Here is a 144,179-nt window from a genome sequence, read left to right on the forward strand (position 1 = left end):
ATTAATATAGATAAGATTAGATACTCCCTCCGGCTTGCTGTTTTCTTCCCATTTCATTATAATACTCCTCACATATATTAAAGAAATGAGAAGAAAAATAAAAGCCAGAGAGAGTAAATGATTAAGACAGAAGGAGCACACAAAGTCTTGGTTTATTAGTGACAAAAACCTAGGAATGTGTTCAATTTATCATAGATTAAAATATACAGTATTTCCTTTTCCAAATTTAATTGCTGTTACAACTCAAACCTCAATAGTATACAACATTGAAAAACTTCTGGATAGTAAACATGTGTATAATGGTCAATATTTCATAACTTCCCAACTTCAATAGTTGCAGAGCTAGAACATGCTACAGAGTACTTTATTTTGGTACTAATGACATTTACGTCGTTGATCACAAATGGCGAAACGAGGGGGCGCGTTAATAATGAAATTCTTGGTTAAACTCTTAGTCTAGTGTGAAATGAAATTTGCTGTCTCCCTAACTTAAATCCTAGCTTCTTGATGCCTTGAGGCAGGGACGAAGCTAGGGTAAAATTATAACCTGGGCCGATTTTCACTTCGTCCAATGTTACCGTCTACACTCATTTATCATAGATTTCGAATCATTATTTTATTATTTTCAATATATATTTAGATTAGATAATTTACGAAACATACAAATTAATATTTACTTTTATGTAGTTAATAAATTATACATTAGTTTTTTCAACCGACATACTCCTTATTTTATATATAGTGCATTTTTTTTTATATTTTACGATGAAACAAATCGAAAACAGAACATAAGTGATAAGAAACCTATATTAAGACGGTTCTATTATAAATGAAGTAAAGTCGTAAAACAATTGCTAGTGGAATAATAATGGTAATATTGTTAACTAAATTAGGACCATTCCTGATGAGATAAAAATAGTTTCCTACTTTTTAGTCACAAAAATCCTTGTCGACGTTAAAATGTAATAGGTCAAGTCGTTGCAGGACGGAGTATAATCGATGCTAAATAAGAAAATTGTAAGGAAAAAAAGGAAAATTCTAAAAAAGAAAATTGTAAGGAAAAAAGGAAAATTCTAAAACTAGGCGCTTGCATGAGTCGAACCAGTGACTTCATGGGAGTACTCCTCTCCTCACTTGCGTTTACCAGTTTACCAATTTGCTACTGTTGAATAGTGCTCTAAATATGACCATTTATTACTTATTCTTGAAAGTTCAGCCCGGGCCATGGCCCATTTGGCCCTGACTGAGCTTCGTCTCTGCCTTGAGGGGTCGCATTTGAGTGTTATGATTGGAACCTTTGTCGGTATTAGAATATGAATATGTCTATATTCATTCACGTATATCTTGTATTATTAGCAAATAATCTGTATTACCTAATTTAGAGATTATGTAGCTAATTAGGTGTTGACTTCCTGTATCTTAGCCTCAATCAGTGGGATTGTAATCCCTTAACTTAGGAAGCTTAGGATGTATATATTGTACGTGATATTGACTGGTGCAAACCAAGGAATAAACTCTTTTATGGTATCACGAGTCTTCCTTCGATCCAATCTCATCTTCCGCTACAAAAACTTCTTCTTCAACCTCTAGCCATGACAAACGACACAAACACAGACTCCTCCCAATCCTCCAAACCAGCCTTTCATCCTGCTTACTCTGTTTCCAATGTCAAAAATTTCGTCCCAATCACCCTCGAAACCGAAAACGTTCATTATGCATCGTGGGCAGAATTATTTCTGAACACAGCACGAGCATTCGATGTCGCTGATCACATCGCTCCTCCTACGGGCGCTATTCTCAAAAAGGATGCTCAATGGGATCGTCTTGATGCCATTGTCAAGCAATGGATTTATAGTACCATATCCCTTGATCTCCTACACACGATCCTCGAACCAGGCGCCTCTGCTCAACAAGCCTGGGATCCCATCAAAGACATATTTAACGACAATAAGAATTCCCGTGCCGTCATGCTTGAACAACAATTTACCAATATTCACATGGATAACTACCCTAATGTGTCGTCTTACTGTCAGGCACTCAAAATGATCGCTGATCAGCTTTCTAATGTCGGAGCCCCGGTGTCTGAAACGCGTCTTGTGCTGCAACTTGTTACTCATCTCTCTGATGGCTACGATGGGATCGCTACAATTATTCAACAAAGCGATCCACTTCCGCCGTTCTACAAAGCCCGATCAATGCTCACTTTGGAAGAGACCAGGCGTGCTAAGGCTGCTGCTCCCTCCTCTGACACGGCGATCTTGTCTTCTCACGGGGACAGTGGTTCGGAGTCGGGAAATCGTTCTTCTTCAAATCAAGGTAAGGGTTCCTCAAATTCCCATAATTCTAATAATAATTCCAAGGGCAAGAACAAGGGGAACAATAACAGGGGATATTATAAAGGCAAACATGGTGGAGGAGGTAACCAGAATGGCTACAACAAATCCTCTTCACGCCATGGCCAGCAGCAGCAGAACACCGGTGCACCATCTTGGACGTGGGTCCCACTCTCTCCTTGGCAGCCGCAGCAGCAGCAAGGGTGGGGACCGCCTCCCTGTCCTTACCCCACCACGGGGTGGTCCTCTCAAGGCAACTCCAAGGGTATCCTTGGACCCAAGCCGCAGCAAGCTTTCGTTGCTCAACCAGGAAACATTGGAACGACTCCAGGGGCTTTCGTTCCGACGGATATCGCAGCAGCTATGCAGACTCTTACCCTTCAACAACCTGACGACAATTATTATATGGATACAGGGGCTTCGTCACACATGACTTCTCATGCGGGTACGCTCTCTTCTTATTCTTCTTTGAGTGGTAATCGTCATATAATTGTCGGTAATGGTAACACGATTCCGATTGTTGGTTATGGTACTGCCTCGTTCCCATCCCCACACCATTCCCTTCTCTTAAAAAATGTTTTACACGTGCCCAACATTATTAAGAACCTTGTGTCAGTCCGAAAATTCACTACCGACAATCGAGTGTCTGTTGAGTTTGATCCGTTTGGTTTTACTGTGAAGGATCTCAAGACGGGGATGCCGATTATGAGAAGCCATAGCACGGGTGATCTCTACCCCATCTTTGCGTCTCAAACTGTTCCCAAACCCGCTGCTCATGCTCTTGCTGCCATTTCGTCCACCACCTGGCACAGCCGGCTAGGACATCCTGGCTCGGCTATTTTTAATTCTCTTTGTCATAATAAACATGTTGATTGTCGTCCTATAAAGTCTTTGTCTATTTGTCATTCTTGTCAATTGGGCAAACATGTTAAACTTCCGTTTCATGCTTCTTTATCTAGTACTTTACATGCTTTTGACATTATGCATACGGATTTATGGACATCTCCGGTTTTAAGTACCATAGGCCATCGATATTATATTCTTTTTGTTAGACGATCACACTAATTTCCTATGGACTTATCCCCTCACAAATAAATCTCAAGTATGTGATGTGTTTACTGTTTTTCATAAAATGATTAATACCCAATTCAATTGCCTAATTAAAACCCTTCAATGTGATAATGGTCGTGAATTTAATAATTCCCCTCTTCACAAATTCTTTGCTAATAAAGGTATGTTATTTCGTTTTTCATGTCCTCATACATCGCCCCAAAATGGTAAGGCCGAGCGTAAAATTCGAACCATCAATAACATCATCCGTACCCTCCTTATTCATGCCCACATGCCTCCATCTATGTGGCACCACGCCTTAGCTATGGCCACTTACCTACATAATATCATACCCAGCAAAGCAAATCACAATGAGTCTCCCACCTCGAGTCTATACCACCGTGTCCCGTCATATAATCATCTTCGCACTTTCGGGTGTCTATGTTATCCTCATACCCCACCATCAACCATTCATAAGCCTGCACCTCGTGCTACTCCTTGTGTCTTCTTAGGCTACCCGTCTACCCATCGCGGTTATAAGTGCTATGACCTTGCCATTCGGAAAATTATCATTGCTCGACACGTGACATTCGATGAATCGGTATTTCCCTTTGCCTCCCAAAAACCCACCCCCACCTCATCCTATGATTTTTTTGTGACTGACCCATCTCCCTATGTGTCATATCACCTTCACCAAAACCCCCCACCTACGGCTAACCCGGTTGACCCACGTACCCCCATCCCTCCCTCCCCGGTACATTCATCACCACCTCCCTCTCCCGTGGTCCCCTCTCCCACGGTCCCCTCCCCCGAGGTCCCCACCCCCATACCTCACTCGTCCCCTGACCTTAACCACGGCACCAACCATGACAACCAAGCTCCACCATCACCTCAAATGGCTACCCGTGCCCAACACGGTATTTTTAAACCTAAACGTGTTTTCGACCTATGTGCCACGACGTCACTTTCTCCCATCCCAAAGTGCCCCACAACTGCCCTTAATGACCCCAATTGGAATCGTGCCATGAAAGACGAATTCGATGCCCTCATTAAGAATGAGACTTGGGTGCTCGTACCACGACCCCCTGACGTCAATATTACACGTTGTTTATGGTTGTTTAAACATAAATTTAAAGCTAACGGTGATTTGGAGCGATACAAAGCTCGCCTTGTTGTCAATGGCAAGTCTCAACAGGTGGGCATAGATTGTGATGAAACTTTCAGTCCTGTGGTTAAGCCGGCCACAATTCGAACCGTTCTCAGCCTAGCGGTCTCTAAAAATTGGTCCATTCATCAATTCGATGTGAAAAATGCTTTTCTACATGGCCATCTTGCCGAGACTGTCTATATGCATCAACCGCCAGGTTTTCGAAACCGTACCAATCCGGACCATGTTTGCCTTCTTAAAAAATCACTTTACGGACTTAAACAAGCTCCGAGAGCATGGTATCAACGGTTCGCCACATATGTTTCCAAAATTGGCTTTATTCATAGCAAGTGTGATAATTCTCTATTTATTTATCGTGATGGTGACAATATGGCGTATCTATTATTGTATGTCGACGATATAATACTTGCTACCTCCACTGAAGCACTCCGGGTACAAATCACGGCTCATCTAAGGTCTGAGTTTGCCATGACCGATCTCGGGCCTATAAATTTCTTCCTCGGCATTTCTGCTCATCGTGATTCATCCGGGCTATTTCTCCATCAATCTAAATATGCTCAGGAAATTATTGCTCGAGCTAACATGTCCTCCTGTAAACCGGCTCAAACACCGGTTGACACTAAGTCCAAGCTCCACGCCAACTCCGGTCCACCTGTTTCCAATCCATCATTATATCGGAGCCTTGCTGGAGCTCTCCAGTACTTGACATTTACTCGACCCGATATATCCTACGCGGTTCAACAAATTTGTTTATTCATGCATGATCCGCGCGAGGCCCAGTTCCATGCTCTTAAACGAATTATTCGGTACATACAGGGAACCTCATCCTTTGGTCTCCATCTGCATGCCTCCTCGGTTTCATCCTTAGTAGCCTATACTGACGCCGACTGGGGTGGCTGTCCCAATACCCGACGCTCCACTTCCGGCTACTGTGTCTACCTCGGTGACAACCTGATCTCCTGGTCATCCAAACGTCAAACTACAGTTTCTCGATCAAGTGCCGAATCCGAATATCGTGGAGTAGCCAATGTAGTAGCCGAATCATGCTGGCTGCGAAATTTGCTCCTTGAGCTTCATTGCCCTATCCGTAAAGCCACCATGGTCTACTGTGACAATGTCTCGGCCATTTACTTATCTGGAAATCCCGTCAATCACCAACGCACAAAACATATCGAAATCGATATACATTTTGTATGGGAACAAGTAGCCCTCGGTAAAGTTCAAGTCCGACATGTCCCCTCGCGCTACCAATTTGCGGACATCTTCACCAAAGGCCTACCCAAAATTCTTTTCGATGATTTTCGAGCCAGTCTAAGCATCCGACCACCTCCCGCTTCGACTGCGGGGGCGTATTAGAATATGAATATGTCTATATTCATTCACGTATATCTTGTATTATTAGCAAATAATCTGTATTACCTAATTTAGAGATTATGTAGCTAATTAGGTGTTGACTTCATGTATCTTAGCCTCAATCAGTGGGATTGTAATCCCTTAACTTAGGAAGCTTAGGATGTATATATTGTACGTGATATTGACTGGTGCAAACCAAGGAATAAACTCTTTTAGTCGGAGTTGATAATTCGGTAAACCCTATTATTAATCGGTCTATAAAATTGCGTGTTAGGTGACGGCTAGACCGGACGGTATGCATGCGGTTTTTTAATTACCAAGAGCATTGGGACATACAAAATAGTAGGTTATTAAGATATTTATGCTTTTATTCGAGACTGGTGGTTTAATCGACAACGGTATGAATTTATGATCATTTGAATCAGACCTACGTTATTTAAATTCTTAAATACAATACCCTATAAACGATTAGCTTATGTAATGTTATTTACAGTCATTTAGAAAACATTAGCTAATCGGCACAAAGGTTTTCTTCATGATATTATAGCTGAAGAGCAAAGTGCTTTTATTACGGGCCGCCTCATCGCAGATAATACTCTAGTGGCGTTTGAGGTGCTCCCAAGGTGGAGAAGAACAAACCGAAAATTTTGCCCTCATTAGATATGAGCAAGCCCTATGGCTGGGTCAAGTGATGTTTTCTTGAAAAGGTGTTGGAAATAGGCTTCTCTGTTAATCGGTGGAACGGGGCCGTGGTGTGTAAAGTCGACAACTTAAACAATAGTCCATCTGTGAAAGATGGCTAAGGGTTGGCTGGCGCCTGACGGACATGATCTTCTCCCACGTTAAATCAGCCATCTACAATATTCGATTCCGTAAGCAAATTCGATTAACAAAGTTTACATGGCTAACCAACTATAGTAGTTGGTCAATTGAAAGTGTACGATTCCTTATTAAAAACGCGTTTGGACACAAAGGTGTAATAGTAGAGCAAATAAGATTAACGAAAACTTGACAATCTGAGCTAATGATAGAGGTACCCTTGGCCTTTACCGCGTACTCAATTCCATCTCTAATAGCATAAACCTCGCTAGCCAAAGGGTTTAAAGCATGATATCGACGCGTCCACCCAAAGGAATACCGGACTTCGAACACCACAATTAGTAACTATACACCCTAAGTTCAATGAATCTCCTTATGATTAATATATCCGTCATAACTTGTAATGGGACAAATATTTACCCATTTGGGTAGATAAGACAAAAATAAGACATGTCACAACGACTTATCTTTATCTACCCATATGGGTGATATTTAACCCGTTACAAGATGTAACGGATATGACATGTCACAAACATGTAAGTTTCTACCCCTCGCATAGAAAAGAGACGTACAAGATGAGAGATTACTATATAATAAAGGACTCGTATTTTGTAGTGTTTTTAAAATGTACGGAAATTTTACGTAGTACCCTGATATTTGTTACCTTGCACGTAATACTTTCTTTTTCAAAAACAAAAATTTTGAATGACCATAACTCATGTTCAGGAAATGGAGATTTTTTTTCCCGAAACAATAATAGTTATGAGAACTACGATTTAAAGAAAAAATTGTGGATTTTGAAACTCACAACCATGATATATGATCATTCAAAACTTTTTTTGTCTAAAAAGACTTTGACACACAATGAAGGAATTAATAATCTCAAAGCCAAACATAAACCTAAAAATGTCAGATTAATTTTTAAATAAACCGTTTTTCAAAGTAACTTTTATAAAACCGTTTAATGTTTGATGACCTACATGAATCTCAAATTTTATGTAACAAGAACAATAAAAGGTGATGCATTATTAATTATATTTGATCCTCCGTATAAGGTATGAATGTACCTAAATAAACTAGTCTAATCTTGACGAATGGCTAGTGATTAATGTATAGGAATGTCATATCTAAATCTAAGTCACAAATACCAAGAGTGCCCGACCTGATCTCCTCTCCTCCTCTTTGGCGCCCAAGAATAGATTTTCCTTAGGTTCCACCTATACCTTCCTTTCTGAGGACTCCCCTTCCCCCCCTTCCTTCTCTGATGACATGTTTTGGCTCTGGGCCTTACCCACCCAACCTAAAATAAAGGTTTTTATTTGGCTCGCCTGGTGGGATAAACTCCCTCACAATCAAACTCTTTTTAGAAGATCCATTCTCTCGTCTCTCAGCTGCACTCGATGTGCCAACCCCTCCCTCCCTGAGTCCGCCCTCCATATTCTGCGTGATTGTAGCCACGCGAGCGACATTTGGGCAAATTTTAACGTCCAGCACTCCTTCTTCTCTCTTGATCTCCAACCTTGGATTCACGACAGCTGTACTTCGTCTAACCCCTCTTGGGTCACTCTCTTCACCTTCATTATTTGGCGCCTTTGGACTGGGCGATGTGAGAACCTTTTTTCCAGCCACTCCACTCTGCCCCCTTACCGTCTTTGCGACTCCTACTCTGCCTTTGCTGCTGCCTGGGTGTCTGCAAGCAGCCGTGTCCCATGCCCCTCCTCCCGTGTTGACTCCTTCCCCTCTGCCTCTTGCTAACCCGGTAGCTGGGCCTTTCCCCCGCGTGATTGGCTTAAGGTCAACGTTGATGCGGCCTTCTCTTCCTCCTTCTCCTTTGCTAGTGTGGGATGTGTTGCTAGAGACAGTTTTGGGTCTTGGGTTAAAGGTTGGTCTGTCCGCTTAGCTGCCCCTAATCCCTTTATTTGTGAGGTTCTTGCCATCCGTGAAGGATTACTTTTTGTTACCGCCCTCAGCCTTAATGTTGTCATTGCTTCTGATTGTTTTAATGTCGTTAATGCCATTCTTAAGAGTGATCTACCTTGTGGTCCTTATGCTAACATCATTCTCGAGTGTAGGGAACATTTGGAGGCCTCACCGCTTTTGAAGATAATTTTTGAAAAGAGATCGGCGAATAAAGTTGCGGACGCCATTGCTAAATTCGCCATTAAAGACACTAGCTCGTGTAATGGAAGCTTTATTTGGGCGCATGCCCCTTTATTTGTAATGGACTTTTGTAATTTAGACTTTGTTTTGTCTAGTACGCCACTTTCCCCCGACCCGCCCCCTTGATGTATTTGAACTTCTCTCTTTCCCTTTAATTTAAGTACTTCCTGACCAAAAATAAAATAAAATACAAATATCAAATCCCAAATAATCGAGTAACTACCCATCTATTGTAGATATCTATTTAGATTGGTGTTAATACATATTATACACGATAATAAAAGCAATTGTTAGATAGGTAAATATTTTGATATGGGACATAATATTGCTTTTAAAGTCATGTTTTACATCTTATTTACACAAGATAGTGAGATATTCACATTTTATTTTTTAATTTTAATATTTTGTTATCCCAATTTTAGGTTCTTTAATTTAACTTTACATTCTATGAAATATGAATTGGTAGTATTGCTGTGGTCTATTTGTTTGTGCACGAAATCATTATAAGTTCACCAAGAATTTGTATAATTGACCAGTACTATTTCCTTCCTTCATTAGTAAGTAAAACGGGTCAAATCTCACTTGAATATTTAAGATAAATCTTTTACATTTAATATTATTTGACTACCTTAAACAATAATTTGTCGAGCTTAAAAAATCTCATTGATATTTTCTATGCATCCATTGTAAAAAGTTGTTTAAATTTCACAATGTCTATTAATTATAAACTGAAGTTTATAAACTATCTAATGTGGGAAGCTAGGCGCATATTACATGTAAACTATTTGTCGTACAACCAATTGTGAAACTCACTGAACGATTAAATGTAAACTATTTGTCCAACAAGTAAATGTGCAACTCACCAGGCATATAGCATTGCATTAACAATAAACTTTTCTCCTTTTATGATAAAAAAAATACGGAGAATTATTGGTAGTTGATGTCGAAAGTGATTAAATCAAGTACTCCGTATATGCGGAAGCGTCGTATGGATAATAATACTAATATTGTAACTTCTGACTTTGTATATATCTTTGGGTAAAGACCACCACCATAATCGTTAAAAGCTCCAATACGTCCCACATTGGAAATCATACAAAGGCTTAGATCTTTTTGAAGGAAAAAATTTGAAAAATAGTAAATAATAAATTCGTGGACGGCAGGATTTGAACCCCGATAACCACTCCGGCATGTCCACAATTAATGCTTCAATAATGATGTCGTATTAGTTTCACTTTTTTGGAATCTTCACTTTTATAAGAGTGCAAGGAAGACTTCGTATTGAGAAATAAGGTAGTATTCTCATCCCCTTACTACTAGGGGATAATAACTAAAATATTTTTTTATTACATTATTATTATCTTTTCAATAAATATATTCATATAATTAAACTCTAATCTTTTAATTCAATTCATAATTATGATTTTTTCATTAAAATAAAATAAAATTAATATTAAACTATAAATTATAAGTTGCTAAATTTTTCAGTAATGCGATAATTATTAATGTAAAGAATGACTTAACACATACTTACTACTTTAAAAAAATAAAACTCTATATACCGCGTATGCATTGCGCGAGATCTACACTAGTATGTTACTAACATGATAAAATCATGCCACCGAATATGGATACATGATTTTATTAATTTGAAGGACTCATCCCGCTTGAAGACCGTGTTTGAGAAGAGGTCGGCCAATAGTGTGGCGATGCAATTGCTACTTTTTCCATCAAAGACAATATTATACCTCTTTCTCCGAACCCTCTCCCTAGCTAGCTGATCTCCAATTCTACGGACATTCGACTCCTTCGTACTCCCACTATTAGGTAAATCATATATATATATATATAGAGATTGGATTTTGTGATTTTGGTTCTTATGGTGAGTTGTGAGTTGGGGGAATCTCAGCCACTAGATTATATTAGAGATGAGTGGTCAAGATCAAATCTTACATGTCATATAAAACCATTGTCATTTACTTATTTTCTCTTTTTTCTAATGTTACTTTTTTTTTACTTTAATTTTTTTTTCTCTTTTTTTTTTACCTCGTGTTATTATGCTTTTTTTTACCACTTTGATTTTTGTTTTCTCTTATGTTTTTCTTTAATTTACTCATTATGTTACCTTTTTTTCTTTTTCTTTTTGTACCGGATTTTTTTTTACTTGAAATTTTTTTTACTCTTATTTTTTTTTTAACTCGTGTTATTATGCTTTGTGCTTTTTTTACCTGGATTTTTTTTACGACTTTGATTTTTTTCTTTTTTTTTTACCACATGTTATTGTGCTGTTATTGTTATTCCGCTGTTATTCTGCTGTTACTTTGATTTTTTTTACGATTTTGATTTTTTTTTCTCTTTTTTTTTTTACCATATGTTATTGTGCTGTTATTGTTATTCCGCTGTTATTGTGATATTATTCTGCTGTTAGTGTGAATTTTTTTACGACTTTGATTTTTTTTCTTTTTTTTACTACGTGTTATTGTGCTGTTATTCTACTGTTATTCTGCTGTTATTGTGATGTTATTTTGGTGTCACTTTGATTTTTTTTACTACTTTCATTTTCCACTCTTTTTTACCACGTGTTATTGTGCTGTTATTCTGGTGTTATTATACTGTTATTCTGGTGTTATTGTAGTGCTATTCTTATGTTATTGTACTGTTATTGTGGTGTTATTCTTACATTTTTCTAAATTTCTCATTATGCTACTTTGAAAGTAGTGAACATAAGAATAATCCTATTGGCTATTAGGACATCAGACAAGATGGTGCAGGAAACAATGTACAGGAGTGAGTATACAATGTACAAGAGTGAGTATACAGGCCATGCATCTTTTTAAAAACACTTGAAGTTTTATGTATTTTTCATCATCTATACAAGATTGAAAATTATCAGATCTTTGCCCATCCCAGTCCGAGAAAACTACTCCTGCCAAAAACCTGAAATATACAGTTTGTACGAGATGAATTATATTCAGTTCCAAGGTGAATAAACCCTTCATTAGTTTCGTTAATTTAAGAGCCTTAATTGTACCTTTCTTTCGTGAGGCCAGCAATCATCAAGTGCCGGCATTGATCTTGTATAGTTAGTACTCCTCATTCAATTATAAATGGTTGTTTCTATTTCTACAATACAAGGACTAGAATTAGACGAAGGGTGACAAACACGTCTGACGTACCATGTTTACTGGAACATTCTTGTGTATGCCTTCTTCTCTCGAGTGTGACGATCAGCAATCTGAAATCGTATTCGGAGAGCATTAGCTTAATAAAACTTCAAGAACTTCATTATATGAATGTTGAATTGCTTTGGTATGTATGTGTTTGTTTGTAGTTGAGAGTGTTAGATGAATATTTCCATCTCAAAAAACCCATACTTACTTTCTAATCCCCCGAACAACCTGAGACGCAACTAAATGAATCCCAAGACCTACGATCAGCCAACGTCGCCGGGGACGGAAAACTTTGAATCACAAACACAGCCAAATCCGTCGTCTACGGAGGCGGTGGTGGAAGAGCTTGACACATAAACTCAGCGCAAAACTTACAGAGAAGTCATCCTTGCTCTCGGATCCGGAATCAGAGATGCGTGCGCTGAGTTCTCCTTTCTTCGAGTTCGCGGTCTGCGTCGTCTTCTCAAGTTTCTTCATTCCGTCCTTGATTTCGATTCGGCTATTGAAGTCTTCTGCTTATGCAATCTCTCGCTTACCTTCAATTGCTCTTCTCCATCTTCATTCATCGATCAACATCATGATTTTGTTGAAATAAAAGAATCGAACATGTTTTGATTATTTTAAGACTCAGACGGAATTGATTTTTTGATTATTTTAACACTCAGGCGGAATTGATTTTTCAGAATCATTAAGAAAGCAAATGTGCAAAATTAATGCACTGTTTAAGGAAATTAGCAAGAGAAAAAGGGGGGATAAAATTTCTGGAGAGAGATAGTAATTGTGCAAGTGTAAATGACGGGAAGTTGAGAAGATGACTTTTTTTTAATGAGCTGACTTTGTTTTGATTCCAGCCGTCCATTTTCTCTAATTTCAATGGTCCAGATTTTCCAAACTCACAACTCACCATAAGAATCAAACTCACGAGATCCCGCCTATATATATATATATATATATATATATATATATATATATATATATATATATATATATATATATATATATATATATACACGAGACTATAAGGGAACATGAAAAAAGAGTTACATCTAATAAATTATCCGCAATATTTGGTTCATTGAAACTCCAAATAAATTTATCAAAATGCCAAGGTTACCCCTCCACGACCTTCGCTTTATCACGCTTCGAAGAGAATCTAAACAAGAAGACCTATTCCTTAGCATCAATCAAATTACCCAAAATCCCATTCGAAAGCAAGCATCATATCAACCATCATCACCATTTTGGATGATCCCCTTACCATGCTGTTTTTGCCCTAGACTACTTCTATCCACAGCGAAAAGCGAACCAAATGAGCCCAATTGGGTCTGATTAGAAATTATGTGGAAATGTGAAATACTCGATATTTTGTATGTAATGATAATATGATGATATCATGCTGGTCATTTCTTAGCACGAACAAAATAGTCCATCTATGTAAGATGGCTAAGGTGCATGCTGCTGCGTCTTACGGATAGGAGCCCCTTGTTGAATTAGGCGTTCTTTGATCCTCTACTCAGTAGGTAATCATCATTATCAATGAAATTTATAAGGCTAACCAACTATAGTAGTTGGTCAATTGAATTCGTAAGATTCATATTTAAAAACATGTTTTATATGTTATAATTATCCGATGTGGGATCCATATTTAAAAACATGTTTTATATGTTATAATTATCCGATGTGGGAGTATGGTGTCAGAAGATTGAGATATTCTTTGGGTGGTGTTAGAGTTGTTAATAGAAACACACAATATGTGGGATTACTGTATAATTAAGAACGAAGTTATTCATAATATTGCAGACGAAACACTCGTTCTAGAGAAGTTTCATATATTGTAATAGAAACTATTAAATGTTCGGAAAATTCACTTAATATCCCTGAAATTCACTAAAACTTCGTAAACACTTGTTATGATCATTCAAAGTTTTCTAAAAAGAGGGGAATAACGTGTAAAGTGGCAAAACTCGGGAGTAACACGTGAATTTTCCGTAAATTGTATAAATAGCATTGACATTCTTCATCAGAGACATTAAAATTCACAATTCCCTTTCTCTTTTCATTCAAGTATTTCATCTACTTATGTCCCAATCAATTGTGTATCTTTTTTTAATTTTTTTTTGTGATAGCTGTTTTAATTAAAATTAGATTGATGATTAAAACGGAAACAACATAATGGTTATGCTCACAAAGTCTTGGTTTATTAATGGCAAAACCTAGAATCATTGTGTTCAATTTATCATAGATTTAAAATATATTTCCTTTTCCAAATTTAATTGCTGTAAGTCTATAACAGCTCACACCTCAATAGCATACCACATTGAACAAATTCTGGATAGTAAACATATTTAGATTGGTCAACATACTCCTATGGTGATCATTTGTTTATCATTTCCATTTTAGGGTATCTCATTTATTTATTTATTTAACTTAAAAATGTCAGATTAATTTTTAAATAAGCCGTTTTTCAAAGTAACTTTTATAAAACCCTTTAATGTTTGATGACCTACATGAATCTCAAATTTTCGATCCTAAATCGTCTCATTTGTTTACCATTTTCATTTTAGGGTATCTCATTTATTTATTTATCTTTTTTTATATTGGGGGTGTTTTATTGAGTGGTCTCCTCCCATTTCTTTAATAATTATGTCAAAATCTACTGTAAAAAAATGACCGAGAATGAGAGAGTATATCGTTTATTCCCAACCTCAATAGTTGCAGAGCGATAACTTTTCTAGTTATCTAAAAGACTTTAAACAATATTTTTTTTTGCCGAAAATGGTACTAGATAAAAGAAAAAAGTCGAGTACAAAGTTCAAGGGGGATAAGGAGGGGGGATAGGAGGTGAGCCTCCATACACATTGTCTTTACATAAAGTACTAATGACCAAAGATGGGGGGTCATTCCACCAAAACAAACCCGAGACAGAATTGTGAGCATTAGACGCAACCCATCTAGCAACTAGATCCGCACTTGCATTGTACTCCCTTCTCTCGAAAATGAGATCCCAGCCATCAGCTATACTTGCCACGGAGTATTTTATTTTGGTAATAATGACATTTACGTCGTTGATCACAATGGCGAAACGAGACCCCTAATAGGGATTGTCGCACCTAAACAGCAAAAACAATGAAAATCTGGGTTAAACTCTTCGAAACTTTTTAATTCTATCACTACTTTGTCTAGTATGAAATTTTCCGTCTCCCTAAATTAAACCCTAGCTTCTTGACGCCTTGAGGGGTCGTATTTGAGTAATATGGTTGGAGCCTTACGCTTCGAGTATGACGTAGAAATGCCCTTGTTATTACAAACTAAGATGCATAAAAGAAAAATCGTCTGATTGTGTGAATCACATCACACATAGCATTCTATTCTATTTTGGTAGCAATGACGTTTACCTGACCGATCGCAACACAGAACGAAGATGTTAACATGATTTTTCGAGCTAAAAACAACGAAAACACTTAAGAGTACCTTTTTAGCTAGACTTCTCAATTTTTTCATAATTTTTTCCATCTGTTTTATGTGAAGAAGCATGAATTTATTTGTATGTCATTTTTATTCTCTATTTCGTATGTATGTAGGTATTAATCAATATATCATGCGGATCATATTTTTAGGACCCAAAAAACTAGTCCATCTATGGAAGATGGCTAAGGGTTGCTGACTTGCTGTGCTGGCGTTTGTCGGAAGGAGCTCCTCATCGAATCGACCGTCCCGTACCGTATCATCAGATATTAACAATTGAGTTTACATGGCTAACTAACTATAGTAGTTGGTCAATTGAAAGTGTAGTATTATTTCTTAAAACCATGTTTAATAGTTCGTAATTATTCGATATGGGAGTTTGGTGTCAAAAGACATTATATACATTCTTCATTAGAGACATTAATGTTCACACTTTCCCTTTCTTTTTCCGTTCAAGTTTTTCTTCTACTTACGTCCCAATCATTTGTGTAATCTTTATATTTTTTACTATAGATATTTTAATCAAATTACACATTAAAGAACGATAACTTTTCTCAGACTTGAAAACTTCACAAAATCCGGTGTCACGTTGAAGTTAACTTCACATTAAAAAACGATAACTTTTCTTACGCCCTTCAACTATCACATGCTCTATTTTATTTTGGTAATAATGACATTTATGTGTCGTTGATCAAAATTAAATGGCGAAATGAGGGCCTTACTTAGGATTGTGGCACCTAAATGATAAAACAATGAAATCTTGGTTAAACTTTTCGATTTTTAAATTTTATTATTACTTAGTCTAGTGTGAAATTTTTCGTATTCCTAAATTAAATCCTAGATTCTTAACGCCTTGATGGGTTGCATTTCACTATTTGAGTTATGTGTTTGGAACTTTTGCTAGAGTTGATTATTCAGTAAACCCTATTATTAATCGGTCTATGAGATTGTGTGATAGGGAATGAGGATGTTAACATGATTTTTTGAGCTAAAAACAACGAAAACACTTAACTTTTTAGCTTAACTTTTCAATTGTTTCATATAGTTTTTTTCCAACTGTTTTATGTGAAGATACATGAATTTATTTGTATGTCATTTTCATTCTCTATGTTTTCCAACTGTTTTAAGTAATCTATGAAAGATGGCTATGGAGATTTCTGCGTTTGTTGAACGTGCTATGTGTAGATACCTCATTTCTGCACCTCTCGCAAACCACCCGGTGATGATTGGGCCGCATGTTTGGTACGCGGAACGATTTGTGACAGTTCGTAAGTTTATCGTCAAGTGATTGCTCAAATATTAATGTCTACCTCTTAGTTGTCATCTACGTGCCGATACGGTCGTTTTGTGATAATTAGAGTACATTTGGAGTCCGAGCCTAAGACCGTCTTCATTTTTCGATAACCGTTAAATCCGAGTCGAATGTTGGAATGTTAGGATATTTCTATTCCATATTTTATAAATATTTCACAATCTTTAACCTTTGGTAAACAATTTCCCGTAATATTCATACAAGATATTAAGGAAAACCAAAATATTCCGTCCTACCATAACTTAAACACGGAAATCATTCTTCCGCAGGAGGAAACCCCTTGGGAACAGACGCAAAGCAGTCTTTGCGCCTCTTCCAAGAGACGCGTGATCGCTGCGCCTCTTCCCAGGTCCTTTTCTGCGTGTTTTTCGTATCTTTTTTATATCTTTCTGAGATTCACTTCCAAAGACTCTTCGAAACCCTATATCCTTCACGTGATTAGTATAAATAGGAGCCTTCGCTCCTCATATTTCTCACGCGAGTGTCCGCCCTTCTCTTCTCCCTTTGCATTCTAGACCTTTGTTCTTACTTTTTGGCGTCTACCTGCTTGAACATTCGACCACGTAAGCTCGGATCCTTCTGAGTACCAGCCTCGTTTGCATGACCGACCAATTTGACCAACTCCACATCAATCAACTTAATTAATCTAATCGTTTTCCTCTTACGAGGGCACTTTCATATTTGCATTATAGTTCGAGTCGAGCATCGCTAATCGATAACTTAGTCCTTCTCGTTTCGTCAAACATGTAAGTCTGAGGGTGTATAATCTCTTTTTTATTATTGTTCTTTACTTTTTGTATCATCATTAATGTAAGGTTTATGTCGAAAATACTTATTAAAACCGATTTCTAAAACCGTGCTTTAAAACCTCTTTTTTACGGATTTCCAGAAGACAAACCGTCGAGAAAGGACGCAAGAATCGCTGCGCCTCTTGAAGGAGCGCGAGTTCTGCTGCGCCTCTTCGTGAGGCCGCCGCAGATTCCTACTTCCTTTCTTCTTCCTTAAATCCTCTCGTAATTCGTTCGTCAAAATTTGTTTCGTTTGTTTCCTGTTAATTCTTTGACATAATAGCTTATCATCTCACATGTATATTATTTATCATTCATTCACATGTTTAGTTCGTCATTAAATTCGACTTAAATCCCTTATAATCCGATATTTGCGGGTTTTCGTCATTAAATTCAATCCGGGTTGTAGGAATTCGATTTGTTCATATCGGGTTTCTGGAATTCGATCCTTGATATATTTTCCATCTGTTATTCATGATATTCGTCATTAATTCGTCATTAATTCATCATGTTTAGTCTATTTTGTTCACCTATGTCACTAATCAATCATTCTTCCATGTAAATAATTCGTTTGCATCCGTCTCATCCATGTTTATTGCTTTTATGACCATCAATTACATGTAAATAACCTGATAATCACTTCTATCCGAGTATATATTATAAATCAATCATTAAATTAACCCACGAACATTAACGATTTGCAGTTCTGGCTTCACAGCCAGAACTCACCCTTGGAACAGACGCAACATCTACTGCGCCTCTTCCAAAGGGCGCAGTCCTGCTGCGCCTGTTCCAGGTTGAGTTCTGTCTCTGAACTCCGTTGTTGCTTGACTTAGTTTAATTAGCTTATGTATTAATGGACTATTATCTGTATTGTCGCCTTAATTTCTGTTCGTTAATTCTTTCTTCTTTCTTTTCCCAAATTATCCGTTTTAAAGGTATTTTCGACATAAGTCGCTAATCCCGATGTAATTATTGTAATTTCTTATTATTTTAATTTTATTCCATGTATTTTGTATCATTTGTATGTTTTCACATGTAATTGAGCATTAAATCCTACTTCGACCCAATTGATTGTTAAACTATGTGTCAACCGACTTAGTTAAATTCACATGCTAGGATTAAAACTTGGATGTTGCATTGCATGCATATAATCGACAATATATCGAGTATAGACGATTTTCCCTAATCATTAGCAGAGGCCGCTATCGAGGCGGACGGGATTAGGTGTTCGATCAAAAGAGCTTCCTAATACGTACCCTCACCCCTTACTCCAAATCTCTGTGAATATCCGTGTTCATTGGCATCCACGAGAGTCATTCTAGACATAGAATGCTAAGGGTAACGATTGCTTAGTGTTCATGTCACTACTTTGTGTCATGACATGACACGAGGTATTCGAATGGTTCCAATTTCCCATAAAAATTGGTGGCGACTCCAACAAAATGCAACGCTTGTTCTCTTCCTCCCGAGCGCCCCCGTGGGCCCCCGCTGTACACAGTTTGGCGACTCCACTGGGGATAATACACTTACGTGTAGCCAAGGGTGAAACTTGAACAAGGTTAGGGAATAGTTTGTACAAGACAATTGTCGGTTTTCATAACTCGGTCTTCCTAGACCGTTGCATTCGGCCTTCCTAGGCCCAACCCAACCCATTCGACCAATCGTCCCGTCTAAACGGTCCTAATTCTTATTTGGGCCTAAGGATGGATAGCGATTGACGTCATCCATACCATGATGCTTACTCTTATTTGTATCAAGGGCCTTCACTACTTGAGGAAATGGACTAGGAATCGGCCTTACTCTTGTTTGGTACGAGCCTCTCCACAGACTTCGGGTTTGATGGTTCGGTATGTCAACCCACCCTTTAAACCAAAACCTTTTTAAAAAGCACTCAACTTCCCGTTATAATGCTTGTATAAATGTTTGTACCTTACGTGATCACCATTTCTAAACGAAACCATGACGATTTTGGCAAAAATCAAAACCCTTTTTTTAATCAAAATTTCGAAAAAGGCCATTCGATTAGCGCAAAACCCAGTCGAAACTCTGTCCGTTTGTCGAGTCAAAATTCGGGCCACAAGCTCATTTCAAAACCTCACTTTGAGTCCACTCCTACGACTACACTATAGTTGATTAGGATACACATTTTCCAAAACTTTGTCCTTTCTTCAAAGCTCACTCAACACAAGTGGCACACACCCACTTCACGAGTCAAAACATTTCCTCTTTTAGCAAGTGTGTTAGAATATTCGATCGTGTTTTGATTCGTCATCGATCTCTTATCCAGTTTTCAAGATGCCTGGAACCAGCGACACGAACCTCAACCAACTTCAAGATGGTAATGATCGAATCCTAGCCGCGCTAGCTCAAATCCAAGTTACTCAGGACCAAGTGTATGATCGCCTTGACACCATAGAGGGTCGGATCTACGCCGTAGAGGGGAGATTGCCTCCTCACGAAAGTGAAGTAGTAGGTGACTTCGCGAGTGAATCCAAGGACGAAAATCCTCCCATGGGACTAACTGTAGCTTAGAAAAGACTCCAATACTTAGAGGAGCAATTGATGTACCTTAAAGGGGATGACATTTATAGGGAGAATAATCGCAAGTATGAGGCCGTCAACTCCAAATTGCCAACCAACTTCAATATGACGGATATCCCTAAATTCAAGGGGCACAAAAACCCTTTGAACCACATCCGTGCCTTCAAGGATTACATGTCTATCAAAGGCATCAAACTCGAGATGTTCTTAAGGATCTTTCCTTCATCTCTTGACACCATCCCAAAACAATGGTTCTACTCTTTAGAACACAAGAAGATCGCTACTTGGGAAGATACCGCGATCGAATTTGCTAAGCAATACGCGGATAATGCTGAGATCCAAGTTAACATGCGCACTCTAGAGGTTCTTACCCAAAATGACAAAGAAGGATTCACCGACTTCCTAAGTAGGTGGAGGAAGACTAGTACCCAACTAGTTGAACGCCCGGATGAGGCTACCCTTGTGGAGAAGTTCGTGGATAATCTCAAACCCATCTATGCCAATCATTTGAGATACCAAAACATCAAGACTTTCAAAGACTTAACCGTACTAGGGACAAGGATTGAAGATGACATCTGTAAAGGTATCTTGTCCAAAACGGTAGGTCGAGGATACCAAGGCTCAACAAGTCGTTCTTACGGCTCCACTAGCAAGACTGATGAAGTTAACCTTCTCGAGCCATCCAAGAAAAGTATCCCACCAAGGAAATTCACAAATCTTGGGGACACTTACTCCAACGCTCTAAAAAGGTTAATGAAACAAGGAAAACTCCAACCCATTGGACCTACTCCCGAACCCGAAAAGAAATCCGAATTCTGGGACGAGAAATCGTACTGTGAGTACCATATGGGCAAGGGGCATGACATAGAAAAATGCTACAAATTGAAAAATGTGCTTCGAGACATGATTGAAGATGGTCGACTACCAATACCGCCGGGAGGTAAACCCAACAAACCTCGACCAACTAAAACGGTACTATGCCTAGAATAAGAACAAAAACGCGCCTCGCGTAACCTCATGTGTCGCTCTTGTGGCACTAAATAAACGACCCCTGGCCAAGCTGAAATAAACTAATGTCACCTTGCTCTTGCATTTGACAATTTTGTCATCCTCATATCATCAAATAAACTAAACTGCACCTTCAGAGTAACTAAAAAGCTAATGCTTATTTTCTAAGTTCATTACAAGCTCTTGCTTAGAACAATTATTCTTTTACATTTACTCGTACTATGCGCAAGGGTTTGATTTCATTTTATAAATGAATACGTAGGCAATCCTTAACGGGATACAGCCCATTATTTTAAAATGTAAATAGAAGGAAATTTGCATTGCATTTGGAATTCGACAAGAATAATAAATAGAAAATCACAACAGGTTTCATAACCACTTAACCTTTTTTATTTCATTCACCTTCTAATAATAATAATACGTTACATAATAAAAGAAATAAAAATAGGCTAGGATTCTAAAAACCCTACCTTTTTATTACAATAATAATAATAATAATAAATAATAGCAAAGATTTGGGCTATTCTTCCATCTTCCCTTTGCCCTTGTCATTCTTATCATATTTCTTGTCACGACCTCGAGCCGGACGCTCTTGCGCCACTTCAGACCTAATCACCAACGGTCTTTCTCGAGGCCTAGACTTCCCATTTTTGTCAATCACTTTATCCACGACAGGAGAGGTCTTCGGTTTCTTCGAAGGATGAACAACTCGAAACCCGGCTTCCTCCTCTCCCTCAGTCAAATGCTTCTCTTTCTCCTTTTCCACCTCGCGCACCTTGTAGTCAACGGGCTCGCGCTTCCTCAATCTCTCGCGCTCTTCCGGAGTAGTAACTTTCCTCCATCGCAAATAAGAATCCGACACCCATAAGGCATTAGCAGAAGAGTTCAAGAACCACACGTTTCTTTGGGCCCACTTAATGGCCCACTCCTTGACTCTCGTAGTAAGCGCCACGGCAGTCTGCGGGACGGTATCAAGCTTCGGGATCAATCGGCTTTAGTCCAACCTGTCTCATCGGCCTTTCCGGGAAGATGCACACCATAAATTCCAAGCCAGGAATGCGCACAGATCGAGTAGGATCCAAGGAAGACACTCCAGTGACAGATTTGAGGTGCCACCATGGTACAATCCACCTAATCAAGGGGCCATCACCACTCTTCAGTTTGTTCTCCCAATAATTGAAGACCCGGGTGAAGTCCACCATGTACAGCCTAGTCCTCATCGCAATCGAACGAGCATGATAAGAAGGAACATGAACTGGGGGCTCGATCAATCGAAGCCTTCCATAAGCCAAACCTACCAAAAGCGGGTATTAGACATAAAAAAAAAAACAAAAAAAAAACAAAAAAAAAACGAACGAAAAAAACATAAAAAAAAAACGAACGAAAAAAAAAACGAAAAAACGAAAAAAAAGAAAAGAAGAAAAAAGAAAAAAAAAAAGAAAAAGAGAAGGAAATGTTCTTTTACCTGCAGAATGACGGGACTTCCCAAATACGGTAGGTCGCGGTTGGCTTTTCTATTATCCAAGCCCAACAGGATCTCTCCTAAGCATAAACAAGCTGGGCTCCTGGGCAGCTCCATTTGCTCAACAAGGCCCAGAAGACGGGGATCACCTCTCAAGTCTTCATCAACATGCCCTTGGAAGACATATACATGCAACAAGCAAAATCCAAATGCCCTTCGCCTAACAACATAAGAAACGGTGGGGTCGGCCCTGTTAATGAATCGGTCAATAAAGTCCAACATTCGCACTCCCTTCGAGGTTACAAGACGGTCCACCTCAAGTCTAGTCAACCCAAGCAAGTCTCTAAATTTGCTCTTATACCCTTGCGAAGTAGAAGGAATGGCAGGCAAGTGTTCAGGGTCCCACCCACCAATCGCGGCAATTTCTTCAGGGAATGGGAAAATATCGCCTCCAGGGAACGCAAAAACATAGTAATTCGGGTCCCAATAATCAAGACAAGCATCCAAGAATGGTTTGACAACCTTGATAAGCTTCAAACTCAACAATGATTCAAGATTATAGGCGCCCATATCATATTTATCCACGTTTGAAAATTCGTTGGTCCATTCTTTTACGCGAATCTCCAAATTATTCATGATGAGGAATTATTTTGAGAATTTTATGTAATAAGACGAAGAAGAGACGGAAGAATTGTGTGAATAAAAGCTCTATCGACGTCTCTATTTATACTAATTTCTGTTTCCAAAAATCGCTGCACGAACCACTGGGAACAGCGCAAAGACTGCCGCGCCTCTTCAAAGGGACGCAGCTTACGCTGCGCCTCTTCCTCAGCTTGATTTCTGTGATTTTCCGCGTTGGATCTTTCCTAATTCCGTGATGAATAATTTCCTATTCCTACGGGTTATTATTTTGGCAAATACGTGGAAATTACCATATTTCGTGTTTCCTAATTCCGCGGGCACACATTTCGAGGCGACATCGACATTTTCGCCATTTTACCACACTTGCACATTTTCATTTTAGGAAATAATTTTCATTATAATTCATTTTAGGAAATAAGTTTCATACTAATTTAATTCTTTTTTTTTTCATTTCATTTCTAAACTTATAGGTTTTTATTTTTTTTATTTTTTAGGGGTAACCCTCCCTACCGTCCGGTCATTTCCGGCAAATTTTTTGCAAATTTTTGCATTTTCACACTCCTTTGAGTCTTTCGTTTTGCGCTAATTTAGGCCATATGTATATACAAATGTATGTTTTGCGTGATTTCTATGTAAATTTCGGCAGCATGACTGCGTAAACCGTCATCTACCAAACCTGTTCAAAGCTAACCTGCAGATACAAGCAACACAACCCAGCAGCAAAGGCACTCAGGCCATCTTATATACAACCAAAAAGGGAAATGTACAAGAAACTGGGGGCTTTCGCCCCAAACAAAGTCCAAAATGTTCAAAATGAAGGACCAAAATGTACAAATGTGCAAAATACAACAAAACAAAACTACTGCCGGTCGCCCTCCAGCTCCGCAACTCTTCCCGCGAGAGCAGCAATCTCGGCGTCCCGAACCTCGAACTCCCTCAACAAGCGAGCTGTCTCCTCCCGAGACTGAGCCAACTCTCGCTCCAGCTCGCGGTCCCCCTTCAAAATAACGAAATTGGCTCATGTCAATCATTTCCAGCAATTACAAGAAAAGTTGGAAAATCAAAATTCAAAAAAAAAACCGAAATAGGCACAAGGTTCAAACCTGACAACCTCGACCGCCGACAAGTGCCTCGACGGCAGTAGCTCGCAGCCGGTTGGCCACCCTCCACAACGCCACGAACCGAAACGGCGCAACCTGCATTTTCAAAAGGAATTCTCAATAATTGAATAAGTTCAACCAAATGGGTTCTTACACAAGAATTAGGCAAATTAGAGGCTCACCCTCCGAATCAGATGCTGTCAATCGTCCAGGCCAGCATCCGTCACAGCCACGTCAAAGTCACGCAGCTCGGAGATCGTCGTCCTCCCAGTCGCGTCAGTGTACTCGAGAGTCTCGGGGTACTCTGGGGGCTCGATGCCCGCCGCCTCAACCTCCTGCAAAGTCAAATGTTTCTCATTAATCGATGGTCCTTCATCGTAGTTTTAAAATCAAAAATCAAGAAGAATAAAAATGCTCACCACAACCGGCCAGTACGCCAACCTCCCGTAGAGGAACCCCGAGTAGTCCTCGCCAGGAAGAAGGAGGGCGTCACCACTAACGCCAGCCAATTCGGCCTCCCTCTCAGCCTCAGAAGGCTCCCTGAACATCGTCCTAGGAGGATCGATGGGAACCGTCAACACATCCCGAAAGCACTGACGAGCCAAGCGCTCGCCCAAGTACCACACATGACCCATCGACGTCCTCAACAGCAGCCGGCTCGAACTTCTAGGCCGAAGAACCTCAGCCACAAAAGGAGGCACTCCAGCGTACTCCGCCCAAGGCCTAGGCACCCACTGGGACAAGACAAACAAGGAATCATTCTTATGATCGATTTAAAAAAGCAATATAGAAGCAAATGAATATAAGTGAGATGTTTACGCTGTCTAGCTGAAGAGCATTCACGTCCCGCCGGTAGACACCGTGAGAAGAACGCTTGCTCTTCGTCCTGCACATGACCCAATCCTTCACCACGGGATAGGCCCTCTCCAGCGGCTCCGTCCCCTTGGGCGCGAGGCCCGGAAAATAGGAGTACCCCCACGCCTGTAAAGCAAGATAGTCAATAACGATCTTTCGTAATTTGATAAAGAAGAGAATTGATTTTAAGTCTCAATGAAGGTTCGTACCTCCAACAGAAGTCCAGGACCGACAGCGCCAGGAGAAGTCCCCTTCTCCATCAACTCCGGACGAACCATGACCCTCATGAAGCGGATGAGGACCGCGAAACCAGCAGTGACCCAGTCCCAACGCCCTAGGGAGCTCAGGTCAGAAAGGAAGGGAAGAAACTTCGTCGACAACCTCTCTCCCTTGTCTCCGAGGTAAATCGAAGACAAAAACCACCAAAGCCACAAGCGGGCCCTCTGCTCAGCAGTACAGAGAGGAGGAGCCGTCTCCCTCCCATCAATCGTCACCAGTGCCGGGATCTTTCCCGAAAAGTAGTCTCGAACGTAGGAGTTGGGTACCAAACCAGGCTCTGTGACAGCCTTCGGCGATAAGTTCCAGCCGATCAACCTCCTAGCCTCGGCCGAGTCCACCCTCATGGCAGTCTCCAGCCACTCCACAGCCTCAGACCCACACGGCAGACCAGAAATTATGCCGTAGTCCTCCAGAGTGACTCCCACCTCACCAAAAGGCATGTGAAAAGTAGAAGTCGTATCCCAGAATCGGTCCAAGAAAGCGCGGACCAGGCTAAGGTTAGCCCGCAACTTCCTCCTCGTGATATCCCACCAGGCCTGCACCAAGGCACCGAACGCTCGATCATGGCGCGCTCCTCCGCCGACAGCCGCTCGTAGCACTCCATCGCTGTCATGTAACCCGAGAACGACCTGATGTTCCCGGCCTCCTATTGTGATTTGAAACAAAAAGCTAATAAAAGTTGGATAAGATGTGAACAATTGAAATGAATGAAAGGAGATGAGTGGTGAGTAATGAATTCAAAATTACCAAACTCTTCACCGTCCTGTAGGACAGGTGACCCTCTGCGACCCACAAAGAAGTGCCTGCTCTCCTGTGTCTCGGCCACGCGGGAGCTCCCTCGGTGACGACCTCCTCGTCCGACGTTGGCCCGTCAAGGGGCCTCCTCCTCCTCAACAGCCTCCTCCTCGTGGGCCTCGTCCCCAGCAGCCATCACCGCAGCGGTGAAAGCCTGCTCCAAAGCCTCCTCGATCACGGCAGAGTCTATCTCCATGGGACCTCTCCCAGAGGTAGAAGGCTCATCACCGGCAGCATTAAAAGCAAATTTAGGCCGCGTCACGTGACGGCGAGCCTTAGTTAAGGGATTTTCGAGCCTTCGGAAACCCTGAAATCGCTATTTTCTCGCCATCTTTGGCCATATTCTCACAAACCCAATCACTCATGTGGTAATTAGGGTCAAGTCAAGCCTAATTTGAAGCCTAATTCTGGGTTCGAGTCGAAATTTCGGCAGCATTTCGTTATAACGGCGATTATGCCCTAAAAAGTGTCCTGAAAAAGCTGTCACAAACCAAAATTCCGAGATGATAGGAAGTTTACCCATCATCCAAGAATCCCAAATATCAAGTTTCATCGCAAATGGACAATCCTACGGCTATTTTTGAAGCAATTTACGGTTTAGCTGTGAAACCGTCTCAAATTCACTCAAATGCTCAAAACTCAACGAAAATTCGAAACAAATACATGGTTATGTTCCTTATACTGCCAATTATCCATTTCTAATACCAATTTCACAAGGCAAATCCATTCGGGGAAAAAGCCCCAAATTTTCGAAATAATTGGGTTGAAAACCCTAATTTTTTCGATCCAAATTGAGCGAATACAGAAGATTAATGCAAGAATGGTACACATAACTCGATTAGTCATGATGAATGCAAGCTTTCGAATCAACCCTTGGCGGAAATGATTAAGATTTGAGAGAGAATTTGAAGAAATTGTGTTTCGAACAAATGATACTAAACCCTCTGTTTATCGCGTTTTTACGCAGAAAATACACTTTGGGGAATAGACGCAGCAGGTGCTGCGCCTCTTCCAAGAGACGCAGCTCTTGCTGCGCCTCTTCCTAGCGTTCCCTCCACACGAGTTTTTCAAAAATTCGTTATGAGTTCGTTATTTGTGGGCCCATCTTTGGTGCGCCTCTTCCTCGTTGCTATCTTATCCTTTTGGACCGTTTGATGATTATCTTTCGTTCCGGCCCGCATTTCTAAGACAAACAGCAGGCTATTACACGTTATTTATCGCTTCTAGTTCCTTGCTTGTCACAACGAGCATTTATTCCTTCACAGGTGTTTCGACACGCCTTCATTATATTTCCCCAACGGGAGTAAGCGGATAGACTTTCCCTCTCGAGACACGGAGATTAATTCCCGATTATGTTCCCCAACGAGAGTAAGAGGATAGACTTTCCCTCTCAAGACAAGGAGATCAACATCAGCCCCTATTTCTTCCGAAGTTTGTTTGAAGCTGAACACGAACAGATTTCTCCCAGCAGTTCCCGCCTGTGTCCTGCTACTCACAATATTTCTTGTTTCTCCTCGGAGTGCGATAAAGATGTCGTTCTCCACAAGTTCCCAGACCAGTAGAGTTCCTACACTCGAGCCTTATTTGCCCTTTAGTTTAAACTTATATTTAGGCCTCCTTCCCGCCGATGCTTTCCTTTAGGGCCACATACCCTAGCACCAACCCTTATATATTTTTAGGTCTTACCCTTAGCTCCTACGCTTACCCTTAGCTCCTACGCTTACCCTTAGCTCCTACGCAACTCCGGAAACATCTCGAGAGAGAAGTCTCAGGTATGGTCTCTTCTTATGGCTGGCGAGCCTCCTTACGTAGTCTAATAGACTTTAAACGACCCTCCCCGATAGTCGACAGACTCTAAAATGTTCCCGACGACAGGTCCTTGGCTCAGACCCCTTGAGCCGCCTCGCGTCGCCATAGTCGTCAGGTTGTAATCTTCGATTGACCTGATGGCTATACTTTGACTTTCGCCTTGTCCAAGCCTCAGTCAAAGTGGGGGCTCTGTAGATACCTCATTTCTGCACCTCTCGCAAACCACCCGGTGATGATTGGGCCGCATGTTTGGTACGCGGAACATTTGTGACAGTTCGTAAGTTTATCGTCAAGTGATTGCTCAAATATTAATGTCTACCTCTTAGTTGTCATCTACGTGCCGATACAGTCATTTTCACAGTAATTAGAGTACATTTGGAGTCCGAGCCTAAGACCGTCTTCATTTTCTGATAACCGTTAAATCCCGAGTCAGAATGTTCTGGAATGTTCCGGATATTTCTATTCCATATTTTACAAATATTTCACAATCTTTTATCCTTTGGTAAACAATTTCCCGTAATATTCACACAAGATATTAAGGAAAACCAAATTATTCCATCCTACCATAACTTAAACACGAAAATCTTTCTTCCGCATGAGGAAACCCCTTGGGAACCGACGCAGCAGGTGCTACGCCTCTTCCAAGAGACGCAGTGACTGCTGCGCCTCTTCCCAGGTCCTTTTCTGCGTGTTTTTCGTATCTTTATTATATCTTTCCGAGATTCACTTCCAAAGACTCTCCAAAACCCTAATTCCTTCACGTGATTAGTATAAATAGGAGCCTTCGCTCCTCATATTTCTCACGCGAGTGTCCGCCCTTCTCTTCTCCCTTTGCATTCTAGACCTTTGTTCTTACTTTTTGGCGTCTATGTGCTTGAACATTCGACCACGTAAGCTCGGATCCTTCTGAGTACCAGCCTCGTTTGCATGACCGACCAATTTGACCAACTCCACATCAATCAACTTAATTAATCTAATCGTTTTCCTCTTACGAGGGCACTTTCATATTTGCATTATAGTTCGAGTCGAGCATCGCTAATCGATAACTTAGTCCTTCTCGTTTCGTCAAACATGTAAGTCTGAGGGTGTATAATCTCTTTTTTATTATTGTTCTTTACTTTTTGTATCATCATTAATGTAAGGTTTATGTCGAAAATACTTATTAAAACCGATTTCTAAAACCGTGCTTTAAAACCTCTTTTTTAAGGATTTCCAGAAGACAAACCGTCGAGAAAGGACGCAGCAACTGCTGCGCCTCTTCGAAGGAGCGCAGTTCCTGCTGCGCCTCTTCGTGAGGCTGCTGCAGTTCCTACTTAGCCAAGAACAATCATTAGCCGTCACCACAGTAGTCATGTTGCAAACCAGCCTGTTATGCACATACTGTGAGATTCTGGATACCAATAGTTCAGGTCTGCTAAGCTGAAGAGTAAGCCTGCAAACATTCCTCTCATTCCAAATCATATAGAAAGTAACCATTCTTGCCAGTCTGCAAGTTTTCTTCCTGATCTTCGAGGAGAAATGGGTAGAACCAGTGAAGCAAAGATGAAAATATTCCTCAACACCTGCAATGACCCTAGCACTGTAGTCACACTCAGCAAACAAGTGGTCATGCGTTTCCTTTCCCACTTCACAAAGAACACAAGTATCAGACAAGCAAATACCCAGCCTGTGAAGCTTAACTCTAGTATTAAGAGCCTTCTTCTGAATTAACCAAGCAATAAAAGAATGCTTGGGAAGTAACCAATTATCCCATACATCCTTATACCATAGGACATGGGGGTGTGAGCCCTGCATCCAATGGTAACCTGAACTGACATTGTAACCACCAGGAGAGGCTACCCAAGTATTACCTTGATAGCCACCCAAAAGAATACCTCTAACTCTACAGATATTCCTCCAATTCCAGTTGGAATCAGGAGGAGGATGATAGTGAACCCAGTCTGCCCCTTTCATATAGACATGGTCTATCCAAAGCACCCATAATCTATCTGCTTTAGTATACAACCAATGAACAAGCTTACCCACACTTGCTACATTCCACACCCCTGCATTCTTAATACCCAGTCCACCCTCCTTCTTACTGAAGCAAATACCATGCCAAGACACCAAGGGAGTTCTGTTATAGTCTGATTCACCACACCACAAGAAATTCCTACAAATTGCCTCTATTCTTTTGATGACTCCTTTAGGAATCAGAAAAATAGAAGCCCAATAATTATGTAAAGTATTGAAAACAGAGTTGATTAGCACAAGTCTACCAGCATAGCTTAGCTTCCTTGCACCAATCCCCCTGACTTTAGAAACAATCTTCTCAATTAACACATTACAATCACCTCTATTCAATCTACCAGGTTGGATAGGAATACCCAAATATTTAATAGGAAGCTTCCCTTCCTGGTAGCCAGAAATCTGAATAATATCAGTCTTCAAACTATCAGTGACACCACAAAACACCACCTCAGATTTAGATGCATTAACTGTAAGCCCTGATGCAGCAGAAAAGGTAGCCAGTACTCTAAGTATAAGCATAATAGACTGCACATCTCCCTTACTAAACATTAAGAGGTCATCAGCAAAGAGCAAATGAGTAAGTCTCAGACTCTTACAAAGAGGATGATACCTGAAATACCATTTTCTTGTTGCAAACTCCATAATCCTTGACAGATATTCCATACAAAGGCAGAAAAGAAGAGGTGAAATAGGGTCACCCTGTCTTAAGCCCCTTCTTCCTTTAAAATAACCAAACTTTGCACCATTGAGATTAAGAGTAAATGAAGAAGTAGTTACACAAGTCATAATCATCTGCCTGAACTTCTCAGGGAACATAAGAGCACCAAGCATTTGATCCACAAAAGCCCATTCAATAGAATCATAAGCCTTTTGCAGATCAAGCTTAAACATGCATCGAGGTGAAGCATTTCCCCTATGGTAAAGCCTAACCAAATCTTGGCAAATCAAAATATTTTCAAGAATGCTCTGGCCTTTAACAAAAGCCCCCTGATTCTTACTTATTAGATCAGGTAACACAAGAGCCAACCTATTGCAAAGAATCTTGGAGATAGCTTTATAAAGCACATTACAACATGAAATTGGCCTGAAATGCTTGACACTGGTAGGCCTATCGAGTTTAGGAATTAAGGTAATAATAGTAGCATTCAACTGAGCCAATAACTTCCCCGTTTAAAAAAAATTGATTACTGCTACACTCACATCAGTCCCTATCACATCCCAAGCATCCCTGAAAAACTGGCTAGTATAGCCATCAGGACCAGGTGACTTATCTTTAGGAATGCTAAAAATGTTGTTCTTAACCTCTTCACTAGTAACAGGTTTATTGAAAATGTCCCAATGATCTTCATTACAACAAGCACCCTTCCTGACAACATTCACATTAACCTCAGTTGTAGTAGTACTTGACCCAAGTAACCCCTGATAGTATTCTAAGAAAGCCTGCTGAATAGAATCCCCATCAGTGCACAAATTTCCATCCTGGTCCTCAATTTGAAAAACTTTGTTGAGCATCATTCTTTTCTTAATGACATGATGAAAATAGGAAGTATTAAGATCACCTTCTAAGGACCATTGCACCTTAGCTTTTTGAATCAGAAAGTTGTCCCTAGCAGATACTAAATCTCTCAGCTCATGAGCCAAAGCAGCTTCTTGCTGAATGAGATCAGCATCCCCAGGGTTATCAATTAAAGCCTTCTGGATATGTTCCAAAGCCAGACTAGCAACAGAAGTATTATTCTCCACATCAGAGAAACATTCTCTATTAATATTCTTCAGAATAGGTTTGAGAGCTTTGAGTTTTTTTACTACTGAAAACATTTTATTCCCTCTATAGACAGTAGTCCAAGCCAGAGCAACAGAATCCTTAAAGCTAGGAGCAAGCCCCCACATGTTAAAGTATTTGAAAGACTTTTTCCCTCCAATATCAGCATTCCTGTCCACAATGGTGCAGGGACAATGATCAAATAAGCCCTCAGGATGAAAATGAGCAAGGCTATTGGCAAACTCAACCAGCCACTCCTGATTTCCCATAGCCCTATCCAATCTACTGTAAACCCTATCAGATGATTCCTGTTTGTTAGACCAGGTAAACATAGCACCAGTGGCAGGGATATCCTCCATACCACAAATAGACACACAATCTTGAAAATACTCCATTTCAGCATCAGTAGTATTTCCTCCTAACCTCTCAATAGGAGACAGAACAGTGTTGAAATCCCCAAGCCAAAGCCAAGGTGTACAACAAGTAGCAGAGATATCTTTGAGGGTATTCCATAATGCAATTCTCTCTTGCAACCCATTAAAAGCATAGATCATAGTAAGCTGGAACTTCTTATTATCCACTCTAGAATGAACTAACATGTGAATATGTTGAGCACTATAAGATATAAACTGAATATCAAAAAGATCAGGTTTCCATAAAACCCAGATTCTACTTCCTTTATGCCAACTGCAGTTAGTGGAGACACTCCATCTATCACAAATAGAGGTATTCCTATTCAATAAAATACTAGGCTTCAGTTTAGTTTCAAGCAAACCAAAAAGCCCTACCCCATTATTGTGCAAAAAAGATCTCACCACTCTCTGCTTATTCATGTCATTTAGACCCCTAACATTCCAAAATCCTAAGCTATGCATGGATATTAGGATCTGGGGGGTCCTTACCACTCTCAACAGCCTGCTCTTGTGGGACAGCATTACGATTCAGAGCATCCATAAATGTGTAATTGCTAAACTTTCCTGATAACCTAACCCCCACCATACCCTCTTGCCTATTAAGCCTAATAATGTTCTTGACAGGAGTTGACTTTATGACAGGAGTAGGCCTACTGGCAGACAGTGGAGGGAAATTTTCAAGATGTAAGGTAGGAGGAGTAACCACTTCCTGAGACTGCATTGGGGGTTGTGTCACTGGCCTTCGTTCGTCAAAATTTGTTTCGTTTGTTTCCTGTTAATTCTTTGACATAATAGCTTATCATCTCACATGTATATTATTTATCATTCATTCACATGTTTAATTCGTCATTAAATTCGACTTAAATCCCTTATAATCCGATATTTGTGGGTTTTCGTCATTAAATTCAATCCGGGTTGTAGGAATTCGATTTGTTCATATCGGGTTTCTGGAATTCGATCCTTGATATATTTTCCAACTGTTATTCATGATATTCGTCATTAATTCATCATGTTTAGTCTATTTTGTTCACCTATGTCACTAATCAATCATTCTTCCATGTAAATAATTCGTTTGCATCCGTCCCATCCATGTTTATTGCTTTTATGACCATCAATCACATGTAAATAACCTAATAATCACTTCTATCCGAGTATATATTATAAATCAATCATTAAATTAACCCACGAACATTAACGATTTGCAGTTCCGGCTTCACAGCCAGAACTCACCCTTGGAACAGACGCAAAGACATCTGCGCGCCTCTTCCAAAGGCTTATCGATCTCTTGCTTCTGTTCGAGTTGAGTTCGTCTCGAACTCCGTTATTGCTTGACTTAGTTTAATTAGCTTATGTATTAATGGACTATTATCCGTACTGTCGCCTTAATTTCTGTTCGTTAATTCTTTCTTCTTTCTTTTCCCAAATTATCCGTTTTAAAGGTATTTTCGACATAAATCGCTAATCCCGATGTAATTATTGTAATTTCTTATTATTGTAATTTTATTCCTTGTATTTTGTATCATTTGTATGTTTTCACATGTAATTGAGCATTAAATCCTACTTCGACCCAATTGATTGTTAAACTATGTGTCAACCGACTTAGTTAAATTCACATGCTAGGATTAAAACTTGGATGTTGCATTGCATGCATATAATCGACAATATATCGAGTATAGACGATTTTCCCTAATCATTAGTAGAGGCCGCTATCGAGGCGGGCGGGATTAGGTGTTCGATCAAAAGAGCTTCCTAATACGTACCCTCACCCCTTACTCCAAATCTCTGTGAACATTCGTGTTCATTGGCATCCACGAGAGTCATTCTTGACATAGAATGCTAAGGGTAACGATTGCTTAGTGTTCATGTCACTACTTTGTGTCTTGACATGACACAAGGTATTCGAACGGTTCCAATTTCCCATAAAAATTGGTGGCGACTCCAACAAAATGCAAACGCTTGTTCTCTTCCTCCCGAGCGCCCCCGTGGGCCCCCGCTGTCCACACTATGGAGATTTTTTTTTGGTAAGGTAAGAAAACTAGATTGATCCTCTGGGATAAGACCAGGGGCGGACCCAGGGGGTAGGTGCACCCCATGAAATTTCAGAAATAAATATTTTTAAGTATCTAAACAAGACAGAAAGTTGCCATGGCATAGTTGGTAGTATTGTGGACTATTATCTAGGGGATATGCGGTTCAATTCCTGCTATCAACACACAAGTTTGGATTTAGGATTCGAACCACGGACCTTTAGATGACTTACCAAATCTTAAACCATTGAACCAGTTACATTTGTTGTTAAATTTAGTATTAAAATCTATTATATTCTATAAAAAAAGAGATTATTTTTACATATATTTAGAATTTAACGTATTTTAGAGAAAACATTATTTTTTGAAAAAACATATCTATAGGATAAATTATTTTTTTTCATTCTTTTACTTATATAATACTTCATCCGTCGTCTCGGTCAATTGTTGTCCTTTAATTTTGACACAAAGATCAAGGAAAGAGAAAGGGGCTAATTATAAGATAACAAGTTGACCAAATTGAGGATGAAATATCAAATTGCTCATTAAGTTCATTCTTAAAATTAAAAGGGCAACCATTAACTAAGAACCCAAAATGGAATAGGACAACAAATGACCGGGATGGAGGGAGTAGCTAATTTCGGAAAAAAAACTCAAAATATAAAAATTTTGTCTTAAACACGCGTAAATAACGCGTCAAAAAAAATTTTAGTGCCCCCCGACACTAAAGTCCTAGGTCCGCCACTGGATAGTACCAACCTATCTCATCCTTTCGAATGAGAGAGGTAAGTTGAAGCCACCGTCTTTCAAGCCACCTCGAAAGAGTTGGACATGAATGTCCAATATAGGCCTTGAAGTCAGCAACCTTGTTATTAAGCATGAAATGATAATGGAGATTGCATGAACACTAAGAACTGTTCGAATACCTCGCGTCATGTCAAGACACAAAGTAGTGACATGAACAATAAGAACTCGTTACCCTTAGCATTCTATGTCTAGAATGACTCTCGTGGATGTCAATGAACACAGATGTTCACAGAGATCTGGAGTAAGGGGTGAGGGTACGTATCAGGAAGTCCTTTTACTGAACACCTAATCCCGCCCGCCTCGATAGCGGCCTCTACTATTGATTAGGGAAATCGTTCGTATTTGATATGCTGTCGATTATATGCATGCAATGCAACATCCACAAATTAATCCTAGCATGTGAATTAAACTATGTCGGTGAGCAAATAATTTAGCAACCATTAATGTCGAGTTGAGAGTTAGAATTGATTACATGTGAAAAATAAATAAATACATCATCCATAATAAATACAATAAATAAATAGTGATAATTAAAATTAAAATGAATTACAATGATTTAATTCATTTACGTCAAAAATATACTTAAGACGGACGATTTGAGGAAAATAAAGGAATATAAATAAGTTTGGAAAATATGGACATATTAGGGGTGATATTACGGCCAATAGTCAATTAATTATGTAATTAAAGGATTAAGTCAAAGCAAGAACGGAAATTCAGAGACAGAATTCATCCCGGAACAGGCGCAGCATTGCTGCGTCCCTTGGAAGAGGCGCAGATATCACTTCGTCTGTTCCTGAGGTGAGTTCTGGCTATGAAGTCAGAACAGCGAGCAGTTAGCATTCGTTGATGTGTTTAATGATTGATTATCGATATTTGACTCGAGTGAAAGTGATTTAGCATATTAATTACATATGAAGTCGTCATAAAAGCGATAAACACGAATTAAAACGGGTCAAAACGGGTTAAAAGCGAATTAAAACGAGCTAAAACTAATTAGGTTTATATACGAAGACGGAAACGATTTTGAAAGGATGTAATAAACTGGAAATAAGCGATGAAAATATGTACAAAGGACGAATTCCAGAAACTTGATATGAACAAATCAACTCTCTAAAATCCGAGTTTCATTTAATGAAGAAAACCCGCAAATATTGATTATAAGGGATTTAAGTCGTGATAAAACGTGACAATTAAAAAGAATGTACTAAAATTTATTTATATATGAAGAAAAGAGAGAAAACAAGAAAGTAAAACAAAAGGAAAGAAACAACAGAAAAACCGAGGAAGAAGAAGAAGAGCAGAAACAGCGGCAGCCCCTGGAAGAGGCGCAGAAGATGCTGCGACTCTTCAAAGAAGCGCAGCTGTTGCTGCGTTTCTTCTCGACGTCTGGTTACTGCTAATCCGTAGAAACGATTTGATAAAAGGGTTTTAGAAGTCGGTTTTAAACATACTTTTGACGTAAATCTTATAATAATTAGTGCAAAAATAAAATACAATAAAAAGATGGGATTTACACCCTCAGACTTACATGTTTGACGAAACGAGATTAACTAAGTTAACGTTTAGTGATTGGTCGACTCGAATGTATGTAGAAAGTGCCCTCGTTAGAGGATTTAGATTAAATTGATTGATGTGTAGTGGTCAAATTGGTCGGTCATGCAACGTGACTGGAACTCAGAATGATCTGAGTTTACGTGGTCGATTGATCAAGCACGTAGGCGTCAAAAGCTTAGAGCACGGTCTTAGAATGCAAAGGGAGAAGAGAAGGGCGGACACTCGCGTGAAAAATATGTGGAATGAAGGTCTCTATTTATACTAAAAAATGTGAGGAGTTATGGAATGACTCAAACTTTGTAAAGAAATCACGGAAAAATCTGAAAACAGGCAGAAACGAGCTGGGGAAGAGGCGCAGCATCTGCTGCGTCATTTCCCTAGAGGTTTCCTCATGCGGAAGAAAGAATTCCGCGTTTCTTTTAGGGAATTGCGGTGGATATCTACTTCCTTATTTCATAAAATAAGATTTATGGGATATATTTTACCAAAATATATAAAATTAATTTATGGAATAAATATCCGGAATATTCTACGACATTCCGACTCGGCATTTTAAACAGTTTCTTAGAAAATGAAGCGGTTTTTTAACCGGACTCCAAATGAACTCTAATTACTGTCAAAACGACCGTATCGGTGCGTAGATGACGACCAAGGGGTAGACATAAGTATTTGAGTTATTACTTGACGATAAACTTATGGACTATCATAAATCGTTCCGCGTACCAAACATGCGACCCAATCATCACTGGGTGGTTGGCGGAAGGTGTAGAAATGAGGTATCTACATATTATTATTATAATAATAATAATAATAATTATTAATATTATTATAATTATTATTATTATTATTATTATTATTAAAATCAATAATAGTCATATTAATATATTTAATACTATTACTAATAATATTATTATTAATATGAATATGAATATTAAAATTAAAATTAATTAATAATAATATTGTTAATAGCATTGTTAATGTTAATTTTAATATTACTATTATTAATATCTAATTATTTTTTCATATACGAACTTTTCTCTTTCACATATACTTTTTCATAAACGTTTTATTTTGTACCCTTTTCACCCAAAACTGAGTCAAATGAACTTTTAAATCAATATTTTTCCTAAAACTTAATCTAATTGCACAAATGACTTAAATTTTAAAAGATGGATTTTAATTTACCAATTAATAAATTAATTTACTTGTTTATCAATTATTAATATTATTTGTTGAGTTTTAAATAATTAATCACTCAAATTTTATTTGTTTGTTAAAGATGAAATTAGGATCTATTGATTTTTATTTATTTAATGAATTAAATTAGGATAGTTGGTGGTTCCCTGTGGCTACCTAATTACTCAAATTCGGATGATATACGGCTAGACTTTGAACAACAATCTAGCAAATCGGTGCTCCATTATTTCACTTAATTAGCATTGATGGTGAATCGTGGTTCGTGGTGGCTACCGAGTTAATCACTCAAATTAGTATAATAATTACTAGTATTAATATTATTATTAGTAATCTTCTTCTTCTTCTTCTTCTTCTTCTTATTATTATTATTATTATTATTATTATTATTATTATTATTATTATTATTATTATTATTATTATTATTATTATTATTATTATTATTATTATTATTATTATTATTATTATTATTATTATTATTATAACAGTAACAATAACAATAACAATAACAATAACAATAACAATAACAATAACAATAACAATAACAATAACAATAACAATAACAATAACAATAATAATAATAACAATAATAACAATAATAATAATAATAATAAAAATAACAATAACAATTAAAATAATAATTGTTATTATTATTATTATTATTATTATTATTATTATTATTGGAACGGTATTGGGGAAAACCACATCCATTGTTGAAATTGACACTTTGGTTGGAAAATTGTGGAACCATGTTACTACGCCCCGGGTTCTTTATTTTGCGAAAGGCTGGTATTACTTTAGGTTTTTATGTGAGGATGATATGAATAAGATTAAAAAGGATTCGTGGAATCTTAATGGATTTCCCTTGATTTTCAAGGAATGGAGCCCCATGATTGTCGAAGAACTAACTCATGTTTCAGTTGTTCCAATCTGGGTTCTATTTCCTAACCTAGATCCATGTTTCTGGTTATCTACGGGTTTGAGTAAGGTTGCTAGTTCTGTAGGCACCCCACTTTGTGCTGATGAGGTGACTACTAATAAGAGTAAGCTTGCTTTTGCTAGGGTCTTGATTGATGTAGACATATCCAAGGAGCTTCCTGGTGCTGTCTGGCTTAATACCCCTTTTGGGGGTCGAATCCTGCAAAAAGTTGTGTATGAATGGATACCTTACTTCTGTACTCATTGTAAGAAAATAGGCCATACTAAGGAAAAGTGCATAATGGGTCAAAATGATTCAATCCAGACCTTTGATGGAGGTGGCGAAGTTTGATCTAGGTAGACAAAAATCCTCGCGAACCTGGCATTTTTATTCTTCATCCCATTGCTATCGAATTTTATGAAACCACCAAGTTTGTCTCCAATTGCGCGGAGGACATCTGTACGATTGTACTCAATCAGCAACACCGGGAGGACAATCCAAGTTGGAACAGCGAGATGGTTGCGAGAGAGGGGCGAAAATTCGGAACCCAGTCTTGGACATGGAGGTAGTGACCATGGACGAACCAAGGTCCATTCATTTTTATGAAGTTTAAAACAGAAAGTTTCTCTAATTTGCAAGAGTAAAACCCTTTACCCAAACCAATTAAATCTATTTTCCCGTCGATTTTCCACAAGATCCGAAGGGTGTTTGCGAGATGCCCGGATTCAATGGACTTGCCCATAACTTTGATGATGAGGGAGTTTCTCCAAGGCGATTGAATTGAGTTGACCAGATCAGGTGGTAGTTGAATCGAAATCGAATCGCAATCGGGTTTTTCCGGTGGGTTACAAGGAGGGGTAACGGGGTTCTGATGATTAATTGGGGGGAAGATGGAGGAGGTTAAGGCGGATTTGTAGGTAGAGGGAAGGATTTTATTTGCTGGGATGACGGCGCCGGTGATGGGGACAATTGTGGTGGAGCGGGAGATTGAGGTGGAAGAGAGTAACCGATTAGAAGGTGAATGGCCATTGTGCAGAATCCCATAGACGATCGGTGCAGAGGTAGGTGAACGAGGGGGATGTTTGCATGTGTGTTAGGCGGTGGTCCGTGACAGGATGGTGGTGGCTGGTTATGTTGGGGGTCACTCATATTTTTATTTTTATTTTTATTGTGTCTCTCTCAATTTTTGGCAAGTGCTAGTCAATGGTATGTAATTGTTTATAATGTGTAAATATTACCAGCCATTCCGTATAGCATATATATAAATGACATATATACAAATTAAATTAGGTGGCTTGCTCTTATACTCCCTCCCATCCAAAGTAAAGGTAACACTTGCTTTTTGGCACTATTTATGATCGTAAGAAATCTTTGATATTATTCTTAATCTATAAGACAAAATATAGTCATGTGAGATCTTATTTGATTTATCGTCGTGAACGTTATAAGGATATCAAATTTTTATAACTTTTAATAATGTGTAACTAATGATATTCACGTTTCAAATCGTGTCTCGAAAAGTGTGATAAAACAATTGTTATCTTTGTTTGAATTGGATGGGAGGGAGTATTATATTAATTAGGTAGATAACATGCATTTAGAACAACTGTTTGATGAAACAACCTAACTAACATTTCACGGGTAATCATTCTTTTTTGTTTTCATTTTCGAGATAATAATGTCTGAATCGCATACTCGTGCAATTTGCACGGGTTTAAAACTAGTTCACTATATATTGTTAACTAGCTATATCAAAAATTTGTACATACAACTAGAGGTGGCCATCAGCATGGGTTGACCCAGCCTGGTCCGCCCCGCCCCGCCCTGTTTGGTCTCTCAGCACACAGCCTGGCCCAGCCCAGCCAGACCTGCCCAGCCCGCTCCCCTCCCTGGCCTGGCCCGGGTCACAAAACCCAGACCCGGCCTGCCCTTGACCCGCCTATTTAGTAAATAAAAATAAAAAATAACAAAGGCCCGCCAGCCCAACCCGCCCTCAACCCAACACAGGTCTGACCCGGGTCTAACATATTCCCGGCCTAGCCCGGCCCGGCCAAGCCCGCCCCTCCCCCGACCTAGCTCAGGTCTAGCCAGATGAGCCCGGCCCACCCTCGGGTTAACCCTGCCCGAAGACGGCTCTACATATAACGAGTTTTTCACAACCCTTTCACTAGTTCCCCCCTAACTTCAGCTCTTTCATGTGATATATGGCGTGATACGTCATGTACGTGAACGTTGCATGTAATTTATAACTGTAGTCATTAAACTCCGTAAGTGTATATATCATGAATTTTAGTAAATAATCAAGAGAGTGTAACAATCAAATCTAATCCCAAAAACAGTCCAATTATGAATAATATTTTTTTTTTTTTTTTTGACAGCAACAAATAGTATAGCTTACATAAGAGCTCCCTGAGCAAGATTATGAGCTATCCTATTCACTCCCCTAGGACAGAAACTAAGAGAGCAACAATGAAAGTGACAATTATGAATAATATTGACGACACAAATTATAATCCAAAAATAAAGCATAAGGTTGCAACGTTCTTTAATTACACACCGAAACACTGTATCTTCATCTTAACCATCGCTCTCACATTCTTCTGTTTCTTCCAAACCCCATCGCTTTATCGTTTTTCATCCATAGTATCTGATCATAAAACATCTAACAACAACGACATTGAATCAAAACGACATTGAATCAAAGCTACGTATTTCCGTAACATTTCTTCCCTTAAAAGACCTAAGATACACTAAAACAGCCCTCGAAGGTCACACATGGTTCATGAGTTCCATGTATGATACACATGAAGAAGGTGAAGTACAATACCAAAAGTTTCCTTCAAATGCATCAAATGATAGGATTTTATGCATTAAAGGGCATGATAATCATGATGGTGCATGGAATTACTATGCACTTGCATGGCCTAACACATTGCCAAATAATGCAACTCTTTTAAAGGGATTAACTTTTGTGTCTTATAATCATTATAATTATGACAATATATGGCATGGATTGTCAAGTGTATTTCCTTTTGTTGCATGGCACATGAAGAACGAGTGTAAGAAGGCTCCTACTAGATGGGTATTGTATCATCGGGGTGAGCTTAGGACTAAAATGAGCCTTTGGCTAAGTTTGCTCTTCGAGGTCACTTTCGGTATGCCCGTGAAGATTGAAGGGTAAGTTACGTCTTTTTGAGTTTACGAATAGGTGCGAACTGAGATTTACAGTTAAGGGACAAAAAATTTTAGAAGTAACTATACATACGATTAGATAAACTAAAAAATAATTAAATCAATTTTTAAATGAATATGTGTTGGAGATTAAGGAATAAATCGGTTATAAGAAGTTTGTTATAAGCTGTTAGTTACACAACTAACTTTAGTTAGTTGTAGAAACTCTAGTCAGTTAGAACTAACCACCTCCTTGGTTAGTTATAGGTCGGTTTATGTTTGTTATATAAGCAAGATCAAATGTACAAGTTAAATACACAATATTATCATTCAATACAATCATTTCATTCATCTCTCAAACTTTCTCTCTTATGTTCTCTCTCTCTCCTTGTTACACACTCTCTCAATTCGTTTTACTGTTCATCATTATCATGATTAATTTATGTTACCAACATGGTATCAGAGCAAGGTCATTAATTTGATCTTGTTTCTGCATATCGTAGTTTGTTTTAGTATACATTCATACATTCATCTTCATCATCATAATTTTTTCTTTACATTCAAGATTTTGTCTTATTTTCTTCAATACAATTCATCTTCTTTTCTACTATCAATCATGCCAGAAATTACTGAAACAAATAACACTATTGGTCCAGAAGATCCTCATTTCATTCATCATTCTGACATCCCAGGGATTAAATTGGTTGGTAAAGTGTTTGATGGTACTGGTTATGGCGGCTGGAAGCGTGCTATGCTGATTGCTCTCTCGGCAAAGAATAAGCTGGGTTTTATTGATGGAAGTTTACCTAAACCAGCAACAACTGCTTCCACAGCAAAGTCTTGGTAACGCTGCAATGATATAGTCTTTTCTTCGATTTTGAACTCTTGTTCACCAGAGATTGGCAAGTCTATTCTCTATAGTAGTTCTGCAGAGGTTGCTTGGTCTGAGTTGGAAGATAGATTTGGTCAGAATAATGGTGCTCAACTGTATGGCACACAGAAGAAGTTGTCTGACTTTTCTCAGGGTAATGACAGCATATCAACCTATTTCACCAAACTGAAGTCTATATGGGACGAGTTAGATGGCATGGGTATGAACCCTCCTTGTTCCTGTAATTGTCAGTGTGGTGCCAAAGTCAAGCAGAGGAAGTTACAAGAAGATCAAAGAATTGTTCAGTTCTTGATGGGGTTAAATGATTCTTATGCAGTTGTGAGGGGCACTATCTTAATGCAGAATCCTCTGCCCAAGTTGTCCTCTATTTACAACAATCTTCTTCAGGAAGAAGGTCAAAGAGAGATTCATAATGTTGTACACTTTCAGGCTGATTCCGCTGCTCTTTATGCTAATAATAATAAGGGTCCTTACAAAGGAAGCTACAATGGTTACAACAACTCTGGTTTTAACAATGGCAGTACTAGTTTCTATAATGGGTATAATCAGAAGAATCAGTATTACAAGAATTCATCAAATTCCAATCCACAAGGGTCTTTTAATGGCAAGCGTGGTAATTTTCCACAGTATTCTCAGCAGAATTTTCAGAATCAACAGTATCATCAACAACATTCTCAGAATCAATCTCAATCAAAAGGCAAAGGTCCTATTTCAGCTGATAATACTCCTGTTGCTCCTCTAGTTCCTTTCTGTAATTATTGCAAGAAAGCTGGGCATAAGATTGATGTGTGTAGACATTTACAGAATAGGAACAGGCGCTTTGCAGGAAATGTTTTTAATGAGCAGGAAGGAGTTATAGGGCCTGTTCCTGAGGGTTTTCATCAAGGTTCAAATCCTGAATCAAATCAAGTTCTTAATACTGCTGCAGCTTCTTCTTCCTCTTCTGGAGGTTTTCCTTTTGCACCTGGTTCTTCTGCAAATTTTGCTGGTTTTAATAACTCTGAAGATTATGTTGGACCAGCATCTTCTGCTAATTTTTCAGGTAATTCTTCTTCCCTCAGTTTCTCTCAGGTTTTAACTAATCCCTTTCTCAATTCTTGGATACTTGACACGGGTGCTAGTGATCACATGTGCTCTAACAAAGCTTTGTTTTCTGATTTTAAACATTTACAAAGTCCTTATTCCATTTCTTTACCAAATGGTAGTGTAGTATCCATTGATACAATTGGGTCAGTTTCTATCACTGCTGATTTATGCTTAAATGATGTTCTTTATGTGCCTTGCTTCAAATATAACTTGTTGTCCATTAGCAAGTTAAACAAACAGTTTAAATCAGTAGTTAGTTTTGCCCTAACCCTTTGTTATCTGCAGGATTGTTCCAAGAGGCACTTGGTCCTTGGTAGGAATTATAATGATCTCTATCTTCTCCAACAGAATAAAACTGTTGTGCCTGATGTTTCTTTCACTAAAAGTTGTTCCAATAGTGTAATTGCTACTGAAAATTGTAATATCTGGCATCATAGGCTAGGCCATTTACCACTTTACAAGTTAAAACAACTATGTAATGTTTCTTCCAGTAATGAAAGTACTCTTCTTTCTTGTTCTATATGTGCTAAGGCCAGACAACATAGGCTATCCTTTTCTTCTAGTGATTCTATTTCTCTCCAAGCTTTTGATTTAATTCACATTGATTTATGGGGACCTTATCATACTGCCACTTATAATGGATACAAATATTTTCTAACAATTGTTGATGACTTTACACGTTGTACTTGGACTCATTTGCTTACTTGCAAAGGCAATGCTTTTGTATTCATTAGATCCTTTATTCATATGGTTGATACACAGTTTGGAAGGAAAGTTAAATGTATCAGGTCAGACAATGCTTTTGAATTAGGGACTAGTAATGTAACATCCCAATTTCTCATGGACAATGACATTTTGCATCAAACTTCTTGTTTTCATACTCCCCAACAAAATGGAGTTGTTGAAAGAAAACACAACACCTCCTAGAAACAGCCAGAGCTTTAGGCTTTCAATCTAATTTACCAACAAAGTATTGGGGAGAATGCATTTTAACTGCTACATATATTATTAACAGATCGCCATCTAAGGTTTTACAAAATTTTTCTCCTTATCAGGTCCTTTTTGGCAAAGAGCCTGATCTCAGTCACATGAGATCCTTTGGTTGCTTAGTTTATGCTTCTACCCCTAAGCCTGGCATAGATAAGTTTTCTCCCAAGGCCATTTCTTGTGTATTTTTAGGTTAATCCTTTTGACAAAAAGGCATACAAACTACTAAATCTCACTAATTATTCTATTATGTATTCCAGAGATGTAGTGTTTCATGAAACTGTTTTTCCTTACATAAAAGACAACTTGCATTCATTCATTCCTATTGCTGCATCTGATAGCCCTGCATCATCTACTGTCACTCCTAACCCAAGTGTTGCATCAGAGAATCACACCACCACTGTTACTAATAATTCTACTGATAATAATGTTTCTACTAACATGTCTGTACCTGATCCTGTATCTGTAACTGTTGTTCCTAACACACAACCACACAAACAAGTTAGACAGTCATCTAGGCAGTCACGACCACCTTCATACCTGCAACACTATGTTTGTCAGTCTCACAATAAGACCTGCAATGCTGCAGTGTCTGGTTTTTGTCCCCATACACTTACTTCTTTATGTGTTCCTACACATTCTCTATCCACTTCCATGTGTATGTCTGTTATTGTTGATTCCAATTCAACTATTAGAAATATATTGCCTGTTCAAGAACCTAAGAATTATGATGAGGCATCCATTTATCCTGAGTGGCAAGCTGCAATTGCTGCTGAGTTTAATGCCCTAGAGGCTAATAATACCTGGTCCTTAGTTCCTTTACCTCCTGGTAAGAAGTCCACCTCTTGCAAGTGGGTTTTTAAAGTGAAGCACAAGTCAGATGGCACTATTGAAAGGTACAAGGTAAGGCTAGTTGTGAAAGGTTTTACACAAAAAGAGGGAATTGATTACACAGAAACTTTCTCTCCTGTGGTCAAGATGACTACTATAAGATCTTTGGTTGCTGTAGCTGTGAAGAAGAAGTGGAAGATAAATCAATTGGACGTGAACAATGTGTTTCTTCATGGTGATTTACATGAAGAAGTATATATGAAGGTTCCACCAGGCCTTGTGGTTCAGGATAAAAACATAGTTTGCAAGTTAGAAAAGTCTCTTTATGGACTCAAGCAAGCATCTAGGCAATGGAATGCCAAGCTTTGTCAATCCTTAAAATCCAAAGGCTATAGGCAATCACTCAATGATTACTCTTTTTTTTCAAAGCACAACAATGGTCGAGTTGTTTACGTAGCAGTTTATGTGGATGATATCCTAATGGTTGGGGATGATGAAAATGAAATGTCTTCCCTCAAAATTTTTCTGGACAACACTTTCAAGATCAAGGACTTGGGTAATTTAAGTTATTTGGGTTTAGAATTTCATCATTTACAAGATGGTATAGCTATTACACAAACCAAATTTACCAAGGAATTATTGCAAGAATTTGATTGTCTCAAAGCCAGGGCTGTTTCTTGTCCTTTGGATTCAACAATAAAGCTTGATAATAGTACTGGGGATCTTATCAATAACCCAGCTGATTACAGAAAGTTGATAGGCAAGCTCAACTATCTAACCAATTCCCGTCCAGATATAGCCTTTGCAGTCCAATTATTAAGTCAGTTTATGGCTTTTCCAAGAGAGCAACACTGGGCTTCAGCAGTTCATGTTCTTAAGTACATTGCAGGAGACATTTCAAAGGGTATTTTTCTCAATGGTACACAAGATTATTCTCTCCAAGGTTTCTGTGATGCAGATTGGGCATCTTGTCCTGATACACGAAGATCTGTCAGCGGTTTTCTGGTATTTCTGGGAGGCTCTTTAATTTCATGGAAGTCTAAAAAGTAACAGACTATATCACTTTCTTCTGCAGAAGCGGAGTACAGGTCCTTGCGCAGAATCACAGCTGAGCTTGCCTGGTTAAGTCGTCTACTCACTGAGCTGTCTGTCCCTAACATTACAGCTATTCCCATCAAATGTGATAGTCAGTCAGCCATTCATATTGCCAGAAACCCCGTCTTTCATGAGAGGACCAAGCACATAGACTTAGACTGTCACTTCATCAGGGAAAAATTACAGCAAGGATTGATCACCTTAACATATCTTCCTACACACCAGCAGCCAGCGGACCTTTTTACTAAGGCTTTACCTAGTCCTAGGCATCAGTTCTTACAAGCCAAGTTGGGGTTGTTCACCACACCCTCCAACTTGAGGGGGGGTGTTGGAGATTAAGGAATAAATTAGTTATAAGAAGTTTGTTATAAGCTGTTAGTTACACAACTAACTTTAGTTAGTTGTAGAAACTCTAGTCAGTTAGAACTAACCACCTCCTTGGTTAGTTATAGGTCGGTTTATGTTTGTTATATAAGCAAGATCAAATGTACAAGTTAAATACACAATATTATCATTCAATACAATCATTTCATTCATCTCTCAAACTTTCTCTCTCCTGTTCTCTCTCTCTCTCTCCTTGTTACACACTCTCTCAATTTGTTTTACTGTTCATCATTATCATGATTAATTTCTGTTACCAACAATATGGTCCCTAGACCTTATTACGAATTATTCTGTCTGCCTCATTCATTTGTTTAATTATCTTTTAAATTCTTTGTAAATGTTATTTTAATGAAAAGTACCACATGATGGGGCATATTCTGCACCCGCTGACCAAGTCAACATATTGAGCAAGGTCAAAGATATCCACAGCAAGTCAACGACTTAGACAGCCTAACCGACGCAGCCTGTCGGCCTGTCTCTTGTGCCTCGGCTAGGACAACTAGCCAGCCGGGGCACATATCCGCGAACTCATATCCAAGACCCCTCGGCGGCGAGTCAACAGGGCCCGCCGGCCTGCCATGGGTCCCTCGGCCGAGGGTAGATCAGTCTTTCCACCTGCTAGCCACTTGGCCACTACGTGACAAAAGGTGAAAGTCTATAAATACTCCTCAACTCTCATTGAGGAAAGGATCCATAATTTAACCTAAGAATCACTATTCATCTGGTAATATCTTCCTTATCTCTCTACAATATATACTTCGCCAAGTAACAACAACTTATCTCTTAAGTTTACTGACTTGAGCGTCGGAGTGAGTTCGCTCGGTCCAAAGCCGAGCCCTCAGTTTGTTCGTTGTTTCAGGAGACCGAGAGGAGGATTCAACTAAAGACGTCATTCTGCAAACACGGGTGGTAACAAATAACTGCTCTGGAATTACACCCGGAACAATTGGCGCCGTCTGTGGGGAAAGATACTAGAAGCTAGTCACATTCATTCCCAAACAAAAAAAAACACAAAACAAAAACCCACCCAAAAAGCTAAGAAGATGTCGAAACAACAAGAGGTATTCGTGACCGACGAAACCGAATTCTCGCCAAGATGATACCGTCCACAAGTGCAGGGTTGCGACCCTCCACCGCCGAGTAATTCAACCGAGTACGGGATGACAATAATACCGAGATATGCCGCGCCCGCCAACCAGGTCACCATCATGGGACATGTGGTTGATGCAAAGAAAAAACCGAAGCGCTCCTGGACCTGGTGGTAGTACGCCGACTCACACTTTGTCACACCGACAAGAGCGGCGGAACCCGTCCGGGAGACCCGGGGCCCAAAACGTGACTCCGAGAAACTTGAACGGAGCACTAGGGGAAGCTGACCCTGTCAAGACGCCGGGGGAGCCCAGAGTGCTAGTGGTAGACCTGAGTCCTTCCCGCACTCGTGGGAGGACGGCGTCGCCGCAGCACCGACGAGGCACGCCCCAGAGGAGTGAAAGAAGTCCGACTCACCAGAGTCGGAGAAGAAGCCCTTCCCGCCACGTGGAGAGGAGCCGGACTAGGGATGCGAGGAGCCGATCGCCGCGTGTCGTTCGACACGTGGTCAGACAGCCCCTCAACGCCTACGTCCTAGAGACCCCGGTCCCAGCTAAGCTGAAGTTGCCACCCATATCATACAAAGGAGAAGGCGACCCAACCAACCACACCGAGGCTTTCGAGTCTCACATGTCGGTGTGGGAGCAACCTGACGAGGTTTGGTGCCGAGTCTTCCCTACGACTCTGCAGGGGATGGCACAAAGTTCGTAAAAGGGGCTACCCGATGGGTCGATATACTGTTATGCCGACCTAAGGGACACATTCCTAGCCCAGTATTCTTGCTATAAGAGGAGGGCCGTCGAGACATCGGACCTCCTAACTATCAGACAGGAGGGAGGCGAGTCTCTCCGTAGTTATGTGAAGAGGTTCGACGCCAAGGTTCAGCAGATTCGTGAGCTAAACAGCGAACTGGCGGCCTTCGCACTGATGAAAGGCCTCCCAAGAGGAGACTTGAAAAACGAGCTCATCAAGTGCGGCGGCCTGAACTTAGACTCCGCCAGGAAGATGGCCGACCAAGCCTTAAAGGTGGAGGACTATCACAAAACCTGGGTAGGCCCCAGTGAGGCCGGACACTCAGAGAGAAAGAGCCGCCGGGAGGACAACCCGGATGAAGGACGCCGTGACAATAATAGGTCACGGTCTGACAGATCTGCCAGGAAGCAGGACTCGGCGGGTGCCGGGGGGAGTTCAGGACCGTACTACCAGAAACGGTTCAATGGTCACACCCCCCTGGTCGTATCTGCCGCCGAGGTCTTCGCCCTGAGCAAGAACGAGGGCCAGAAGTGGGAAAGGCCCCCCAGGCCGAAGGGGGACGGTGACACGAGCCGATCTTTGTGAGTACCACGGCCACACCGGTCACCTTACTGACAACTGCCGGCATCTGAAGAATGCCATTGAAGAGCTGCTCCGGAAGGGGAGCCTCGGCAAGTATGTTGCCAAAGGCCAAAAGACTGAGGCCGGCGGTTCAAATAAGAAATCCGTTCAAAGATGGATAGGAGTGATCCATGTTGTCATCGGGGGCAACGAGAACGGTGGGTCCGCTCATGGGCACAAACGGCACCTGAACGAGCTGTATCGGGCCATCAAATTTGTGCCCAAAACAGCGATCCCCGCTTCCAACGTCCCCGATATGACTATTGGGAAGAAGGACTACGAGGGAGTCATCGCCCCTCACAGCGACCCACTTGTAGTCCACTTGGACATATCCAACCACCTGGTCAAGAGGTGCCTGATTGACACGGGCGCCTACACGAACATCATATTCAGGGAGTGGTTTCTCAACCTCGGTCTGAAGGTTGAAGACTTGAGCCCGTGCACCAATCCGTTGTACAGTTTTTCCGGGGCCGGCCTGGTACCCCTAGGGTTGATCAGATTGCCAGTGATGTTCGGCGAGGGAGATGCGGCTAAGAATGTCCTAGCTGAGTTCGTGGTCATCGACGGCTCGTCCGCCTACAACGTTCTCATAGGCCGAGTCACTCTGAGCGAGGCCGACGCAGTGATGTCCATCCGGGCCCTGACACTGATGTATGTCTCGGACCGGAGGGAAGCGCATAAGCTCGTCTCCAAGGACGAGAAGGACGAGGTGGTCAACATCCAGATATCTGCCAGAGGGTGCAACATGCAATCCCTCAAAGTGGCAAAGAAGTCAGAGAAAGGGAAAAGCTCATCCTTACAATAGGAGGGCGACCTCATGGATGCAACTAACGGCTAACTGGGAAGGTCCCTACAAAGTCGTTGAAGAAATGAGGCCGGGTACATACCGGCTGACAGACATGGAGGGTGTGCCTTTGATGAGCCATTGGAACACTGACAACCTCAGGAAATACTTTGTATGGCGGCGGAGGTGCCTAAGACAACTGTGGGCACCCCGACGCATGTTTATGGCTAATGAAGAATCGTCCAAGTTTTCCATCAGTGTTCATTTTCTCCCATAGTCACTATCAAGAAGTAGACGCCACGACAGTCACCCCAAGAAATAGACGCCACGGCAGTCACCCCAAGAGGTAGACGCCACGGCAGTCACTCCAAGAGGTAGACGCCACGGCAGTCACTATCAAGAAGTAGACGACACGGCGAGTCACCCCAAGAAGTAGGACGCCACGGCGATCACCCCAAGAGGTAGACGCCACGGCGATCACTCCAAGAGGTAGACGCCACGGCAGTCACTATCAAGAAGTAGACGCCACGGCGATCACCCCAAGAAGTAGACGCCACGGCAGATCACCCCAAGAGGTAGACGCCACGGCGATCACTCCAAGAGGTAGACGCCACGGCAGATCACTATCAAGAAGTAGACGCCACGGGTGTCACTATCGAAGCGACGTCACGGCGGTCACTACCAGTAGCGTTGATACTCGCGAAAGCGATCAACATGCCTTAGAAACGTTAAACACTGTTGAGATACGCACTTAAAGCGCCTCGGCCAAGCCGAGGAAGAAACAAAAGAAGCGCTCAATTAATAACGTAAGAAGACAACTCAGACGAAGACAAGAAAAGACCTTGGCCAAGCCAGAGGCAAAATAAGCAAACTCTTATTAAAAATGATAACAGGTTACAAGTGAGGAGAATACGACGACGACGGACCGTCCCCATAGGGATAAGCCAAAACACAACCTACCAAAGTTGTACAAAATACAAGGAAAAGAAAAGCAAAAGGTTACAGACATATCATTTGAAGCGCCAAAAGATGGCAGGGAGTAAAGGCTTAATAATTGGCTCCCGAACAGCTGAAGCTATCCGAGACGCCGGGTGAGCCTGGTGACGACCACCCGTCTCCCTATGCCTGTTGCTGCTTGCCATCAGCAGCGTTAGCAGCATCATCTTTGATGGGCGACCCAGAAGCTGTCTTGGCAGCCTCAGCTTCAGCAGCCTCAGCCTCAGCTTTCTTTACGACCTCGGCCTCGGCGGACCTCGTTTGCCTTCATCCTCTCGGCTTCCTCCTTGGCCGCCTTAGTCTTCTCAGCAAGGGCTGCCTTCTCCGCAGCCGCCTCTTCCTCCTTCTTCACCCTTACCTCCTCCTTGGCTTTCTCCTCCGCGGCTTTCTCCTTAGCTTTGAGCTTGTCATCAAACAGCTCGTCAAATTTGTCCCACGGAAAGGAGCCATCAAGAGGGAAGAGCTCCCCAATCACTTCCCTGGCAGCTTCTTCGGCCAGGTCCCGGTATTGGGCGCACATGTTAGGGAGGATAACGGTTTGGAGCGTCTCAATGTCCTCCTCCCTTTGGGCGATGATAGCATCCTTGTTCCGAACCACCTTCCCCTGGGCCTGAAACATGCCCCTCCATTCGTCCCTCTGCTTAATATAAAGGTCGGCGTGCTTCTGAACAAGGTCACGCCCCTCCAGCAGCTTAGCAGCTTCAGCCGCCGCAGCCTCGGCCTTGGCTCTCTCAGCAAGGACCTCCTTTTCAGCGTCCTCCCTGAGTTTTCTCTCAGCACGGACTGCCTCTTCAGCCTCAGCCTTGGCCCTCTTAGCCTCCTTGTTCGCTGCGTCGAGTTCAAGCCTTAGCCGCTCGAGCTGTGGGGCAGCGTCAGCAATGGTATTCTCTTGCTCCACAATAAGAGCACCGGCCGTATCAGCCCACTTCGCCAGTAACCTGGTCAAACTTAGGCCCTCCGACTTAATCTGGAGGGGGGTAGGCTTCGGGAAGGAGTTGACAACGGTGGCATCTTGACCACTTGCCCGCGCAGTTTTCTTCTCGGCACGCCGTTCAATAGTGTGACCGGTAGACGGCAGCAGTTGATCTACAAAAAATTCAAATAAAGCATCCGTGTCAACATACATGGACATACCGGAGAGCCTGTCATCAGGAACACCTAATGAACCGGCTAAGTCTGAGCCACAGGATAGATCTGTACCATGCTTGGCTTTCTTGGTCGGAGGACGCATTTCCTTGCCGGCAGCAGAGATCGCGATAGCAGCGAAGCATTAGCGGCAGGAGCAGGCTCTTTCCTCTTACGGACAAGGGGAGATCCCTCCGCATCGGAGTCCCCCCCATTGGTAATGTCAACGATCACCACCGTCTCCTTCTGGACTGAAGGGATGGGAGGTGGAACTGATGTCGACGCCGTCGCCGCCGAAGACTTTGTTTTCCGCGTTCGGCGCGGCATGTTACTAGCAACCTTAGCCTGGGCCGCCTCCACATTCAAGCCTTTCAGCTGCTGATCCATGAGATCATTCGGCGATGTTCTGCGATCACGGGTTAGAGCCTTAGGATGCAAATCAGCAACGGTCTTGTCCTTAGCAAGCCCCATTCTCCGGAGGATATCCTCAGACAGGTCCGATCCAAAGTGGTCTGCAAAGAAAGCAAAGCAATAGTTAAGTAGAAGAAATAAATCAAAGTTCAAGAAACAAAAACATTGAGAGCAGAGATGGGCCTCACACCGACCCCACTCACCTGTGCCGGGGGGCCGGTATGAGGCCGACATGGCAGAGCGACTCATCTGAAGAATGATGCGTCGGGGGAATCCATCTCTTCGGCACCCCATTCTTCTCCGCCTCAAAAAGCCTCATCGTCGCCTTCTCATCCGCATTAAGAGGGACCTTTGGCGTCCATCTTAAGCTTGCTCGGGTGACCCATTTCTCACGCTCGCCTTACTCGCACCGCAAATTAACTTCGTCTTTGGAAGGACCGGGCAGCGCGGATAGTCATCCGGCACCTCAACGTACACCCACCGATCTTTCCGGTCCTTGCGGGAGGAAAGCTTATCAACGGAGACGTAACCGGCTCCATTTGCACGTTGTACCATCCGACGCGACCAGAAAACGACGGCCGAAGGTGGTGAAGCCGACGGAATAAATTAACCGTTGGGACCTCCCCTTGAAGAGACAGAGCGGACAAAGCCGACTATGGTCCTAATAGCCAACGGGTGCAGCTGGGCCACGGCGACGTTCATGGCTCTAATGATGGCCATAACATAATCATTCAGCGGAAACCGGAGCCCGTACTCCAGGTGCCGGATGTATACGCCGGTGCAACCCGGGGGAGGGCAACAGACGGCCTGACCCTCCTCAGGGATAACAATTTTGTACCCCCTGCCGAAGTAGAAATGGCCCCCGAAAAGTGTTTCGCACGAGCATTTGGCGAACTTATGGGCCCGACGGCACGTCGAAGGCGGACCTTACAGCGCGTCGCCGTGATCCATGATATATTGCCTCCCCTCATTAGGACGAGTCCTTACAACATCATCACCGTCATCATCAACATCATCATCATCCTCCCAATCCTCCAAAGCTTTTGGATCAACTTCGGGAGAAGGAGACCTAGGGCCCCCAGACCTTATCGGGATGGCGTCTAGTATCTCCTCCTCATCAAGACGCGACGGGGAACCCCCCGGCGCACGGTTACTAGGTTCGGCATCAGCAGAAGACATGGTAGCAACAATTACTTAACAAAATAAGAGATTGAGAAAAATTTGTTTGTTTACCTTGAAAAAGCACTAGCCGAAGTAACGACTCTGAAGATTAGAAGAGAAAGAAGCCCTTGAAAGTTTAGAGAGAAGAAAATTTTAGAGAAAGTGAAATTGGTGGCCAATTTCTGAGACTAACCGCCCTATTTATAGGGGAAAGCCCATGAAGAAGGACCAATCAGGGCATGACCCATGAAAACGTCGCCCAATCAGCGAACAGACACGTGTCAGACATGCAACCACGGAATGTCAATCGTTGCAACAGTTGAACGTCAATCAATGCAACAGTGACCAAGCGTCTTCAACACGCCCCTTCATATCTCTCTGCCTATTCATCTTCCTCAACAAATTCCTAAAGTATCTGTTCTTCGCCGGCCACATGATCAACCGAGCTAGGAAGCACCGGCCGGGGGCAATCAAAAACAACCGGCACTCTCAACCCAGGTCTCGGCCAGCGTCACTTTCTTTTCCACATCGGATGCCCTTTACACATCCATGTGGAGGGGGGATATGGTACGGCCTAAGCAGAACCAAGCCGAGGTAGAAGAAGCCGGGGCAGAAAATTTGGTCTTACGCAGAATATACGCTCAACACACATCGGAGCCCATACCACGGCATAGACTACGCTGGGGGCAAATTGATGGGGCATATTCTGCACCCGCTGACCAAGTCAACATATTGAGCAAGGTCAAAGATATCCACAGCAAGTCAACGACTTAGACAGCCCTAACTTAAGCCGACGCTGTCGGCTGTCTCTCTTGTGCCTCGGCTGGGCTTAGACAACTAGTTGGCCGGGGCACATATCCGCGAACTCATATCCAAGACCCCTCGGCGGCGAGTCAACAGGGCCCGCCGGCCTGCCATGGGTCCCTCGGCCGAGGGTAGATCAGTCTTTCCACCTGCTAGCCACTTGGCCACTTGGCCACTACGTGACAAAAGGTGAAAGTCTATAAATACTCCTCAACTCTCATTGAGGAAAGGATCCATAATTTAACCTAAGAATCACTATTCATCTGGTAATATCTTCCTTATCTCTCTACAATATATACTTCGCCAAGTAACAACAACTTATCTCTTAAGTTTACTGACTTGAGCGTCGGAGTGAGTTCGCTCGGTCCAAAGCCGAGCCCTCAGTTTGTTCGTTGTTTCAGGAGACCGAGAGGAGGATTCAACCAAAGACGTCATTCTGCAAGCACGGGTGGTAACAAATAACTGCTCTGGAATTACACCCGGAACAACACAAATTATTAGCATAGAGTAGTTGACGAATTATTCCAACGGATGAGATTTTTAGTTAAATTTTTCTTTTTTCGTCCGCTCTCTTTAAGTTATAACTGACAAGCAGGGGCGGACCCAGGATTTAAAATCTGGGGTAGCAAAAAAAAAAATTAGCCAATATATATCAATAAATTTTAGGATCGAGAAAAATATACAGTACATAACTTGTTTAATCTAATTCACAACATGTGTAACGAATAAAATGACCGCTTGCATTTTGTTAATTAAATGCATTTAAGGAGAGCAAAAAAAGAGGAAATATGCACTTCATGGGAATCGAACCCGGGACCATTGGTGAGAAAACAAAGCCTTCACCACTGAACCACATGATTTTTCTTGTATATTTGATGCGCTAATATGTATTTATCCACTATTGAGCCATATTTGGGGTAGCAAAAATCGATCCGCTTAACCGATATTTTTACGTTTGGGGTAGCGGACGCCACCCCTTGCTACCAGGTGAGTCCGCCCCTGCTGACAAGAGTGTGTATAAAACACTTCTTTTAAACTAACTAATTTTGTTGTTTTATACTCCGCATATATACTCTCTCGTATTTTTCAATTTTCTCCTCGTATGTATAAATAGGTTTGATGGTTTCGAAGAGGATAAACCGGTTTGCTTCGAAGAGGCCGTGGTGATGAGACACAATGAGGGAGGAATGTCAAGGCAAAGAAGAATGGAAACCTATGATTATATAAGGTGTAAGAGTAGGGTGTTTTGCAACTTAACTCAAGTACCTAAAAAAGTCAACGAAATTGGGATGACCTTGTTCATGAGAAAAGGTCCTAGATCTTTCAAAAAATGATTCAGCTGTTGTTGATATCTTCAAACATGAGTCTCACTTGTTTAAGGGATGTCAATTCATAGTTGCTCTTTCAACTAATCTCTCATTTTGTGATCAGGTTAGTCCATCTCATCCATTTGTCCCCACTATTTCAAATAGATAGTGCTAGAGCGTTTAGGGTAGTATCGAGTTTTGCTATCACTCTGTCACATGTTCTTATTAAAGTCCTTCAATGATGTCAAATCATGTTATAAGATAGATAATGCTATATAGGTTAATTATATCCTAGAGAATTAACCTAACTTAAAAAATGTTAAAACTTGATATAACAATTGTAAAGATTAGACACGCAAAAAACTTTGGCCTTAATCAAGTGGTGTTAGTCAAGTGATAGCCGGGTTAAACCTTGAATCTTGCAGAAATACAGGAGTTGAGAGGTCTCGGATTCGACTACCAGCTGGGCCGATGATCACTTGGCCACTGCAGCCCCCAAAGGGGTGATTTACATGGTCCATGTGGTGGTGCGGGAATGCATGGGCCCGGGGATTCAACCCCCTCGTCATCAAAAAAAAAAAAAAAAACTTTGGTCTTCATTTTGATCTTGATCTTAGTTACCCGTTAACGATGATGTTGGGTGAGTCGGATGCGGTGGTTTTTCACAAAATAATGTCGCTTTGTTTAAATCTCCTTTGTTTGCAGTTTCTTCAAATAATCCCGTCATATGGGACTTGTTTTTCGCTAGGTATTAATGTTAGTAGCTTGTGTGTGACTATGACAGTGGTTGTCTATCTGGGTTATGTTGTCTTCCCTCGAGATGGTCCGTCTTGGGTGGTCATGGCCATGGGATTGGTTAACGGGTTCTCCCTTTACCTTCTCATCAGTTCGCTCGACATCTTTGGTTGTTGGTTCGTTGATTGTTGTGATCGCTCACTCTGGTGTAGGAGAGCAATCTCCATCCGAGACAGGCCTTCGTGGCTTGTTCTCACCTTTAAATTTCTACGCTCATGTAGCGTAAGTGCACCTCGTGTTTGTCCCATGATACTTCAATTGGTTCAATGGTCTGTGGGTGACGTTAGTTTTGCTGATGGTTTGGGTGAAGAAGCTTGGGGCCATTCCACCGTCCTCTATCAACATGTTCCTGTTACCCGTTGCAGATATTTCACTGCTCGCAGTTCATTACTAGATAATTATAGTTCTATGTTTTTTAATTGTGCTTTGTTTTATGTTGTAGTATATCAACATGGCTCTTAGAGCCATGGTACTGGAATGTAAAACTTTGTTCACCCTTGTCAAAAAAAAAAAAAAAAAAAAAACTAATGAGTTCAACGGATGTGTTGATTTCTCCACATGGTGCACAATTAACAAACATGTTCCTAATGGAGAGGAATAGTAGCGTAATGGAGTTCTTTCCAAAAGGGTGGCTTAAACTAGCGGGAGTAGGTCAATATGTGTACCATTGGATTGCTAGTTGGTCAGGGATGAAGCACCAAGGTGCGTACCGTGACCCGAATGGTGACTCGTGCCCGTACCCGGAAGATGATCGTCGATGCATGTCAATCTTTAAGAATGGCAAAATTGGACATAATAAAACCTATTTTAAGGAATGGGTTAGAAAGGTGTTGAATGAGATGAAGATGTGGAAGATAGAGCTAGAGAATGGTAACAAATTCAAATATAGGTCAACCCCTTGCAATTGTGTTTAGAGTTTGTGTTTATTAGAGATTCGGAATAATATTAGTTATGTTGACATCTTTTAATTTCTAATTAATTTTAGGAAGTAATTGGCCTTTTTTTTTTTTGTTATACTCCCTCTGTCCCGGTCATTTGTTGTCCTTTTTCATTTTTGGGTGTCTCAGTCATTTGTTGTCCTTTCTATTTTAAGAATGAATTTGATGAGTAATTTGATCATTCACATTCAATTTATTCCACATGTCATTTAGTAATTGGCCCCTTCCCTTTCTCCTTTCCTTGGTCTTTGTGCCAAAACCAAAGGACAACAAATGACCGGAACGGAGGGAGTATTAAGATAAGATTTGTGTCCGTAAGGGGGAGTCTAATGGTTAAAACTTGGGCGAAATTTCTAAGGGACTCAGGTTAAAGTTTCTACAAGAGCGCAACAATCTTGTCTTGTGTAGTATTTATGGCCTCAGTCTATGTGATCTAGAATTAGGTCGTTTAGAATGAACGAGTTTGAAATTAGTAAACTTGCAGCGGAATTTGTAACGTGTGAATTGTAACAAAGAACAGGATAGATTAGCAAATCTTGTTCTAACCTCGCAAGGTTAATTATAGCTCGATTTGCTATAAGCCTCGCAAGGAAAAGTCCTAATCTAATCTCGCAAGATTGACACAAGTTTTACGAACTGTAAACTTTATTGTATTTCAGAAAATATTCTGAAAAATAAGGCCACAATCGGTCCTTATTTATAGTCCTACTTGATGTCTAAAATCTGACTCGAGATCTAATTCCTCAACTTGTCTTCCAAGCTATCTAACTCTTTCCTAAACTAACTAGAAAACTTATTAAATAATTAACTAATAAAAATCAGATTTGTAGAAGCTAAATAAAACTAGGATTAGGAAATACAGAGTTTGCTAAATCGTGTCTCCTTATACGGCTGGAATTCCGTGCTCCTACGCGGCCCCAACTTCACCACTTTCATTGCTCTCCCATTTCAACATCGTGACATAATCCGAACCCATTTTAAAACCTTCTGTAATTTGAGTTACATTTCGACTAATGAGCACTTCATTTTCGCTATCTTCTAATGCTCCCGCATCACTATGCCTTCTAGGATTCGAGCATGTCACTCTCAAGTAGCTTATATTACTTGGTATACGTAGTTTGCAGATTATCACATATATTGGGAGATTTTACCAGTGTGCAACAAAAGTAGCGGCCGTGGATCCCCATCACCAAAAGAAAAAAAAAATGTTTTGTTATTAAAAGATTCATCAATACAAAATAACGAGGAATATATCAAATTACCCCCATAAGTTTGATACTATGTGGAATTAAGCCATTTAACGGATAAATATAGCAAATCGGCCCCATAAATTTCTCTTAATCTTATCTTAATAAATTCAAGAACATTTAATGCAATTTTATGCACCCACATCATCAACTCAATGTCTATTTCATTTCACTTTTATTTTGAAGAAGTGGTGGGGCCGTTTCTCTTTCATTTTTAAAGAGTGGTAGGGCCCATCAAAATGACAAAAGTGATTATGCATGATCAAAGTAATAATTTGCATTTTTTTTTCCAATAGTTAAATTTGTTTACGAACATTTATTATATGTTATAGAAGTATACTTATATAATTTTGTTAAATATTGATTTATATGAATCCAGATTACAAAGATACATCAAACAATTTGATAAAAAACTAATGTAATTTTTTAGGAAAAACGTAAAAAAGATAGTAAAAATATTGCAATCTTTGAAAATTAAGAGAATAAAAAATAAAAATTGCGCATTGCACATTTCGATCACATATTGGTTCAAAAAAATTAGTAAAACGCCCTTTTACTTATTAAAATCAAATACGAGTAGAAAAAGAGATTTACAATAAACTGTTAATTTCTTTAGTTTGACGCTATTTTTCTAACGACATTTTTTTACCATTTTTTAAATTAAAAATTATTTTTAAAAAATTTAAAACATATTTAAAATTAATATTTAATCACATTTAATTTTTTCATTAATTATATTCACATAACTATAAAAACAATATTATTTTAATATTATTTTTTATTTTTATAAAAAATATCAAAAAAACTGATTTTTTTACTCGTGTTTGTAATTTTAAGTACTAAAAAAATAATTTTTTAACTATTATTTCAAATATAACATATAAATAATATTTTAATAAATATCTTGATTTATCTTTAAGCCAACGGGTTGACCCGTTCAAAACAAGTCTCGACCCTAAATTAACGAGTCATTTCGGGTTTGAATTGCGGGTCAAATTTTCCGGGTCTTGACCTTAGAAAAAACAGGTTGAGTCGGGTCGGTTCAGAAATTGACGGGTCTAATACCTACTATGTACAAAGGAAAACTGAAAAAATGATAATTGTGGCAAGGGCCATTGAGAAAGTAGCACAACATTTGTCATTATATACAAATACAAATTTCAAAATTTGTAAATATCATTTTACTTATTATTTTACTTATGTAACATTTTGGATTACCATTTTTTTATTTTTTATTTTTAGGTGACAACTTCTATAGATATATTTTTTGAAATATATTTTTTACGTCTAAATTAGATTCGTTTTTAAGAAATTCTTAATTGCAAATGTAATTTATCAACTAAAATTTTAAATATGACATATTTGTAAAACATAAACCGTCTTAGAAAATATTAAAGATAATAATATTTATAATAATATACTCGTGCAATATGTTGCACGGGTTAAAACTAGTGTTCTATTAATCACATATCTTATTTTTAAGAATTAAATATTTTGCTATTATTGAAAGTCAAAATTATTGATCAAATAATAATCCTTAAAATCCTAATTATTAGAAAGCGTGTTGAAATAATTTTTTTTTATTTTTTTTTGTGTGAATTCATAATATGAGAATTTTTAGTGAAATTACAACGAAAAGTTACATAACCAATTTTTTTTTTATATTAAATTTGATTTACATTTTTCTTTGAATATGTAAATATTGTATTTATTTTTAATCGATATATTTAAAATGGTTTTTTTTAATAGAAAATAATATAGTTTTATAGTTAAAAAATGGTAGAAAACTTGATTAGTGCTTAATTGCACATTTTTGGAAACTTGGGGTATTGATTGCACATGTTATATAAATTTGCTTGACCCTATTTGCTAATAGGGGATTAATTTTTGCAGGATTCGTTGATTACCGAACAGGGTCATAATCTTTCCAATTCTACCCCTTGCTGTCTTCAACATTTTTTCCTTTCTTATATACTATACCCAATTGGACTTGGATCCCAACAATTTGTACAAATTTGATGATTCATAATTGGATTTGTGATAGCATAACGTAGATATATACAAATTGATTACTGCTTTAATTTATGCGCAATCACGTAAGCCTGAAACTAACGATGAGGGAGAAGTGAACAGGGTGTGTGCCGGGAGGGGTATTCGTGTATGTGATAAACATGAAAATGCATTGGTGAGTTCATAAACAGTAGACTGCGGGCGTGAGTTATTAACCAATTATCCATAATAACCTACACTAATAATTACATCAAATTATAAAACAAACATTTAGCATCCCAAACTATCCTACTCTTAAGTTTATGCTTTCCATTATCATCATCCCCATCCTTGTCCCATTCAAGAACACCCCAAAAAAAAAAAATAGTCCATCTATGAAAGATGGCTAAGGTCCCTGCGTCTACTTCAGATGGATGGATAGGAGTGCTCCTTGTTGTAGCCCTGCCGCTAATTCAGACGGATTAGCCACGTAATAATCGATTTCGTTTAAGTTTATAAGGCTAACCAACTATAGTAGTTGGTCAATTGAAGATGTAGGATTCCTTAATAAAAACATGTTTAATGTTTATAATTATCCGATGTGGGTGTATGGTGTCAAAAAATTAGAACCAAGGAAATTAAATATATGAAGGTATTAGAAATTAAGAACCCGATGTTTTATATGTACAGATATCATGCGGGGTCATTTTTTTTTACCCCCCACCCTAAAAAAAATAGTCCATCTATGAAAGATGGCTAAGGTCCTTGCTAGAGCTGGCAAGTCTGACCCGACCCGATTGCCATCTCTAGTCCTTGCTGCTACTTCAGGCGGATAAGAGTGCTCCTCCTTGTATCAGCTATCTTGAAACTTTGATTTGATTTCAAGTAAGTAATCGATATCGTTTAAGTTTATAAGGCTAACCAACTATAGTAGTTGGTCAATTGAAGAAGTAGGATTCCTTATTAAAAACATGTCTAATATTTTATAAGTGTCCGATGTGGGAGTATGGTGTCAAAAGATTGTGATATTCTTTTGGTGGTGTATTTGAGTTGTTAATGGAAACACACAGTATATAGGATTACTGTATAATTAAAGAGTTATTTATAATATTGTAGACTAAACACTCGTTCTTGAGATTGAAGTTTCACATATTGTAATAGAAACCATTAAATGTTCGGAAAATTTGATATCCCTGAAATTCCCCATGCACCAAAGAAAATTTTATAATGTTATGATCACTCATACAGTAGTTTTCATGAGCAAAAAGAGTGAAATTACGTGTAAAGGGACAAAACTTAGGAGCAGCATGTGAATTTTCTTTAAATTGTATAAATAGCAGTTATAAAATTATACACTCTTCATCAGAGACATTAAAGTTCACAATTCTCTTTCTATTTTCATTCAAGTCTCTTTTTGATGATACTATTTTGTTCTTAATAGATTTAATTACTCTCTTTTACTGGAAAAAAAATGGTTATTTTAGCGACCTAAATTAAAGTGCATTAATTATGAGCCACCTCATCACAGATAATGCCCTCGTGGCATTTGAGGTTCTCCATGCTATGAAACAAGGCCGAGTGGAACAAACCGAAAATTTTGCCCTTAAATTAGACATGAGCAAGCCCTATAGCCAGTTAGAAATAGGCTTCACTGTTAATCGGTGGTGGAACGTCTCATGTGGTGTTTAAAGTCCTTGCCTTTACCAAAGTTGGCTGGTGTGAGTGGTAAGGGCTCTCATCTTTTAAACAAGTGGTCAGGGGTTCGATTCCTGATTCTTGCGAATGAAAAAGTCAAACTTGGGAGGGGTCAACCCATTAAATTGCCTTCAGTATCCCGAAGGAGATTGCCCCAACTGTCGGTAGGGGATACTCCTGGTCAACACCAAAAAAAAAAAAAAAAGTCCTTGCCTTTCACGTAACTGGAATAAAAACTTTACAGTAAATAACAAAAACTAGTCCACTCTTGATGAATGACTAGAGATTAATGTCTAAGAATATCTCATCTAAATCTAAGTCACAAATACAAATACAAATACAAATACAAATGTCAAATGTCAAATCCCAAATACAAATATCAAATTCCAAATAATTGAATAGCTACCCATCTATTAATTTGATATGGGACATAATATTGCTAGGTAGGTAAATATTTTGATATGGGACATAATATTGCTTTTAAAGCCATGTTTTACTTCTTATTTAATTTTCACAAGATAGTGATATATTGACATTTTGTTTTTTAAATTTTAATATTTTGTTATCCTAATTTTAGGTTCTTTAATTTAACTTTACATTCTATGAAATATGAATTGGTTGAAGTATTGCTATGGGGAATTTTTTGTGCGCGAACAGTCATCAGTTCACCGGGAATTTGTATAATTGACCAAGTACTAATTCCTTTCTTCATTAGTAAGTAAGATAGAGTTTTGAACAGTTAGTAAGTAAAATGGGTCCAATATTATCTCCCTTGAATATTTTAGATAAATCTTTTACATTTCATATTATGTGACCCGTCTTACAAGAATTTATCGAGCTTAAAAAATTTCATTTATATTTGCTATGCATCTATTGTAAAACACTACTACTATCCATATTTCTAGCGAGCCGTTTCACATTTTTTTAGCCCAAAAAAAATAGTCCATCTATGTAAGATGGCTATGGTAGGAGCTCCTCTTTGAATCCGTAGTAAACATCATTCTCAAATAAGTTTATAAGGCTAACCAGGGGCGGAACCAGGATTGAAAAGTACCTAGGACTAGATTGACGAAGTTGATGCTTGTTAGCTGTGTTATCCGGGTGAAATAGTGATCGGTTGTCGAGCCATAACTTTTTGTATAGAATTAATCCATTTTCATATTTTATCCCCTATTCACATTATTTTGGGGTCAAAAAAAAAAAAATCTTTGACCGTGAATATATGTTGTAAATTAATTATAAAAGCGTGATAAATAAAACCAAAATTTTCGTATTTATTATTAAAAGATCTTTTACAAAATAATAGTTTTGACAAAAAAACTACTACTAAATATAGATGGAGACAAAAACGCTCAGAATGTGGCATTAAAGATCGTGGAAAGAAAAATGAGGAGAAAATACGAGGTAGTACAAGAAATTACGATTTTCCTAAGAAAACATAAATTTAATATATTAAGAAAAAATTGCAAAGATAAAAATTTTTATTTACAACCCAACTAATTATCCATAATAACCTACACTAATAATTACATCATATTATAAAACAAACATTTAGCACCCCAAACTATCCTACTCTTAAGTTTATGCTTTCCATTATCATCATCCCCATCCTTGTCCCATTCAAAAGCATCATCACCACTTTGCCATGCCGTTTTTGCCCTAGACGACTGCCATCCGATCCATTATGTGAATTTTGTGAAAATACCCAATGTTTTATATTTACAGATAGTCAGATATCATGCGGGGTCATTTTTTTACCCCCACCCCCCAAAAAAATAGTCCATCTATGTAAGATGGCTAAGGTCACCCTGTGCCGCGTTTGACGGATAGGAGCTCCTCCTTGAATCTGCCGTTTGGACTCTTCAACTCCGTAAGCAAACATAATTCTCAAATATGTTTATAAGGCTAACCAACTATAGTAGTTGGTCAATTAAAAGCGTAGGATTCTTATTTAAAAACATGTTTAATTTTCTATAATTATCCGATGTGGGAATAGAGTATGGTGTCAAAAAATTGAGATATTCTTTTCGTGGAGCTTCATTTGTTAGTAGGAACACCAGAGTTAGTGTATTTCCAGTAGCACAAGTCCGATTCAGAGTTCGGAGAAAAGTGAGTAGATAGTATCCATGGCAGGGGACAGTATCGCCACATATATTAATAACCCGATCCAACTCGGATTGTGCGTTAAAATTTTAAAGTAAGCAAACAGGAATATAATAGACGGTTTGGACGCAACAACAGCATCATCCAGCCGACCAGCCCCATTAAATGGCTAAGAGAGTGACCATTAATCCATTTGTCACGCCAAATATCAATAAGAGAGGGGGTTTTTTCATATTTTTTTCCAACTTTTTAATGTGAAGAGGCATGAATTTATTTGTATTTCATTTTCATTTTTATTTTCTATGTTTTGTAGGTATATCATTATATAATGCGGGTCATATATATATTGGGTTTTTCTCATTTGTACCCTCGTGTTTTTACGTTTTCTCACTTGTACCCTCACCTATTTTTAATCCCCACATATACCCCTGTATTTTCTCACTTATTCTCAATTGTAACCTTACAAGAAATTTCCGCCAATTGAACCGTTAGTTTTAACGGTTGTGTAAATTTGGATATCAAACTCATATACAGAAATCAGATTAGTTCCATTTCCAATATCACAACTAGCAACTGGAAACACAATAGGATGGCATAGACCACTCTTGATTCAAACATCAACTTTATAATTAGGATGAATCTCAACTTTCCCAATTCAATACCACTCCAAATTTTAGCAGAGAAAAACATCCAATTTCACGCTATGATTGAGCTAAATAAGCCGTTAAGTTGGCTCGGCATTTTCAAAAAGACTCGAAATAGCAAAATTCAAGTTATAACAACCCAGAAGCCGACATCAAATTCAACATAGGACGGCCTTATCCGACGATTAATTCAAATAGATAAGTAGTAGCAGGACCTTGAATTTGATTAGAAATTTGAATGCAATTTAAACCTTAGCTACCAGAAAATTGCCCCGAATTTGTAATATAGTGGAACATAATGAACCCAGAAATTCGTCCAATTTAAACTTAAAAACCTTCGGATATTTCATTGAAAATGGTCTCTCATCACTCAAACATGGTGTGGTGTAAAGATTGGAGAAGTTGGTACATTAGTTATGGTGGATATAGAGGTTGAAGGAAGGAGATGAAGTGGTGTCATGGTAGAGACTAGAGAATGAAGATAACTGATAGAAGAACTGACAGACAAAATGACGGAAAAACATTGTAAGGTTATGTTTGAGAATAATTGAGAAGTAGAGGGGTATAGATGGGGATTACAAAAATGAAGGGGTATAACTAAGAAAACGCAAAAACACAAGGGTACAAATGAGAAAAACCCTATATTTAATTATTTAGGACCCAAAAAACTAGTCCATCTATGAAAGATGGCTAAGGATTACTAGCGTTTATCGAAGAGGATCCTCGTCGCGATCCCATATCCTTGGATCATAACAGATAAGTTTATATGGCTAATCAACTATAGTAGTTGATCAATCAAAACAGTAGTATTGTTTCTTAAAAATCGGTTTAATAGTTTATAATTATTTGATATGGGAGTTTGGTGTCAAAAGACATTATATACATTTTTCATTAGACACTAAATTGGAAATCGTTTTGGTAAACGCATATGTACGCATCGCAATTGAAATGGATAGTCTAGCCTATGGATGTTCATAGTAACCACACTTGTTACGATGTTTATGATGCGTTTTCCGCTTGCTTACTTTTGGCGCGCAGTTTGTGTTAATGAACTTTTTAGGGGGGTGGTTATGAGGTGGTTACTAATAGGATTCTAGCCGCCACAACCTGGCCGATTTCTAAACCCGAATTCTAGTGTGTGGCATAACCGTCAGAAGGTAGTCTAAATCCTTGGTAATAACTACGACAACATTACAATACGATCCATTTTCTGAGCCCATCATTAACCTGAAATTATGTATGGAACTTAGCAATGTTGTTGCAAATGTCGTAAACGGATATAGCGTAAATCTGCATTAGCAAAATTCTAAGTGTCGGAAAGATATACAATCTGACTAAAAACAAGATCGTTAAAATGCAACATCTTCATGTTCTCTAAAACAATTTGACAAAGCAATGTCAAACATTGGAACAAGTTACGCATTTGACCATTTTGAAATACGAGCTCACTTGACAAATAAAACATTATACAACAGAACACTAATTTAATTGTTAATCGCATTATTTGATAGCTCTTTCCATCACGTCACCATGGAGCCTCCTGTTATATTTCCATCATTAGCTCTCAGTTAATCTACTAATTAGCAGCATGACTTTTGCCAAACGATTCTATTCAAAGAAAGATTGATTTTATTAGCAAAGTTCTTCAGTAGGGGTTCCCGCAAATAATCAAATCAAGCAATACTAACCAAAACAAACAATCAAAAAGATAAAAAGTGCATGTGTACAACTACCTATCCACATAATTGTAGTTTATATTTATCAACACTTCCATTTGCATAAAACTAATGATTAATATTGGCAGTAAAGTATTGCTTATTCATTCCACCATCACCCCTGTTTAAGGCCTTACTTACCGCACCTCTCATAAATTTTCCTACTCACAAACTGACAAAACCCCATAAGCTGCCTGAAACAATGTTCAGTCAAATTCAAACACAAATATAGCTATTACATATTTTTGGGACGTATGGAAAGCCATATAAGGTCATCTTTTTGAAACAATAATGTCTTACTACTGGTCTCGAGTTCAATTTTTTTTTGGAGTATAACAATAGTATTAAGACTCGGGTGTAAAAGTTTTGCGACCGTAACGGGTTATACACTTATACCGTGAAAAAAAAGAAGATAAAACGATAACAAATACAATACTCTATTGCCTCAAAATCCACCAATTGCAAGAAAACGTGGGGAAAGAATACGTTGTACCATTCTCAACAAGAAGCAGCAAAATAACCTCATAAAGTTACAAACTCAGGTTATTAAACAACAAATAATATACTTGCTCCGTGTATTGGTCATTTGTTTACCTATTCCATTTTGGGGTGTCTTATTCATTTGTTTACCTTTTTATATTAGGTAGGTCGTCTATGGATAATTTGATCATATACATCCATTAGTCCATTTGTCATACACTAACCACCACATGGTCCCATCCTCTTTCCGTGATCTTTTTACCAAAATTAAAGGTAAACAAATGTCCAGGACGAAGGGAGTAACAAAATTTAAAATTAAGTGACTTCATTCTTCTTTACTGTAGCTAAACTGCATGAAGTCACACAAATATAAAACGAATAAATAAATAAAGTAATATCCGGGAAAAGCAAACTAAGATCATGGAAAAAATGAGAAAGTTAAAAAAAAAATGAAACTGTAAGCCGAGACTGAAAGGACGAATGATCAGGAGAAATTAAAATGGGAATTTTGGGGGCAAGAAATGACGACACGTCTCAGTAAAATGAAAAGCAGACAAATGAGAAAGTTATAAAACACATGTAATGGTATACATATAAGAATAGGCGAGCACGTACATGATACTGAATTGTCCGAAGCAAAGTGCCCTAAGGCTAATTGTAAACAACCAGTCCATGAACACCAAGCTCCAGCAACAGCAAAACACCATGCACCACAATACCCTACAATCAGAAATGAACAATTGAGTGATAAATGTAGTAAATTGCTTTTGTAGCCACTCTCACCATTGATCTTGCTTTCCTAGTAAGATAAGAAAAATTTGTTCATCTAAATTAAAACAAAATACCTGAAAACCATCGGCTCTGGCTCACCCGTGTCTCCACATTCGCCGCCAAACTCATCTGCCGCCTAGAATGTTATCCTCATGGACAAAATACAGGGTCAAGTGAATACAAATCTACATGGTAATGATGAGTAAAAATAAGAATTGATAGTGTAAAATTACAACTTGAATTATAAGAATAAACCGGATAAAGTCTTCATCAACAGAAATGGAATTGTTAGTGTAAAATAGAGGTAGGAAATGGGGAATTGATAAAGGGCAAATGGGTGTTGGAGAGGGAAAGAAGGGGATTGAGTGGACGGAGGACAAAGTAGCGTAAAGTAAAGGATGAAATGCGGGATAAACGGAGTCAGTACTATAGATCACATGACAAGCACAGATACCACATGACCATTGGAGGCTAACTGGTACGAATTTCTGGAGAAAACCAAGATGAAATCGTAGTCTTCCAAGGGGGAAAAGGGTGATGAAATGAATAGACAAAAATCGAATGTAAACTAATACTAATCAGATGAGTACTTGCCTATGTGTCTCTCCTTCAATCTTCTACGCAACATCGTAACCACCTAAACAATAACAATTGAACAAAACCCACTCAAATAAACACAATCAAAGAAAAAAAGCAATGAAATCCTAACCTTTTTCGTCGTCATACTCATCGTCACATCACTGGTACAAACAACATTGCCTTTTTCTAGATATTAATGTTACCTTTATAACAGTTTGATCATACAATAGAGGCAGCAATTCCAGAAGCAAGCCCTTGATGAGATTAGGTTTATTATGGGATGCCGTGCTCAGTGCCAAAACAGCTGCACGTCTCACAAGCTCCAACCATAAGCAAATATTAACTGGTGACTGAAAAGGAATTTGTTGATGAAGAGCAACTTCTAAAGACCAAAAGATGATACTCCCTCAACCAAATAAACCACAATACCCTATCACAATCTAAGGTACAATTTCACAACACTATGCAAAAAAAAAAAAAATCACACCGACGACATTCAGAAACCAATTTACATTCCCATATCCTTACTTAAACCAGCACATTTAAAATCCAATAACCCTATAAACTGCTAAAATCAGCTCATCATTGCATGCCTAGAAAATTACCTGAGCAAAACCAAGCCAGAGTGAAACGCAAAATCCCAATCTGCGAAGGCAGTGTCGAAGTTAGATCAATCAAGTGTCAAGTAACACCACATAATAACACCCCTAAAACCAAATAAAACACAATACTGCACACAATCCAAGGTACAATTCCGTAACATCATTCTAAAAAAAAAAAATCCGGACGACATTCAAGACACCAATTTACATTCCCCCATGAAATCAAACCCAAATAGACACATTCCCAAACCCCATAACCCTATCAATTGCGTAAATAAGCTCAACATTGTATGCCTAGAAAACTACCCGAGCAAAACCTAGCCATTTCGAAAAACTAAATCCTGATCCGCGAACGTCATTGTCGAAGTTAGATCTATCGGCGTATTAAAATATTGTTAAGTTTTTAGAGCATAACGTAACAATAATAATAACAATGAACACAAAGATCAGATCGAAATAATAAAAAAATTAAATACCTTTGGGAGGATGTGAGGCGCCGAGTTTTCTTGAGATATCTGTAAAGAGTAAAAATCGAGAGGTGGATAAGAATGAGTAACAATAATAATAACAATAACAATGAAATCAGAGATAAGTTTGAAATAATAAACAGCAAAATTAAATATCTTTGGGAGGATGTGAGACTGAGCTTGGTTGAGCGATTTGTGAAGAGTGAAGATAAGAGAGACGGATGAGAATGAATGGAGTGGAATGACTGAAAAAAAAGCTTACAGTGTGGCTGTGAGTAAAGGAGAGATGGAGGAACGAGATTTTTAGGAGGAATCCAACGGTGTAGGAGGGTATTGCCTTGCAACTATTCATTGCTACAGTTCATGAAGTTTGCTCTTTTTAAGAAGTAAGGATTAAAGTTCATCCTTCACCTTTCTCTTTTCATTCAAGATTTTCATTAGAGACATTAAAATCTTGGTTAACTTTTCAATTTTTAAATTTTATTACTACTTAGCTAGTCAAGTGTTAAATTTTTCGTCTCCCACTAAATCGTAGATTCTTGACGCCTTGAAGGATCGCATTTCACTATTTGAGTTTATGTGATTGTAACTTTTGTCAGAGTTGATTATTCGGTAAACTCTATTATTAATCGGTCTATGAGATTGCGTGATGGGGAATAATTGGCAAATGTGGGTTGTTGTGTTAAGAAATTAAAAGAAGCGGAGTAGTGTAGGGTCGACCTAATTATGAAAGTAGCGGAGCTTGACGAAGAACAATCAAAAGGCTATGGCGCTAAGCGAAGACGGAAAGTATGTTATAATAGCAACTATAAAATGTTCGGAGAGTCTAATATCTGGTGAATTTTCTTAATGATGTATCAAGAATAAGTTTATATGACTAACCAACCATCCATATAAACATGTAGGATTCATTATTATAAACGTGTTTATTATTTTATAATTATCCGATATGGGAGTATGGTGTCATCAAAAGATTAAGATATTATTTTGATGGTACTTGAGTTGTTAATTACTCCGTAGTACATTTAGTAGGGCTTACAGTATAGATAGAAATAGACTTTGAACACACAATTATTAACTATACACACTAAGTTTCTACCACTCAGCTCGCACATTAATCGATAAAAAAAGAGACCTACAGTATGTGGGATTCTTGTATCATTAAGGACTCGTTCATAACGTTGACGACCTAACCCTCGTTCATGAGGAGTTTCATATGTTGTAATAGCGACTATAAAATATACGGAAAATTCACGTAGCATACTAGCATCCCTCTAATTTGTTACCTTCTTTTCCAAAAATAAATACTTTGAATGACCATAATTTGTGTTAAAAAATGACGATTCTTTTTTCCAAATCGATTGTCTTTTCATTTTTGCAAATCGATTGTCTTTACGAGAACTACAACTTGAAGATAAAAAATTGTTGAGTTTGGAACTAGTGGTCAAAAGATATGGTTAATCGAAGTTCGTTCGGTCAAAAAAGCTATGACACCAAAAAACCTTGTAGACACGAAGTGTGATCACTCAATGTTTTCCGGAATAAAAAGAGGGGAATTACATGTAAAGTGGCAAAACTCAAAGAGACGACGTGAAATTTCCGTAAATCGTGTGAATAGCAGTGACAAAACTATAAACATTTTTCATTAGAGACGTTAAAGTTCCCAATCATTTATGTAATATACAGTATTTCCTTTTCCAAATTTAATTGCTGGTCCATCTGTGAAAGATGGCTAAGGGTTGGCTGGCGCCTGACGGACAGGATCTTTTCTCCCACGTTAAATCAGCCATCTACAATCTTCGATTCCGTAAGCAAATTCGATTAACAAAGTTTACATGGCTAACCAACTATAGTAGTTGGTCAATTAAAAGTGTACGATTCCTTATTAAAACGCGTTTAGTATATTATAATTATCCGATATGGGAGTACCAGACTTCTTTTTTTTTTTTTTTTTTTTTTTTGTGTGGCAAAAGTGGGTGGTTAAATTAAATTAAAGTAACAAAGTTACAAGAGTACATTACGGGAAGGGTTTGGGGACAAAGCTACAATAGTAGAGTTAATTTTACAAATAGAATCAACAAAGCTTGGTGCACTATTCCAAAGGAAATTTCCAGTGCTTGGTGACCGGTCATGAAGGGCGAATCGGGCAAGAGAATCAACAATCAAGTTGGTTAATCTTCCTTCGAATATGATCTTCAAGTGAGGAGAGGCTCTTAATTGTTCCCTACACTCCATGATAATATTAGGCAGAGGACACAAAGGGTGTAATAGTAGAGCAAATAAGATTAACGACAACTTGACAATCTGAGCTAATGATAAAGGTACCCTTGGCCTTTACCGCGTACTCAATTCCATCTCTAATAGCATAAACCTCGCTAGCCAAAGGGTTTAAAGCATGATATCGACGCGTCCACCCAAAGGAGTACCGGACTTCGAACACCACAATTAGTAACTATACACCCTAAGTTCAATGAGTCTCCTTATGATTAATATATCCGTCATAAACTTGTAATGAGACAAATATTTACCCATTTGGTTAGATAAGACAAAAATAAGACATGTCACAACGACTTATCTTTATCTATCCATATGGGTGATATTTAACTCGTTACAAGATGTAACGGATATGACATGTCACGAACATGTAAATTTCTACCCCTCGCATAGAAAAGAGACGTACAGGATGAGAGATTACTATATAATAAAGGACTCGCATTTTGTAGTGTTTTTAAAATGTACGGAAATTTTACGTAGTACCCTGATATTTGTTACCTTGCACGTAATACTTTCTTTTTCAAAAACAAAAATTTTGAATGATCATAACTCATGTTCAGGAAATGGAGGTTTTTTTTTCCGAAACAATAATAGTTACGAGAACTGTGATTTAAAGAAAAAATTGTGGATTTTGAAACTCACGACCATGATATATGATCATTCAAAGTTTTTTTTGTCTAAAAAGACTTTGACACACAATGAAGGAATTAATAATCTCAAAGCCAAACACAAACCTAAAAATGTCAGATTAATTTTTAAATAAGCCGTTTTTCAAAGTAACTTTTATAAAACCCTTTAATGTTTGATGACCTACATGAATCTCAAATTTTCGATCCTAAATCGTCTCATTTGTTTACCATTTTCATTTTAGGGTATCTCATTTATTTATTTATTTATCTTTTTTTTATATTGGGGGTGTTTTAATGAGTGGTCTCCTCCCATTTCCTTAATAATTATGTCAAAATCTACTGTAAAAAAAATGACCGAGAATGAGAGAGTATATCGTTTATTCCCAACCTCAATAGTTGCAGAGCGATAACTTTTCTAGTTATCTAAAAGACTTTAAACAATACAAAATCCATCAGCTATATATACATGCTACGGAGTATTTTATTTTGGTAATAATGACATTTACGTGTTGATCACAATGGCGAAACGAGGTCCCTAATAGGGATTGTCGCACCTAAACAGCAAAAACAATGAAAATCTGGGTTAAAATCTTCGAAACTTTTTAATTCTATCACTACCTCGTCTAGTATGAAATTTTCCGTCTCCCTAAATTAAATCCTAGCTTCTTGACGCCTTGAGGGGTCGTATTTGAGTAATATGGTTGGAGCCTTAGCTTCGAGTATGACGTAGAAATGCCCTTGTCATTACAAACTAAGATGCATAAAAGAAAAATCGTCTGATTGTGTGAATCATCACACATAGCATTCTATTCTATTTTGGTAGCAATGACGTTTACCTGACGGGTCGCAACACGGAACGAAGATGTTAACATGATTTTTCGAGCTAAAAACACCGAAAACACTTAAGAGTACCTTTTTAGCTAGACTTATCGATTTTTTTCTAATTTTTTCCAACTGTTTTATGTGATCTCGATTTTTTCGTATGTATGTAGATATTAATCAATATATCACGTGGATCATATTTTTAGGACCCAAAAAACTAGTCCATCTATGGAAGATGGCTAAGGGCTGCTGACTTGCTGCTGCGTTTGTCGGAAGGAGCTCCTCGTTGAATCGACCGTGCCGTATCATCAGATATTAACAATTGAGTTTATATGGCTAACCAACTATAGTAGTTGGTCAATTAAAATTGTAGTATTATTTCTTAAAACCTTGTTTAATAGTTCGTAATTATTCAATATGGGAGTTTGGTGTCAAAAGACATTATATACATTCTTCATTAGAGACATTAAAGTTTTTCTTCTACTTACGTCTCAATCATTTGTGTAATCTTTATATTTTTTACTATAGATATTTTAATCAAATTAAACATTAAAGAACGATAACTTTTCTTAGACTTGAAAACTTCACAAAATCCGGTGTCACGTTGAAGTTTGCTGCCCTTCAACTATCACATGCTCTATTTTATTTTGGTAATAATGACATTTATGTGTCGTTGATCAAAATTAAATGGCGAAATGAGGGCCTTACTAAGGATTGTCGAACCTAAACGATAAAACAATGAAATCTTGGTTAAACTTTTCGATTTTTAAATTTTATTATTACTTAGTCTAGTGTGAAATTTTTCGTATTCCTAAATTAAATCCTAGATTCTTAACGCCTTGATGGGTTGCATTTCACTATTTGAGTTATGTGGTTGGAACTTTTGCCAGAGTTGATTATTCAGTAAACCCTATTATTAATCGGTCTATGAGATTGTGTGATAGGGAATGAGGATGTTAACACGATTTTTTGAGCTAAAAACAACGAAAACACTTGGCTTTTTAGCTTAACTTTTCAATTGTTTCATATATTTTTTATCCAACTGTTTTATGTGAAGATACATAAATTTATTTGTAAGTTATTTTCATTCTCTATGTTTTCCAACTGTTTTAAGTAGGCCCTGTTCTTTTGGACTTAATTTTGATTCTAATCGATTCGATTCGATTGATTCGACTCCATTCGATTCGATTGATTGATTCAACTCAATTTAGATTTAGTTTAGTTCGATTCGATTGAGATCGATTGATTCGATTCGATTCGATTCAACATTACTATTATTATTCTTATTGATATTCTTATTATTATTTTTATATTAATGTATTTACTATTGTTATTATTATTATTATATTATTTTTATATTTATTATATTACTATTATATTTATTAATAATTAATTTGTATTGTTTATATTATTATATTTATATTTAATACATTTATTATTATTATATTATATTTATTATTTTGTTAATATATTTATTATTATTAATATTATTCATAACATATTTATTATTATTATATTTAATATTATTATATTAATAAGTTATTATTTAATATTTATTATTTTATTAATATACTCATTATTAATATTATTAACCACATATTTATTATTATTATTATATTTAATATTATTATGTTAATAAGTTATTATATTAGACCTATTATTATTATTATTATTATTATTATTATATTATTTATTTATTAGTTATTATTATTAATATATTATATTATTATTAATAATGTTATCATTTATATTACTAATATATTATTATTATTATTACTTTATTTTTTATTATATTAATATTTTATTTTTTATATATCTTATTAGATTATTATTATTAGATTATATTAATATATTATTATTATTATTAATGAATAATATTATAATAATATTTATTATTATTATTATTGGTATTATTTTTATTATAATATTTATTATTATTATTATTATTATTATTATTATTATTAATATAATTTTTTTATTATTATTTGATTCGATTCGATTGATTTAGATCGATTCGATTCGATTGATTGATTCGATTCGATTGATTCAGCTCCATTAAGTTGATTCGATTCGATTCAGCTCCATTAAGTTGATTCGATTCGATTCGGACAATTTAAGTCCAAAAAAACAGAGCCGTAATCTATGAAAGATGGCTATGGAGATTTTTGCGTTTGTTGAACGTGCTATGGAGATTTTTTTTTTTTTTGTAAGGTAAGAAAACTAGATTGATCATCTGGGATAGGACCAGGGGCGGACCCAGGGGCCCGGGGGGACAGGTGCACCCCATGAAATTTCAGAAATAAATATTTTTAAGTATCTAAACAAGACAGAAAGTTGTCATGACATAGTTGGTAGTACTGTGGACTATTATCTAGGGGATATGCGGTTCGATTCCTGCTATCAACACACAAGTTTGGATTTAGGATTCGAACCACGGACCTTTAGATGACTTACCAAATCTTAAACCACTGAACCAGTTACATTTGTATTTAAATTTAGTATTAAAGTCTATTATATTCTATAAAAAAGAGATTATTTTTACATATATTTAGAATTTAACGTATTTTAGAGAAAACATTATTTTTTGAAAAAACATATCTATAGGACAAATTATTTTTTTTCATTCTTTTACTTATATAATACTTCATCCGTCGTCTCGGTCAATTGATATCCTTTAATTTTCCCACAAAGATCAAGGAAAGAGAAAGGGGCTAATTATAAGATAACAAGTTGACCAAATTGAGGATGAAATATCAAATTACTCATTAAGTTCATTCTTAAAATAAAAAGGACAACCATTAACTGAGAACCCAAAATGGAATAGGACAACAAATGACCGGGATGGAGGGAGTAGCTAATTTAGGAAAAAAAACTCAAAATATAAAAAATTTGTCTTAAACATGCGTAAATAACGCGTCAAAAAAATTTTAGTGCCCCCCGACACTAAATTCCTAGGTCCGCCACTGGATAGGACCAATTTATGTTATCCTTTCGAATGAGAGAGGTAAGTTGAAACCACCGGCTTTCAAACCACTTCGAAAGAGTTGGACATGAATGTCCAATATAGGCCATGAAGTCAGCAACCTTGTTATTAAGCATGAAATGATAATGGAGATTGCATGAACACTAAGAACTGTTCGAATACCTCGCGTCATGTCAAGACACAAAGTAGTGACATGAACACTAAGAACTCGTTACCCTTAGCATTCTATGTCTAGAATGACTCTCGTGGATGCCAATGAACACGGATGTTCACAGAGATCTGGAGTAAGGGGTGAGAGTACGTATTAGGAAGTCCTTTTACTGAACACCTAATCCCGCCCGCCTCGATAGCAACCTCTACTAATGATTAGGGAAATCGTTCGTATTTGATATGATGTCGATTATATGCATGCAATGCAACATCCACAGATTAATCCTAGCATGTGAATTAAACTATGTCGGTGAGCAAATAATTTAGCAACCATTAATGTCGAGTTGAGAGTTAGAATTGATTACATGTGAAAAACAAATAAATACATCATCCATGATAAATACAATAAATAAATAGCGATAATTAAAATTAAATGAATTACAATGATTTAATTGATTTAGTCAAAAATATACTTAAGACGGACGATTTAAGGAAAATAAAGGAATATAAATAAGGTTGGAAAATATGGACAGATTAGGAGTGAAATTACGGCCAATAGTCAATTAATTAGGTAATTAAAGGATTAAGTCAAAGCAAGAACGGAAATTCAGAGACAGAATTTATCCCGGAACAGGCGCAGCATTGCTGCGTCCCTTGGAAGAGGTGCAGATATCACTGCGTTTGTTCCTGAGGTAAGTTCTGGCTGTGAAGTCAGAACTGCGAGCAGTTAGCATTCGTTGATGTGTTTAATGATTGATTATCGATATTTGACTCGAGTGAAAGTGATTTAGCATATTAATTGCATATGAAGTCGTCATAAAAGCGATAAACACGAATTAAAACGGGTCAAAACGGGTTAAAAGCGAATTAAAACGAGCTAAAACTAATTAGGTTTATATACGAAGACGGAAACGATTTTGAAAGGATGTAATAAACTGGAAAAAGCGATGAAAATATGTACAAAGGACGAATTCCAGAAGCTTGGTATGAACAAATCGACTTTCTAAAATCCGAGTTTGATTTAATGACGAAAACCCGCAAATATTGATTATAAGGGATTTAAGTCGTGATAAAACGTGACAATTAAAAAGAATGTACTAAAATTTATTTATATATGAAGAAAAGAGAGAAAACAAGAAAGTAAAACAAAAGGAACGAAACAACAGAAAAACCGAGGAAGAAGAAGAAGAGCAGAAACAGCGGCAGCCCCTGGAAGAGGCACAACAGATGCTGCGACTCTTCGAAGAAGCGCAGCTGTTGCTGCGTTTCTTCTCGACGTCTGGTTACTGCTAATCCGTAGAAACGGTTTGATAAAAGGGTTTTAGAAGTCGATTTTAAACTAACTTTTGACGTAAATCTTACAATAATTAGTGCAAAAATAAAATACAATAAAAAGATGGGATTTACACCCTCAGACTTACATGTTTGACGAAACGAGATTAACTAAGTTAACGTTTAGTGATTGCTCGACTCGAATGTATGTAGAAAGTGCCGTCGTTAGAGGATTTAGATTAAATTGATTGATGTGTGGTGGTCAAATTGGTCGGTCATGCAACGTGACTGGAACTCAGAATGATCTGAGCTTACGTGGTCGATTGATCAAGTACGTAGGCGTCAAAAGCTTAGAGCACGGTCTTAGAATGCAAAGGGAGAAGAGAAGGGCGGACACTCGCGTGAAAAATATGTGGAATGAAGGTCTCTATTTATACTAAAAAAATGTGAAGAGTTATGGAATGACTCAAACTTTGGAAAGAAATCACGGAAAAATTTGAAAACAGGCAGAAACGAGCTGGGGAAGAGGCGCAGCATCTGCTGCGTCATTTCCTCAGAGGTTTCCTCATGCGGAAGAAAGAATTCCGCGTTTCTTTTAGGGAATTGCGGTGGATATCTACTTCCTTATTTCGTAAAATAAGATTTATGGGATATATTTTACCAAAAGATATAAAATTAATTTATGGAATAAATATCCGGAATATTCTACGACATTCCGACTCAGCATTTTAAACGATTTCTTAGAAAATGAAGCGGTTTTTGACCCGGACTCCAAATGAACTCTAATTACTATCAAAACGACCGTATCGGTGCGTAGATGACGACCAAGGGGTAGACACAAGTATTTGAGTTATTACTTGATGATAAACTTATGGACTATCATAAATCGTTCCGCGTACCAAACATGCGGCCCAATCATCACTGGGTAGTTGGCGGAAGGTGTAGAAATGAGGTATCTACATATTATTATGATTATAATTATTATTATTATTATTATTATTATTATTATTATTATTATTATTAAAATCAATAATATTCATATTAATATATTTACTACTATTACTAATAATAATATTATTAATATGAATATGAATACTAAAATTAATTAATAATAATATTATTAATAGCATTTTTAATGTTAATTTTAATATTACTATTATTAATATCTAATTATTTTTTCATATACGAACTTTTCTCTTTTACATATACGTTTTCATAAACGTTCTATTTTGTACCCTTTTCACCCAAAACTGAGTGAAATGAACTTTTAAATCAATATTTTTCCTAAAACTTAATCTAATTTGTCAAATGACTTAAATTTTAAAAGATGGATTTTAATTTACCAATTAATAAATTATTTTACTTGTTTATAAATTATTAATATTATTTGTTGAGGTTTAGATAATTAATCACTCAAATTTTATTTGTTTGTTAAAGATGAAATTACGGTCTATTGATTTTTATTTATTTAATGAATTAAATTAGGATTGTTGGTGGTTTCCTGTGGCTACCTAATCACTCAAATTAGGATGATATATGGCTAGACTTTGAACAACAATCTAGCAAATCGGTGCTCCATTATTTCACCTAATTAGCATTGATGGTGAATAGTGATTCGTGATGGCTACCGAGTTAATCACTCAAATTAGTATAATAATTACTAGTATTAATAATATTATTAGTAATCTTCTTCTTCTTCTTCTTCTTCTTCTTCTTCTTATAACAATAACAATAACAATAACAATAATAACAATAATAATAATAATAATAATAATAATAATAATAACAATTAAAATAATAATTGTTATTATTATTATTATTATTATTATTATTATTATTGGTGGAACGGTATTGGGGAAAACCACATCCCTTGTTGAAATTGACACTTTGGTTGGAAAATTCTGGAACCATGTCACTATGCCTCGGGTTCTTTATTTTGCGAAATGCTGGTATTACTTTAGGTTTTTATGTGAGGAGGATATGAATAAGATTAAAAATGATTCGTGGAATCTTAATGGAGTTCCCTTGATTTTCAAGGAATGGAGCCCCATGATTGTCGAAGAACTAACTCATGTTTCATTTGTTCCAATCTTGGTTCTATTTCCTAACCTAGATCCGTGTTTCTGGTTATCTGCGGGTTTGAGTAAGGTTCCTAGTTCTGTAGGCACCCCCACTTTGTGCCGATGAGGTGACTACTGAGAAGAGTAAGCTTGCTTTTGCTAGGGTCTTGATTGATGTAGACATATCCAAGGAGCTTCCTAATCCTGCAAAAAGTTGTGTATGAATGGATACCTTACTTCTGTACTCATTGTAAGAAAATAGGCCATAATGGGTCAAAAGGATTCAATCCAGACCTTTGACGGCGGTGGCGAAGTTTGATCGAGGTAGACAGAAATCCTCGCGAACCTGGCATTTTTATTCTTCATCCCATTGCTATCGAATTTTATGAAACCACCAAGTTTATCTCCAATTGCGCGGAGGACATCTGTACGATGGTACTCAATCAGCAACACCGGGAGGACAATCCAAGTTGGAACAGCGAGATGGTTGCGAGAGAGGAGCGAAAATTCGGAACCCAGTCTTGGACATGGAGGTAGTGACCATGGACGAACCAAGGTCCATTCATTTTTATGAAGTTTAAAACATAAAGTTTCTCTAATTTGCAAGAGTAAAACCCTTTACCCAAACCAATTAAATCTATTTTCCCGTCGATTTTCCACAAGATCCGAAGAGTGTTTGCGAGATGCCCGGATTCAATGGACTTGCCCATAACTTTGATGATGAGGGAGTTTCTCCAAGGCGATTGAATTGAGTTGAGCAGATCAGCTGGTAGTTGAATTGAAATCGAATCGCAATCGGATTTTCCCGGTGGGTTACAAGGAGGGGTAACGGGGTTCTGATGATTAATTGGGCGGAAGATGGAGGAGGTTAAGGCGGATTTGTAGGTAGAGGGAAGGAGTTTATTTGCTGGGATGACGACGCCGGTGATGGGGACAATTGTGGTGGAGCGGGAGATTGGTGTGGGAGAGAGTAACCGATTAGAAGGCGAAGGGCCATTGTGCAGAATCCCATAGACGATCGGTGCAGAGGTAGGTGAACAAGGAGGGATCGGAGGTTTGCATGTGTGTTAGGCGGTGGTCCGTGACAGGATGGTGGCGGCTGGTTATGTTGGGGGTCACTCATTTTTTTTTTTTTTTTTATTGTGTCTCTCTCATTTTTTGGCAAGTGCTAGTTAATGGTATGTAATTGTTTATAATGTGTAAATATTACCAGCCATTCCGTATAGCATATATATAAATGACATATATACAAATTAAATTAGGTGGCTTGCTCTTATACTCCCTCCCATCCAAAGTAAAGATAACACTTGCTTTTTGGCACTATTTATGATCGTAGGAAATCTTTGATATTATTCTTAATCTATAAGACAAAATATAGTCATGTGAGATCTTATTTGATTTATCGTCGTGAACGTTATAAGGATATCAAATTTTTATAACTTTTAATAATGTGTAACTAATGATATTCACGTTTTAAATCGTGTCTCGAAAAGTGTGATAAAGCAACTGTTATCTTTGGTTGAATTGGATGGGAGGGAGTATTATATTAATTAGGTAGATAACATGCATTTAGAACAACTGTTTGATGAAACAACCTAACTAACATTTCAGGGGTAATCATTCTTTTTTGTTTTCATTTTCGAGATAATAATGTCTGAATCGCACCCCCGTGCAATTTGCACGGGTTTAAAACTAGTTCACTATATATTGTTAACTAGCTATATCAAAAATTTGTACATACAACTAGAGGTGGCCATCAGCATGGGTTGACCCAGCCTGGTCCGCCCCGCCCCGCCCTGTTTGGTCTCTCAGCACACAGCCTGGCCCAGCCCAGCCAGACCCGCCCAACCCGCTCCCCTCCCTGGCCTGGCCCGGGTCACAAAACCCAGACCCGGCCTGCCCTTGACCCGCCTATTTAGTAAATAAAAAAAAAAATAACAAAGGCCCGCCAGCCCAACCCGCCCTCAACCCAACACAGGTCTGGCCCGAGTCTAACATATTCCCGGCCTAGCCCGGCCCGGCCAAGCCCGCCCCTCCCCCGACCTAGCTCAGGTCTAGCCAGATGAGCTCGGCCCACCCTCGGGTTAACCCTGCCCGAAGACGGCTCTACATATAACGAGTTTTTCACAACCCTTTCACTAGTTCCCCCCTAACTTCAGCTCTTTCATGTGATATATGGCGTGATACGTCATGTACGTGAACGTTGCATGTAATTTATAACTGTAGTCATTAAACTCCGTAAGTGTATATATCATGAATTTTAGTAAATAATCAAGAGTGTAACAATCAAATCTAATCCCAAAAACAGTCCAATTATGAATAATATTGACGACACAAATTATAATCCAAAAATAAAGCATAAGGTTGCAACGTTCTTTAATTACACACCGAAACACTGTATCTTCATCTTAACCATCGCTCTCACATTCTTCTGTTTCTTCCAAACCCCATCGCTTTATCGTTTTTCATCCATAGTATCTGATCATAAAACATCTAACAACAACGACATTGAATCAAAGCTACGTATTTCCGTAACATTTCTTCCCTTAAAAGACCTAAGATACACTAAAACAGCCCTCGAAGGTCACACATGGTTCATGAGTTCCATGTATGATACACATGAAGAAGGTGAAGTACAATACCAAAAGTTTCCTTCAAATGCATCAAATGATAGGATTTTATGCATTAAAGGGCATGATAATCATGATGGTGCATGGAATTACTATGCACTTGCATGGCCTAACACATTGCCAAATAATGCAACTCTTTTAAAGGGATTAACTTTTGTGTCTTATAATCATTATAATTATGACAATATATGGCATGGATTGTCAAGTGTATTTCCTTTTGTTGCATGGCACATGAAGAACGAGTGTAAGAAGGCTCCTACTAGATGGGTATTGTATCATCGGGGTGAGCTTAGGACTAAAATGAGCCTTTGGCTAAGTTTGCTCTTGGAGGCCACTTTCGGTATGCCCGTGAAGATTGAAGGGTAAGTTACGTCTTTTTGAGTTTACCTATAGTTGCGAACCGAGATTTACAGTTAAGGGACAACAAATTTTAGAAGTAACTATACATACGATTAGATAAACTAAAAAATAAATAAATCAATTTTTAAATGAATATGGTCCCTAGACCTTATTACGAATTATTCCGCCTGCCTCATTCATTTGTTTAATTATCTTTTAAATTCTTTGTAAATGTTATTTTAATGAAAAGTACACAAATTATTAGCATAGAGTAGTTGACGAATTATTCCAACGGATGAGATTTTTAGTTAAATTTTTCTTTTTTCTTCCGCTCTCTTTAAGTTATAATCCTGCCCCCACCACTGACAAGAGTGTGTATAAAACACTTCTTTTAAAGTACAACTAATTTTGTTGTTTTATACTCCGCATATATACTCTCTCGCATTTTTCAATTTTCTCCTCGTATGTTTAAATAGGTTTGATGGTTTCGAAGAGGATAAACCGGTTTGCTTCGAAGAGGCCGTGGTGATGAGACACAATGAGGGAGGAATGTCAAGGCAAAGAAGAATGGAAACCTATGATTATATAAGGTGTAAGAGTAGGATGTTTTGCAACTTAACTCAAGTACCTACAAAAGTCAACGAAATTGGGTTGACCTTGTTCATGAGAAAAGGTCCTAGATCTTTCAAAAATGATTCAGCTGTTGTTGATATCTTTAAACATGAGTGTCACTTGTTTAAGGGATGTCAATTCATAGTTGCTCTTTCAACAAATCTCTCATTTTGTGATCAGGTTAGTCAGTCCATCTCATCCATTTGTCCCCACTATTTCAAATACATAGTGCTAGAGCGTTTAGGGTAGTATTGAGTTTTGCTATCACCCTGTCACATGTTCTTATTAAAGTCCTTGAATGATGTCAAGTCATGTTATAAGATAGATAATGCTATATAGGTTAATTATATCCTAAAGAAATAACCTAACTTAAAAAATGTTAAAACTCGATATATCAATTGTAAAGATTAGACACGCAGAAAACTTTGGTCTTCATTTTGATCTTGATCTTAGTTACCCGTTAAATAACAGGTTAAACTAATGAGTACAACGGATGTGTTGATTTCTCCACATGGTGCACAATTAACAAACATGTTCCTAATGGAGAGGAATAGTAGCGTAATGGAGTTCTTTCCAAAAGGGTGGCTTAAACTAGCGGGAGTAGGTCAATATGTGTACCATTGGATTGCTAGTTGGTCAGGGATGAAGCACCAAGGTGCGTACCGTGACCCGAATGGTGACTCGTGCCCGTACCCGGAAGATGATCGTCGATGCATGTCAATCTTTAAGAATGGCAAAATTGGACATAATAAAACCTATTTTAAGGAATGGGTTAGAAAGGTGTTGAATGAGATGAAGATGTGGAAGATAGAGCTAGAGAATGGTAACAAATTCAAATATAGGTCAACCCCTTGCAATTGTGTTTAGAGTTTGTGTTTATTAGAGATTCGGAATAATATTAGTTATGTTGACATCTTTTAATTTCTAATTAATTTTAGGAAGTAATTGGCTTTTTTTTTGTTATATTAAGATAAGATTTGTTGTCCGTAAGGAAGAGTCTAATGGTTAAAACTTGGGCGAAATTTCTAAGGGACTCAGGTTAAAGTTTCTACAAGAGCGCAACAATCTTGTCTTGTGTAGTATTTATGGCCTCAGTCTATGTGATGTAGAATTAGGTCGTTTAGAATGACTGAGTTTGAAATTAGTAAACTTGCAGCGGAATTTGTAACGTGTGAATTGTAACAAAGAACAGGATAGATTAGCAAATCTTGTTCTAACCTCGCAAGGTTATAGCTCGATTTGCTATAACTCAGCCTCGCAAGGAAGAGTCCTAATCGTCTAATCTCGCAAGATTGACACAAGTTTTACGAACTGTAAACTTTATTGTATTTCTGAAAATATTCGAAAAATAAGGCCACAATCAGTCCTTATTTATAGTCCTACTCGATGTCTAAAATCTGACTCGAGATCTAATTCCTCAACTTGTCTTCCAAGCTATCTAACTCTTTCCTAAACTAACTAGAAAACTTATTAAATAATTAACTAATAAAAATCAGATTTGTAGAAGCTAAATAAAACTAGGATTAGGAAATACAGAGTTTCCTAAATCGTGTCTCCTTATACGGCTGGAATTCCGTGCTCCTACGCGGCCCCAGCTTCGCCACTTTCATTGCTCTCCCATTTCAACATCGTGACATAATCCAAACCCATTTTAAAACCTTCTGTAATTTGAGTTATATTTCGACTAATGAGCACTTCATTTTCATTATCTTCTAATGCTCCCGCATCACTATGCCTTCTAGGATTCGAGTATGTCACTCTCAAGTAGCTTATATTACTTGGTATACATAGTTTGCAGATTATCACTTATATTGGGAGATTTTACCAGTGCGCAACAAAAGTAGCGGTTGTGGATCCCCATCACCAAAAGAAAAAAAATGTTTTGTTATTAAAAGATTCATCAATACAAAATAACGAAGAATATATCAAATTACCCCCATAAGTTTGATACTATGTGGAATTAAGCCATTTAACGTATAAATATAGTAAATCGGTCCCATAAGTTTCTCTCAATGTTCTATTAATCACATATCTTATTTTTAAGAATTAAATATTTTGGTATTATTGAAAGTCAAAATTATTGATCAAATAATAATCCTTAAAAATCCTAATTATTAGAAAGCGTGTTGAAATAATTTTTTTTTTATTTTTTTTTTTGGTGAATTCATAATATGAGAATTTTTAGTGAAATTACAACGAAAAGTTACATAACCAATTTTTTTTTTATATTAAATTTGATTCACATTTTTCTTTGAATATGTAAATATTGTATTTATTTTTAATCGATATATTTAAAATGGTTTTTTTAATAGAAAATAATATAGTTTTATAGTTAAAAAATGGTAGAAAACTTGATTAGTGCTTAATTGCACATTTTTGGAAGCTTGGAGTATTGATTGCACATGTTATATAAATTTGCTTGACCCTATTTGCTAATAGGGGATTAATTTCTGCAGGATTCGTTGATTACCGAACAGGGTCATAATCTTTCCAATTCTATCCCTTGATGTCTTTAACCTTTTTTCATTTCTTATATACTTTATTGGTAATACTTTTTCGAATTTGCGATTTATATACCCTATTGGACTTGGATCCCAACAATTTGTACAAATTTGATGATTCATAATTGGATTTGTGATAGCATAACGAAGATATATACAATTTGATTACTGCTTTAATTTATGCGCAATCACGTAAGCCTGAAAATAACGATGAGGGAGAAGTGGAAAATGCTTCATAAAAGAAGAAGGAAGTCTTTCCAATTTGACGGTTTGTGTGTGCCGGGAGGGGTATTCGTCTATGTGATAAACATGAAAATGCATTGGTGAGTTCATAAACAGTAGACTGCGGCCGTGAGTTATTAACCAATTATCCATAATAACCTACACTAATAATTATTATCATCATCCCCATCCTTGTCCCATTCAAGAACACCCCAAAAAAAGAAAATAGTCCATCTATGAAAGATGGCTAAGGACCTGCGTCTACTTCAGATGGATAGGAGTACTCCTCGTTGTAGCCCTGCCGCTAATTCAGACGGATTAGCCACGTAATAATCGATTTCGTTTAAGTTTATAAGGCTAACCAACTATAGTAGTTGGTCAATTGAAGATGTAGGATTCCTTAATAAAAACATGTTTAATGTTTATAATTATCCGATGTGGGAGTATGCTATTAAAATTGAGATATTCTTTTAGGGGTGTGTTTGAGTTGTTAATAGGAATCCACATATGTGGGATTACTGTATAATTAAAGAGTTATTCATAATATTGCAAACTAAACACTTGTTCTTGAGAATGAAGTTTCACATGTAATAGAAATCATTAAATGTTCGGAAAATTTGATATCCCTGAAATTCACTATACACCAAGAAAACTTTGTAAACATAAGTTATGATCACTCATAGTTTTCAGGGACAAAAAGATGGGAATTACGTGTAAAGTGGCAAAACATAGAAGTGAAACGTGAATTCTCTTTAAATTGTATAAATAGCAGTGACAAAATTATATACATTCTTCATAAGAGACAATAAAGTTCACAATTCTCTTTCTCTTTTCATTCAAGTATTTCATCTACTTATGTCCCAATTATTTGTGTAGCTTTTTTATTTTTTGCGATAGACATTTTAAACAAAATTAGGTACGGAGTAAATAATTAACATGGAAAGAGTATAATAGTTATGCTGATAAAGTCTTGGTAAACAAATGACCGGAACACGGGGGAGCAACGTTTAATTCCCAACCTCAACTTTTCTAAAAGACTTCAAACAATACAAAATCCGCTCACCTATAACATACAAAATCCATCACCTATAACTTTTTATTTTGGTAATAATGACATTGACGTGGTTGATCACAATTGTGAAACGAGCGCGTTAATAGGGAATTAGGGATTGTCACACCTGATAGAGACAAACAATGAAAATCTTGGTTAGACTCTTCGATTTTTTTTTTTTAGTGTGAAAAAAATTGTCTAGCTCCTTAACTCAAATCCTACCTTCTTGACGCCTTACGGGGTCACATTTGAGTAATATGATTGGAACCTTTGTGAGAGTTGATAATTCGCCAAATCCTATTATTAATCAGTTTATGAGATTGTGTGTTAGACTGGACGCCTGGACCGGACAGTATGAATGCGGTTCTTTAATTACCAAAAGCATTGGGATAATATACGAAGTAGTAGTAGGTAGGTTAACACATATTTTATGCTTTTCTTCATGGTATTATAAGCCACCTCATCACGGATAATACCCTTGCAGGGTTCGAGGTGCTCCATGCTATGAAACAAGGCAGAGAAAAACAAACCGAAAATTTTGCACTTAAATTAGACATGAGCAAGCCCTATAGCCAGTTAGAAATGGGCTTCACTGTTAATCGGTGGCAATGGCGAATAAGAAGTGTATTATATGTCGTGTTTTGTATAGAATTTCATCAATAAAGCTTTTAAATTCGGTGGTCAAAACCGGAGGCTCGGTTCCACCGTCCGTGGTTGCCCGTGGCCTTAGACACCCCTGGCCCTCAAATTATTAGACATGAGCAAAATAACAAAAACTAGTCCACTCTTAATGAATGGCTAGAGATTAATGTCTAAGAATATCTCATCTAAATCTAAGTCACAAATATAAATACAAATGTCAAATCCCAAATACAAAGCTCAATATCAAATCCCAAATAATTGAGTGGCTACCCATCTATTGTAGATGTGGTATTAGGACATATTATACACGATAATAAAAGTAATTGTTACATAGGTAAATATTTTGATATGGGACATAATATTGCTTTTAAAGTCATGTTTTACTTCTTATTTTCGCAAGTTAGTGAGATATTCACATTTTTTTTTAATTTTAATATTTTGTTATCCCAATTTTAGGTTCTTTAATTTAACTTTACATTTTATGAAATATGAATTGGTTGAAGTATTGCTACCGAGTATTTTTTTGTGCACGAACAGTCATCAGTTCACCGGAAATTTGTATAATTGACCAAGTACTAATTCCTTTCTTCATTAGTAGGTCAGAGTTTTGAAAAGTTAGTAAGTAAAATGGCTCAAACATTACCTCACTTGAATATTTAAGATATTTGCATTTTATATAATTATATTATGTGACCCGTCTTAAACAAGAATTTGTCGAGCTGAACAAATCTCAATAATATTTGCTATGCATCTATTGTAGAAAGTTGCATATTACTTTATTGTAGAAATAGAATCTAAACAAGAAGACTACTACTATCCATACTTGTAGCTACCGAGTATCGAAGCCATAGCGAAAAAAGCAAATCAAACGAGCCCTTTCACATTTTTTTAGCCCCAACAAAAAAATAGTCCATCTATGTAAGATGGCTAAGGTCAACCTATGCTGCGTGCGTACGTCTAACGGATAGGAGCTCCTCTTTGAATCCATAAGTAAACATCATTCTCAAATAAGTTTATAAGGCTAACCAACTATAGTAGTTGGTCAATAGAAAGTGTAGGATTCCTTATTAAAAACATGTTTAAATTTATATATTTATCCAATGTGGGAATAGAGTTTGATGTTAAAAGACTGAGATATTCTTTTCGTGATGCTTCAGTTGTTAGTAGGAACACACAATAATCCTTCCATGTAGAGACATTAAGAAAGGCCAAAGCACAACTACTCTTAGTAAAGAAAATACGTGTAATTCCAGTAGCACAAGTCCGATTCGGAGTTTGGAGAAAAGCGAGTAGATAGGATCCGTTAAAATTTTGACGAAAGCAAACAGGAATATAATAGACGGTTTGGACGCAACAACAGCATCGTCCAGCCGACCAGCCCGATTAAATGGCTAAGAGAGTGACCAACAATCCATTTGTCACGCCAAATATCAATCCCCAATTCTTATTTCAGACCAAGGTATCCGTCTTATTAATAAGACGGATACCATATTCCCTCACAAAATACCCATTTAGGGTGAGTGGAGAGGCACATGGGGGTCCCACCTTTGTCCCCTCTACCCATTTCCTCTCACACAATGACCCGTCTTAAAATCCGACCCGTTTTAAGCAAGACTTACTCAATATCAATAAGAGAGAAGGGTTTTTTTAATATTTTTATCCAACTTTTTTATGTGGAGGCATGAATTTATTTGTATTTCATTCTCTATGTTTTGTAGGTATATCATTATATCATGCAGGTCATATGCTTAATTATTTAGGACACCCAATAAACAAGTCCATCTATGAAAGATGGCTAAGGATTACTAGCGTTCGTCAGAGAGGCTCCTCATCGTTGACGATCCCATATCCTTGGATCATAACAAATACAAATACAAAGCGTCTTGCTTTAATAGTATTAATAATATTAATGATATTATTTGACCCGTCTTAAACAATAATTTATCGAGCTTAAAAAATCTCATTAATATTTGCTATGTATCTATTGTAGAAAGTTGCATATTACTTTATTGTAGAAAGAGAATCTAAACAAGAAGAAGACTACTACTATCCACACTTCTAGATACCAAATATCGAAGCCATAGCGAAAAAAACTAACCAAACGTATCCTTCAATAAGATTTTGGGTGACAAATAAGTTTATATGGCTAATTAACTATAGTAGTTGATCAATTAAAAAAGTAGTATTATTTCTTAAAAACCGGTTTAATAGTTTATAATTATTTGATATGGGAGTTTGGTGTCAAAAGACATTATATACATTCTTTATTAGAGACATTAAAATTCATCCTTCTTTTTTTTTTTTGCAAGAAAAGCAAGCCATATTATTCATCCAATCGGGAATAAAAGTGGCCAATCTTACAAAAGTACATCCAATAATTAGCAATTAAGACACTCTATTATCTCATCCTCATAAGATGGGTGAGTTACAAAAAGAAGTCGTACTCCTACTATGTATTGTATGCGTTTGATTATATAATCTATGCTATGCTCAATGCCTTGAAAAATCCTTATATTCCTTTCCTCCCAAAGATTATAGACCGCTGCATTTAAACAACTAGTATACCAATGAGCCTTCCAATGTCTCCGCACCCTTCTGTGTGTGATCCAACGCAGTTCTCTTCTCATATCCAGGGTTCTATCTTGCATACCCAGCCATTGCAACACACCCTTCCAAACAGCAGTTGTGAAAGAGCATTTAAAGAATAGGTGTGTGTGTGTTTCATTAGCATCCTTACACAAGATGCACCTATTGACTAAGCATATCCCTTTCTGATTTAGATTATCAATAGTAGCTAACCTTCTTTGCATTGCCAGAACCATTATAAAGCTATGTTTAGGAAGAACAGCTCTCTGCCACACTCCTCTATACCAGGTGATCTTCTGTGCTTTTTCTCTGAACTGATCGTATATCAGACTAAGTTTCGGCTTGCCCCCTTAGTAGCGATTCTTGAGTATCCTCTTAGTTTTTTCGATATGCCCGCTCTGTCTATCAAGTCGTTTCTCACAATCAGAATGCTCCTCCAACTCTCAGAGTGGTATGATCTGATTGGCATAGTCCAAAAGTTAGCAGACTTAATATTGTACACCTGATTCCAAATAGACCACAAGCTGTCAGAATTATTGGTCTATAGCCCATACCCATTTACTTATAATGCTCTTGTTCCATGATAAGACTTCCTTAATATCATATCCTCCCTCATTGTGTGGAACACAGCAAGAGGACCAACTTTTCATTATCAACTTCCTTTGACCTTCCTCACAATTCCACAAAAAATTCCTACAGAATTTGGTGATGAGCTTTACAACTCCTTTTGGAATCAACAATGTAGCACACCAGTATTGTTCCATCCCTAAAATAACAGTGTTTATCAAACTGATCTTCCCTGCGTAAGAAATTTTATGAGCAGACCAGTTGTGAAGAGCACTCTGAATCTTGTTGAGTAGTGTTGCAAACATAGCCTTGTTTAGCTTCCCCTCATTCAAAGGCACCCCTAAGTATCTAAATGGAAAAGATCCTTCTGTATAACCAGTCTTACTGAGAATGCTTTGCCTGATGGCCACCCTTATCCCTCCCATAAATATATTTGTCTTGTCAGGGTTAGCCTCAAGCCCAGACATTTTTACAAAAGAGTGCAAAGAATCTGCCACAACTTGAACAGAAGGGGTATCCCCCCTGACAAAAATCATCAAATCATCTGCAAATATGAGGTGATTAAGCCCAATTTTCCCACACTTAGGATGATAGCTAACTTGATGCTTGCTTTGAATCTTCCTAAGTATTCTTGATAAAATCTCCATACTCAGAACAAATATGAAAGGAGATAAGGGGTCCCCTTGTCTCACTCCACTGGCCCCTTTAAAGTACCCTACACTATCTCCATTAATCTTAATGCTAAACCATGTAGAAGTTATGCATCCCATCAACCACTTGTGGAATTGAGGAGGAAAGTTAAAGATTTGAAGCATCTTTTCTATGAAATCCCATTGGAGTGAATCAAATGCTTTTTTGATGTCCACTTTAATGAGACACCTAGGTGAAATCCCCTTCTGTCCATACCCTTTTATTAGAGATTGAGTGAGCATGATGTTTTCAAATATGCATCTCCCCTCCACAAAAGCACCTTGTTCCTTTCCCACTAAACTTGGTAATAATGGTTTAAACCTGCTACAGAGAATTTTGCTCACAGTCTTGTAGAAAACTGTGCAACAAGCCAATGGTTTGAAGTCAAGCACTGACGTAACCGCAATCTTCTTAGGAATCAGAGCTAAAAGAGTTGTATTAGCTTGTGGAGGCATGGTTCCTCTTCTGAAGAAAGCAGTTACAGCAGCACAGAAATCTCTTTTAATGGTATGCCAAGAAGTCTTAAAAAATTGAGAAGAGAACCCATCCTGCCCCGGACTTTTGTTAGAATCAATTGAGAACAAGGCTTTTTTAATCTCCTTTTCATCCACTGGTCTACAGAGTTGTGGCCAGTCAGACTCCTGGATGCTAGGCCCAGCCAAATCCTCCATAGACACATCAGTTGTGTCTACTCTTCCACCCAAAAGCCACTGATAATAGTCCACAAATGCAGCATTAACCTCATTAATCCCTTCCCTGAGATTACCTCCTCTATCATTAATTTTACCAATAATGGTTTGATTCTTTCTAGCAGCTATTTTTGCAAAAAAAATAACTGTTTGGGGCATCCTGATATTTAATGTTCTGAATTTTTGCCCTCTGGATTAAACTACTCCTCCCAGTTTGTCTGAGCTTCCAATACGTATCCAATAAGACTTTCTCTTTCTCAAGGATGTGAGAGTCCAGAGGATCCCCCTGCACTCGTTTTTGGCATTCATCCAAGTCTTTATTTGCTTGTCTTACTCTGGAGATAACCCAGAATAAGTAGTCCTGTGAAGTTCAGTTAACTGCTTCCTAACATTCTTTAGCTTAGCAAACAGTCTAAATATGTCATTTCCCTTTATAGATAGATCTCATGCCTGTGCAACAATATTGTCATAGTCCTTATGTTCTTCCCAGCAGTTTAAGCAACTGAATTTCTTTTTAATCTGGTAAGCTTCTTTGATCTGAACCAGAAGAGGTGAGTGGTCAGAAATCCCAGCTGGAAGGATTGTCAGCTGAGTATGAGGGTACTGCACCAACCAAGATGGGTTAGTGAGCACTCTATCCAGTTTAGACCACACTCGTGCCTCCACATCTCTCTTGTTAGTCCACGTGTGTTCACAGCCAAAGCTTTAAACATCATCCAAATTAGTATCCAAAAGGCATTGATTAAAAGCAAGCATCTCAGTTAATGAAGGTGGATTGGGGCCAATCCTCTCCTCCATAGCCCTAACAGTATTGAAATCCCCTAATATTATCCAATCAGAGACAGTAGGTGCAATCTGTCTTAATTCGTCCCATAAACTTTCCCTTTCACTGTCATCATTACTGCCATATATAAAAGTAACATAAACAGTTTTGTTGGATACATGATGCAAGAGTTCAATAACATGTATCAATTGTTTATGCACCCTAGAAGAAAGAAGAGTCACCAAACCTTTATTCAAAAAAAACCCAAATTCTCCCATTATAATGCTGAGAATAGTTATTCAAAATATTATAGGAAGGAAAATGCCTACTAATAGCATCAAAATTATTAATTAAAACCCTAGTCTCCAAACGCCCAAACACCTCAATTTTATTCAAATGCAAATAACCCCTAACTTCACCCTGTTTTATTGGGTCATTAAACCCTCTTATGTTCCAAGCTGAGATAATCATTTACCAGGATCAGGTGGTTCTCCATTATCCCCATTTGCTGTCCTTCTACCATATCCCCCTCAGTGTGTAGCACAGAGTAAGAATTCTGTGTAGATATACCAGCATGCTCACACTCCCTGACAACTAGTATATTCTCATTCTGATCTCCAGTCAGTACCTCCTCATGCTGAACTCCAGTCACAGTAGCATCAGAACTTAGTACTTTACTTCATGAGCCCGTCCCTGCTTCATTAGGGAGAATAACTACCTCTGAGACATTGGAATCAGAGCCTAGTCCTTGACTTCCTGAGCTCTTTCCCACTTCATCAGAAACAGTTTCCTGTCCTAATTTCTGGGAACTATGGCCTGGCAAAGCACTGCCTGTGTCCTGTGTTTCTGAATGTTGAACTGGCTTATAAATCTGTGTCACTCTTTTTTCCTTCATTGCAGCAATCTTATTATTGATTTTGGTGAATTTGCATTTCTCCTTCGTGTGTCCCAATTTCCTGCAATAGTGGCAATAATGTGGCAGCCACTCATATATTATCCTCTGTGTGGTTTCCCCATGATAAGGTGAATGTAGTGGCATAGTAGTGGGCAGATCTCCTGCTACATCTACTTCCACCAGCACACGAGCAAAGGAAAGCTTAGACTTAAATGTAGTGGGCAGATCAGCGAAGAGAGGCTTCCCTGCAACACTAGCCAGTTTACTCAACACCTTCTCTGACCACATAAACGGATCCAAATCAGGAAACAATACCCAAGCTGGGACTGTAGATACTGAATCCATTTCTTTGGAAAAAGTTGGCGTCCATTGCTTTAAAACCAGCGTACTAGTACCCATATTCCAAGGACCACCCTTAAGAATCTCATTAATGTCATGTTCAGAGAGAAATCGAAAACTATACCAGCCTTTTTTGTAATATTGCACTATAGGTCTATCAATGTTCTTCCAGTATTTTAGAACATATTCATCTACTTCCTTGAGTTTAGGCTTAGAGCCCAAGAAATTTCCCATTAAAGTGTTCTGCCAGAATTTAATTTCATCTAATACGTCATCCTCCTCTACTATTACCGTTTGATTATCAGCACTAGTTTCACAAAAATGTAAACTCATTCCTTGTTTAGGTTTAGCAATTGTACTCCAAGATTTAGGTCCTATACCTAACTCAGTTACAGGTGGATTCATCGAACTAGATGGAATATCAGTACCTGCAGCTGAAACATCAGTTGTATCCACTGGTTTATCCAATAACCCAGTAAGATTCAGCAATTGACCAACCGTTGCACTTGTATCAGTACCAGAAGCCGAATTTTCCATCGTCACCCCATCATTTGTAACTTCATCTGTGATTGTTACGTCACCAATCGTTTCTGTAAGGTCTCCGGTATCATCTAAAGTAACTTGCTTATTGCGAGCGCGAGTTTTAGCCATGGAATCAAGCGAAAAATCTTAAGAAAAGAAAACGTGTTTTTGGATTTTTCAGGGATTTCTTGAGGGAGAATTCATCTCTCTAACCATGGCTTAAATTTTATTAAAGACATTAAAATCTTGCTTAAATTCATCCTTCACGTTTCTCTTTTCATTCAAATTTTTCATTAAAGACATTAAAATCTTGGTTAACTTTTTGATTTTTAAATTTTATTACTACTTAGCTAGTCAAGTGTGAAATTTTTCGTCTCCCATTAAATTCTAGATTCTTGACGCCTTGAAGGCTCGCATTTCACTATTTGAGTTTATGTGATTGGAACTTTTGTCAGAGTTGATTATTCGGTAAACCCTATTATTCATCGATCTATGAGATTGCATGATAGGGAATGAAGCGTAAAGGGGTCCTTGCATTTGGCAAATGTGGGCTGTTGTGTTAAGAAATTAAAAGAGGCGGAGTATTTGTTGTATTTTACAACTTAACACCTTGTATTTAGTTTATTACAAATTACCATCTATATTCCAATGTATACATCCATATCCCACCGTATTTTGGACCCGATAATCATTTTACTTAATTCCCGACACATTAAGTAAATAAAATATAAAGTGACTAAAACATCGTTGTTATAAATCTAACACCCACCTTATTGAGAAAAAGGATTGCCTTCATACCCTGTCCTTGCAAAGAACAGCCGCCCCCACAACATCTCCACAAATAAAGAGCCACCACCCTTACTCCCACCACAATGTCAAGCCCAACATCGTTGAACACCGTCACAATGACATATTCAACCCAGTCTTCGAACGTATTCAAACCCTAAATCCTGAAATTTTCATCAGATCAAGTGATTAACATACCACACGACAGATCGCAACTTGTATTTTCAAAATCGATTGGTCTACAATTTATAAAGATAAAGATAAATTTGCATTACATAAGCATCGGGTCTTAATTAATAATCCATCCCTATGTATTCTGTTTCCAAATTTGTGTTCCCACAACTAACTAGTGTTTGATTTACTTCTACTTGTATCGTCCAAACAATGACCATAAACTGAAGTAATTAATTTATGAGACAAACAAATCTCTCTCATTACTGCTTGATCCACATTAAACTCACCACCGTTGTTCAAACGTTACGACACTCAATACTCCGATAACCCCATTAAACTCAAACCTGATGCAGCACCGAGTTGAACCGGACCAGTGAACCCGTGTCAGGAATCGCCTCTGTAGAAGTGATCAAGTTAATGCTCTTTAGTACATGGTCGTTGTGAACGAGTTGGTTCACCACCCCTGACTCTGTGATCGAGTTCATGTTCTTTTCCTTATTCTCAAAAGTGAACCGCCTGATTCCACGGGATCCCCCCGATTAATGATGGATTTATGGGTAGTAGTGGGGTGGTTAATGATGGCCGTGTACCATCTTTTTGGGATGGACCAACGGTGTTAAGGTGGTTAAGGTTTGGATTGGTGGGAGGGATGGAAGAAAATAAGTGGTGGCTGATAACACAAAAATTCCGGAGAGACAGTCTCTCAATAGTGTTATTGAGAGACCTCTCACATGATGGGGTGAGGGATTCACTGAATTTCTTTTTTCCCTATTATGTCTCCCACTAAATTAGTGGAAGACGGTCTCTCATGAGACCTACTGGGCTAATAATTATTGGTTGGAGATGTGTTAAGGTGCTATAACAAGGGTGTTTTAGTCGTTTCATAGTTTATTTACTTAATGAGTCGGAAGTTGAGTAAAATGATGATCGGGAACAAAATACGGTGAGAGATGGGATATATACATGCAAATGTAGGTGGTAATTCGTAATAAACTAAATACAAGGTGATAAGTTGTAAAATACAACAAATACTAGGTGGTAAGTTGTAATTTTTTCTTAACTTTATGATAAAAAAAAAATACAGAATATTATCAGTAGTCGATGTCGAAAGTGATTAAATCAAGTACTCCGTATATACAGAAGCGTTGTAGGGATAATAATACAAATATTGTAACTTTTGACTCCGTATCTATCTTTGGGTAAAGACGACCATCGTAATTGTAAAAAGCTTCAATATATCCCACATTGGAAATTATAGAGAGGCTTAGAACCTATTCAGGGGAAATTTTAAAATTTTAAAAAGGATTAATTAATTTTTACACCCTTATAAAATCAACTTTTCTAAATTTACACCCTTATAAATAAAATTTAATATTTTACACCCTTATATAACACTTCTGATCAAATTTTGCTCCCTACACTGATTCTGGTGTAAAACATGTTGAATTTACGATATTAACCTCACTTATTAGTTCATTTTCATACTCTTTTTTTCTTTTATCTTATATTAGGCGAGATTTGATATTAGTTTGACCAAGTTAGTAGTTTGTCGTTGTTGATCAAAGACCAACCGTGGCTTGTTAACTCCTTAAATGTTATACTTGATAATAATCAACAAATGACGATAGAAAATGACGATTCCTTTAAAAAAACTAAGTTATTCAAGTTATTTTTCCCAAAGAAGTCCCGCTACAACGACCCGAAAAGCCATCTACTTAAAAGGGCCCTCCCTGCAGTGCGCCCTTCCTTGAATTATTCGGTCATGCAATACTTATTGAATACAAAGAACAAAATTAAATTCGATCCCGTCCCAGTTCTCAAAAATTTCGTGGCACCGGGCGTGGTTGAACCATCTACGATGAAGAGATCTAGTGCGCAGGGAAGAAGCTTAGATAAGAGAATACGTTTTCGCATCGCTTTTTTTCTGGAAAGCTCGACCATCGATAAAAAGTCTTTGGCCGAAGCCAAAAAGAGGTTGACCCACTTCATTCGCCAAGCGAATGATCTTCGCTTCGCGGGAAAAAAAAAAACCACCATCTCGCTCTTTCCTTTCTTCGGTGCTACCTTTTTCTTTCCAAGGGATGTCGTCTCTTCATCAAGCCTCCCTTCAACATGGTATGTTATATTATTTCGAAATTAGGGTAGTGAGACCCCCGTCGTAGTCATCAAAAGAAGGAGAGAGGGGGATAGATAGAAAATAGAATGAAAGATAAAAACGGTAGAAAAAAGAAGAAAATTAGTACAAGAGAGGTAGAGATTGAAGAAAAAAAAAATAAGGATAGGGGTATTTTCGTCACAAATTTTGGGTTATGACGAAAATTTAAAATTTTGACAGAATATTTCATTTCTTGACACCGGAATCAAAGTAAGGGGGCAAAATTTGATCAGAAGTGTTTTACAAGAGTGTAAAATATTATTTTTTTTTATAAGGATGTAAATTTAGAAAAGTTGATTTTATAAGGGTATAAAGATTAATTGTTCCTTTGAAAAATGACCAAGTTAGTAGTTTGCCGTTGTTGATCAAAGACCAACCGTGGCTTGTTAACTCCTTTAATGTTATACTTGATACTAATCAACAAATCCGTTCATTTGCTGAGACGTCGTCTCTTCATCAAGCCTCCCTTCAACATGGTATGTTATATTATTTCGAAATTAGGGTAGCGAGACCCCCGTCGTAGTCATCAAAAGAAGAAGAGAGGGGGATAGATAGAAAATAGAATGAAAGATAAAAAAGGTAGAAAAAAGAAGAAAATTGGTACAAGAGAGGTAGAGATTGAAGAAAAAAAATAAGGATAGGGGTACTTTTGTCACAAATTTTGGGTTATGACGAAAATTTAAAATTTTGACAAAATATTTCATTTCTTGACACCAGAATCAAAGTAAGGGGGCAAAATTTGATCAGAAGTGTTTTATAAGGGTGTAAAATATTAATTTTTTTTTATAAGGATGTAAATTTAGAAAAGTTGATTTTATAAGGGTATAAAGATTAATTGTTCCTTTGAAAAATGATAAGTTCATAGACGGCAGGATTCGAACCTGCGCGGGCAAAGCCCACATGATTTCTAGTCATGCCCGATAACCACTCCGGCACATCCACAGTTACTGTTATAAATTTTATCTTTTGTTCTTGATTTTGTATTGTCCTAAGACTCTTAAGTCTTAACCACTACTACAGATACAACCTATAACAACGGTCAAAAACCGTTGTTATATAAAAAAGCGGACGTTGTTAAAGCGTCCGTTGTAAAAGGTTTTAACAACGGTTGGTTTTTTTAAGGAAACCGTTGTTAAAAATATTAACAACGGTTTTAAGTATAAAAACCCGTTGTGGAAAGTGTGACTCAATTTTGGGGGGAAAGTTATAACAACGGGTTATTTATAAATAACCGTTGTTGTTTGTTCTTAAAAAATAAAAAAAAAATAAAAATTAAATATTACTAGCTATAAATATTAAAGCATCCTTTACTAACATATTAAAGCATCCTTTACTAACATTCATTAATTGAAACAACATGGCAATGAACCCTAATTTTATCAACAACGAAGAATGGCTTACACAAACGATTGAAGATGATGGGAAGGTTCTCGCCGGGCTTCCCGCCGATCAACACCCATTAATCAAAGCATCCCTTGAACATCAACGGAATTATTGGATTAAGAGGCGTGAAGCAGTCCGGCTTGTCAACAAAGCCTCATCATCATCATCATCTTCATACCCTCGTCTTACCGATACTCGCAACTTGGTCGCAGCCCAGAGATATGTTGAGTTGTACTCTTCCAACCTTATCTCCACATGCAAGTCGTGTCCTTGCATATATTCAATCTGTTATTGCAAAATATGAAGCCAATGACCCGGAAGTTAGCGGTATACCAGAGTGGCGTGATTGGTGGCAGGTTGAGAAGCGTTTTTTACGCTTAAGCGGGGTTGTTCCGGCTTATTATACATCTTTTGATTTCTGATAATTGCTGTAATGTATTTGGTTTAAAATTAAATGAAATGATCATTTTGAAAGTGTTGAGTTATGCTTGTTTGATTTGCTTCCATTTTTTCAACTCCATAGATCTATCAGTCATCATCAAGATCTGATTATGGCACAACTTCCTAACATATATGGCACAACTTCCTAACATATATATTAATTAAAAAACAACTCAACCCACACATTAGTATAAATACATTGCATTATCTCAACTAACATGCATTTCCATTATCTCAATATATTCTCCAAACCCTAACTGCTAAAACATGCTCGATCCGTACTGAAGGACGCAAAAGAAGATGGAAATGAAATAATTAGAAACACATACATGGAAATGAAATAATTAGCAGATGCTGAACGGAACCTAATGGTCGATAAAAACACATACATTGAAATGAAATAATTAGAACAATAAAATAATGACGATGAAACAAACCTGATAATTACAGAACGTACGTAAAGAGACGATGAAATCAACGGCGAGAAGATAAAGCGACGATGAGAAAGAGAGAAAGAGACGATGAGAAAGTGTGTGTTTTGTGTTTGTGTTTTCTTCTTTGGGTTTGTGTTTGTGTATTAAGGTTTGTGTTTTGTGGCTGCAGCAGACTTGTGTTTGTGTGGTTTATAGTATGGAAGGTATTGACAACGGTTATTAAACAACAACCGTTGTGAAATATGTTTTAACAACGGTTGTAGAAAACACCCGTTGTTAAATAAGGTTTAACAACGGGTTTCAAAAATAACCGTTGTTATTACTTTTCACTAACTTTGCGCCAATTTTGCGCCAAATTATTAACAACGGTTCCGCATGTGTGACCCGTTGTTAAAACTAATAACAACGGTTTTTATAACCATACCCGTTGTAATTGATTTTAGTAAAATTCGCGCCATGCATTCTACAACGTTTATTGTGATTTTCGTGAATATTCGTTGTTAAAGGGGCGTTGTAGTTGCCTGGATTTGTAGTAGTGAACGTGTGTATGTGTCAGCAGAGTCGTTCGGGAGATTTTGGTGGTCCTGTGCGAAATTTTGAAAAAGGGCACTAACTAATACGACTAGTAATATATATATACTTATTTTTTTTAAAGGATATTTACGATTACACAACAACAAACTTTTCTTAACCCCAAACCTTAATCATTACTCAAATACTCGAAAATTTTCTCGTTTCAAAAGCAAAATATTGTCTATAATATATTAAAAGATACATGCAAAAAAAAATTTTGTTAAAAAAAATACATTACCGCAGCATTCCTCTAGTTTCCCTTACTTAGTTACTTGGCCTCGATGAAAAATGCAAGTTAAATTACAAGATTAGAGAAAATTTGGAAAAACTAAGGTAAATTTGAAAGGAATTAATGCAAGCAAAATTAATATTTTCGAAACACGCGATTAAGGAGAAATCAAAAAGTCAAGGATTAAATCTTGGAGGAGATTTTTTTAAGAAGAATTTGGAGGATAAAGGAGATTTTAATTTAGCTAAACTAGTTTTAAACCCGTGCAAATTGCACGGGTTTGCAATTCAAGCATTGTTATTAATTATAAAGAAGTTATTAAAAAACATGATTAAATTTTGTATGCAGTCATATTTATGAATTTGAATTTGAATTATAAATTACATTAGAATTAGGAGATTCTAAATAATGAACTTAAGACATTAGGTTTAAATCTCCGAGTACTCATTGAAGTATAAATTGTCCTCTTGATAACCGAGTGTGAGTTCCTACTTTACATGGTAATCGAGAGGCTGAATAAAAACCGAGAAATATAAAATGAAATGGTTTTTTTTTATGCGCGGAAAGTAAGTCATGTTTAAGTTGATATAAGAAATTATAATTTATAAAGTCGAGCCTTTAAGTATACTCCGTACTTGTTAATATTTGAACTAACACGGTTATTAATTCAAGGTTTGGTCCGGTGAGTCTTAATCTCGGAGGGTAGCACCCAATTGAGCCGAAATAACCTGTTAAATTAGGCCAAAATGTCATTTGACCGGCTGGGTGAGAGAAAAAATTATTTTAAACGGAATATAAAGCATACTATAAGTCACTAATTACTTCAATTTTTTTTTAATATTTATATAATATAATTGAAATATTTTGTAATATAATACTTACTACTTTAGTTACAATATAATTAAAAAATTTCAGTTTTATATTCCCTCCAATTCCAAGGAATTTCCCAATTTTTTAAAAAGTGCGGCAATTACAAAGAATCGGAGAGAGTAACACTTTTGTACCATTTAATATTAAAATGATTATTTTTAAAAATTTATTTTTTGTAATTGTTTCGATATAAGAAATATAAGCGGTAAATATGATTTAATTATTAATATGGAATTTAATATATATATATATATATATATATATATATATATATATATATTTTAAATTATTTTTTATTTAGAAAATCGTATATGGCATCAGAAACTCGCTTTGACTTCTACATTGATCCTAAATTCCTAACTCGACCCGTGTATTCTAATCTGCCCCGTGTCACCCAATCTAAGGCTATAATTATATGCTTATAGGTAAAACATGTACATTCTACGGAGTAATAAATTACGGAGTAAAGTAGCTAATTACGTGAACCGGGAAATCTTGTTTAAGACAGTCGTGTCTTAAGCTTAAGACGGGTGAATTTATAAGAATAAAAAAAAAAGTAAAATACTTGGAGAAAAGTAAAAGATTTGTCTTATATGCTCAATTGTAATATATTCGACCCGTTTTAATGTTAAGACGGATATTTCCGTCATATGAGAGACAGGAAATACGTCAAATTTGGGTGAAATTTCCAGAAGACCCGGGTTCAAGCCTCCTCAAGAGCAAAATCTTACATGCCTTATAGACTTGGAGTCTATCACTCTCGGATGATTTACCTGGTATACGTGATTTGCAGGCTATCACATATATACCCGAGGGTTTACACAGTACGCACCAAAATTAGCGGCTATAGGTTGCCTCGTAGAAAGGAAAAAAAACGTAAACCAATCCGTTTTTGGGCCAAAGTTGCCAACCCTCTACCCATTATAATCCCTATTTGACCCACTCTATAAATAAATCAAAAGACATTCATTCAATTCACTCAGCCGCCCCTCAACTCTCAACCAAAAATTCCAAAGATGTTAGGAGTACACGGCGTGTACAAGGCCTTGGTACACGGGCCAATCAGCGCTCGCCACGTGTAAAGGTGAGTCAAAGATTCTTTTTTTGTTTGGAGGGAAAGTTGGAGGGAAAAATGGGAGGGATTATTTGGGTTTTGGCGGGAGTAGTATTGGGAATAACCCCAAGATTAATTAACACTTATTTTAATCTAATCTCCATAATTAACAACACTTATTTTAATCTAATCTTTATAATTAACAACACTTATTTTTAATCTAATCTTTTTAATTAACAACACTTATTTTTAATCTAATCTTTTTAATTGACACTTTATCTCTCTTATTATTTTCATTACTTAAATACAGTAACTTATACTAGAACAAAAAAAATACAGTGATTAAAATTTTGGAACCTTATTTTTTAATACTCGTTGAACATCTACACCAAAAAAAAAATACTCGTTCAACATTTGATTAAATGGCGCTTGATTTTGATCTCAATAACTTGTATGAAGAAGGTGAATGTTCACGAGCAGCAGAAACAAAAGGCAACGGTGAAACAGAATATAATGGCGATGTTGATTTAATGAAAGAGTATGTCGAGTTGTATGGCGACGGTCCAGTGGATGATGATGACACCGTCGTTACTGCTGCTGAGAACGACAACATTGTTGAACCTGTTGTAGGTTTGGCTTACAAGTCATCTCGAAGAACTCATGACTTTCGCCCATTCATACGCATATAAGAAGGGGTTTTCATGGTACATTCGCAGTAATAAACTCTTTAAAAAGTACAAGGAAGACGGTGTTTCAAAAAAAGGTTCCTTTAAGAATGAACCGCGGTATCATATGTATGAAAGATTAAGGCTTTGTTGTGGTCATGCTGCTAAAACCAAGGATGCCTGCAATGCTTACATTGAGTCCCGTTATTTCGACGATGAAGATGTAGTGAAGATAACGCAATGCCATTTAGAGCACAACCATGAGATGGATCCTAAGAAAAGCCGGTTATTTGTTGGGTTTAGACATATAAATGACTACTTCAAAAAGAGGATGATGATCAATGATGCTGCTGGTATTTCAATATTAAATAATTACAAGTCGTTGGTCTTGGAGGGAGGAGGTCATGAGAACCTTGGCTTTAAGTTTAGTGATAGTCGAAACGCCATCAATCAAGAACGAAGACGTAGCGTCATAGATGGCGATGCTGAAGAATTGAAGGCATATTTTGAGAAGATGAAAGCGGAGGATCCTAATTATTTCTATGCAATTGAGCTCGATGATTTTGGGGCTCCAATGAATGTTTTTTGGTGTGATTCACGCTGCCGAGCTATGTTTAAATCGTATGGAGACGTTGTGTCGTACGATACAACTTTCTTGACGAATATGTAAGGCGTTATATCTCAATTTATCTGTGTTAAAATGTTATTTTGATTAATCGTTGTTCCGGGTGTAATTCCAGAGCAGATATTTGTTACCACAACTTAACCTAAAATACACTATTCATCTGGTATAATCTTCCTTATCTCTCTACAATATATTATTAGCCAAGTAACATACAACTTATACATTTAAGTTCACTGACTTGGGCGTCGGAGTGAGTACGCTTGGCACAAAGCCAAGCCCTCAGTTCGTTCATTGTTGCAGGAGAGGCCGAGAGAAACAGTTAAGGAAAGAAGGATTCAACCAAAGACGACATTCTACAAGCTACGAGTGGTAACAAATATCTGCTCTGGAATTACACCCGGAACAATCGTATTTGTTTGTTTTGTTATGTAAGAGTAGGAGTGTTTTACCGTGCTTCAAGAATTCATAAAATTTAAATTAAAATTACCAATTTAATTGTACTATAGAAATTATTTGTTAACAATTTAATTAGAATTCATAGAAATTATTCTGATTACTGATTTTATTTGTTTGGTTCTGTAAGTATAAGTTTTCTAGTATATCATTAATCTGATAGAGTAAATCATGGTGTTACAGGTATCGCATGCCTTTTTCCCCTTTCATAGGGGTGAATCAACATGGGAATTCAATTGCTTTTGCTTGTGCTTTGGTTACGCGTGATTATGAAGAAAGTTTTGAGTGGGTTTTTGCCAAGTTTTTAGAATGCATGGGTAAAGCTCCATCAGTTATATTGACAGACCAGGAAAGAGCAATTGGTAATGCAATTAAAAAAATCTTCCCAAACACTCACCACAGGCTCTGCCTTTGGCACATATTGAAAAATGCTGGTAAAAATCTGGGAAAACATCCACTTTGGAACGATATCTCAAGTGACCTTAATTTAGCAGTTCACGACAGTTTGGAGGTGCATGATTTTGAGATAGCATGGAAGGAAATGGTTCGTAAATATGGTATTGAAAAATGTTCGTGGGTGACGGAGTCGTATTTGATCAGGGAGAGTTGGGTCCCCGCATATTGGCGTGGGATATTTTGTGCTGGGATGTCGTCGACGCAGAGGAGTGAGCAACAAAACCGGTTTTTCAAAACTTATGTCAATGGGAGGACTACTTTAAGTCAGTTTGCCCAGAAAATTGAGGAAGCCTTGGAATTGAAAGTGGAGGAGGAGACCGCGAACAATCACGATTGCACAGAGAAACCGTATAAGATTGAGTGCAACTTACTTGTTGAGCAGGTTTTCCATAAATTGTATACTAAGAAGATATATAAGTTGGTACGTGACGAGGTAATTGGGTTAATTTATACGAACGCTGATCCGCCGAGAAGACTTGGGCATAGTGTGACATTTAACGTTGAAGATAAAAAAGTGGCGCCATTTGGTAAGTGTAAGAAATACTGGGTTGATATTGACAGAAGTGTGGGACTGCTCAAGTGCTCATGTAAGTTATTTGAGTTCAAGGGTATACTGTGTCGACATATTATTAGATGCATGGTTATCGAAGATGTGAAGGTGATCCCGGAGAAGTATATACTTGATCGATGGCGAAAGGACTTGGTTAGAGAATACGAGACAATCAAAACTGGGTACTATAATCCGGAAGCCTCATCTCGTGCGAAGAAGTCGTTGGAGGTAACTATAAGGAACCATTACATTTCCACACTAGCGCTTCGAGACGATGAAACTTATGCAACATATGATAGATTGACTTCTGAATTAATTAAGGAGTTGGAGGGGATTGTTGGTGTTGAAACTATAGACGCCTATGTCCCTGGCGGTGTTTCTTCTAGGGTATGGGGTCATAGAAGGCTACAGCCTAAGGAATGCAATATTAGATATATGAAGAGGAAGGCAGCAGAGAGGGAAGGTGGTCTGCAGGATCCTGTTGACAGAAGAAGATCTGGGAGGGTACCAAAAGGCAAGAGAACTCCCGATGCTAGAAAGAATAAGAAGGTGAGTAATATAGTAATTGTTATTCATTGTTGTACTAAATTCTTTACTCGGCTTTTTTGCATAACCCTCTAAATAACGTCATAATTTTTTTAATTGCAGAAAAAAACTAATGTTCCAAACCCATTCACCGCTAATGAGAGCAATCATTTAAATACTGCATGTAGCGAGTTTGGTGCATCGCAATCTACTCCTACAAGACAGTTTGGTGCGTCGCAATGTACCCCTACGAGGAGCCAGTTTGGTGCGTCGCAATGTACCCCTACGCGGAGCCTTTTTGGTGCGTCACAATGTACCCCTACGCGGAGCCAGTTTGATATGTCGCAATCAACTCCTACAAGGAGCGTATTTGGTGCATCGCAATTAACCTTACCTTATTCTACCCCTAGCAGAAGCACATTTGGTGCATCACAGCCTACTCCTCCTTTGCATGCGATGGAAGGAGATGTTAATCGATCGATGTATGAGTCATCTTACGAATTTTACCGTTAGTATGTTTGTCATGTAAATTGCATATGAATGAAATTGCATTTTGCATAATGAAGACAATCATGTACTTAATGAAGTCTAATTATATTGACCAAGTTTAATTTCACATACCATAAGTTTAATTCCAGAAACCATGAGTTTATAATTACAAAATTACATACCAATTTAAACATAGAGCCCTAATAGATCAACTTAAAAGTAAATAAAGTCATGGACAATATCGCCTCTTATAATCTTCGTCGTAGAAGAGGTTCTCAGTACGCAGTTGCTCTTCAATACGTTCAATGGTCGGGCCCGAGTGGAACCACCAGGTATACCATCCCCTTGTTGCCTTGCTCACGAACGTTTCCACCAGCCACACCTGGGTATTATATAACCCACCATCAAGTCCTCATTAGAACCCACTTCGTAAGCGGATGATCTCTCATCTGTCCCTTTGAGGATGACCTTTCCTTTTGGATACGCAACTGAATATGGAACATTCCTAGCCCTTCTAAGAAATCTTTCTTCCTCTAGTTTTGTTATTTCTGCCTCCCAAGGACAATCCGGATTTGAAACCGCTTGTCTTTTATTTGGATGTTGAAACTTCCACGTAAAGGGTCGCACTTCCGTTTTTGTTCATATCCATAATTTCTTCGAAAGATTCCAGGAAGATCAAACATGCATAAAGATTAACGAGATACATTATGTTACTCAAAACTCACAATCATCAATCCTTTAAACCTAAACCTCAATATATGTAGAACATACATATTTGGGGATTACATATCTTATAATCAGAATCATCAAGACATCAATATATGAAGAACAAGCATGCATCTTGGGTGACTAAGCAACAATAATCATTTAAACTTGTACAGAGTATAAATTTAGGGCAAAATTTGTATACAAAGAACAATATTCCATCAAGTACTTCATCTTCTACTGATGAAGAACAATAATTCTTTAACATATACGGTAACATACATACTTGTTAAATTATTAATAAACATATTTAAGTTTAAATGTGAGATCAAACCTACCTTGTTGATAATGATGAAGAAGTAGGCGTGATGTAGACGTTATCAGACGGTATGTCTCTTCAACTTCTCTGTTGGTCGGTTTATATGGGGAAGTGAAATGAATGGGTGCCACTTTGTTGTGGGATATTAAAATAAACGATTTGTATTTTTTTTTTATTTTTTTATTCAGTACAATATGAACATGATTATAGGATTATACTGTGGCAGAAAATTTAAAAAAAAAAAAAGAGAGATAAGATCTTAACAATATTGCGTTATTTTAATAGCTTTATGATACGGATATTATAATATTGCATTATGTAATATGATGATCTAACAACGAACGAAACCTACTTAGATAAACATAAACATTATAACATTAATATATTTTTACTTCTGTGAAATGATCTAAAAAGAACGAAACTTACTTAGATAAACATAAACATTATATATTAATATTTTTTGATTATTCCATAAAATAAAAAACAAACAAGACATTTCCTAATTGAATATTGTCCATTTTCATGGACAATATGGTGGTTGTGGCCAACCACCACTAATTGACATTTTATACTTCTTCGTTTCATCACGGCCACCTTCGTTATGGTACCAACCGCCCCATGCTCGCAAACCGGGCAAAATTCACCTAGTTTCCGTATCGCATCTTGGCAGGATGTAGGACATGATAAGGTCCCTGCACGAACCAACTCTGAATGCCGGTGATGTCTTGTTGTATCCCTTGACCTTATATTTATTTGGGGTATAGACCCTTGGTTCCCACCTCATTCTTTTGTATGGGTAAACAACTTCCATTTAGGTTTTTTAGGGTTTTTTGGTTGTGTTGATGGAATGGTTGACAGAGAAAAAAATTTATGGGGACACATATATATATAGGAGATGGAGATGGTGTCTTTTCATTTTTATACTCCATATTCAATGGTCAGTTTTACATATATTGTATAGGTTCAATGTACATACGCCGTACGGTCCGTTTACTACGTATATTGTATAGCTTCAATGTACATACTCCATATTCTCTGGTAATTAATTTGAAGATGTGTGCGAAATGGTCCGTTTACTACGTTGTCTTCACGTGGAAATGCAATTCGTTAATTTAAAGTGTATACAAACAAATTTACATAAAATTAAACAAGTCATTTTCTTAATAGACTTCCCCGATCAGTTTCTTAATGATGTAACTGCTCCCGTTATTTTGGTGACCCAACATAAATCCTAACGCTAACTTACGGCACATTTTACCGTCTTTCTCAAGTTCTGCCAAGTTTCCATCAGATGGATATAGTAACTTAAGAAAACGGTGCATGACGTAAGTTGCTGAATCCCCCTCAATTGCCACTCCTTTCTTCTCCTTCATTTGCCATTTATCGCACTTGAGCGAAATCCCACCGCCAAACTTGTTGCTTTCTCCAACGTCCTTTTTCGAAAAAACATATAGAAAATTCCATCTATTAGCGTTGTGCTATTTATGCTTTAGTAGTACATAACATATACGAAACGTTATTAGGACATTAATAACGCTTGCTTACCACAGCTTCATGAACATTCGTGTTGTCAACTGAATCATCGGTTGTCTTGTAAAGGCGTACTGACTTTTTACACTTGTTCACCACATACAACATCCAGAGGCCATCAACAAATACAGGTACATGGAACTAGTCAATAAACATGGAAGGTTCAGGCACAAATAAAAACAAATACGAGTGAGGCACAGATAAAACCATCATGCATGCAAATTTATGAAGAAAAGGCACTTACATGGGTTGTCTCACTCAGTTTAAACCCCTTACTTACATCTTTCTTTACTAGGGTGGCCATATTCGGCATGAACTTATGACAGCCTCTACCCTTCACAACCAGATCAAGCATCTCCCCCTACATAAATTGAAGAAACATGTAGTTCTAAGATTGTACATTACAAAGTTAGTTGAATATGTCTCACAATTTACCATAAGTTTTGGACAAAGTATGTAGTGTTGAGTGTCAATCGGATCTTCCATAAATAAAGTATAATTGATTACCCTTGCCAAAGCCTCCATTACCTAGTAAAAAAGTTAATCAAATTCTGATTTAGTAAAAATTAAACAATTAGTTAATGTAATTTAGATGGAAACCTTTTTCAACAACCTCTACACCAATTGGTTCTTCTCCAAGAATAGCTTGACGAACACGACGGACCGACAATTCAACTTCTCCGTCATTGAAAATTGAGTCGTCTTTGCACCTAAAAAATAACAATATGGACGATATCAAAGTACACAAACTGTATTATTTTATGAAAGCAACTACAGAATCCTAAAAATTCCCATGCACTAACCCATACGCAGCTTTGGCAGGATGTAGAACTATACGGCGTAGAAGTTTGTTAACCCTTTCATTGATAAATGTCTTTTGGTCCACATCTTCAACACTGCAGTTATTTGTTTCCTTTTCTGTGACCTTTTTAACTCGCTTACGTCCTACCGTTGTCGGCTTTACCTTCACCTTCTTCAAATCCACATCAACACCCATTTCCTTAGTCACCGAGCACCCTTTACCTTCAAGCCACTTTGGTCTACAGTAGCGTGGACCTATTGGGTAAGGTTGGCTATAAACGACATTCCGAACAACATCAGACCTTCCAAAATGATCCTCTGAATCACCTACCCTATCGCAGACTATTGCCTTTTGAATATCAGAGTGTTGCCATGCACCCAATCTTGGCTCATCAACTTTCCACCTAAGGCCCTTACCCTCAAAGTTCAACCTATCAAGATAAATAATCTGCAAGTACAACACGTGACAGAGACAATGCACAGTTATGGAGTGCAACTTTCAGGGAAAATTAACAACCATATCTGAAGCTATTCACATATAATGAGGAATCACTTACCATCAAGACTAATGCACAGCCTGAAATACCATCACATGTACCTTCACCAGTATATTTCACCATCCACTGTAAAATGAACTTAGACCAATTCCATTTCCAACTTTCAGAAACGTAATCGTAAACAACCGCTCGTAGCAGCTCTGGACTTGCAAAGTTGCTCTTCGTAGTACAGAGAAGGACACCTAATACATAAAAAATGAAATGCCGCAAGAAAAGTACTCTACTTTTGACCTCAGATATACATGCATTGTAGATGAAGTTGTAGGGGACACCACCATAACATTCATAGTGTTTCTTCAATTCCTTAAACTCTAGACGCCTTGAAGACGTTTCTTCAAAGTCGAAGGCGTCATCACCATATGGTAAACCAAGCACCCACCCAATCATTTCCTCATCAACTTTAACAATATAATCATCACGAATTTTCAGTTCACAGGATCTAGGGTTCCACCTACGACTCAACCATGCCAGGAAAAAACGGTCCAGCGACTTGTTTATTTTGAGGTCAAGGATCGTCTGAAAAATGGACTGCTTTACCCACTGGATTTGATTACTATTTAAGTTGACAATGAGCTCCATTACTTTATGAGGATAAAGGCGCATTGGAGGATACTGAAATTAAAGATAAAAAATTGGGGTTTTTATCGAACAAATTGGAATTAATAGGGAGTACTAATAGGGGTTTTTAAAATTTAAATATTACCTTTCTGGGGCCAGATGATTTGTGAAGCTTCCTTGGCCTTCCACGCTTTCTGGGTTTATCGATGCTTCTATCCTTCGAATGGGTGTCCTTCAAAAGAACCAGTGAGATTAATTTTAGTACATCTCCTGCAATTAATTAGCACAAGGATTTACATGAGTATGAAATTAATTTAAAGACATACAGATTCAGTTTCGTCTCCGGATTTTGATTCATCCTCTTCATATTCGCCATCAGATTCTCCCTCGTTATTAAGCTTCATGGTGAATACGGTTGTTCAATTAAATCTAAAATATTGAGTAATTAACAAATGAAAAAGTGTAAATAAAGTATGGAAATACGTTATCGTTGACGTCTTCAGCTGCTTTGGTCGAACATGTTACTTCGTCTTCTACTGTTTTGTCACCCATGTCTATTCCCTTATTGATATCTTGACAACAATCTAGAACATTTCCCCAATATTCTCTGCCTACATTCATTATTTTCGACTTGGAGGGAAGTTAATTTTTTTAATTTTTCGCGAAATAGGGTTTTGAATTCTGGATTTGGGGGTGTCTTCTTTCGATTTTTCATTTCGGCGCCTGAATGAATGTTTTCCCTATTTATTTTCCCTTTAATTTTTAAATAAATTTTTTCACTTATACCCTTGAAATATTGCAACTATGGAGGATGGATTTAGTGAAATTGAGGGGCATTATTGTCATCGACATTTTGTTTAAAATATTTATTTCTACCAAATAATTTGATTACGTTAAATAATGTTTAACCATATTACTTTGGACATTCTCCGGTACCAATTTTGTTTAAAAAATGTTTAGGTTTTAGGGTTTTAGGGTTTAGGGTTTAGGGTTTAGGGTTTAGGGATTTAGGGTTTATGTTTAGGGTTTTAGGGTTTATGGTTTAGGGTTTCAGGGTTTAGGGTTTAGGGATTAGGGTTTAAGATTACCTACACGGGAATCATATTAAACGAAGAAACATTATGGAGTATGGGGTTGATATACACTCTTTTGGATAACGTCCGGTACCAACCTGTATTGTGTTAATCATCCTACATGTGATGTTACAATCCTCAAATATGAAGCATTATGGATTATGGGGGTGACATATACACTACTTTCGATAACGTCCGGTACCAACCTGTATTGTGTTAATCATCCTACATGTGATGTTACAATCCTCAAATATGAAGCATTATGGACTATGGGGGTGACATATACACTACTTTGGACAACGTCCGGTACTAACCTGTATTGTGTTAATCATCCTACATGTGATGTTACAATCCTCAAATATGAAGCATTATGGATTATGGGGGTGACATATACACTATTTTGGACAACCTCCTGTACCAACCTGCGTAGGGATTACCTACACGGGAATCATACTAAACGAAGAAACCGGCTCAAGGGTGGCAACATTGTATTAATCATCTACATTGTATTAATCATCTACATGTGATGTTACAATTCTCAAATTAGATTGAGCTTACTTATAAATCATTATTTAGTATAATTTATTTTAATATAATTAAAATTACTTATATTAACAGTTAAACCATATAAACCCTAGAAACCGTAGTAAATGACCTATTTATCGTCAGAACTATTTAATAGTTCTATATAATGTAACCTAGTTGCCTTCCCTATTAAATAGTTACATAACATACACTTTATTATCAACTCCTCATATCTACCCCAATATTTAAATCCAAATTAAATATATTATCAGCTACCTTCCGAAGATGATGTTCAATGTCGACAAAGTGATGACGAATGTCCAAAGAATCCGATAGACATAATGGATGAAGATAGGAAGTCCTTTAAGGAAAATCACGTAGAGGACCAAAAAAATGCAATGGAATGGCTCTTTAAACGTACCCACACACTTGAAGAAGATGGTGTAAGGAGAAATCAAAGTCGTAACATAATTCTCAATCTGGAAGAGATTGTGAGAGATGGAATCTTTAATAAGTTAGCATTGGGAGATAAGAAGAATATGGCCGAGGTTTGCAAATCCTGGGCAAAATGGTTCCTCATTGGAACAAATGGTCCTAGGCTTGACAGAGTTTATGATCAAAGTTTGACATATAAACTCCGGCTAGGAACGCAAGTCGTTAGTCGAGGTGATTTAGATGTTAAGAGATACTGCCTCTGTCATTATATGAACGGAGAAAAAAAGAAAAGAAGCTTCCATCTTCATCAGAGAGTACAATTACTAAGTTATTTTGATTAATAATTTAATTAAGTTGGAGGACATGCATATTATGGGAACCTATCTAATATCTCTTTCTTATCTGTTGTTGTTAATTTGTTTTGCGATTTTCCGGGTTGATGTAGAAGTCCCTTATCTCAAGCAATATGATGGTTTTATTGTCTTCTTTTGTATTTGAAAATCATTATATATTGTTGACATTATCGTTTATGCAATTTCAAATATCGTTTTAATTTGTGTTCCATTATCGTTTCGATGTTTGAATTTCAATTCATGATGTATTATTCACATTATCGTTTATGCAATATGAATATCGTTCTATTTTCTGATCCATTATCGAATTATATAAATTTGACTTAAGTTCAGAAGTACAATTTTTTAATTTTTTTAAAAATTGAAGAAATAATCAAAACAAGTCATCAAGCTTCAAATATTTCAATATCGTTTCGATGATAATTTTAAAATTTCATGATATTTTTTTTAATCAAAAAAATAAATAACTAAAAAAATATCAATGGACCAATTGAAAAAGACACTGAGTAATGAACAGACATCTTCATATAAACTTTATTTTTTAGTTGCAGAAAGGTTTCTCTATTAACAAAGTTGTAATTAATTATAATTAAAAAAAATTTTGAGTAATCAATGAGACATCTTCATAAATACTGTCTTGCACAATTATCCATATCAAATGTGATATTTTAGTCCCAAAACGTCTTTTCTTATAACAGTATTGATTTATTATAATTAAAAATTATAAAGTATTTACTTTTAAACGGTTCATATTAATCCCACTTCCCCGTACACGTCAACCGTCATTGGTCAATAAAAAGATAATTTCTGAAAAGTTCTTACACGCGCCGTCCCTATTAATAGGCTCATTGGTTTACAATTTCCACCAATGGTCCACATTTCCCATTTTACCCATTAATCATATTAAATTGATTTTTAATTTTAAAAAAAAAAATCCCACAAGTTAACTTAAAACATGGCGGATAAACGATGCCTCCGTGAGAAGTTTGAAGAAGATAAAAGGAGAGAAAAGGCCATAAGACAAGAACCATGGTATTTAGAAGTGAAAAAGAGAAAAGTGGAACAACGTCAACGGCTTGAGAAAGATTATTTGGATTTCATTAGAAATCCCCCACAACAAATTAGTCTCGACGGTACGGATAAGAGGTCATCTGCTTACCAAGTTGGTTCTTCTGAGGATTTGATGGTGGGGTATATATTACCCCGGTGCGGATGGAATGCAATTGTCGTGAGCAAAACAACCGAGCATGGCATCGGTGGTGGTTTCGGTCCGCGTGGCTAATGGAGGAGATGGAGGAAAAGACTAGAGAAGAATTGGACTTCTACGGCGTATATAATGGAAAATTATATTGTCCATGAAGTTATCTATTAAGTCTGTAATATTTTGGGATTTCATAATTAAGTTATTATAAGTCTTCAATTTAGTTATTATAAGTCTTCTACGGCGTATATGATGGAAAATTATATTGTCCATGAAGTAATCTATTAAGTCCGTAATAATGTTGTTTATGTAATATTGAGTTTCTAACGTTGTTAATATTTGATGGAATTGAATCATATGTTTAATGCAAAATAGTAGGAACTAGTGAATTCTAATATCTAATGGTTTTTAAATGTAGATACATGTAAAACGTAAACTTCTACAATAAAAATATATTTGAAATGAATTTATAATAAACCCTACCGATGCTTAAATTTTGTTGATTATACCTCTAAGACGTAAACTTCTACAAATATATTGGTTTGTGAAATTAACTTAATTTAAAACGTAAATATAACGATTTAGACAATTAATCCACTTGATATGAAAATAAACTTCATTAATGAAAGTTATGCATGCAAAATAGAAGTACAAAGAATTGCGAAAGATCGCTAACCCCGAACCCCCCTCTCCCCCTCATAACTAAATTAATATTAATCCTTAGATTAAAGCTTGTTAGAAGTGTAGTCTTCTAACAATTATATTTTCAGATCCATATTTCCTTTTCATTCCTCTCGTAAGAACATTTGGCCTTGGTGACGGCGTGTTAACTGTTGGGGTTGCTAACCTTACACGGTTGCTCCTTCTAGCAGTTGGTGTCTCAACAATATCATTCTTGACCGGGTAGAGAATGACATCTTCATCACTTGGCCTTGCAACATCAACGACCCCGTTTATTTCCCTCGTGTACGGTGATCTCTTCTCGGCTTTGACTCGAACATTAGGTTAAACTCCTCCTCGTACATGTTATCTAGTAAGCGATTTGGAGTTCTAGGGATTCTAGAAATTGCGTTGGATACTGCAATTTTTCCAGATTCCTTGAGCATTTCCCTCATGAACATCCTTAAAGAAAAAGATCGCCATGTGGGCCTTTCTTTCCATCGACATTGTTTTGTATAGAGTAATAAAAGGATTTTTCTTTTACTTGAGTGTTAAGTTGTGTGTATAAAAAATGGAGGGATGTGATTATTTTATAGTGTAAGCTTTCCCTCCATAATTACCCTAATGTAGTAAAATTTCCCTCCAAAATTACACTTAATGTAGTAAACTTTCCCTCCAAAAAACTAAAGGCCAATATAGTAAATTAAAAGTAACATATAACATTAAATCTAAAATATTGGATACAATTTAAAGAAAATTAACCACTATCTTTTTTTTTTGGAGTATAAGATATACAATATATACATATAAATAACCTTCCTTAAATTCGATTTTCATAAATTTATATTTTAATCTAAAAGGCCATTGAGTTCTGACATTTCTTTAATATTCCAATGTTATTTCATGATGATATTGTTCTTTTTTAAGCTGCAAGTAAATTGTGTTTCTTAAGTTCCCTATGTAATCTTTATTATGTCATCTATTTACGAGGTAATGTGTTTATTAACCTAGTTTTATGCGTACGTTTTTGGTAGTAGGTTTAATATTTTAGTATACCTAATTTTGTTCATCAATAATTTATTTTGTAACAAAATAAAACATGCCATGAGTAGTAAACGAAATAACAATTAATTTGTAAACAAATTAACGTAAATCCTTCTCAATTTTAAATGACTTCAACAAAACATAAGTTTAATCCTAATAAAGAAAGGAAATAGATAACAATTGACCGAGACAGATGGAGTATGACTCAAATGTTATCTAAATCTATTTTGAGTAATAGAAGAAAAAAAGAAATAGATAACAATTGACCGAGACGGATGGAGTATCAATCAACTATTATCTAAATCTATTTTGAGTAATACAAGAAAAAAGGAAATAGATAACAATTGACCGAGACAGATGGAGTATGACTCAAATGTTATCTAAATCTATTTTTAGTAATACAACAAAAAAGGAAATAGATAGCAATTGACCGAGACAGATGGAGTATGACTCAAATGTTATCTAAATCTATTTTGAGTAATAGAAGAAAAAAGTAAATAGATAACAATTGACCGAGACGGATGGAGTATCAATCAACTATTATCTAAATCTATTTTGAGTAATACAAGAAAAAAGGAAATAGATAACAATTGACCGAGACAGATGGAGTATGACTCAAATGTTATCTAAATCTATTTTTAGTAATACAACAAAAAAGGAAATAGATAGCAATTGACCGAGACAGATGGAGTATGACTCAAATGTTATCTAAATCTAGTTTTAGTAATAACATTTCAGTAATGAACCCAAAAAGGAAATAGATATCAACTAATGAGACAAATTTATAGTATCACTCAATAGTTATATTATGATAATTTTAGTAATATTTGAGTAATACACCCAAAAAGGAAATTTAGATATCAATTGACAGACAAATATGGACTATGACTCAATAGTTATCAAAATCTATTTTTAGTAAATAACATTTGAGTAATACATCCAAAAAGGTAATTTACATATCAATTTGAGAGAAATAGGTACATAAACCTAAGATCGAGACGAAATGAGTAAACCTTTTTTAAAAACAAACCCTAAAATAAACCTACCCTAGTAAAAAAAACCCTACAAACCCTTTTTAAAACCATACCCTAAAATAAACCCAACCCTAAAACCACCAAAACCAACCCTAAAATAAACGTGACGTAGAAATAATTATACTTAACAAACACTAAATACAACCCCAACCAACCCTAAAACACTAGAAACCCTAAAACAACCAACCCTAAAATAAACCAAACCTAGAAACAAAGCGCCATAAGTTAGACCTACTACTTCGTACAAAAAATAGTCGATCAATTAAGTTGTATAAACGAACATTGTCTAGTAATGTTCACTTAAAATAGATATCATAATATTATATTTGGTATCTTTTTAATTAATTTAGTTTCATGTAACCTTTCATTATCTGCTACATTCTTCAAATAAACAGTTGTGTATTTAAGGCCACAGACCCATTACGGTCACGCATCTTAAATAAATACCTTATGCTTCCAACCTAAAAGACTATCTCAAGTTAAATTAAACATAATTTAACATAAAAAATATTCAAATATGAGAATTGTTGACTGTCGATTTCATTCAATCAATAGATTGGAAGAGGACAAACAATTGTTCAAAGAAGAATATATCGCCAACAAAAAGCGCTCCATGCAAATGGATTTCGATGTTGAATATAGTGTTGAAAGAAACCGGGGAACGGGTTCACCTATTACCGAAGTCCTCGGCAATGTGGATATTATGAGTACTCATATATTCAATAGGTTGGCCACGGTGATAAGAAGAATGTAGCAGAGGTATGCAAAGCTTGGGCTAAATGGTTTCTTCTTGGAGACCATGAACCATCATTTATAAGAGATTACCGTCTGTCCTTACGCCGAGAGGTGAAGTTTGGTATCCTTACTATAAGAAGAGGGACATATTTAGTCAAGGAATATTGTCTATGCCAGGGGATAAGAGACCCAAAGAACAAAAGATTTGTTTCATCTTGACCAAAGGCTTGCCATAATAGAGGATAGGGTTGCAAGAATTTTATCAAGGGTGGATCAAAGAGTTTACTAAATAACTTTCATGGATCCTTTTAATTTCAAGTAGATTCATAGTCTCGTTTCGATTTTAGATGGTCGAATTTGTTATGTTCCTATTTTCAATTCAGTATTAAGTCTTATCTACCAGTTCGATTTTACGTTTCAAATCCTTGCACTCTTTAATTTACCTTCAAATGTGCTAAATTAAAGTATTTAAAAATTATGCCAATTTCAATTATTTATATAATTTCAATCAAAATACAGCAATGGTACGCCAACAAATCACCAACTTATTTTTTTATATTTAATAGAGTAATGGTGAAGCAACGGTAATTAAAAAGTAATTTTAAATTAAATTTATATTAATTTAATTTAATTTAATTAATTTCTTTGATGTCATGGTAGTAGAACAGTCACCAACTTAATTATAAATAGTGGGGAGCTAACACAAAGTAGCCATTCTAAAACATAACTATTCATCTCTTTCTAAACTATTTCACCTTTTATCTTCTCTCTAAATAAATCAACTAAAATTTTTAGAATGAGAAACCTTAATGAATTGTTAATTGAATCGTTGCTATTTTTAGAAGAACAAGTTTCCAATCTTCGTGAACTCGAGTTCAAAGCAATGAAGGTGGTTGTCGGGGCGATTGAAACTCGTAACGATTGTTATTTAAGGGGCCTTAAGGAAACAGAAAAGGACGCGGATGATTTCATCAAATACGTGTTGGGTACGTATGAAAAATTTAACAATCTTAGAAAAGGGTTTGAAGAGGATATTGACGCTCTAAAGTTCATTATTAATAAGGATTAGGAGACCTTATTTTATTCCTGTTTGATATTTAGTTATATAATTACGTTGTACATTTTTTTAAGTTTATCCTGGTGTTATTTCTAAATTAGTTAACATTGTTGGGTTTTCTCTACTTCTACCTCTTACATTAGGTGTATCATTCATTTGATTTCTATGCAAGTGGCCATTGTTTGCAAGGTAAATGAAATTGGCAATCACCAAGAGTCATAATTTATGAACCAATTTGTCAAAAATAAAAATAAAAATAAAAACGCAAGTGGCAATTTTTTTAACTATTCAACGACGGTTCTCCAAAGGTCATAAATTCAATTATAAATATTAGGTGGTTAACATCATTCTAAAAGAAAACAATTTAAAATAACAATAGTTATCTCTTTCTTCTCACTAAAACTACAAAAGATTTCAAATGGCAAACCTAAGTGGTATGTCAATGGGTTTGATCGCCAATTTGGAAAAAAACATTCAAACGGTACTTGAACAAGAGTTGAGAGCGATGAAGATGATTGTTGGTGCGATTGAAACTCGGAACTATTGTTATGTACATGGCGTTAAGGAGATTGAAAAGGAAGCGGATGATCTCATACAATCCTTGTTTGTTTCTTATGGAAAATGCATTGACCTTAGGAAAGAACTTGAGGATGATCTAAAGGCTTTAAAATCCTTAAATTAGTAAGGATTAAAAGAAGTCCTTAATTAGATATTCATGTATTTAATTTCCAATTAATATCTATGCATGTTTTATTTTTATAATATTATTATGTTGTACTTTTCTTATTTAAGTTTATCTTAATATTAACTATCATGGTTGGGTTTTCTCTTCTACCCCTTTTATATTTTGTTCGATTTTGAATGTTAACTATGTGACGTCATTTTAATTTCGTACTTGAACAAGAGTTGATAAATAAATATCGGTTTTAAATACTGGGAATTATATTAATTACGCGATTTATTAAAATACAATTCATTGTACTTAGGAAGATTAAAGGACAAGTTGTCATTTCCTATAAACATATTAATTTTAATTCAACTTCCACTTGTTAATTTTAATTTATAATTAAAAATCCTCCTGTGTGGCATATGAAAAGACACGACCCACACTTTATTTATATATATGATACATTTGTATATTCAATAAATCCTAACCACATCTACTACCCAAGCCATTATCTAATTTGATTTGTCTATCAATATTTCAAACCCTAAACCTTTAAAACCTAAATCGAAAACTTCCTTCAAAATAATGGATCGGAACATTACCAAAACATTGATTACAATAGAGTACAACAAATGTTTCATAAATCGCTTAGAGGAAATCGAAAGGAAGAACAACCTATTCCTTGTTAATGTTCAGATCCCACTCAAGGTTGCCAAAGATCGTGGCTTTATGCCGGAGATGGAGAAGATGCAGGCAGATATTGCATCTGCTTTACGAGACCTCAAACTAGCAAAGGAGGTGAAGATCAAAATCATGGAAGAGAATGCCTCCCTAAGAGCCTCTATTTCTCGTTTAAGTTCTATTTAATTTAGTGGGCATGCATGATGTCACTTATATTAAGTATGTAAATTTTAAATGTGGGTTTTTAATATTTTCCATTTGAATCAGTTTTATTATCATTGATTTTCTTTGGTTTCGATATAACATATGAATATCTATTAATAGTTGATTGATTTTCCTATTAAGTAGTCCGTATAAACTATTTTGATTTGACTAAACACAACACAAAAAGAATTACAATTGATTTGATTTGATTATGTGTGTCGTGTAAGCAAGCAAGGCAGAAATCTAGCATGCATGCATGTTGATTTGACTTCCAATTGACAGGATTTAAACACATCATCACTAAGAAAAATAAAAAAATTTGTCTTTCTCCCCATTATAAAAGTAAAATGGCACTATTTTACATTCATCTACAAAAATAAAACTACCTTTAGATCTCATATATACTTGTAAGGAGGACTCCAAACTTGTTCACAACTCTTGTGTCACTAATTCATTCATCAAGGTATTTAACCATTCATTCCTTTAAATTAAATCGTTTGTATAGTTTACAATTTTTGCATGTATGCGACAATCAATTTAATAAGTCCTCAATCATAATTATATTTTAATTGAATATAAACGGTTTATGTGATATGAAAGGTTGTTATATTTGTTTCTTTTTACATAACGCTTTAATTTTTTTAATTGAATATAGACGGTTTTAAACATCACTAATTACAAAAATTAAAAAATTGTCTTTCTCCCCATTATAAAAGGAATATGGCAGTATTTTACATTCATCTACAAAAATAAAACTCCCTTTACAACACAAACCCTAGATCTCATATATACTTGTAAGGAGGACTCCAAACTTGTTCACAACTCTTGTTACTAATTGTTTGATCATTCATCAAGGTATTTTAACCATTCTTTCTTTTTTACTGCTCATTTCATCAAGATATTTAACCATTCTTTCTTTTAAATGAAATTGTTTGTATAAGTTTAAAACCGTAAACGATTTTTGCATGTATGTGACAATCAATTTAATAACCCGTCAATCATAACTATTTTTTGATTGAATATAAACGGTTTATGTCCATATTGGCGATGGGATATGAATGGTAGTTGTCATTCCTATATTAGTACAATACACTATCAATCGCAGAATCAAACTCGCTCGGTTGCGAGAGATTGACACTCAGTTGGCCGATCTAATAGACCGAGCGGAGGCGATAAGGCAGCGAGCAATAAGTAGAGGGATGAACGACGTGCAGGAAAATATGGAAGCTCTTATACATGAAGTGAAAGCTAATCGTGAACAAGGGGTGATTGAAATCCAGAAAATTGAGTTGGAGCTTCATCAACTTGAACTTCTTGGTTTTTAGTTAGGTTAAATATGGTTTATATAGTACGTATTTTGTAAGGATTAAAAGGTTGGTTTATATTTTCCAATGGATCTATGATTATCAACTACCCATTTTCCTTTTCAAATTCCTGTTATTTTTTTAATTACTATCTTACGTCCTTCGTTAAAAAAATACCCGTAATTTTACCAATGTGTGATGACTAATTTTAATCCAAAATAAATCCGGCACATGAGGAGAACACGGCCAAGCGAGTAACAAACGCCACAACGAGATCTTATCTTTGCTACAAATAATTATGCAATTTAACTTGGTAGGACTGACCATTATTCACTTGGGCCATTAATATTCATTTTCCATGTTTCTATGTTAAAACCAGACCATTAGGAATGTGGCCCCAATAGGGGAAAAGCCCAATCAAAATATAGGTCTTATATAACAATTTGGGCTCATTCTATTTATCAACTAACTTACTTGGGCCTTCGGTAACTAGACCCATTATTACTTCCTCAATTGGGCCATTTTCATCGATTACTTTTCGTCGACCCATTTACTTCCTCAATTGGCCCATTTTCATCTATTCTTTCTCGTCGACCCATTTACTTCCTCAATTGGGCCATTTTCATCCATTCATTTACTTGGGCCGTCAGTAAGTAGATGTCATTTGCAATTTGCAATTTGCAAAGTTAACACATTACAAATTAAATGTTTTTCTTTTTGCAATTGATTCATTTTAAGTTTTTAAAACCTTAATAATCAAGCATAACAAACCGAGACCGAAATTATTTTTGATCGACAACGAATAATGGACAACTATCGTCAAAATACAAATTTAGATCAACAATCAATAACAAATTAAAGCTTCTTCTCTTATTTATGTAGTATTATCACAATACAAATTGATAATAATAATACAAATACAACCCATGAATAATACAATAACCGACGAGCTAACTTTTCTGATTTAGTAGCACGTAACTTCTGAGATTTCAATTTAATATTTTCCGATGTCAATTGCCGTAACCTATCCTCCAAAGAGTTGTTTAGATCAATCAACCTGTTCATGTTCCGATCAACCTCCACGCATTTATCCCATACAAAGTAACCACAATCTTCAGTCTAAAGATGCATTAAAAATTAATTAGAGCAATAAACATAGATATTATACTAATTATATTATTTTGAGCTATAAACATAAATATACCTTCCATAAGGGACAACGATAAAAAAACCTTCCTTTGTTAGGTCCATTTTTCTTCACGAGTTGACGGATTGGAACCAAGTTATGATAACAATGTGAATCGCAAGAACAAGATTGATTAAAACTCATATTAAAGATGATGGTGGTGTCGATACAATTGAAATATAGTATGAGATTTTAATAATTAAATATGATTATTAGATTTGGAAACAAAATATACTTATTTTTTTAAGGAATTATTAGATTTGGGAAAAAAAAATATACTGATTTTTTTTATGGATTATTAGATTTGGGGAAAAAAATATACTGATTTTTTTAAGTGAGAGAAACGATTTTTTTTAGTTAGAGAAATGAGGTTAAAATAAATAAGAACATAAAATAAATATAAGAAACAAAAAATAATTAGTATAGAGATTAGTATAAAAAAATTAGATTAATATTGTTAATGATCTTTGGAAAGTGTAGCAATTAATAGGTTGTCTCTTTTTGAATTTGAAATTCAAAATTTTCAAATTTATCCCTCTAAAAACTCATTTGAAAAAGATTCCATATGGTCCCTACCAAACTCCACTTGGCGTGCTCTCACTGGCCTGTGTACCAAGGCCCTTGTACACCCTGTGTACTTGTAGCCTTTTCGCAAAAATTCTCTCATTCTCATAATCTCGAGTTCTCACCCATACAAACTTTTATCAATGATTAATTCATCATGATTATCCTTAGTCCACATTATATCTTTTTCACTCTATTTTAACTCATTTCACTACAAGAAAAACTGCTTTTGGCGACAAAACATTTTGTCGCCCAAAGGGCTGTTTTCGTCGCCCATGCGCTTGTGCAACGAAATTCACTTCGTCGTGGCTTCGTCGCCCAAGACTCGACGCCCATTCCCACATGTGCAACGACAATGAATTTCGTTGCCCATTAAAAATTTTGTGCAACGAGTTTATATCGTCGCCCAATATATATTTTGTGCAACGAACTGTGCTTGTTGCCAATAAGGCTACTATGGGCAACGACTTATTTTGTCGCCCTTAACCATTTTTATGGGCAACAAACTGATAAATTGTTGTTGAAAGAGAGAATAATGTGCATCAACATTTTCGTTGCCCGTGTTGGTGACAATAATTATTTACATCCTACCTCTCCGATTTTAATCACATAAAAAATGCAGTACAATATTCATGTACATCCTACCTCTCCGATGTTTTGTTTCGAGCTCTATTCATTTTGGTAAAAAGGATGAGTTCTTTTTTTTTTTTTGCTAGAATGTAAGTAGTATATTGATAAAGAATGAATGAATATACAAGGATTGTATCTCATGGAAAATAGGAATAGACTCCTATCTTTCCAAAATTAATACTGTTAAAGATTAGTTCCACATCCACAATGTATACTATTAGGCTCAATATGTAAATATTTTATACCGTATCTTTAGCCTTGTAATTTGCCTTGTATTTAGGTTACGTATATGTTAGTTATGGATACGATATTGTAATTATTGAGTATATATATCAATCTAAGCTAATCACCCTAATTAGGGGATTACACAATAACATGGTATCAGCTAGGTTACGATAGAAACCCTAGTTTGTTTCCGCCTCCTTGCCTCGGCTCTCACCCTCACCGACTGTTATCCCCACAGTCCGATCACCCCATTTCGATGGGCGACAAAAGTGCACCACCGCCAACACAAAAGCCTCCCCTCCACCCCGTTTTCACCGTCTCCAACATACAACACAAAATACGTGTTCTCGACGGAACAAAGGTCACATACGCGTCATGGGTTCGCCTATTTACGCTTCACGCCAAGGGTTACAAAGTTCTTGCTCATATTGACGGTACCAAGCCACCTGCTCCTGATGCCGACAACTATGACGAATGGTGTGAGATCGATGCTCATGTCCTTCAATGGATTTACGGGACAATGAGCGATGACCTTCTTCCTCGGGTCCTTGAAGACGAGTCCACGGCGTATGAGGCATGGCTGCGAGTTCAGAATATTTTCCTGAGCAATAAAGGGGCACGAGCTGCCGCCTTAGAGAATGAGTTTAACAACCTTAAACTCGCCAATATGCCATCCCTGGATGCCTACTGCCAGCGTTTGCGGGATCTCGCTGGTCAATTAAAGGACGTCGGTGCTGCTGTAAACGGTCAGCGTCTCGTATTACAGCTTGTTCGTGGTCTTCCATCGTCATACGACACCGTCGCATCTTATATCAATCAGACGCTGCCTAATTTTGAGACGGCTCGGAGTATGCTTGAATTGGAATTGCACCGTCAAACTGCTCGGGATGAACCTTCAGAAGCGTTGGTTGTCTCTAATCCTCCTTCCTCTGATTCGTCGGGATGGAGTGAAAAATCCAAGCCGCCTCAACAACCACCTCGCTCGTCTAATTATCGAGGTAATAATTATAATCCTAATTTCCATAATAATAATAATAATAATCGTCGTCGCGATAATCGTAGCAGCAACAATAATAAGCCGCGTACTGACTCCTCTGCATCCGGCACTACCTCCTCTGTTTCTGCTCCCTCTTGGCCGTCCCCTGGTCCCTGGCCGTACCCATGGACCCCCTCTCCATGTCCCTATCCCACATATCCGGGGTGGGTTCAACCATGGCAGCTATGGGGTGCCCCGCGTTCTAACAGGTCTGCTGGCCGTGGCTCTTATGGCCAAGCTCACATTGCTGAAACTGAATCTCCGCAACCAACCGACCTTGGGCAAGCCTTTCAGGCTTTGGGATTACAACAACCAGTAGATGGTCCGTGGTTTATGGACACTGGTGCATCGTCTCACCTCACATCCGATGCAGGTACGCTGATTTCTCCTTCTAGTGCAAGTAATATTCGTTCTATTTTAGTTGGCAATGGTAATAGTATTCCAGTCCGGGGCTCGGGAACCGCAACCTTACCTGCCAAAGACCGCACTCTATATCTTACCAATGTCCTTTACACTCCTCGTATTATAAAGAACCTCATTTCTGTCCGTCAGTGACTCAGTTTACAAAAGATAATAATGTCTCAGTTGAGTTTGACCCGTTTGGTTTTTCTGTGAAGGACCTTCAGAATGGGACTACGATCCTGAGGAGTGATAGTAATGGTGAGCTTTACCCCGTGTCTTCTGAGTCTTCGTCATCATCAACTGCCCCTGGTCATAGCCTTCTCACCTTTTCCAGCGATGTTTGGCATAGCCGTCTTGGTCATCCAGGACCAAACATCCTTCAGTTTCTTCGGCGTCAGTCTTTCATAAGTTGTAATAAAGGGTCGCACGATAATCTGTGTCATTCGTGCCAAATTAGTAAACACAAACGCTTGCCTTTTCATGATTCTACTTCTGCTACTTTAGCTCCGTTTGATATTATACATGCCGATTTATGGACTAGTCCTATTTTGAGTAAAAGTAGTCACAAGTATTATCTCGTTCTTATTGATAATTTTACGCAATTTGTTTGGGTTTACCCTTTAATTGCTAAATCTGAGGTATATCAAAAATTCCTCCAATTTACGTCCTACATACGCACACAATTCAATTGTCCAATTAAAACTTTTCAATGCGATTTAGGTCGTGAATTTGACAATAATTCTTTTAAGTCCTTTGCCAACAAAAACGGCCTGGTATTTTGGTTTCCTCAAACTTCCCCACAAAATGGTAAGGCCGAGCGCATGATCCGTCGTCTCAATGAAATCGTTTTAGCTCTCCTATACCACGCCTCTGTCCCCCCCTCTTATTGGGTCGATGCCCTTCACGCTGCTGTTCACCTTCATAATATTCTTCCCACAAAAACTCTTCACTACCGTTCACCCACTTCCGCTCTCTTCAATAAAGACCCCTCATATGATCACTTACGTGTTTTTGGCTGCGCTTGTTATCCAAATTTATTGGCCCAAAGACCTCACAAATTAGCTCCTCGCTCCATTAAATGTGTCTTTCTAGGCTACCCGCCACAACATCGTGGGTATAGGTGTCTTGACTTGTCCACTGGTAAACTATACATCTCTCGTCATGTCACTTTCGATGAATCTGTATTCCCGTTTGCGGAGACCTCTCGTGAAAAACCAGACTCATACTCGTTTCTTGAGACTCCCATCAACCCCCTCATGTTTGACGCCTTCACCGCACCTCACCAGCCCACACCTGAACCCACACCTGAACCCCAGACTCCTCCTCACTCCCCCACCCACGACGACCCTCCAACCAGCCCTCCCCACGTTTTGTTGACAAGTCTGCCCCGTCTCATGTATGTCGCTTGCGTAAGTCTTTATACGGCCTTAAGCAAGCCCCTCGTGCTTGGTTTCAACGTTTTGCAACGTTTGTTTTGTCACAGGGCTTTCATAGCAGTGTGTGCGACACATCTTTATTCATTTATCATTCCGGTAATGACACGGCTTATATTTTATTATACGTGGATGATATCATTCTCACTGCATCTAGTTCTGTCCTTTTGCAACGAATTATCACTTCTTTGTCACAGGAATTTGCTATGACAGATTTGGGGGCTCTTAATCATTTTTTGGGCATCACTGTTACTAGGACTGGCACAGGTTTATTCTTATCTCAGCAGAAATATGCTGAAAGTATTCTCAGTCGTGCCTCTATGTCCTCTTGCAACCCTACCACTACTCCTGTTGATGTTGGGTCCAAACTAAGTGCCACTGCAGGTCCGCTTATCTCTGATCCCTCTCTTTACCGCAGCTTGGCTGGGGCCCTCCAGTATTTGACCATCACCCGGCCTGATATTGCTTATGCCGTCCAGCAAGTTTGTCTATTTATGCATGCCCCGCGTGAGCCGCATTTTCATTTCCTTAAGCGTCTGCTCCGCTATGGTAAAGGTACACTTGCTTATGGTCTTACTATTTCTAAGTCAAAGTCGATTGCTATATTACCGCCTATTCCGATGCTGATTAGGGTGGGTGTCCTGATTCACGTCGATCGACATCGGGCTACTGTGTTTTTCTGGGAGATAACCTTGTGTCCTGGTCTTCTAAACGACAACCGACCATCTCCCGGTCCAGTGCTGAGGCCGAATATCGTGGTGTTGCTAATGCCGTTGCTGAAACCTGTTGGCTACGAAATTTATTATTTGAACTTCATGTTCCTATCCTACGTGCTACACTGGTTTACTGTGATAATATTTCCGCTGTTTATCTGGCTGGCAACCCCGTTCAACATCAACGCACTAAACATATCGAGTTAGACATTCATTTTGTGCGTGAGAAAGTTCAAGTTGGTTCTGTTCGTGTTTTACATGTTCCTGCTGCGTATCAATATGCCGATATATTTACCAAAGGACTTCCTCGTTTTTTGTTTCATCGCTTTCGTTCCAGCTTGAGCGTTCGGCCTCCTCCCGCTCCAACTGCGGGGGCGTATTAGTGTCAATATGTAAATATTTTATACCGTATCTTTAGCCTTGTAATTTGCCTTGTATTTAGGTTACGTATATGTTAGTTATGGATACGATATTGTAATTATTGAGTATATATATCAATCTAAGCTAATCACCCTAATTAGGGGATTACACAATAACATATACGCTCACGGCTTAACCAATCTTGCATCTTTTCCTTTTAAAGGGAGCTTCTTGTTGCATCTTAACTGAATCTCCTTCTTAATTTGATGCACAATAATAATTGGGCTAGAAATGACATCCTCCATCCTAGCTCTATTTCTTTGCTGCCATGCATAACTTGCATAGTACTCCGTATACACTTGCACTGAAAATGGCTCTATGTACTTCAGCTGCAACTTTGTTCTCCTGCAATTTTGTAGCCATGTCAAGGATTCTGCTCTTGCCATCTTAATGCCAAGCCATGAAAAGCTAAACTTGAATAAATCACTGATAAACTATGATATAAATTGTAGTCATGTGAATCAAAGAAAGTTCAGGTTTGCCAAGTGAGCATCACGTGAAAACATGTTCTTAGAAACCATCTCAAAGGCGAAATGTAGTATGATAAAATCCAAACTCTCAACTACAAGCAACCAACATAATTGAGGACTTTAACATCAAAATTAATTTCTGATATTCAAAAACAATAGAACATTTGGAGTACCCAAGGCATTGCATCCTTTACTAATGATTGACAATAAGAACATACAAAAACAGAAAATGACATAATAAGCGCATCCTTTACTTTGATAGCCTTATAGCTTATAAGGCCATACATAAAACAGTAAATCTATCTAAGAATAGCAATTTCGTTTCAAGATAAAAACGAGTCAAATATCTTTCACTTGCATATATTCGCTAACAATCATGATGAGCTCGTTCAAGTTAGCTTCGATTAACTACATCTTCTAAGGCTCCAAGTCCATAACAATTGAAACATGGGAGTCTTGTGAAGTACTTTTGTGGCTACCATAATTGATCTATTATCTATGATCCTGTTTTGTAAAGTTTGCTTACTTTTGTGGTAATCTTTCTATCTTTGCAAGATAATATCATTTATAAATGTAAATACGCTCAATATATATGAAACACCCTGATATCGAATTTACTTGCAAAAGTTAGATGATATAGAATTAATGAGTCTCAAACAAAAAGTTAGGTAAATAAAAAGTGAGATTCATACTAATTTAGCAAGACACAGTTTGCGTGATGCTCTTCCCTGCTCTCCTCTTCATAATTGTCCCTTTGCCGATCACTCTACAAGATACAACATGCCTAATATGAGAAGATGAGATACATCAACTCCTAAGATGCTGAAATCGGTGCCGTCTTCATCGCAAGACCGATGACAAAAAATTTTAATTGTATTTTTTTTTTTGGAGAAAGAAGTGCATAAATAAAATCAAAAGAACAAGAGTACACAAGAGTACACAAGAGTACACAGGAATCAGGGGGGGGGGGTCGGGGGGAAGCGGTTCGATAGCCGCAACAAAGTCACTAGTACAAAGGCGAAAAACGAAAGGGGGGGCAACGTCCCAATTAATACAACCATTACTAGAGCTACTGTCGACTAAACCAGCTTTGGCAAGAGCATCCGCAACAGCATTAGCCGATCTTTTTCCAAAAACAATCTTCAAGCGGGGGGAGCTATCCAAGAGATCCCTACACTCAAGAATAACATTAGCAAATTGACCACAAGGCTGAGCCTTACTCAAAATAGAAGTAACCGCATTAAGGCAATCCGAAGCAATGATAAAACGATCCATAGACTCAAGGCCGGCCCTAAGACCCTCTCTAATGGCTAAGACCTCCCCAACAAAAGGAGAGGGGGCAAGACACCGTCTAGACCAACCCCGAACCCAGGATCCTATGTCGTTCCTAATCACACACCCAATACAAGCTAAAGAATTAAGGGGGGGAGAAAGCCGCATCAACGTTGATTTTGAACCAACCAGGCGGGGGAAGGGCCCAACTACAAGGGTAGTAAGAGGCAGAGGTAGACCCGGGTGAGGAGGGAAGAGAGCTAGGAGACGAGGCAGAGGTCCAAGACTGGGCAAGGTTGTTCGTGGCATCACAAAACAAGTGGGGCGGCCTAGGGGGGGTAGCTTTGAAGGTAGAATCGCACCTCTGGATCCAGAGACGCCAGAGAACAAAGGAGAAAAGAGTAGCCCAAGACGGGTTGCGAGAAGTGCAGTTTTTATGGATCCAAGGCTGGAGTTCAAGGGAGTAGAAAGATTGATCGACATTGTGGAGAGTCCAAATAGAGGTAGCAGTACTACAATCTCGAAGAATGTGGATAGAGGATTCTTCGAGGGAAGGATTGGGGCACAGGAGGCAAGCCGGGGAGGGGAGGATGGCTCTTTTAAAAAGAGTCTTATTATGCGGCAACTTATCCCACCACACAAGCCAAAGAAAGAACTTGATTTTTGGGAGGGTAGGGAGGTCCCAGATCCAGTCGAGGGTAGGGGTGAGGGAGGGTGGGCGGTTATTCAAATTAATGAGGGAGGAGTAAGCAGAGCCAACCGAGAACTTATCTCTAGGTGCGAGGCTGGTGGTAAGGAGGTCGGGCTTGCAGACAGAAGGAAGGGGGATGGCAAGGATAGTGTTAGACAGATCGGTAGGAAGGACAAAGTCCAGGTTATCAAGTGCCCAGGCACCATTGGAGATGATAGTCCTAAGTTTAGCTTCAGATGAAGCAGCGGAGAGGGGGCCGTGGATGATGCTTCGAAGGGGGCCAAGGGAGGACCAACAATCAGTCCAGAGACAGATCGAATCGCCGTCACCAATAGACCAAATGGTATGATTCCGGAGGAGGGGGAGGCCCAAGCCCACATTTTTCCATATGTGCGAGCCCTTAAGGAAGGAGTAGGAAGAAAGGGTTGGGTACTTGCTTTGGATAGCCGCAGAGGCGGGAGAGTTCTTATTGAGGAGGAGGTTCCAGCTGAGCTTGGTAGAGTAGGCGTCATTAAGAGGGCGAGCGGCCTTAATGCCTAAGCCCCCGTGGGACAGGGGCAGGGTAACAAGGTCCCAATTGGAGAGGTGAAGTTTCTTGGAGGAGGATCCCGACCAGAGGAAGGATTTTGTAATCCTATCAATATCCCCAAGAATGGAGGAGGGGAGGCGAATGCATTGCATGGAGTGAGAGGGGATGTCACTAATAGTGGAGTTAATGAGGCAAAGTCTACCAGCCTTGGTAAGGAAATTGGCTTTCCAGCTAGCAAGTTTTGATTGGATCGCATCAACAATGTGTTGAAGGTCAGCCTTCTTAGGTTTGGTCCCTTTGAGGGGAAAACCCAGGTAGGTGCCAAGGTTAGCGGTGGCTTTAATGCCAAGGGCGGTTTCAAACATATCAATCTGGGAAGGAGAAGTGTGCTTAGAGAAGAGGAGTTTGCTTTTTGAAAAGTTGATCTTTTGTCCTGATGAGGAGCAGAAGGCGTGGAGGGTGTCCTGGATGGCACACAAATTCCTTTCCGAGGCCCTTCCGAAAAGAAGAATATCATCAGCAAAGAGGAGGTGGGAGAAGGAAACTCCCCCTCTACCCAGGGGGAAGGGAGACCAATCGCCGTCGTCACAAGACTGGTGAATGAGGGTCGAGAGTGCTTCCATGCACAAGATGAAGAGATAAGGGGAGAGTGGGTCCCCTTGCCTAATGCCTCTAGAGGGGAGGAAGCTAGGAAGGAGGGTACCATTAAGAGTCACCTGGGTGGAGGAGGAGGAGATGCAGTGCATGATAAGCGAGATGGTGTCGATGTCAATTTTTGCTTTTTGAAGACAGAGGCGGATGAAATCCCACTCAAGACGATCGAAAGCTTTCTCGAGGTCGAGTTTAAGGGCAAACCAACCGAGCTTGCATCTAGAGGTGTGCATGGAATGAAGGATTTCAGATGCAATGATGAAGTTCGTATCAGTACCTCGGCCAGGGATTGAGCTGCCTTGATTGGGAGAAACGATCTTGTGCATGAGGGGTTTGAGACGATTGACAATGATTTTAGTGATGATTTTATAAGAGGTATTACAAAGGCTGATGGGACGAAAGTTTTTAATTGTTTGGGGGGAGGGGATCTTAGGGATGAGGGAAATGGCGGTTTTGTTGATGCACTCAGGAACACTTTTAGACAGGAAGACGCGTTGGATGAAGGGGATGAGGTCGGTTTTAACGATGTGCCAACACTTCTTATAGAAGCCAGCATGGAAGCCATCAGGACCAGGGGCTTTTTTGGAACCCAGGCTAAATAAAGCAAGGCGGATTTCATCATGAGAAGGGATTGTGTAGAAGGTAATAGGAGAGGGGCAAAGGTGGTCCACACGGTTGATTGAGGTCTTGTCCATAAAAACTTATATAGAACTCAACTTCCATCAACTAATAACTCTATGAACTAAAAAACACGTCACCATCAACAAAAATTTAACCATTAAAGCTTTATGTTTGACGCAAGGATGGAGCTAATTAGTAAACAAAAGCAGAGTGATTATTTGAGACAACCGCAACCGCAACAAATAAAAAGACTACAATAAATGGTTAATCGTACAATAAGGGGTTTTTAGCACAAAGAAATGTAATGATTTATTCAAAATCAATCAAATTCAGAAATTAGGGTTACCAATTGTAGGGAAAATTAAAATATATACCTTTAAAACTTTTTTCCTATATTATCAGCTATGACTATTTCTATCATATTTTTGGTGTATTTTTTCATAAACATTCTCCAGATTTAATATTTTCTGAGAGTATATATTATTTTCGAATCTACCTCATTTAATTTTTTTTCTTGTATGACAAAAGTTCTTTGTAAAGCAAATTCAAGCATACGTGAAAAAATAACTATAGTTGTGCAAAGAGCTTCTATTTTAACGGAGGTATAATTGACGTTTGAGTTTTTGATAATCATAATTAATTTATTCTCAATTATTTTTTGAGATTAGTGTGTTTTTATTTTATGAGATTGTATTTTATCAGTTGTTGATTTTGTTATTTTTACAATATCTTAATAAAGTTAAACAATAAAAAATTAATCACATGATATATTCTGCAAATAAAAGAATAGCATGGAACGTGGGTGACTGAGGGGACACATTTATAAAAAAATATTAAAATTGAACTTTTAACCATAGAGCGACTAATTTTAAAAATAATAGCTTTGTGTTTGTTCCTTTAATAAATAGACTAATTTTAAATCCGTGCAAAATTACACGGGTATGTATTTGGGCCGGTATTAATGTTTTTGGATGTATTTTTTTTTTTTTTTTTTTTTTTTTTTTTTGCATTTCTATTGTACTAATCTAGTTGGTCTAAATCAGCGATCTACATAATTAATATTTAAACTTGTTATAAATACGTGTTCACATGCAATGGTTTAAGAGAAAATAACAAAGTATATTTTTTTTAAAAAAATATATCGTACTATTTTGTTTTTAAAAATTATGCATGTAATTTATTCGCATTATATGTAATTCAATCCCGTAATTAAATGTAATTCCTTCCCGTAATTATGTAATTTTATTATTATTTTTTTTTTTTAAATTATGTAATTCATTTATTTGTAATTAGTTTCATTTATTCCAATTTGTAATTCATTTCGCTTATATGCCATTAGTTTCATTTATTCGGAATGTATAAAATTATTTCATAGTATTTGTTCTAAGACGAAATTCTGAAGAAATAAATATATTGCACACTAACGGATACCATAACATGTATTTCCAAAAAAAAAAAGTTGAATTAATGACATGGTACGCCTGGATTGAGTATTGTCTTCTGAATTAATAAAGATAAGATTATGACTACTTAGGAAAGAAGTCTAAATGTTGGGATTTGGGCCCCTTTGTACACTACAATGTTCTATAGATTAGTAGTAGAGTGTTTACCGCTTCTACAATTATCTTTAGTCCGTACAATCAGAATTTTTGGCCCCCAAAATTTTTGAGGCCCTGCTCATTTGAACATGTTGTACATGGCTAAAGACGGCCTTGTGTGTCAGTATTTAATTTGGGGAATTTCGATAATGACATTTACGTGTCGTTGATCAAAATGGCGAAATAGGGGCCATACTAGGGATTGTCGCACCTAAACGATAAAAACAAAGAAAACGTTGGTTAAAATTTTCGATTTTTAAATTTTATTACTACTTAATCTAGTGTGTAATTTTTTCGTCTTCCTAAGTTAAATCCTAGATTCTTAACGCCTTGAGGGGTTGCATTTCACTATTTGAGTTATGTGTTTGGAACTTTTGTCAGAGTTGATTATTCGGTAAATCCTATTATTAATCGGTCTATGAGATTGTGTGATAGGGAATGAAGCGTAAAGGGATCGTTGTGAATGACTATGATTTGGCAAATGTGAGCTGTTGTGTTAAGAAATTAAAAGAGGCGGAGTATAAATAAATTGATAAGTTGTATTGATTTTTTTCAAACACTACTACAGAAATAGGCTTAGAGAACTGTTGGAATTACCATTAGAGAACGCTGATAGAGGCGTTCTCCAACTCAACGTTCTCTAAAGCTTAGAGAACTGTTAGAAGAGGCATTTTGTATTCATAATCATAGAGAACGGCTGAAATGAGCTTTAGAGAACACCTGATAAGCATTCTCTTTTCCTAGTAAAAGAGAACGGTTGGGTATGCTAACAGTTCTCTATCCCTCTTGGTTTTAAAAAAAAAAATAATATTGATGATATTTGGATAAAATTAATATATTTATTCTCATTAAAATCAAATGCCAATAGTCCAATACCACCAATACACTTGTTTCATAGCCAGAGCCAAAACAACGAGCAAACTAAGTAAGTCCGATTTCTGCGGACACCAAGAGATCATCTCCAACAATTTGTACTTTGTCTCCGATTTCCGCGGTATCTTAGCATAGTGCTCCCAGTCATCTTGGTCAAAAGGATCTTCAATTGACATAATGGGGTACTCAGCCACAAATGACTTGTAGAGATCCTTGAGGGCCTCACCAGAAATCCTTTGTGACCCATCGTTGTTCTGCAAACATTGCAGTCGGTGAAGTCCAATCAGTAAACATTCTGTCGCGATCAAACAAAATCGATCTTAACCAATTTGAAAGGCAACTGAAGCATACCTCTTCCTTGAAGTTTAAGTCATATGACTTATTCAGTTGTCCTCCTTGTAGAACTCAGATGCAGCAACATCCATCCCAATAACCACCTGCGATAAAGAACATGTAAAAATAAGCTCAACATTGCTGTATCAAAACGAATACATATCAGAATTACTCAAACCACTAGAGTTCCAAAAAAAAGTAACCCTCGACATAGAGGGAAAAAAACATACCTTGTACAATGGAATTTTCTTGACCTAGGCTCCAGCTTTGCAGACAGCAAGGGAAACAGCCAGGATAGCGTTTGCTCCCAACTATAGAGGAGAAAAACAACTTTTAAATTGTGAAATAATAATCGGCAGTTGATCAAAACACATACATTAGGCATCAATAAACCGAAAAACAATGTCAGTGAGCATTGCTACACTTTCAAGTTGAGGTTACTATTGAGTTCATTTATTCAATGTTCTCAATTTCTTTGGAAATAAAGTGTGGATGGAAGATAAAGATGTGGAACATTTGCGTGGAAATCCACATTGATCATCAATGCAACCCACTCATCAACATTTATCTAAACTACCAAAAAAGAACACTCCAAAATCAATCTAAATTAATGTAGAATCAAAAGAAACCTATCACGACGAAGATTGCAGATAACAGCCACATGAATCCATCAGTATCAGTAGGCATACTATAAGACATTCCTGATACGAAGTCTTCACTAAAATCATAGCTGCAAATCTACAAGAATCGAGAAGTTGGAAATCCAAATGAGCATTTGAGGGAAAAACTGAACTAATGATCTATGATTATTACAAACAACAATCTACACAATTGTAATCATTTGAATCTGTGTACGACGAAGAGCTCAACAAATTTAAACTCGACACACCGAATCCCAGCAATAATCAAATCATCAGCTATCCACATCGATCAATACAACCGACTCATAACATCAACAATAATCTAGATTGCACAATTGAAAAACCCTCTTCAGTATGAAATCAATCTAAACTAATATTGAATCAGTACGAACCTAGCATGACGAAAAACGTAATTAACAGCCACAAGAATCCACGACAATTAGTAGGCCTGATCAACTTGTTACAATCAATAATTTGACCCTATGTTCATCAATTACAAAAATTACCAATATTCATCATATATACGAAGTACTGAAATGACTAGATGGAATACCAGTTCAATTGAATGCAAGAGGTAAAACCCTAAGAATAACAATACGAACCTGTTTATTGAAAGCGAAGATCCCTAATTCTACCCATTTTCGTCGGCTTTCCTGTTTATTGTAAATCTCCAAATTTCTAGGGTACATTGAATTAAATCGCAAAAATTTAATTATAATATAATAAATCGCAAGAATAGCAATACTAACCTGTTTATTGTAGACCAACCCCGAAATTGTCAAAGAAACAAGTCAGTTTCTTGATTTATAGCCGCAATTCGATTTGTAACATAATAAATTGCGAAATTTGGGGTAAGGTGCTCAAACCCTAGAAATTCTGAACCATATAAAGATGTCGAAGGTGGTGATGGTCCGACAACCGCATCATTGATTCTATGAAATGGTAGCTTTGTAATTTTTAAAGATGAAGATAAATGTCGAAGGTGGTGATGTTCAGTAGAAAAATGGAGTTGTAACTTTGTAACTGAAGTTATAAGAGAAACGAATATAGTGCGTTTTCTATATTTATTTTGACTTTTTTTTTTAAGAAAAGTTTAGATAACTGTTAATATGAAAAGCGTTTTCTATTGTTTTTTAACACAACGCATATTTAGGAGAGGCGTTCTCTTTATTGCTAGAAAACGGTTAATTAACTTAACCGTTCTCTATTAGGTGTTACTTATTCATGTTTTTGTAGTAGTGAAACTAATTTATTATTTTGTCGTGCTTCGAGTTTTTCTCCTCTCAAACTTGAATTTTTCCTCTCCCAAACTTCTAGCCTTAATTTCTTGGCATATCATCTAAATAAACTGACAAGTTGTATTGATTTTTATATTTACACAAGATATAAATGAATTTATTTGTATGTCATTTTTATTCTCAATGTTTTTGTAGAGAAAAAGGAACATAGAATGTACTACCTCCAACTTTTTTGTATTTGAGCATATATGTATTTTTATGAGTTTATTACCTCAAACTTTATTTATTTTTTAGCATATGTGTATTTTTTTGAGCATATTAAAGTTTATAAATAGATTTTAATTTTTTTTTCTGTCAAAAATTAAATTTAACTAAACTTATATGTAATGTTTTTGAGTTTCATAGTAAATTTTTAGAGCTTAATGTTTAAGTGAATAACTCAAAAACTTTATAGTTACTCATAATTTTTAAAATAAAACATCAAAATTTTATTATAATACTCAGAAACTATAGAATTGATGATTTGATGGTAATACATCAAATGTATATTCATTTACTGGTTTTTGTATGTATTCATTCTTTAGCACGTAAAAAATGGTTTTTGCATGTATTCATTCTTAAGCGCAAAAAAAATAGTCCATCTATGAAAGATGGCTGATGTCCTGCTTCTTCGGAAGAATGATAGGTGCTTCCTCGTTGAATCAGCCGTCTTGAATCTTCAACTCCGTAAATACTCATTTACAAATTAATTTATAAGGCTAACCAACTATAGTAGTTGGTCAATGGAAAGTGTAGGATTCCTTATTAAAAACATGTTTAATATTTTATAATTATCCGATGTGGGAGTATGGTGTCAAAAGATTTAGATATTGTTTTCGTGATGCTTGAGTTGTCAGTGAACATAATGTGTGGGATTACTGTATAATTAGAGTTATTCATAGTATTAGAGTTATTCATAATATTACAGACTAAACACTAGTTCTTGAGATGTTTCATATGTTGTAAAAACAACTATTAAATGTTCGGAATATTCAGTTAGTATCCCTTAAATTTGTCACGCACTTTGCACGTAATACCTTCTTTTCCAAAAACAAAAACTTTGAATCACCATAATAACTCGTGTTCAGAAAATGACGATTCTTCTTTTCCAAATTGATTGTCTTTACGAGAATTACAACCTGAATACAAAAAAATGTTTTGGAGTTTCGAACTGACATTTATGCTTTTGTTTGAGACAGGTGGTTTAAACAACAACCGGGGTATGACTATGATTTTTACGAAGCAATAGATTAAGATACTCCGTATTTACGTTGTTGATCATAATTCACAACGCAGCACGAGGATGTTAACATGATTTTTCAAGCTAAATACAACGAAAACACTTTGCTTTTTAGCTTAACTTTTCGTTTTTTTCATATATTTTTTTTCCAACTGTTTTACATGAATTTATTTGTATGTCATTTTCGTTCTCTATGTTTTGTATGTATATACACACATCAATATATCATGCGGATCATATGTTTAGGACCCAAAAAAATTAGTCCATCTGTGAAAGATGGCTAAGGAGATTGCTGCGTCTGTTGAACGGGCTGCTCCTCGAATCGACTGTCCCGTATCTTCGGATATTAACGAATAAGTTTATATGGCTAACCAATTGTAGTAGTTGATCAATTCTACAGGTATTATTTTCTTTGTTAAAAAATTGTTTAATAATTTATAATTATTCAATACGGGAGTTTGGTGTCCAAAGACATTACTACATACCTTCTTTATTAGAGACATTAAAGTTCACACCTTTCCTTTCTCTTTTCATTCAAGTTCTTCTTTCTCAATCATTTGTGCAATCATTATATTATTCGTGATAGGTATTTTAATCAAAATTAGATCAACTATTGACATGAAAGAAGTATAATCAGTACAAAATGCACTTTGTAACAGGTATTTTAATCAAAATTAGATCAATTATTGACAAGGAAGGAGTATAATATTAATGTTTATTTAAGTTGAGAAGGTCGTGTTTTTTTTTTGACAAAAACCTAGGATTGTGTTTTATACATTAAAATATACTTTGGAAATTCTACGTTGTCCCCTTGAGTGTTTTCGATTTTTTATGTTATACCCATCCTTTTTTTTATATTCAACATTTTACCCCCTAAATTTCTTACTTATTTTCCTTTCATGACCTCCTTCAACCTTTTACTTCAACCTTTATTCTCACTCATTAATGTCGAAGGATCACAAATCACTTTTAATAAGTACAAACTACTATTGAAAACATATGAAGCATGAAATGATAATGGATATTGCATGAATTTTTAGGTAGATTCGTATACTATTTGGTGGATTAATGGGTAATCGGCGTAGTAAGGGCTTGCTTGGATTGGGGGTAAAAGGAGGGGAATGAATATGTGAGTAATAATTAAGGTGCATTTTCCATGTTTGACATGAGAGTAATTATTCACCTCCTGGATCTATTACCCTCATGAAAGGGTAATACATTACCCACCCTCCCCCCTGGGTAATGATTAAGGAAGTAAAACATCTACTCAGTAATTATTACCCTTATGCCAAACCTATCATCAATTAAATCATTACCCAAGTAATTAACTTCCCCGGTAATTATCACCCACTTAAAATTTACCCCCAAATTATTCCTTGGATTCCAGGCAAGCCCTAAAAAGTAAATGAGTAGGTTATCGAGTAATTGGAATGACAAAGAAATGATTTAATAGATCAATTATGAAACTAAAATAACAAAGACAATAACTAATGTCATGGTATAGACTAATGTATAGAACTTGAGGGTACACCATACAATTTCAAAAATACAGCGGTACAATATTTGTTTGTCTTTGATTAAAATATCTCTTAAAAATAATAAAAAAAAAAGTAAACAAATGAATGAGACAAAATGATAAAGAGAATATTTCCTTTCCAAATTTAATTGTTGTAATTTTGGTAATAATGACATTTACGTGTCGTTGATCAAAATAGTGAAACGAGGGCCTTTTCAGGGATTGTCGCACCTAAACGATAAAAACAATGACAATCTTCGTTAAACTTTTCGATTTTTTAAAATTTTATTACTACCTAGTCTAGAGTGAAATTTTCCGTCACCCAAACTTAAATCTTAGCTTCTTGACGCCTTGAGGGGTCGCTTTTAGTGATATGAATGGAACTTTTGTCAGGGTTGATTGTTTGGTAAACCCTATTATTAATCGGTATATGCGATTGCGTGATAGGGAATGTAATGGGCTCCTTGTAAATGACTATGATTTGGCAGATATTGATTTGGAACATAACGTATCATCAAATGATATAATTTGAGAACTTAATGTTGATTGTTGCATTATTCGAAAAAAATTTATTTTAATTAATATGATATTTAATCCGTCACAAATTAATTTATAAAACGTTGATCATGCATAATTAATTATCATTTATTAGTTTTAATTAAAATTGTATGTATTTTATTTTAAAACATTGAAGTTAAACCTAAAAAAATTAAATTCGAGAAAAATTAATTTATTTTTATTTTATTTATAAGTAAAAATATTAAAGGTCATATATGAATTATATTATTTTTTTCAATTATAATAATAAAATTTTAAAACAGACCGCGCGAAACGCGGCATACTACATAGTAGTATTGATTTGCAAACCACAATTCACTATATATATTGTTAACTAGCTACATCAAAAATCTGCACATATAACGAGTTTTTCACAACCCTAACTTCAGCTCTTTGATGTGATATATGGCGTGATACGTCATGTACGTGCACGTTGCATGTAATTTATAACTGTAGTCATTAAACTCCGTAAGTATATATATATATCATGAATTTTAGTAAATAATCAAGAGAGTGTAATAATCAAATCTAATCCCAAAAATAGTCCAATTATGAATAATATTGACGACACAAATTATAATCCAAAAATAAAGCATAAGGTTGCAACCTTCTTTAATTACACGCCGAAACACTGTATCTTCATCTTAACCACCGCTCTCACATTCTTCTTTTTCTTCCAAATCCCATCACTTCATCGTTTTTCATCCATAGTATCTGATCATAAAACATCTAACAATGACGACATTGAATCAAAGCTACGTATTTCCGTAACATTTCTTCCCTTAAAAGACCTAAGATACACTAAAACAGCCCTCGAAGGTCACACATGGTTCATGAGTTCCATGTATGATACACATGAAGAAGGTGAAGTACAATACCAAAAGTTTCCATCAAATGCATCAAATGATAGGATTTTGTGCATTAAAGGGCATGATAATCATGATGGTGCATGGAATTACTATGCACTTGCATGGCCTAACACATTGCCAAATAATGCAACTCTTTTAAAGGGATTAACTTTTGTGTCTTATAATCATTATAATTATGACAATATATGGCATGGATTGTCAAGTGTTTTTCCTTTTGTTGCATGGCACATGAAGAACGAGTGTAAGAAGGCTCCTACTAGATGGGTATTGTATCATCGGGGTGAGCTTAGGACTAAAATGAGCCTTTGGCTAAGTTTGCTCTTGGAGGCCACTTTCGGTATGCCCCTGAAGATTGAAGGGTAAGTTACGTCTTTTTGAGTTTACGAATAGGTGCGAACCGAGATTTACAGTTAAGGGACAAAAAATTTTAGAAGTAACTATACATACGATTAGATAAACTAAAAAATAAATAAATCAATTTTTAAATGAATATGGTTTCTAGACCTTATTACGAATTATTCCGCCTGCCTCATTCATTTGTTTAATTATCTTTTAAATTCTTTGTAAATGTTATTTTAATGAAAAGTACACAAATTATTAGCATAGAGTAGTTGACGAATTATTCCAACGGATGAGATTTTTAGTTAAATTTTTCTTTTTTCTTCCGCTCTCTTTAAGTTATAATCCTGCCCCCACCACTGACAAGAGTGTGTATAAAACACTTCTTTTAAAGTAACTAATTTTGTTGTTTTATACTCCGCATATATACTCTCTCGCATTTTTCAATTTTCTCCTCGTATGTATAAATAGGTTTGATGGTTTCGAAGAGGATAAACCGGTTTGCTTCGAAGAGGCCGTGGTGATGAGACACAATGAGGGAGGAATGTCAAGGCAAAGAAGAATGAAAACCTATGATTATATAAGGTGTAAGAGTAGGGTGTTTTGCAACTTAACTCAAGTACCTACAAAAGTCAACGAAATTGGGTTGACCTTGTTCATGAGAAAAGGTCCTAGATCTTTCAAAAATGATTCAGCTGTTGTTGATATCTTTAAACATGAGTGTCACTTGTTTAAGGGATGTCAATTCATAGTTGCTCTTTCAACTAATCTCTCATTTTGTGATCAGGTTAGTCCATCTCATCCATTTGTCCCCACTATTTCAAATAGATAGTGCTAGAGCGTTTAGGGTAGTATCGAGTTTCGCTATCACTCTGTCACATATTCTTATTAAAGTCCTTCAATAATGTCAAATCATGTTATAAGATAGATAATGCTATATAGGTTAATTATATCCTAGAGAATTAACCTAACTTAAAAAATGTTAAAACTTGATATAACAATTGTAAAGATTAGACATGCAAAAAACTTTGGCCTTAATCAAGTGGTGTTAGTCCAGTGGTAGCCGGGTTAAACCTTGAATCTTGCAGAAATACAGGAGTTGAGAGGTCTCGGATTCGACTACCAGCTGGGCCGATGATCACTTGGCCACTGCAGCCCCCAAAGGGGTGGCTTACATGGTCCATGTGGTGGTGCGGGAATGCATGGGCCCGGGGATTCAACCCCCT

General features: G+C 37.2%; 6 protein-coding genes, 3 long non-coding RNA genes, 1 other non-coding gene and 1 pseudogene across 22 annotated transcripts in view; 6 read left to right on the forward strand and 5 right to left on the reverse strand.

The window, feature by feature from the left end:
- Positions 1-1,567: 1,567 nt before the first annotated feature.
- Positions 1,568-3,313, forward strand: LOC141602610 (uncharacterized). The gene is made up of 2 exons (XM_074422801.1): positions 1,568-2,778; positions 3,015-3,313. The coding sequence occupies exons 1-2, from the start codon at positions 1,593-1,595 to the stop codon at positions 3,050-3,052; spliced, it is 1,224 nt and encodes a 407-aa protein (XP_074278902.1). The 5' UTR covers positions 1,568-1,592; the 3' UTR covers positions 3,053-3,313.
- An 8,387-nt stretch (positions 3,314-11,700) lies between these two features.
- On the reverse strand, positions 11,701-12,870 carry LOC141602611 (uncharacterized). The gene is made up of 2 exons (XR_012524561.1): positions 11,915-12,870; positions 11,701-11,820 (listed from the first exon to the last, which is right to left on the reverse strand). It is a non-coding gene; the product is annotated as an uncharacterized LOC141602611 (long non-coding RNA).
- Positions 12,871-38,702: 25,832 nt separating this feature from the next.
- LOC141600884 (uncharacterized) lies at positions 38,703-58,007 on the forward strand (annotated as a pseudogene).
- Positions 58,008-66,964: 8,957 nt separating this feature from the next.
- On the reverse strand, positions 66,965-68,604 carry LOC141602612 (uncharacterized). The gene is made up of 2 exons (XR_012524562.1): positions 68,520-68,604; positions 66,965-67,317 (listed from the first exon to the last, which is right to left on the reverse strand). It is a non-coding gene; the product is annotated as an uncharacterized LOC141602612 (long non-coding RNA).
- An 853-nt stretch (positions 68,605-69,457) lies between these two features.
- On the reverse strand, positions 69,458-70,483 carry LOC141602613 (uncharacterized). The gene is made up of 3 exons (XR_012524563.1): positions 70,333-70,483; positions 69,860-69,899; positions 69,458-69,574 (listed from the first exon to the last, which is right to left on the reverse strand). It is a non-coding gene; the product is annotated as an uncharacterized LOC141602613 (long non-coding RNA).
- Positions 70,484-82,828: 12,345 nt separating this feature from the next.
- On the forward strand, positions 82,829-84,961 carry LOC141600885 (uncharacterized). The gene is made up of 3 exons (XM_074421143.1): positions 82,829-83,505; positions 83,959-84,274; positions 84,566-84,961. Exons 1-3 carry the CDS (start codon positions 82,829-82,831, stop codon positions 84,959-84,961), a joined length of 1,389 nt encoding a protein of 462 aa, XP_074277244.1.
- Positions 84,962-99,536: 14,575 nt separating this feature from the next.
- On the reverse strand, positions 99,537-99,618 carry TRNAS-AGA (transfer RNA serine (anticodon AGA)). Its single transcript has one exon. It is a non-coding gene; the product is annotated as a tRNA-Ser (tRNA).
- A 4,760-nt stretch (positions 99,619-104,378) lies between these two features.
- On the forward strand, positions 104,379-107,447 carry LOC141600887 (protein FAR1-RELATED SEQUENCE 5-like). The gene is made up of 3 exons (XM_074421144.1): positions 104,379-104,991; positions 105,587-106,958; positions 107,058-107,447. The coding sequence occupies exons 1-3, from the start codon at positions 104,453-104,455 to the stop codon at positions 107,445-107,447; spliced, it is 2,301 nt and encodes a 766-aa protein (XP_074277245.1). The 5' UTR covers positions 104,379-104,452.
- Positions 107,448-125,727: 18,280 nt separating this feature from the next.
- LOC141600888 (uncharacterized) lies at positions 125,728-129,438 on the forward strand. Its single transcript, XM_074421145.1, has 4 exons — positions 125,728-126,937; positions 127,039-127,547; positions 128,393-128,824; positions 128,974-129,438. The coding sequence occupies exons 1-4, from the start codon at positions 125,728-125,730 to the stop codon at positions 129,436-129,438; spliced, it is 2,616 nt and encodes an 871-aa protein (XP_074277246.1).
- Positions 129,439-136,124: 6,686 nt separating this feature from the next.
- LOC141599610 (uncharacterized) lies at positions 136,125-138,229 on the reverse strand. Of its 13 annotated transcripts, none has more exons than XR_012523867.1 (7): positions 137,904-138,227; positions 137,757-137,807; positions 137,547-137,602; positions 137,143-137,251; positions 136,744-136,824; positions 136,532-136,617; positions 136,125-136,434 (listed from the first exon to the last, which is right to left on the reverse strand). XR_012523867.1 is itself a non-coding variant. In XM_074419678.1 (5 exons), the coding sequence occupies exons 1-4, from the start codon at positions 137,841-137,843 to the stop codon at positions 136,586-136,588; spliced, it is 288 nt and encodes a 95-aa protein (XP_074275779.1). In that variant the 5' UTR covers positions 137,844-138,229; the 3' UTR covers positions 136,125-136,434; positions 136,532-136,585. The 13 variants fall into 13 exon arrangements, 2 of the variants coding, with proteins under 2 accessions (XP_074275779.1, XP_074275778.1); XR_012523863.1 differs by having other exon boundaries at positions 137,757-137,832; XR_012523865.1 differs by having other exon boundaries at positions 137,547-137,807; positions 137,904-138,229.
- A 4,067-nt stretch (positions 138,230-142,296) lies between these two features.
- Positions 142,297-144,179, forward strand: part of LOC141600889 (uncharacterized) — a 3,400-nt gene continuing 1,517 nt past the window's right edge. The window contains exons 1-2 of the mRNA XM_074421146.1: positions 142,297-142,973; positions 143,425-143,740. Coding sequence (XP_074277247.1) covers positions 142,297-142,973; positions 143,425-143,740 — 993 coding nt within the window. The remainder of the gene's footprint in view (positions 142,974-143,424; positions 143,741-144,179) is intronic.

The sequence above is a fragment of the Silene latifolia genome, chromosome 9, assembly GCF_048544455.1.
Source record: "Silene latifolia isolate original U9 population chromosome 9, ASM4854445v1, whole genome shotgun sequence".
Classification (NCBI taxonomy): Eukaryota; Viridiplantae; Streptophyta; class Magnoliopsida; order Caryophyllales; family Caryophyllaceae; genus Silene; species Silene latifolia.

Excerpts from the sequence above, each read along its gene's own strand:
- LOC141600888 (XM_074421145.1), top strand. The coding sequence starts at position 125,728 with ATGGGCGACAAAAGTGCACCACCGCCAACACAAAAGCCTCCCCTCCAC. Across the intron at positions 127,548-128,392 it reads CTTTAATTGCTAAATCTGAG|GGCTTTCATAGCAGTGTGTG; the intron begins GTATATCAAAAA and ends GTTTTGTCACAG. Across the intron at positions 128,825-128,973 it reads TTGCTTATGCCGTCCAGCAA|GGTGGGTGTCCTGATTCACG; the intron begins GTTTGTCTATTT and ends GATGCTGATTAG.
- LOC141600885 (XM_074421143.1), top strand. The coding sequence starts at position 82,829 with ATGAATAATATTGACGACACAAATTATAATCCAAAAATAAAGCATAAG. Across the intron at positions 83,506-83,958 it reads ATGCCCGTGAAGATTGAAGG|GTTTGATGGTTTCGAAGAGG; the intron begins GTAAGTTACGTC and ends ATGTTTAAATAG. Across the intron at positions 84,275-84,565 it reads ATCTCTCATTTTGTGATCAG|GTTAAACTAATGAGTACAAC; the intron begins GTTAGTCAGTCC and ends GTTAAATAACAG.
- LOC141599610 (XM_074419677.1), bottom strand. The coding sequence starts at position 137,843 with ATGTACCCTAGAAATTTGGAGATTTACAATAAACAGGAAAGCCGACGA. Across the intron at positions 136,825-137,142 it reads TGCAATCTTCGTCGTGATAG|TTGGGAGCAAACGCTATCCT; the intron begins GTTTCTTTTGAT and ends TCTCCTCTATAG. Across the intron at positions 136,618-136,743 it reads AGAAAATTCCATTGTACAAG|GTGGTTATTGGGATGGATGT; the intron begins GTATGTTTTTTT and ends TCTTTATCGCAG.
- LOC141602610 (XM_074422801.1), top strand. The coding sequence starts at position 1,593 with ATGACAAACGACACAAACACAGACTCCTCCCAATCCTCCAAACCAGCC. Across the intron at positions 2,779-3,014 it reads ACACATGACTTCTCATGCGG|GATCTCAAGACGGGGATGCC; the intron begins GTACGCTCTCTT and ends TTTACTGTGAAG.
- LOC141600887 (XM_074421144.1), top strand. The coding sequence starts at position 104,453 with ATGTATGAAAGATTAAGGCTTTGTTGTGGTCATGCTGCTAAAACCAAG. Across the intron at positions 104,992-105,586 it reads ACAACTTTCTTGACGAATAT|GTATCGCATGCCTTTTTCCC; the intron begins GTAAGGCGTTAT and ends ATGGTGTTACAG. Across the intron at positions 106,959-107,057 it reads ATGCTAGAAAGAATAAGAAG|AAAAAAACTAATGTTCCAAA; the intron begins GTGAGTAATATA and ends TTTTAATTGCAG.